This window comes from Pyrus communis, chromosome 12 (genome assembly GCF_041283825.1).
Source record: "Pyrus communis isolate YQ-2024b chromosome 12, ASM4128382v1, whole genome shotgun sequence".
NCBI lineage: Eukaryota > Viridiplantae > Streptophyta > Magnoliopsida > Rosales > Rosaceae > Pyrus > Pyrus communis.
In genome coordinates, this window is record NC_142576.1 from 6095056 (window position 1) to 6196974 (window position 101919).

General features: G+C 37.9%; 12 protein-coding genes, 1 non-coding gene and 1 pseudogene across 22 annotated transcripts; 8 read left to right on the plus strand and 6 right to left on the minus strand.

Annotated features, from left to right (window-relative positions):
- Positions 1 to 14198: 14198 nt before the first annotated feature.
- LOC137745329 (AMP deaminase) lies at positions 14199 to 21500 on the plus strand. Of its 2 annotated transcripts, none has more exons than XM_068485273.2 (20): positions 14199 to 14811; positions 15781 to 15938; positions 16169 to 16376; positions 16805 to 16983; positions 17077 to 17128; positions 17258 to 17385; positions 17497 to 17676; positions 17895 to 17962; positions 18092 to 18234; positions 18416 to 18477; positions 18800 to 18913; positions 19057 to 19197; positions 19333 to 19485; positions 19847 to 19900; positions 19979 to 20089; positions 20178 to 20351; positions 20441 to 20521; positions 20712 to 20810; positions 20946 to 21010; positions 21147 to 21500. In XM_068485273.2, exons 1-20 carry the CDS (start codon positions 14448 to 14450, stop codon positions 21148 to 21150), a joined length of 2538 nt encoding a protein of 845 aa, XP_068341374.2. In that variant the 5' UTR covers positions 14199 to 14447; the 3' UTR covers positions 21151 to 21500. The 2 variants fall into 2 exon arrangements, with proteins under 2 accessions (XP_068341374.2, XP_088537628.1); XM_088681502.1 differs by having other exon boundaries at positions 14201 to 14811; positions 20946 to 21071.
- Positions 21501 to 31047: 9547 nt separating this feature from the next.
- On the minus strand, positions 31048 to 33407 carry LOC137745330 (cytochrome c oxidase assembly factor HCC1-like). The gene is made up of 7 exons (XM_068485274.2): positions 33140 to 33407; positions 32767 to 32952; positions 32582 to 32672; positions 31921 to 32133; positions 31674 to 31763; positions 31438 to 31570; positions 31048 to 31339 (listed from the first exon to the last, which is right to left on the minus strand). Exons 1-7 carry the CDS (start codon positions 33272 to 33274, stop codon positions 31231 to 31233), a joined length of 957 nt encoding a protein of 318 aa, XP_068341375.2. The 5' UTR covers positions 33275 to 33407; the 3' UTR covers positions 31048 to 31230.
- A 683-nt stretch (positions 33408 to 34090) lies between these two features.
- On the minus strand, positions 34091 to 36700 carry LOC137745603 (uncharacterized). 2 transcript variants are annotated; one of them, XM_068485579.2, is made up of 5 exons: positions 36547 to 36700; positions 36324 to 36422; positions 34876 to 34937; positions 34718 to 34779; positions 34091 to 34617 (listed from the first exon to the last, which is right to left on the minus strand). In XM_068485579.2, exons 2-5 carry the CDS (start codon positions 36401 to 36403, stop codon positions 34597 to 34599), a joined length of 225 nt encoding a protein of 74 aa, XP_068341680.1. In that variant the 5' UTR covers positions 36404 to 36422; positions 36547 to 36700; the 3' UTR covers positions 34091 to 34596. The 2 variants fall into 2 exon arrangements, with proteins under 2 accessions (XP_068341680.1, XP_088536959.1); XM_088680833.1 differs by lacking the exon at positions 36547 to 36700 and having other exon boundaries at positions 36324 to 36540.
- A 1316-nt stretch (positions 36701 to 38016) lies between these two features.
- On the minus strand, positions 38017 to 40473 carry LOC137744186 (protein trichome birefringence-like 3). The gene is made up of 6 exons (XM_068484050.2): positions 40061 to 40473; positions 39736 to 39976; positions 39277 to 39448; positions 38985 to 39184; positions 38568 to 38726; positions 38017 to 38460 (listed from the first exon to the last, which is right to left on the minus strand). Exons 1-6 carry the CDS (start codon positions 40251 to 40253, stop codon positions 38127 to 38129), a joined length of 1299 nt encoding a protein of 432 aa, XP_068340151.2. The 5' UTR covers positions 40254 to 40473; the 3' UTR covers positions 38017 to 38126.
- Positions 40474 to 43120: 2647 nt separating this feature from the next.
- CXIP2 (CAX-interacting protein 2) lies at positions 43121 to 44907 on the plus strand. Its single transcript, XM_068485574.2, has 2 exons — positions 43121 to 43572; positions 44119 to 44907. Exons 1-2 carry the CDS (start codon positions 43186 to 43188, stop codon positions 44626 to 44628), a joined length of 897 nt encoding a protein of 298 aa, XP_068341675.2. The 5' UTR covers positions 43121 to 43185; the 3' UTR covers positions 44629 to 44907.
- On the plus strand, positions 44655 to 58711 carry LOC137745263 (phosphoinositide phosphatase SAC8-like; annotated as a pseudogene). The gene is made up of 22 exons (XR_015954261.1): positions 44655 to 44673; positions 45483 to 45555; positions 45720 to 45905; positions 50885 to 50965; positions 51120 to 51247; positions 54025 to 54116; positions 54203 to 54260; positions 54839 to 54895; positions 55061 to 55092; positions 55216 to 55297; positions 55400 to 55506; positions 56123 to 56209; positions 56315 to 56392; positions 56688 to 56752; positions 56936 to 57034; positions 57136 to 57217; positions 57343 to 57451; positions 57564 to 57621; positions 57733 to 57826; positions 57930 to 58008; positions 58289 to 58354; positions 58468 to 58711. The product of XR_015954261.1 is annotated as a phosphoinositide phosphatase SAC8-like (transcript).
- On the plus strand, positions 52478 to 53293 carry LOC137745259 (uncharacterized). Its single transcript, XR_015953852.1, has 3 exons — positions 52478 to 52603; positions 52935 to 53080; positions 53194 to 53293. It is a non-coding gene; the product is annotated as an uncharacterized LOC137745259 (transcript).
- Positions 58302 to 63125, plus strand: LOC137746241 (putative LRR receptor-like serine/threonine-protein kinase At3g47570). Of its 3 annotated transcripts, XM_088680811.1 has the most exons (4): positions 58302 to 58354; positions 58468 to 58555; positions 59584 to 62241; positions 62446 to 63125. In XM_088680811.1, exons 3-4 carry the CDS (start codon positions 59592 to 59594, stop codon positions 62865 to 62867), a joined length of 3072 nt encoding a protein of 1023 aa, XP_088536937.1. In that variant the 5' UTR covers positions 58302 to 58354; positions 58468 to 58555; positions 59584 to 59591; the 3' UTR covers positions 62868 to 63125. The 3 variants fall into 3 exon arrangements, with proteins under 3 accessions (XP_088536937.1, XP_088536938.1, XP_068342417.2); XM_088680812.1 differs by lacking the exons at positions 58302 to 58354; positions 58468 to 58555 and having other exon boundaries at positions 58809 to 60252; positions 60400 to 62241; XM_068486316.2 differs by lacking the exons at positions 58302 to 58354; positions 58468 to 58555 and having other exon boundaries at positions 58809 to 62241.
- LOC137732824 (uncharacterized) lies at positions 58466 to 87312 on the plus strand. 3 transcript variants are annotated; one of them, XM_088680813.1, is made up of 3 exons: positions 58466 to 58555; positions 83773 to 86430; positions 86635 to 87312. In XM_088680813.1, the coding sequence occupies exons 2-3, from the start codon at positions 83781 to 83783 to the stop codon at positions 87054 to 87056; spliced, it is 3072 nt and encodes a 1023-aa protein (XP_088536939.1). In that variant the 5' UTR covers positions 58466 to 58555; positions 83773 to 83780; the 3' UTR covers positions 87057 to 87312. The 3 variants fall into 3 exon arrangements, with proteins under 3 accessions (XP_088536939.1, XP_088536940.1, XP_068328187.2); XM_088680814.1 differs by having other exon boundaries at positions 58470 to 58555; positions 83809 to 86430; XM_068472086.2 differs by lacking the exon at positions 58466 to 58555 and having other exon boundaries at positions 83256 to 86430.
- Positions 64919 to 66009, plus strand: LOC148692241 (protein ZW2-like). The gene has a single exon (XM_088680896.1). The coding sequence runs from the start codon at positions 64981 to 64983 to the stop codon at positions 65908 to 65910; it is 930 nt and encodes a 309-aa protein (XP_088537022.1). The 5' UTR covers positions 64919 to 64980; the 3' UTR covers positions 65911 to 66009.
- On the minus strand, positions 66947 to 69809 carry LOC137745824 (acyl-coenzyme A oxidase 4, peroxisomal-like). 2 transcript variants are annotated; one of them, XM_088680815.1, is made up of 10 exons: positions 69713 to 69809; positions 69518 to 69595; positions 69297 to 69420; positions 69096 to 69169; positions 68950 to 69009; positions 68710 to 68819; positions 68324 to 68483; positions 67843 to 67919; positions 67548 to 67719; positions 66947 to 67202 (listed from the first exon to the last, which is right to left on the minus strand). In XM_088680815.1, the coding sequence occupies exons 1-10, from the start codon at positions 69743 to 69745 to the stop codon at positions 67071 to 67073; spliced, it is 1020 nt and encodes a 339-aa protein (XP_088536941.1). In that variant the 5' UTR covers positions 69746 to 69809; the 3' UTR covers positions 66947 to 67070. The 2 variants fall into 2 exon arrangements, with proteins under 2 accessions (XP_088536941.1, XP_088536942.1); XM_088680816.1 differs by lacking the exon at positions 67548 to 67719.
- LOC137745262 (phosphoinositide phosphatase SAC8) lies at positions 78965 to 82792 on the plus strand (the record flags this gene model as incomplete). Its single annotated transcript, XM_088680899.1, is given in 13 exon segments — positions 78965 to 79052; positions 79202 to 79329; positions 79411 to 79502; positions 79589 to 79646; positions 80225 to 80281; positions 80447 to 80478; positions 80602 to 80633; positions 80636 to 80892; positions 81507 to 81593; positions 81699 to 81775; positions 82059 to 82123; positions 82460 to 82549; positions 82675 to 82792. Coding segments are annotated over 8 exon segments (549 nt in total), but the record flags the coding sequence as incomplete, so codon positions are not given.
- Positions 87313 to 88225: 913 nt separating the features above from the next.
- On the minus strand, positions 88226 to 101497 carry LOC137712818 (replication protein A 70 kDa DNA-binding subunit D-like). 2 transcript variants are annotated; one of them, XM_088681000.1, is made up of 11 exons: positions 101402 to 101497; positions 92671 to 92818; positions 91676 to 91949; positions 91470 to 91569; positions 91253 to 91377; positions 91101 to 91182; positions 90885 to 91017; positions 90570 to 90727; positions 89368 to 89817; positions 88398 to 88550; positions 88226 to 88307 (listed from the first exon to the last, which is right to left on the minus strand). In XM_088681000.1, exons 2-11 carry the CDS (start codon positions 92812 to 92814, stop codon positions 88259 to 88261), a joined length of 1668 nt encoding a protein of 555 aa, XP_088537126.1. In that variant the 5' UTR covers positions 92815 to 92818; positions 101402 to 101497; the 3' UTR covers positions 88226 to 88258. The 2 variants fall into 2 exon arrangements, with proteins under 2 accessions (XP_088537126.1, XP_088537125.1); XM_088680999.1 differs by lacking the exon at positions 101402 to 101497 and adding an exon at positions 98297 to 98368.
- Positions 92970 to 97849, minus strand: LOC137746842 (uncharacterized). The gene is made up of 3 exons (XM_088680900.1): positions 97479 to 97849; positions 95934 to 96859; positions 92970 to 95347 (listed from the first exon to the last, which is right to left on the minus strand). Exons 1-3 carry the CDS (start codon positions 97847 to 97849, stop codon positions 92970 to 92972), a joined length of 3675 nt encoding a protein of 1224 aa, XP_088537026.1.
- Positions 101498 to 101919: the final 422 nt, after the last annotated feature.

Consider the following 101919-nt stretch of genomic DNA (forward strand, 5'->3'; position numbering starts at 1 on the left):
CTCGTACCGAGTCCCACTGATGCGCTCTGTCCTAGGAGTCGGATTGTCTATCTGGCGATCTTTCAATTTCATCCGTTCATTGTATATTATGCGATAAAAAATCATTGTAAATATTTTTGTTTAAAATTAAATATAAACAATATCTGATAAAAACTGACCTCACAATGTACCATAAACGGATGTGATTGAAGGATCTTAATGATCCTCACAAAAAAAATCCAACAATAATCCTCTGTTGCGCTCAGTCGTCTCAAAGTTTATAATTATGGTGGTTTTTCCCAAAATATAAAAAGTTGAAATAAAGAGAAAAATAAATAATTTGACCAAAAAAAAGGAGAAAAATAAATACTAATATTGGAGTCATGGATTGAAATTATAATTATTGTTGCTAATTTATATTTTGGGTGGTCGTATTAAACATAATTAAAAGTTATAATAATAATTATAATAATTTTATTAAGTCCTCTTGATATCAGACCTATTCGACTAGACCCGTCATTTACATCTTCTGATTAACCATCCCCGTCTATTTGTTCATATCACCAACAAAACAGTAATGTTGTGTTAATTACATGCCCATGTCATCCCTCCTACTCCTCCATGTCTCACCGTCATCAGCAAGAGCTCACAATTCAAAACAATGATTTCAATTCAAATGGCTTAGTCACTAGTTACAAGCGCAATGCTTATAACACCTACTCTGCTAATCTCAACAAATTCGTCAAAACAAGTCATTGTATCTTTCAATATTTCAATCTCAACTCATTTTATCTCTCCGTCAATCAATTTTTTAGTTATTGTTGATCTCTCTCAAGCAACACAGTTTCTCGCGAATTGGATGGAAACAAAAATGTTGTTATTACAACTGACATAAAATTAAGATGCAAATAGATCAAGCTAACTCGGGATGGGTCGGGTCAATTGGAAAACATTGCGTTTGGATCCGAAATTGTAGAATTTGAGTGTCCAACTTTCTCTAGGTCACTCAATTCGCCGACGATATTGGTTCGGGTTCTGGTTGCCTTTCAGCCATCGGGGTTTGGATCTGCGACTGCCGACTGGCGAGCTGAGAGGATCTGAGTGCAGGGGAGGTGTGGGAAAGCTGGAGCGGTGACCTTTAACTGGTGGGAGATCGCTGAACTGGTCTCTCTCTGCTTCCCAGAACCCGGAAGCGGTGGTAGATCTCCGGTTAGGTTCCGCCGTCCGGTTCTCAATCTCGCGGTCTCCGAGATAATCGACGACACTTCGTTCACCTTCGGATCCGCGGCATCGGCCATCACCGGTTCGTGTTCGGGTAGAGGTTCCGGTCTAGCTTCGGCCTCCGGCACTGGTTCGGGCTTAGATTCCGGTTCAGGCACCGGTTCCGGTTGCATCTCGGGCTCCGGCGCTGGTGCTGTCCCAGATTCGAGCTTAGGATCTGATTCGGATTCGGGATTGGGATCTATTGACGGATCTGGTACGATCCCGTTCTGGAAGTGCAGTTGTTCGGTGGTGGTGGACTTTGTGGGAGATCGGAGGAGGACTTGGAGTTGGAAGAGTGATCCGACTGTGAAGTCACAGAGAGGTCGTAGGGAGAGAGAGATCCATTTTTCAAAGTTAGACTTTGAGGAGGGTTCATTGCTTGGAAAATCCTTTCTCGTGAGTGCCTTCTGCGGTGGCGAACCTTGATCCTAATTTTATTTTTTCTGCTCCTGGTCTACCGGGATGCAGAGAAAAACATGCATCGGTTGGTATGAAACGAATTCGTATCGACAACCAGCTTGAGAGAGAGGTGTCCATGATGGATCCTGCGACCAAATCTCCTCTGGAACCACTTCCAAAAATGGACTTTAAGGCCAAATTGATGGGTCTTGTAGATGCTAACCCACGGATTGAAGGGATTCCAGGTGAGGAGACTGATCATTTCAAAATTGGAGATGGGGATTTTGAAACCTATGAGGAAACACGTGGACCTTGCATAAAGTTCACTGATTCAGTCAAATCTCGACTTCTTCGTCCATGGAGAAATGCCATTATTATCAAGATCATGGGTAAGTCTCATACTCACAATTTCGTCCTTGGCCGTTTGCAACAACGGTGGAGCACGCTCCAAGGGCGTTTCTCGCTAATTGATTTGGAAAATAACTTCTTTATTGTGAAATTTGTTCTAGAAAGTGATATGAATAATATTTTGTGCGGAGGACCTTGGATTATTGCAGGACAATATTTGGTTATGCAAAAATAGAGAGCTGGGTTTGACCCTCATACTGAGTCGATCAACCGTATGGTTGTCTGGGTGAGAATTGTTGGGCTTCACGTTGAGTGGTACAACTCAGAAGCCATGAAAAGAATTGGGGACCTCATTGGCACAACTATTCGTGTTGATGCGCACACTGCCTCCCAAGTTAGAGGCAAATATGCCAGAGTCTGTGTTGAATTGGACTTAACAAAGTCCCTAATTGCTAATGTCAAAGTTGAGAACTGTTGGTATGTTGTGGAGTATGAGGGTCTGCACCTTGTTTGCTTCAACTGTGGTTGCTATGGTCATCGTCGTGAACAGTGCCCTTCTTTGATTAGGAAACAATTTACAACCCCTGTTCCAGATGCAGAGACCATCCAACCTATGGATGAGGGGCCAGTCCAAGACCAAGTTATGAGTTCAAATGGTGGTAAATCAGATAAGAGTTGCTCTACTGAGGCTGGGATGGATATGAAGATTCATGATTCTCCCTTGATTGGGCCCTGGAGTATTGTGACATATAATTGTTGGGCCAAGCCAACCAACAATTATGAGATGGGCCAAAATGCCAGGAAGTTGAGTAATTCTGGCTCAAGATTCTATCCTCTACATGTAGAGGATGTTGATCCGAATACTATTGATAAAGCTAAGTCTGCACATGGCAAGGAACATACAATGGAGAATACCATGAGATTTGAAAAGAAGAAACAAAACAGAGGCAGACCCAGGAAGGCTTTAGGGGGCATCTCCAACAATGAGAATGGAGGCTCTAGTGGTTTTAGTATGGGGGCGGCTAGTGGCAAATTAATTCTTGGAAACACCTCGTCCCCGCAGTCAAAATCCTCTCTGAGGAAAACCAATGCCAAATCTAAGATTGTCACAAATTCTTCCAACGGCGTCCAAGTTAGTGGCATGGACATTCAAGAAAGTGAGTTGGGGAGCTTTAACTTTAATGTTGCTGATCCTCAAGCTGTCAATGACACAGCAGACAAAAGTACCCAAATTTATGGGCATGAACCGCCAGATATTGATAAAAATGATACGGATATGTCGGTCGGGAATTTGCTGGAGAATGGAAGACATGTTAATGATGGCTTTGTGTCTGTGGAGAAAGATAGGCTTCAAGAAGCCATGATTGATGTTCAAACTGGTGTGGTGGGTGCCACCTCTATTCTGGTTGAGGCGCCAATATCCTCAATTTGATTGGGTCCATACCTCAGGTATTCCATTTCCTTACTGATTTTATGATGATTATGGTCTGGAATGTAAGAGGTGCTGGAGGGAAACTTTTCTCCGTTACTGCTAAAGATCTCGTCAGATTGAACAAAGTGAACATTTTTGCTATCTTGGAACCCAGGATCAGTGGTGAGAGGGCAATTGAAGTCATAAAAGGTTTGGGTTTTTCAAATTATTATGTTGTTGATGCCAATGGTTTCTCTGGTGGTGTTTGGCTTTTATGGAATAATGAGGTTGTGAAACTGACTGTTGTGGCTTGCTCCTCCCAAACAATCACTGCTGTTGTAATGGATGGCCAGATTCAGTGGATGCTAACGGTGGTGTATGCTTCTCCTTGCCCCTGGGTGAGGAGCCACTTATGGCCTTATCTTGATGGTGTTTCTGCAGCTTCTAACATGCCTTGGCTTATTGCAGGTGATTTCAATGAATTGATTCATAGTTCAGAGAAAAAGGGGGGTAGGCCTGTTAATAAAAATAGTGGTCTTGGTAATTGGAGCTCTAGGAATAGCTTGGTGGACCTTGGGTTCATTGGTGCTAAATTTACTTGGAGCAAGAAAAATGAGCATGGTGAAATCGTCTGGGAAAGACTTGATAGAGGCCTTTGCAACATAGCTTGGAGACACCTCTTCTCTGAGACTTATGTTAGGCATCTTGCCAAAGTGAAGTCTGATCATTGCCCATTACTTATTGGCCTTCATTCCAAACATATTCCTAACCCTGATTTGAAAGCTTTCAGATTCCAAGCTATGTGGATGCTTCACCCGGAGTTTGAACCTTTTGTTAATGATACTTGGAGTAGTGCTCAAGGTGATGCTAGTTGCAAAACTATCTTTCTCTCTTCTGAGCTGCAAAGTTGGAACCACAATGTCTTTGGATGTATTTTTCAAAAGAAAAGAAGGCTTTTAGCTCGTATATGCGGAATCCAAAAGGCTCTTTGCATTAGTCATGTGCCGTATCTGTTTGACTTAGAAAAACAGCTCACCACTGAGTATAGTACTATCCTTGAGCAAGAAGAACTCTTTTGGCTTCAAAAATCAAGAAATACTTGGCTTAGGGAGGGAGATAAAAATACCAAGTTCTTCCACCTCTCTGCGGTGGTGCGAAGAAGGAAAAATAAACTTGAAGGCCTTAATAATTCTGAAGGAGTTTGGACAGAGGATAAAGAGACTTTAAAGTCGATTGTTGTCAACTATTTCAAAGATCTTTTCTCCTTTCGAATAACGACGACAACTATGGAGAATCTGCCTCACCTTTTCCCTTGTCTTATTGGTGAAGATTTATTCGTCCTAAATGGGGAAGTAACAGATGATGAGATTAAAGCTTGCATGTTTGCTATTGGTGGACTCAAGGCCCCTGGTCCTGATGGTATCCCTGCTAGATTCTATCAAAAATTTTGGCATCTCTGTGGCAAGGATGTTTGTGATATGGTTAAGGTATGTTTCAATACAACTCAACTCCCTGATAACATTAATAACACCTTCATCTCGTTGATTCCTAAAGTTGATAACCCTACAAGCATGACACAGTTGAGGCCTATTAGTCTGTGTTCTACGCTTTACAAGGTCATCTCCAAAATTTTGGTGGGTAAATTGAGACCGCTTCTCCATAAACTTGTTAGCCCTACTCAAGTGAGCTTCGTCCCGGGTAGGCAAATTATTGATAATGTCATTGTTGCTCAAGAAATCCTCCATAAGTACAGAAACACCAAAGGTAAAAAAGGGTTCATTGCTTGGAAAATTGACCTTTCCAAAGCTTATGATCGTCTTCAGTGGAGTTTTATTAGAGATGTTCTTTGGGAGATTGGGCTAAGAGGAAAAATTTTGGAACTCATCATGCAATGCGTTACCACAGTCAATTACCAAGTCATTGTTAATGGTGAGCTCACTGATTCTTTCTCCCCACAATGTGGAATCAGACAGGGAGATCCCCTTTCTTCCTATTTATTTGTGCTTTGCATGGAAAAACTATCTCATGTCATTAATGGATGCATCACTACTAAGAAATGGAAGCCAGTTAAGCTTTCTAGCAATGGGCCTCCTGTCTCTCATCTCTTTTTTGCGAATGATCTTATTTTGTTTGCGGAAGCCTCCTCAACTCAAGCCAGATTATTGAAGGATTGCCTTGATATTTTTTGTGCCGTGTCTGGTCAACAGGTGAATTTTGATAAATCATGTATCTACTGCTCTCCTAATATCTCTTGAAGTAAGGCTATTGAAATTGCCAACATCTGTGGTTCTCCTCTCACTTCTGATTTAGGTCACTACTTGGGTGTTCCGTTACTGCATTCTAGAGTCACTACAGAGACGTATGGATACATTGTGGAAAAAGTTCAACGTCGACTTTCTGCTTGGAAGAACAATACTCTCTCTATGGCAGGTAGGCTTGTCTACCTACAATCAGTTGCCTCAGCTATTCCAATCTACTCAATGCAATCTACTCGTCTCCCAGTTTCCATTTGTGATAAAATTGATAAGTTGAACAGGAATTTCTTATGGGGTCACACTGAGGATAATTCCAAGGTTCACCTTGTTAAGTGGGAGACAATATCCACGCCTAAATTTATGGGTGGCTTAGGCTTGAAAGATACCCATGCTATGAACCAAGCCCTCCTTGCTAAAACTGGTTGGAAACTTATGCAAAGAAACCCGGGCCTCTGGGCACAAGTTTTGAAGGGAAAATATCTCAAACACTACGACATGGTGGGTGCTTGCTCTGCTAAGTTCACTAATTGTTCTCATACTTGGCGTGGAATCCTCTTTGGTGCCCAAATCCTTCCTAATGGTATGAGATGGAGAGTCGGATCTGGAAGCCAAATCCATTTTTGGAAAGACAACTGGCTTGAGAGTGGCGTACTCGAAAATTTTGCTACCATCCCTCTTTCAGCTGACATGCTTAAATGGTCTGTTGATGATTTCCTTACTGATGATGGTTGGAATGTAGAATTGTTATACTCCTGCCTTCCCCCCGATATTGTGGAACATATTTTCAGTTTACATGTTGGAATTGCGAATCATAGGGAAGATAAGGTAATTTGGAGCCTCACCAATTCTGGAACCTTCTCAGTGAAAACTGCTTATCTCTCTCTCTTTGGCGATGATGATATCATTCCTTGGAAATGGAATTTCATTTGGAAACTCAAGCTCCCACCCAAATTAGTGACTTTTCTTTGGACTATTGGTCATGGGAAAATTCTCACCAATGTGCAGAGAGCTAGAAGAGGGTTTACTAATAACCCGTGTTGTCCAATCTGCCCTAATATTGAGGAGTCAATGGATCATATTTTCAGGTCTTGTAGGCAGTCCCCTTTCCTTTGGAATGGTGTTGGAATCCTTCCTGAAGTTGCCCATTCCTTTGCTCTTGATTTCCAGAGTTGGATGGCCATAAACCTTAGGACACACTGTTCTACCATACATGGCTTACCCTGGAACCTTATCTTTGCTTCAACTCTCTGGTATTGCTGGAAAGGGAGGAACAATCTTGTCTTCAACGATGGTCAACAACCGCCTGTCTCACCCCAGAAGTTCATTTTTCAATTTGCAAGGGATTGGTATGATGCCAACAAGTGTTCTTCTAGTAAGCCTCCTAGACAAATCATCTCAATCCATTGGATCCACCCGTCAATTGGTAGATATAAAATCAATACAGATGGGAGTTGTAATGACCCATTTAGGCACATAAGTGCTGGAGGTTTGATTCGCAATTCTGAAGGGGATTGGATTAAGGGATTTGCTGCTAATTTGGGCAGAGGAACCATCATGGAAGCTGAGCTTTGGGGTGTTTTCATGGGCCTTTCTATAGCTTGGGATGAGGGATGCAGGGATGTGATCCTTGAATGTGATTCTTGGGATGCTGTTAATTTGATCCAAAAACCTATTCTGGATTCGCACCCTCTCTTCAATCTCATTATTGACTGCAAAGAAGCCATCGGAAAAAATTGGAGATGTGAAGTCACTCATATATATAGAGAAATGAATGCCTCAGCCGATCACATGGCTGACTTGGGTCATGGGCTATCCCTAGGCCTTCATGTTTTTGTTTCTCCTCCTACCACTGCTAGTAATGTTCTAGTTTCTGATTCTATTGGCAGGGCCCTTCCTAGGGCTGTTCTTGCCTGATTTTCCTTGTTTTGTTGCCGGGCTTTGCCCTCCATTGTACCAAAAAAAAAAAAAAAAAAAAAAAAGAAGACGGTACAGAAAAATGGAGCTCCATGAAGGCTCCATTTGATGTCCATGGGTTCATTGGACGGGGCATATTACGCCAGGCTGACGCTTTTACCAGTATTTCGAATAAAGCCCAAGTTAGGCCCAAATATGGCTTGCATTTTGTTCAACGTACCAAGCACTAGGGAGCATAATTAGTTAAGGAATATCATTCAAAAAGTTTGGAATCCTCAGTGAAGGAATTTTGGATTTTCTGTTAACAATGAATTTTAGAGAAATTTTCCAGTGTGCTGGAAATACGGTTGGTACACCAAGTGTCATAATATAATTTGTTGAATTTTTTTTTCTTCAAGTTTCTAACCAATTTTATTATTACACTTCATGTAATGGATTGTATTTCCGGCACACTAAAAAATCTTTCTGAATCAAGAAAAATGATGAATGGATGCAGATTCCAGAATGATTACATCATACAATTAATAGTGCTATTTTAAATTTGAGGATCTTTACATTATTATTGCATTGTCTCGGACGATCATTTTGACTCTCAAATCTTCGACCATACTATGGAGAAAATTGGTCAACAATTACATCTCTCCACCGTGCACTCACACGTTAGTATTACTATCATTATCTCGGACACTCAATTGAGCTCTCAAAATATTTGATCCTTTTATGCCAAAAAATTTTATCGACGCGATTATATATTTTCACTGTGTCACTCTTTCTTCTTCTCTCCTTCTCATATTATAAATAAGAAGAAGAAAAAAAACTATGATGTTACTTTTACATATCCTGATTGTATAACTTTCGTTTCTCACATGATCTCAAATAAGCAAATAAAGTGACCCGTTGTTGGTACCTATTATCGAAGATGTGCAATAGGAATAAGGAATTGTCTTGTAATGTTGAGGCAAAATATGAGATGGGTTTCACATTTCCCTCAATTCTAAAATGTTCCCTTAAAAAATAAAAAGGATCAAAATCTGTACAAACGTCACTCTAATATTATGGTTAATGGAGTATAAATAATGTCCTCAGAGTATATATCGAAACCCTAAAGGAATAATTTGGTCCTTATGCCAAAATCCCACCCTCTCCCTCCCTCTCTCTCCATCAATCATTGTTATGGATCATATTATTTATAAGTCCTCTAGGAGGAAGACTTGATCGAGTCTAGGGATAGAGATCCTTTTTGAATTTCACTGTCTCAAGTTCAAAGACTAGGCAATCCGGACCACTCAAATTCAATCAGACGGTCCCTATCAACTCATTTCGATGGCCCACCTCTTACAAACAAAGAGTTTTAGATTTGTTTACACAAACCACGGACCTAAATTTTCTAATCTTTAAGCTCATGACAGTAAGTCAGTAACGTCCAGAGATAATCCAAATTCCCTCTCCAGCTAGCAGCATAGGCAGATGCTTCATTCCCCAAATCCACTTGGTGCAGAAAATTCTCTCCTATTAATTCCCTAACATATACTTCCTTCCTTCACAATCTCCACGTTTCCTTGCTACCATTTAGGAATTTGGATTCCTACATATGCTTCATGGGAATCCAATTCCCAATCCCATTTAGCACATAGCCTCTTGCCTAAAAGTGGAATATTATGGGAGAATTTTCCCAACTTAGAGGACAACTTTACCTCTGCGGATGCAGAGATGCTAACACTAATTGCCAACTAACCAATCTTTTGTGTCATCATTCTTGTGCATGCAGGGTATCAAACAAGCATACGCAATGCTAGATCTTAACTACCCCATATACAAGCTAATTATTCAGATGAGCATATTATTTCTTCAAACTTCGTCGCTATTTCACTACTTCACGGCTTAGAGCTCCAAAATGTTAAGGAGAAGATGATTGCAAAATGGTAATTTCTCGTATATTCTGTTGAAGTACCGAGTGCCGAATTTAAATATATAATACATGTTTAAAAATTAAATAAATGATAATTCAAGTTTTGATAGAGATTGATTGAAGTACAATTACCACGAATTGATTTTTCGCACTACAAACAAAAAGAAAAACACAAACTAATAATCTTTAGATTATGATATCGAACTATTTGACTTTCACAACTTATATATAGCTCCAAAATAGAAGGACTAGGATGATAAAAAAAAAAGGTAATTTTTTCACAGATGTCATCGAAGTGAAACGTACCTAATTTAAACAAAATATTTATACATAAGAAATTGAAGTAATCATAAATTAGGTCACGTAACAAAATCTTGGCCCAATCAAGATTGACGAAGATTGGTTGTGTTGATTGAGACTTGATGGAGTTGGACTCATAAACTAGTTTTTGCACACATGAAAAAGACACATTTCAACGAAAAAACGACACGAAAATGATGTAAATCATGCGTAAACTCGTTTATTTGTTTGTTTTTTCTTTTTAAAAAATATCCAGATTTAACTTTGTCTAGGTAAAAATAAAAAAATCATGTTACCGAAAACAAAATACAAAAAATGTTCAAAAGATTGTAGCAAACAGATATATCATCACCCCAAGCTTCTTTGTATTTATTTGTTTTCTGTTTTTTCTTGGCTGACTCTGTATTTTAGTTTTTGTTGCCATCAGCAATGTTAGCCACGTACCTACTAGGCGAAAGGGACTGAATATGATTCAAGGCTTTTAGTCAATATGGTCATTGAAATTTTATAGAAGTGATCTCTGAAATTATCCATCGTCATTCATTTTATTAATTTCGTGAAAAATCTATGTTACATTGAGGGTTTTTTTATCGAATCAACCCCTTCGCTTGAACTGGTGGTTTCTTCAATTTAACGGAGATTTTCACAAAACAACCAAAACGATTGACGGTGGACAATCTCAATGACTACTTTTATTGATTTGAAATATCAGCCTGGACTAAAATGAAGAGGTATACCAATTAAGAACCATTTTGGCTAATAAGCCATTATTTAAAGATCTGTCTCTTTCAAGTTTCAACACCAAAAAAAATAAAGAAATTCAATAAATACTGACTCAAAAAACAACACCAAAATTTGTTTCTTAGTTATTCTCAATTCAATCACCTTTCTACACTATCTAATTATTCTTTGATTATCCATCCATTACATCTAATTAAATAAGGTTTTCACCTTTTAATTAATGGTACTTTTTGTAGTTAAACAACTTCAAAAGGTTTGTAGGGTTACCAATAAACAAAAACTTCAAAAGGTTTAGGCAATTTAACTTACTTGCGAAGTGGAAGACACATCGATCAATGATTCAATGTGAAAGAGAGATTACTATTTTTTCCATAACCTTAATTGATAATAATATGTTATTGTGGTGAGATGTTAATGACATTTCAAAAACTTGAGTCTGTACTTTTCTATGTGTGCTTTCTCCTTTGTATTTTCACATGTTCGAACTGTAGAATGACTGTTTTAGTGTGCTAGTAACGTCTTAAAGTTAAGTGAAATTATAGTATCTTTGAATTGGCGGTCTTAATTAGTAATATTTGATTGCGATATGTTTGTTTACTAAATACTATACAGAGTAATTTTCGTTGCGATTCACCCACTTGTGAGTGAGCAACTCTCAAGTTCATGCGAAATCCACCGTAAATATATATAGATATAAATATTAACGACTTGGAGTCGTCTATTGACGCATGGGCGGATTATCCCTAGCGATATTATCATGGATTTGGAAGTTTCTTAGTGCATGATGGTACCAAAATTCTTATACATTCTACCTTACGAAGTGATTTGTCAACCAACCGGGGGGTCGAGTGACTCGCATTGTACCTTCCTTCAAATGATCTTGGAACAAAAAGGAAAGCAGGTTATCGATTACTCTGTCATTTGTAGAACCCAATTCTACTGTGGTCCATGTTACCATGTCCTGAACCTGCACGATAAGTGATGGGATATATAGTAGTAGGGTATGTCAATGCGCATCACTCAATAAGCTATGTTTGTCTCGACAAGCCTTGATGGCATGCACTAAATCTTAGCCAAAGTAAGGTACACAATGCACTCACAATTTTTTGGTCATTGACAATAGAAACTAGCTTACTCTAGCTTTGGTACACCAAATTTAGGCTTATTGTTTGAAGTTTTAGAAATGTATTAATTGTATTTCTGATTTTCACCTACTAATAAACCCTACAAATATGTATATTATCATGTTTCACACTTAACTAACCTGATAAACAATTGAAGTAATCAGTATTTATAGGCTCGTTTGGCGAGCTGAATGGAATAGACTATCAACCATTAAAATGGACTCAAGTCCACTACCGTTGTTAATACTAATAATGGGCATCACGGGGATCGGATTCCTATTTTGGTTACAAGTCCAAAAGAGGGTGGGTTTCATTACATTTCCGTTAACATAGGTTATGAGTCCAACAGCATCTTCCTCTCTTCTCCTCTCTCAATGTGCACATATCAATTTGAATGATAACGTTAATAGTTAAACATTCCTTTAACCATACACGCGTGCATAAACGAGTTGGAAACTAATCATTAACGTTATTGTGATAACAACGCATCTTAGTAATCATTAATTGACGTTCTTAAAATTAGGCTTGCAAATCTATTAGGTTAATACACAGTCATTTAACTCGACAATTATACATTATTATGATTAAACAAAATTGTTTACGAGTACAAATTGCTTATTGCTTAAGTGGTTAAAAGTACAAAATCAGTGCATGAGAGGTTATGTGTTCGACTATCCTATTTTTCAAAGTTGTCATGTAAAAGTATGTGACCCAACAATTTGAATGTTGACAAAATATCGTGTAATGTAAAATATCGTTTGTATAATAAAAATAGAAATGTTATTCTAAGTGTTTCCAATGAATATGTTGTCATAATCTTTTGATTTTGCAAGAAATAAGCACGATCGACTTCAATCATGATATGAATTTGCTTCATGAATACGTTTTTTCCCTTTTTATTTCCTAATTTACTTTGATTTTAACAACATTTGAGAAGATGACTGGAAATGGTTTTAATCGCCAAATGCGAGTCATGTCAATGACTCAAACGTCCAAGACTGGATATTGTCTATGTGACACTATGCCTAAGCTTAAGGGATACTAATTTCTTAATGTAATAATAACACGTGTAGAAAGACAAAAATAATTTTATTTTTTTAATACATTGATATATTTACTTTGAAAGGTGAAAAATAAATTGGTACACAAGATTTATGGACTTCTTGTCACATCACGTTTTTATCACAATATTAGCACGTGAATTGATGTTAAACTGTGAGATGACATAAAGTCATTATTTGAGAAAATCTCCTTAGTCCTTTAGCATTTCTAACTCTTTTAGAGTGAAACTTTTTATGGACTTTCTGTCACCTTACAGTTTAACATCAATTCTCGTGCTAATATTATAAAATGGAATGACAAAAACATAAGATGACATAGAATCCATAAAAAATCTCACTTTTAAAACACTTCCTCAAACGTTTCTCATTTATAAATCATTCCCATTCAAATTGCTAGTTTGGGATTGTGATGTAAATATCGAATCCCATTATTAATTAAAAAAGCTTTATTTTGGGATACCAAATCTCATTTATTTATTTATTTTCCATTTGCCTTCTTCAAGCTCAAAGCTGGAAAGAAATATAACAATATTACGTTTTCTTGTTTTGTTAAATAATCATTGACTTTACAACTAATTACGTGCCCAGAAAATCCCCCCCCAAGCATGTCTGGCATCTCATGGTATTCGCGGATAACGAAAGTCACTCAACAAATCCACAGTGCCATGTACACGAAATGCTTCCTCTGCCCTCTGCTTTCTCTTCCAATCCAAACCCGCACTGGTTGACCCCACACCACTCTAAACTAATTAATTCAAAATTGCACATAAAAACAAAACAAGCAGTGTTCTTTTACCTTTGTAGCCTTATATGAGAGTTCGATACTAAATTAGTTTAAATTATTATTATTTTTTTTTTCAATTATAATTTCTTCTAACACAAAAAAATAATTTGATTGCTCAGTGATGAGAATTCGAACTCGAGATTTTAGATATATGGTCATGTAGTACAACAGTGTAATGATATTTTTCGTCAAATGTAACTAAGAGATCTTAAATATGACAAGCGAGTTGGGTACTAAGGGGAGGGGCAAAGGCTATGGGCTAAAGACGAAATATATCCCCCAAATGGAAACTACCCATGAAACTAGCCTACTTATTATTATTATTGAATGAGTTTAAATTTGAAAATCTTTCTATCCACCACACATATTTTAAAATATAAACTCATCCAACGGTGATGAATAGGACGGTGAACGAAAATATTCTTTTATAGCTCAAGCTAGTTTTGTCCCATTAAAAATTAATTTTTATCATTTATTGCTAAATAAAATTTTAGCCTAAGCTAATTTGCATCCCCATTATTTTTTAAATACATCTTTAATTAAAAAAAGTTGAAGCATTCAAACGTACAAATAATTAAGGCCAAATAATAATTATTAAAATTTAATCTGCAAAAGCGGCGAAAGAAAGCAGCAAGCACTCAACATTTTCCTGTAATTTTAAAAAATGAATTTTCTAATATAACTATCACCGCCGATAAGAGGAAAAAAGAAAAGAAAAGAAGAGGGAATATGTCCTCCTCTGCTCTCGGCTTCCCTATAAATACTGACGCAAGTCTTGCTTGTCCCGAGTACAAACAGAGTGCACTATCTCTGTTCTCTCTCTCTCTCTCCCCCCTGCTCAGCTCTCAGTAGGGTTTTGTTTTCTCTCTCTAGAACTCACACAATCCAATCGGACCGACATTTTCTCTCTCCTGATTCCCTTTCCTCAGCAGCGGAAGCGGAGCGAGTGGCCGAGAGAAATGGAGTCGTCAGCGACACATTTGGCCATGGCGGCTCTGGTTGGAGCTTCGCTGGTTGCCGTGTCGGCCTACTACATCCACCGCAAAACCCTAACTCAGCTATTGGAGTTCGCCAAGACGGTGGAGAGGGAGAGGGAGAGGGAGGGGGACTCCGACGGCGGCTGTGACTCGCCGCAGCGCATGAAGAAGCGTAGAAGCCACGCGCGGCGCAAGGGCAGCGGCTATTACCGGCGGAACTCGGCGTCTTTGCCCGACGTGACGGCAATTTCCGGAGGGATTGGCGGCGATGATCATAGGCGCAACGGCTGCCTTCCCGTCGACGGTATTCCGGAGGGGTTGCCGAGGCTGCACACTCTCCCGGAAGGTATGGCTCAGCTGAACTTGTCACTACAGTAATCAATTTCGCTTTAATTTCTGACTTTCAATTTGATGCGTATAGCAGTACGTCGTGGCTTTTTGGACTGGCTTCATCACTTAGACTTGTGATATGGTTTTCATTAGATTATCAATGCCTTAAGTACTCCTTCTAAATTACTATGTATTGGTATTTTGTAACATAAGTTTGTACTAATTGAAATGCTAATAGGTATTGGCATAAATGGTGTATCTTTATGTTGAGAAGCATAGGAAGGACACTCATTTACTTTCATTTCTTTAGCCTAACCAAGGAACAATACTTTGTGTTTTTTCGGTCTGAGAACTTAGTTGTTGGAAGCCACCGCCGGATTAGGTATGTTGTGGCTACTGTGATTCATGAAGTTACTTGATTGTCCCATGAAGAAAGAAACAAAGAAAAGAAATTGATAGAATTCTGTGTGAGCAAATCTTTAACTGTCGAATAACAACAGGGAAAGATACTTACTTTGCACGACACAGATTGTATACGACAATTTTAATATATACGAAACAGACCGGATGAGACAAATTTTCTATACACGACACAAATGCGATGAGACAAATTTTTCAAGCATATGTTATCCATGTGCAAACTGGCAAATGGATTTTAAATTTCCCCTTAACACTTAAGTGGCACTATAGGCTGGGTCACGGTGGCAAAGAACTTACAATGAGATTAATGCAAGTAACGTGGAGATATTTTCTTTCATAATGTAAATTTGTTTATGCTTGAAATTGTTATCAGGATGGGAAATAATAGAAATGTTTAAATGCCTAGTGTTTCATGAGTTTCCAATTTAACCTCTGATTTGATTTCTTGCCTTCGAGTAAGATATTAAGGTTACTTTCTGTCATCCTCAAATTGTTGATATGAACAAACCAATGAGATAGGTGCCATTTTTCTGTGCTGTTTAAGTACAGAGTTCTTCTTTTTCAGGGAAATCTACTGAGCGTGCGAATTCAGTTAAGAGAACCGGCAGTCTTATCCAACAAATTTCTCCCAAGTCTCCAGTTGCAAGTGCAAGTGCCTTTGAGAGCGTAGAAGGATCAGATGATGAGGATAACATGACTGACAATTCTAAACTTGGCACTGTGGTGAGTTTATTCAGCTTCTGTGCATTGTCTGTCAGAGGCGGTGCAAACAACCATAATATTACTTGCACTAAAGTTAAAGTGACATGCTCTTGTTGGACTTTAGTTGTGGCCACACATTATTATTACACAATCCAGCTAAAGTTTATTTATCAGGCGAACTATTTATGTTGATTTCTGTTATTCATGAAACTTCCATACGGATCTCTGGATTACTTTGACATCACTTACAGGGGCCAGATGGTAAGATCATATATGAAAATTTACCGAACCATGTTAATGCCAACGGAGAGCAAATACCTATAGCTGCTACAAGTATGATTAGGTCCCATAGTGTATCTGGTGATCTGCATGGTGTCCAGCCTGATCCAATTGCAGCTGATATCCTAAGGAAAGAGCCAGAACAAGAGACTTTTGCACGACTTAAAATTACTCCAACGGGTATGAATTCTCTCTTTGCTAGATATACACGTTTTTGGTTGATTTGTTTATTTATTTCATGCATATATTTACAAATATGTGTACCTGTGAAGCGTTTTGGATAGACCTGCTGACTGCTGTATATGATTGAACATGACTTTTTGCTGAGTAGTCATATATATATATATATTAATACATTAGTTCTATTAAATTTTCAATATCATTTTGAAGAAATATTCATGGTTGTACAATGTTCGTGGTCAAAATCTGAACATTGTTCCTTTCAACTTCCCCTGTTTACCATATTTGTGCTTCCTATTTGTTGGTTTTAATGATTCAATGATGGTGTTTTTGAAGTAGTTTTAAGAAGCTGATTGTAAATTGTAATATTGAAACTGGGGAATCAGGATGTCATCTTCATGGTTCTATCTTTATCTATAATTTTTCAGAAGTGCCATCTAGCGATGAAGCGGAGGTATACGAGGTTCTTCAAGAATGCCTCAAATTGCGAAAAAGATATTTATTCAGTGAGACAGTTGCTCCGTGGGAGAAAGAAATTATAACAGACCCAAGTACCCCAAAACCCAACCCAGCACCATTTTTATATACTCCTGAGGGGAAATCTGATGTGAGTTTGTACTTGTTAATTTAGTCTATAAGCTATAACTCAGGAAACCTGTGTTCTTCTGTTGTCCAATTAACATTCTCCTTTATTTGGCAGCATTATTTCGAAATGCAAGACGGGGTCATTCATGTGTATCCAAATGAAGATTGTAAGTGGCTGTTTTTGTGCATAGTGTTTGTTTGTCATATCTGAGGGACTTTTATTCGTTTGTGTTCTTTTTGATGATTTTCATATGTAGAGATCTTGATGCACATTTACCCTCCCTCCTCTTTTGCAGCAAAAGAAGAACTTTTTCCTGTTGCTGATGCAACAACGTTTTTCACTGACCTACATCACATACTCCGAGTTATAGCAGCAGGGAATATCAGAACTTTATGCCATCATCGGCTGAATCTTCTGGAACAAGTAAAAAGACTTGTTGATAATTTTTTAATCATTAAGATGCCTTCCAATGCTTTTTTCTACGCAGCAGTAGTAATAGTTGTTTGACAATGTTCTTTTTTGTCAATCATTCAGAAATTCAATCTTCACTTAATGCTTAATGCGGATAGGGAGTTTCTGGCTCAGAAAAGTGCTCCTCATCGTGACTTTTATAATGTCAGAAAAGTAGATACACATGTTCATCACTCAGCATGCATGAACCAGAAACATTTGTTGAGGTTTATAAAATCAAAGTTGAGGAAGGAGCCTGATGAGGTAATTTGAAATCATTATGCAGATATGTTGTCCAGCAGTTATCTCATTTTTCTTCCATTTATTTCTATCAACTGTGGATAATCATTCCAAACTATCAAGTTTGTAAGGTGCTATGCATATAGTCACTCAACTGTTGGTTGCAATGAGATTTATTGTAATTTTGGTTATGGTTATTGCATGATTTTCACTAATACCTCAAGTTCTGTGCTTCTTATCAGGTTGTAATATTTAGAGATGGAACCTATTTGACCTTGAAAGAGGTTTTTGAGAGTTTGGATTTGACTGGGTATTCGTTTGCCTCTTTTAATTAATAAAAAAGATACATTTCTTATCTTATTATCAATCCTTGTTCAGGTATTTGTAATGTATATTTTAAGATGCCGGATGTAATATCTTTTCACATTTGTTTCAACAGATACGACCTGAATGTTGACCTTTTGGATGTTCATGCTGACAAGAGCACATTTCATCGTTTCGATAAGTTTAATCTTAAGTACAACCCTTGTGGTCAAAGTAGGCTCCGGGAGATTTTCCTTAAGCAGGATAATCTTATTCAAGGTATAGTTTTTTGTTTTCTCAACTATTATAAGGTTACTGGGTTATAGTTAAGAATTAGATATCTTAAACCATGAGCTTGAGTAGTCGTTTCTATCCAGTTCAAATCAATTTTGTTGAAGCTTAGTTTTTTGTCTTTGATCAATATATAAACTGTGGGATTTGATAATCTCTTCTTGAATAGGACGTTTCCTTGCTGAGCTGACAAAGCAAGTGTTTTCTGATCTTGCTGCCAGTAAATATCAGGTGCTTCCTTGCTCTTCTGTTTGCGGATGGGTTTTTATACATGTTCTAGTTTCTATCTTCTCTTCTTAGTCGCTTCTTTTGCAAGTATGCTTGTTAAGATGAGATTAGTTCTCCATATTGTGGTCGAGTTTTTAATTGTGTGATTTCTTGATTTATCTAAATTCATTTAACCATAGGGATATGTGGATAAGATTTAGGTTTCTGAGTAATCCTTCCCTTGCCATGTCTGACTATGGAACCAAAGGCCACTTGTTTGTCTTTGTTATCTTTCTGTATGTTTGGATAGATCAGCCTCGCCTGATGCTCCATTTTTTTTCTGCAGATGGCTGAGTACAGGGTATCGATTTATGGTAGGAAGCAGAGTGAGTGGGACCAAATGGCCAGTTGGATAGTGAACAATGAATTGTACAGTGGGAATGTTGTTTGGTTGATTCAGGTAAATGGAAAAATTGTAATTCTCTGTAACATTTGTAATAATCTTGGGATTGTATTGTACTGTTCCACTTAAGTACTTTTTTCAGATAAAATTCGTGAATGCTACTCATACGTTTAGTGCTTGTATGTTTCTTCTTCTTTCAGCTGCCCCGGCTGTACAATATATACAAGGAAATGGGAATAGTAACATCATTTCAGAACATTCTTGACAATATCTTTATTCCACTGTTTGAGGTTACTGTAGATCCAGATTCCCATCCACAGTTGCACGTTTTCCTGAAACAGGTTTGCCATCTTGTCAAAATCTACAATCTTTTCCCTGAAACATCTCTTTCTCTCTCTCGTGTGTGTGTTTCATGTTTCGAAGCATTTATCTATTTCCAAAATAAATGCTTGAGTTAAAAATGTTTGAAATTCCAGGTTGTGGGGTTAGATTTGGTGGATGATGAGACCAAGCCTGAAAGACGCCCCACGAAACACATGCCAACACCAGCACAATGGACCAATGTATTCAATCCTGCATTTTCATACTACGTGTACTACTGTTATGCTAATCTCTACGCATTAAACAAGGTACATATTCTGCAGACAGAGAATTTTATACCGTACTATGTATTCTATTACCTACATTCTATTCCCCATACAAGTTGGCTGAACAACTTTGACTAGGGCAGCATTCTTGGGAATCCTCCTTTTCTTCTTCCAAAGTTGTCTGTCTCGTTCATTTTGGTTGCAACCCCAGGGCTTAGATTTCACGAATTTTGGTTCTTAACTTTACATGGCTTGGTTTGCATATTTGCTCACATATTTCGATGTTTATTTACGATGTTTATTGGTTGCTTATCTCGTTTTGTAGTCTTCCAAATTGTGATACTTCATATATGTTTGTCATAAATTGCCATCAAGTGCTGAGCTGTTGGAATTTTGTTTTCAGCTTCGTGAATCTAAGGGCATGACGACAATCAAATTCCGTCCACATTCTGGGGAGGTATTTATTAAAAGATTTATTTTCTATTTGATCACAAGTATTTCATAATGTGAAACTCATTTATTCAATATTTTTCAGGCTGGTGACATTGACCACCTTGCTGCAACATTTCTTACCGCAAATAATATTGCACATGGAATCAATTTGAGAAAATCTCCTGTACTTCAATATCTGTATTACTTAGCCCAGGTAAGGAAGAGAAAATATTCTTATTTTATATAAGCGACGTATCATTTGCAATTTTTGATTGGCTGCCATGTGCTGTTTGTTTCATCAGATTGGTCTGGCTATGTCACCCCTGAGCAACAATTCGTTGTTTTTGGACTACCATCGGAACCCTTTTCCTATGTTTTTCTTACGGGGTCTTAATGTTTCTCTTTCCACCGATGATCCTCTCCAAATCCACTTAACAAAAGAACCTTTGGTGGAAGAATATAGTATAGCTGCTTCTGTGAGCGCTCTCTTTCTCTCTCTCTACTCACTCTCACTTAAGCTAAAGGTATATAAAGGCCCAAATATTTAGAAGTTCTTCCTTTGCAGGTATGGAAATTGAGCTCATGTGATCTATGTGAAATTGCGCGTAATTCAGTCTACCAATCAGGTTTTTCACATGCACTGAAGGTAAGTTACCGCGTTACCGACATACATGATTTGTAGTTCTCACATATTGCAATTGGTTTTCTTTAGTATGTTAACCACATTTGTTTGGTTTGTGATAAGTTTTATGTTTATGATTTCTCTGCAATGGCATATAATATGTCCGATTAGTTCCTCTAGAGTTGAACTTGAGTCATCCAATTTTGTGGTGCAGTCGCACTGGATCGGTAGAGAGTACTACAAGAGAGGACCAGGTGGAAATGATATCCACAAAACAAATGTGCCTCATATCCGGGTGCAATTTCGTGACACGGTGTGGAACTCTCTCTGAGATTTCTTCCAGTCATAGTTTGTTCTATGCTTCATCTCTTTCTCACAGACACACACACACACACACACTGGAAAATACTGAGGGAACTAAGAAATTTACCAATCACTGTGCTTGCAGATCTGGAGAGAAGAGATGCAACAGGTTTATCTCGGCAAGGCCAATATCCCAAACGAAGTTGACAGGTGAATCCCAAAAGGCATATGCAACTTCAAGCCCTTCTTGAAGAGTAATATGATACGGGAGGTAGGACTGGATAGCGATTCTTGTTCAAATAATAGGTATTTTGGTAGAAAATCTTACCAAAACATATTTTTTCAGGTGAGGAAGTTGCACGTATGCCCTGTACCTCTGTGAAATTACGATAATCATGGAAACTGAGATTACGGGCACCGGAGAAGCCATATGCAAACACAAGGAAAACTTTGGTTCCAGAAATGAGGTGGACATGTATATGCTCGATCAAAAATACAAACAGCGAAAAAACGCCACTACATGGCCTTAAGTCAAATAAGAAGTGGTTTTTGTACCCAAGTTAATTAGGTTAAGTTAATAATTAGCCTCAATGTAACCTTAATAGCGTAATGTCGCAGTTAGTTTTATGTAAAACTATGTAAGATGTCACCATATAAAGACCTATCTATAGCAAGAGGAAAGAAACTCGCTTTGTTTCGAGTTTTCGCTCGTTTTTCACTGTACTGCATGAAATGCTTAGTAATGTTTGCCTTGTGCTCTTGCAACCTAACGGTACAACTCAAGATACATACATGCAGCTGTGAACACGAAAGATTCCTTGAAACAAGAAACCAGAATAACGTGTACAAAATAATATTTTTGTGTTTATGATTTTGGGGTTACGATCTCTCTCAAATTTGGTCCTCTGATTCTATCCTCGTAGGATGTAGGTTTGTGGATGAGTTGTTGATCCAAAGGGTCGTCGGGGCTTGATCTAAGGATGAACAGTTGATGAACGGATCTTCAAGGGGCGTTGGGCTTGATCTTGAAGAATGGGTGTATGGATTTCTTCAAGGGCTTTTGGGCTTGATCTTGAAGGTTGATGGATGAGCAGATCTTCAAGGGCTTTTGGGCTTAGTCTTGAAGAACGATTGGATGTGTGGATTTGTTTGTGCTGTTGATCCAAGGGGCCGTTGGGGCTTGATCTTAGGATGAACGATGAACACTTTCTTCAAGGGCCGTCGGGGCTTGATCTTGAATAATGGTTGTGTGGATTTCTTCAAGGGCTTTTGGGCTTGATCTTGAAGGTTGATGGATGAGCGGATCTTCAAGGGCTTTTGGGCTTAATCTTGAAGAACGATTGGATGTGTGGATTTGTTGAGGTTGTTGATCCAAAGGGCCGTTGGGGGCTTATGCTTAGGATGAACGGATGAACACTTTCTTCAAGAGCCGTCGGGGCTTGATCTTGAAAGAGGATTTAACGAAGAACGAAGAGAGCTTTCTTGATCCTTCGGAATTCTTGGGAATTTGGATGGTTGGAAGCTTTGGAGTTTCAAAGCTTCAAGGATTTGGGGAATTCTCTTCTAATTTTGGAGTAGAGAAATGTATTTGTGAATTCCTTGATGCTTGATACCTTGATGGAGAAGCCTATTTATAGGCTTTGAGAATGAATGACCACCACAAAATATTTTTTTCCTTTCCAAGCACCATTGCCTAATTTTCCCACTTAATGCAATATTGAAATTGAAGTGGTGTAACTTATGGCCTAATTTCCCACTTAATACCATTTTAAACTTGAAGTGGTGTAACTTATGGCCTAATTTCCCACTTAACACCATTTTAAACTTGAAATGTGTATTCTTTGTCATTGCCCAAATGAGAAAAACTTGCTTTGATCCGTAATGGATTGAAGTGTGCTTGCCTTGTCATTGCCCAACATGAGAAGAAAAACTTGTTTTGATCCTCAATGGATTGAAATGTGCTTACCTTGTCATTGCCCAAATTGAGAAGAAAAAAACTTGTTTAATCCTTCAAGGGTATTTCTTCCTATTTTGTTGAGTCACACGCCATGTGTACAATTTGTACAACACGTGGCGTATGCCATGTATGCCTTGACACGTCAAAACTTTAATGCATTGGTGAACATTTGTTTTACTGAAATTTCGATGTCTACAAATGCCCCCACTTCAAGGCGCGTCGTAGACATGTGCTTGTCACGTGTAGAAGATGCGTTTTGAAGTCCCTTAATGTAGATGTCAACCCAAGGGCCGTCGAGGCTTGATCTTGAATTGGGCTGGAAATTTCTTCAAGGGCCATTGAGGCTTGATCTTGAGTTCGACTGGAAGATTTTCTGGTTTCCTCCAATCGTTGATTTTCCACAGGCTTAGTCTTGAACTGGGCTGGAAATTTCTTCAAGGGCCATCGAGGCTTGATCTTGAGTTCGACTGGAAGATTTTCTGGTTTCCTCCAATCGTTGATTTTCCACAAGCTTAGTCTTGAACTGGGTTGGAGGATTCTTTTGGTCTCCCCCGAAGGTCTGAACTTACTCCTTTTATCTGGAGTTGAATTTGATTCAAGGGTGGAGAACACTTGATTTTGAATCGGGCTTGTGATTTCTTCAAGGGCCATCGAGGCTTGATCTTGAGTGAAAATAGGACCATGAGCGGTTTCAGGATTCAGACACATGGCAGGCAAGCACGAGGTGGAGGTGATGACCTGTTTCTTTGTTCAATCTTTCCAATTCGTATTGAAGAGGGTTAGAGGATAGCTCAGCATATGCAGTTGTTGCTTGTCTCCACATGCTTTAATGTATCATTTTCACTTGCCTTACTCGCTCCCCTTTGCAGAAGTGGTATTTCCTTATGCAGGTTTAGCATCTTCTCTTGTAGTATTTGTCCTCTGATGCAGGAGTTGAATGCAAACCTTGCATTTGAATGGACCCTCACTTCTTGGTGGCAGCGCAAGTTTGAGTGGAGGTTCCGACATATTGCTTTCTCTGTCCTTGTCTTGGCAGGTGAGAACAAGGGCAAAGGAAAAGACAGGGAAAAAGCATGATATGAGATACCTTTGCTTTCGCCCTTGATGATATGAGATACTTTTGCTTTTGAAGAAGCAGCGAATGAATCAGCACATATATTTGTTGTGCTTGTCTCCACATGCTTCGATTTACCGTTTCCTCATGCCTCATCTGTACTTCAGGCATCTGGTATCTTCTTTGGGGAAGAAGAAAAAATTGAGTATTTCGAGAGGCATTGCTGGGAGTGCGCCCTCAGAGGTGAGGAAGGGTTGGGCATTTATTTATTTTTTTTTTTTGCAGGTCTGCCTTGCCATAAAAGATGAAGGTTGACATATATAGGGATTTCCCAATAGCAAGTGGTGGTACTGTTCCTTTACCATTGTCGACAACTGTTGGGTAATTGAACAGTAAGATTCACGCGTTCTCAACTTTGTCAGAAATCTTTGACAAAGTTGCCCGTGATTTCTGCAAAGCTGGGGTTGCATATGAAGGGTGATGACAAATCTGGAAGAGCCCAGCTTTTGAAATTCAGAGAGTGATGACTCTTCGATCCTTGAATAAGCGGCCCAGCTTTTGAGGTTCGGAGGGTGTTACCTCTTTGATTTCTGAACAAACGCTTCTTCGATTTTTGAGCAAGCGTCTCTTCGATTTCTGAACAAATGTTTCTTCGATTTTTGAGCAAGCGCCTCTTTGATTTCTGAATGGCAAACAGTAGTGCGGATGCGGCTTTGTCAGAGATCTTTTGACAAAGTTGAACGCGTTTTCTGAAAAACCGAGAAAGCGTCGCCTAACTTACGCCTTTTATCTGGCTTTTGAGATTTTGAAGAGTGGTGTCTCTTCCATTTTTGAATCGGTGGTCGTGTCGCCTCTCCTCTTTATAGAGGTATCGATTACCTCCAACATCCACATCTTGAAGGTTGCTCATTCCTGAAAATCATCTCCGGTGTATTTTGTTTTAACAGCCCCTTGAGATTTTTCTCCATCCGACCCTTCTCTTTTAACACCTTTGAAAAATGGCCAACCTATCTAACATTTGCTTAGATTTGAGTCTCAGCAGTGCGCCGCGTCAGGGTAAGGTATGGTGCCCGTCTTTTTTATCTTCTAATGGCCCTCTTACAGGTGAAGACTCCGTGATGACGGATGCAACAACAGCTACGATAGTAGCTAGGAACCTCCTTACTCCCAAAGATAGTAGGCTGCTTTCAGGACGGTCCGATGAGTTGGCCGTTCAAGAGTTCCTCGCTCTCAGTGTTCAGTGTGCGGGCTCTATGTCCAACATGGGCCAACGCCTGCTTGCTCGATCCCGTCAAGTGGAATCATTGATGGCAGAAGTGGAAAATCTTAAGCAAGAGATCAAACAGCTTAAGTACGAGAATAGAAGTTTGCATGTGCTTGCAAATAACTATTCGACGGGCATGAAGAGGAAGCTTGATGAGCTGCAAGAATCTGAAGGTCGAATTCAAAGTGACCGTCAAAGGCTTGCGACTTATCTCCAGAGGCACCTTTTTCCTGGGTCATCTAGGGTTCCACCCAGTATTGAGGCCTCGAATGCTCTATCTTCAATGCCTCCCGCTCCGATGCCTTCTGCTCCGATGCCTTCCGCTTCTAGAGTTTTGCCACGTAGTGGGGCTTCACGTGAACAACCTTTGTGAAAGCTCCATCTTTTTTTTTTTTTTTTTTTTTTTGATGATGTAATAAAATTGACTTTCTTTAATGAAACATTTATTTATTTATTTTGATGTGACTGTACTTGAAGTTTTGAAGTTTCAAGTTGCCTACGTACCCTTCCAAAGAAGGGATCAAGTCATAACGTAGTTCAAATGAGTGATGGTTTTGATGATGATTTTGCCGTACACAGTTTATGCTCTTGCGGGCCAGGAGTGTGGTGCGTTTGCTTTAGGGGTAGTAGCGCTTCAAAAATCTGCCGTTGATGGGGCCGATCTTCAACCCGTCTTCTGCTATGATTAAGTAGGCGCCATTGGTGTAGATCTCTTGTATTACGTAGGGTCCATCCCACTTTGATGTGAACTTGCTTTTTGTCTTATGAGTTGTAATGATAGGTCTACGCAATGCCAGCACGAGATCTCCGGCTTGGAAAGACTTTGGGCGGACTTTCTTGTTGAATGCCTTGGATAACCGTGCTTGGTAGCATTCCAAGTGTTATTGAGCTTCGAGCCTTCTCTCATCCAGCGCTTCCAACTCCTGAAGGCGCAACTTTGCATTTTCTTCATCAGTCAAGCCTTCTTGTATAGCCATCCTTAGTGAGGGAATTTGACTTTCGAGCGGTAGAACAGCTTATACGCCATATACGAGAGAATAAGGTGTAGCTTGGGTAGGAGTCCTATGTGTAGTCTTATATGCCCAAAGTGCTTCACTTATTCTTTCATGCCAATCTCTCTTTGTTCGGCCGATTACCTTTTTCAGGAGGTTACACAGCGTCTTGTTGAATGCTTCCGCGAGGCCGTTGGCCGGAACATGATACATGGAAGACTTGTGCTGCTTGAACTTGTATTTGTCGCAAAGCTCGTCCACGAGTCGGTTGGAGAACTGCTTTCCGTTGTCAGTGATAATGTAGCGAGGCACCCCATATCGGTGGATGATATGCTCCTTGATGAAACGAACAACGGTTTCCTTTTTTACTTCCCTTAAAGGGATGGCTTCAGCCCACTTGGAGAAGTAATCTGTTGCAGCTAGGATGTAAGCTTCCCCTGCAGATGACTTTGGCGTAATTGGTCCTACAACGTCCAATCCCCATGCGTCGAACGGCCATGAAGCAACTGTAGGGTGTAATGGTTCAGGCGGTTGATGTATGAAGTTGGCGTGGAATTGGCAGGCTTGGCACCTTTTGGCGTGTTCCAGGCAGTCCTTCACCATGCTCGGCCAGTAGTAACCCATTCTTTTAAGCCGGAAATGTAGCTTTGGTCCAGACTGATGTGCCCCACACACACCTGAATGTGCTTCTTCCATGGCTAGATTAACTTCTTCCTCACCTAGGCATCTCAGGAGCACTCCTTCAAGAGAGCGTCGATAGAGTGTTCCTTTATAGTAAAGGAAGTGAGGTGCTCGTCGACGTATTTCGGAACGGTGTCTGAGATCATCTGGAAGCTTTCCGTGCTCTAAGTAGTCGATCAGCGGCTGTCTCCACTCTTCAGCATCGACTGGAAGTACTGAGATGACATTTGTATCATCTAGTGACATTTCATTAACGAGCGGAATCACCCATCTTTGGCAAACTGGCACGTATGCAACTTCATCTTTTCCTAGTGTCATACTCGAGGCTAGATTGGCGAGAGCGTCTGCCATTTGATTTTCCTTTCTTGGCACATGTTCTAGTGTCACAGCTTCGAACTTTTGTAGCAGTTGGGTCGCTAGCCGGAAGTATGGGACGAGATCATCTTTCCTCACCTCATATTCAGTTAAGAGTTGATTGATTATGAGCTTGGAATCGCCATATACCTCAAGAGCTGTGATTTCCATGTTGATCGCCATTTGGAGCCCGATGATCAATGCTTGGTACTCAGCAACATTGTTGGAGCATAGCTCATTCAGTTGGAAGGAGTAAGGTAGTATTTGCCTTTGTGGCGACATGAATACTACTCCTGCCCCCGCTCCGTCTGCTCGTGCGGATCCGTCGAAGAACATCGTCCATGTTGGGAAGATGTCGATGTAGAACACCTCCTCGTCAGGCAAGTAGTGTTTAGTGCTGTTTGCAGTTTCAGCTCGTGCAGGCAAGGAGCATTTGGTGCCGTTTGCAGTTTCAGCTCGTGCAGGCAAGGAGCGTTTTGGTGCCGTTTGCAGTTTCAGCTCGTGCAGGCAAGGAGCGTTTTGGTGCCGTTTGCAGTTTCAGCTCGTGCAGGCAAGGAGCGTTTGTTGTCACCTTTTAGGCTCGTGCGAACGAGGAGCTTGTGGTGTCGTTTGCAGTTTCAACTCGTGCAGACAAGGAGCTTGTGGACAAGATGGTTGCTGCTTGTCCAATTTCTTCGAAGCGATCTTTGAAAGGCATTCCTCACAATCTTCATAGCAAGGAGCCTTGATCGAGAAATTGAATAAGTCTTCGATGAAGAAGAGATCGCGCATGAACGATCTTTGTGTTGAAATTTTCTTATCTTCAACATTTTCACATTGCTTTGGAGGTTGGCGAAAGCTGCTTTCCCTCATTTCTGATTGGTGCACTTGTGGAGAAGACATATGTTTCTCGTGCAGTTTCTTCGGAGTGACATGAGTCCATCCTTCAATTTCACTTGACTTGGAGCATGCCCCCAACAGTCGAGGTGAAGACTTTGAGTCGAAAGAGCCAGAAGTGACATCTTTCTTAGGGATTTCATCTTCAGTGCCGTCCTCTTGGGTTTGTTGGCATGAAGATTTGCCAGTGTGGACGATGATGCGCCTCTTTACCTTCAGTGGTCCTTTTGTGTCGACCTCTAGGATTGCTTGGCGCTTCATCCTTGAAGGAATCAAGCTTCGAACGTCACCTTTTTCTGCTAACCCATCGAGCTTTTCTTCCTTTGGTGTTGTCTTCCTCTTTCCAAAAGGCTTCTCATTATCTTCAAATCTTTCCGAAGCTGATCGTCGCAGAGGATAGATAGTTGTGTTGCTTTGTTTCTTAGGCTTGAACAACCTTTCAAAAACAGAGCTTTGGGATGTTGGCGCGTTAAGCCTCTTGAAGACGGAAGTTCGGTCTTGCCCACCAATACGATCAAGTGCCGAAATTCTGGGTTTTGAATGATTCAGCCTATCGAAGACTGCCACTCGAATAGGAGGTTTAGGCTCCTCTTGATTTTGTTCAATGCTCACGCTGATGTGTTGAGCGCTAGCGTTTTTCGCTTTGCTTGAAATCTTCACGAGTGCATTTGGTGTGAAGCAAAGTCCAGCTTTGTTGTTGTCAACTCCGTAATCATGCTCCTTCAACTTCTTTTGAGTCTTGGTGAGGTCACGATCTTTGTCATTGACGGTGTTTGAAACCTTCTTTCCAAGATTTGAAGACGAAGCAAAGTCATGCCTAGCCTTTGACATGAGTTCGTAGGCATTTGGGTTAAAGCCTTCTTCGGTCTTCTTAGTTGGAAGAGAGCTTGGTTTCATTTTGAGGCCATGTTGTGCCTCCAGACGGTTGATGAGTTCGGCGGTTTGCAAGTTTTTCTCCTCTGCAGTCCGTGTGAGCTTTGCGATTGCTTCATTCATCTGAGCTAGCTGCTCCTCGATTGAAGTTACTCCAGTGGTCATGACTTGCATGGTTGTACTGCCGCTCGAATCAGCGTCGGAGAGTAGGGACTCTGAGTATTTCCTCAGGCTTTCCCCTCTTGATGCCCTTAGCGAGGCTAGGGTGATCACAGGCTCGTGCCTCAGGTGCTCTTGTTCCTTTGACAGAGTTAATGCAGGGGCGGAAGCCGCGGCAAAAAGAGCTCTTGCCTTACTTCGGGTTATGGTGCCCGAAATATCACCACTTGCGGCGATGATGTTCTTGTTCTTTGCTTTGATTGCAGGAACAGCTTGATCCTTTCTTGATGCCATTTGCGTTTTTCGATGATTTGAGGATAGAGATGAGAGGTAGAGATGTCCCACTGGGCGTGCCAAATTTGTGAACACGAAAGATTCCTTGAAACAAGAAACCAGAATAACGTGTACAAAATAATATTTTTGTGTTTATGATTTTGGGGTTACGATCTCTCTCAAATTTGGTCCTCTGATTCTATCCTCGTAGGATGTAGGTTTGTGGATGAGTTGTTGATCCAAAGGGTCGTCGGGGCTTGATCTAAGGATGAACAGTTGATGAACGGATCTTCAAGGGGCGTTGGGCTTGATCTTGAAGAATGGGTGTATGGATTTCTTCAAGGGCTTTTGGGCTTGATCTTGAAGGTTGATGGATGAGCAGATCTTCAAGGGCTTTTGGGCTTAGTCTTGAAGAACGATTGGATGTGTGGATTTGTTTGTGCTGTTGATCCAAGGGGCCGTTGGGGCTTGATCTTAGGATGAACGATGAACACTTTCTTCAAGGGCCGTCGGGGCTTGATCTTGAATAATGGTTGTGTGGATTTCTTCAAGGGCTTTTGGGCTTGATCTTGAAGGTTGATGGATGAGCGGATCTTCAAGGGCTTTTGGGCTTAATCTTGAAGAACGATTGGATGTGTGGATTTGTTGAGGTTGTTGATCCAAAGGGCCGTTGGGGGCTTATGCTTAGGATGAACGGATGAACACTTTCTTCAAGAGCCGTCGGGGCTTGATCTTGAAAGAGGATTTAACGAAGAACGAAGAGAGCTTTCTTGATCCTTCGGAATTCTTGGGAATTTGGATGGTTGGAAGCTTTGGAGTTTCAAAGCTTCAAGGATTTGGGGAATTCTCTTCTAATTTTGGAGTAGAGAAATGTATTTGTGAATTCCTTGATGCTTGATACCTTGATGGAGAAGCCTATTTATAGGCTTTGAGAATGAATGACCACCACAAAATATTTTTTTCCTTTCCAAGCACCATTGCCTAATTTTCCCACTTAATGCAATATTGAAATTGAAGTGGTGTAACTTATGGCCTAATTTCCCACTTAATACCATTTTAAACTTGAAGTGGTGTAACTTATGGCCTAATTTCCCACTTAACACCATTTTAAACTTGAAATGTGTATGCTTTGTCATTGCCCAAATGAGAAAAACTTGCTTTGATCCGTAATGGATTGAAGTGTGCTTGCCTTGTCATTGCCCAACATGAGAAGAAAAACTTGTTTTGATCCTCAATGGATTGAAATGTGCTTACCTTGTCATTGCCCAAATTGAGAAGAAAAAAACTTGTTTAATCCTTCAAGGGTATTTCTTCCTATTTTGTTGAATCACACGCCATGTGTACAATTTATACAACACGTGGCGTATGCCATGTATGCCTTGACACGTCAAAACTTTAATGCATTGGTGAACATTTGTTTTATTGAAATTTCGATGTCTACAGCAGCATTCAACACCATGAACAACCAAGTCTGAATGGCTTCATGGTTGAGAAATCGAAGACGAAAAACGGACCCGAGGTTGTTTCGTGAACAGCATTGTCGAATTCGTTGGTAACCCAATTGCAGCGGGAACATCTTTCATAAAACTGAACACTCAACCAGTTTGGTGGCCAACGAGCAGCTTAACCAACCAAACTAACATTTCATTAGTTAGGAACTGACCAATAAAAGCAATACAAGTGTACATATAAAATGATGCCACTTGGCAGAATCCTACCCCAGCAGGCCTGGATGGGCAAGGACCCTCTTTCTGCATAGTAAAATTGTAAACCAACTAGACATGTAAAATTTGAAATTCAAACAAATTTACTCAGTACATTCTCACAACTTAGATAATGGCAACTACCAAAACAAGCAAAACGAGGATCGAGCTATCGCCTCATAACGTAAATTTGAAAAGTAACCATAGAAAATTATTCAATTGGGGTGAAGGGAAAACTATTTTGCTATTTTTTGTACTGCTTTATCTCTTTCGTTATACCTTCAGCAAGTGAGTCAACATCGTTGTTCTTTCCGAAAAATTTCACAAATTCCATCTCGGGGCTCATCAAGTACCTGCACAAAATAATCATTGATTTCAATATTGGAATGACACAAACAACTATTTTTCGACTTCCACTCAAGAAAGTAGAACATAATGATTGAATACATACATGACTATGGAATGGTCCACAAGATAATCTGAGTCTTCTTCTGTTGTCTTCATATAGTACACACGATATGCACGAGCAATACTCCGTATCTCATCAGGGTTACCAGTTAAGCCAATCAGCTTTGGATGAAACTCTGAGACAGTTGAGAAAACATATCAGATAAGAAGAACTTACACTATGTGATGAATGGTCATTCTTAATATATCTATGGTGCACACTTAAATCTTGAGAAGTACCTTTCACATATTCACGGACTTGCTCGACGGTATCCCTCTCAGGATCAACAGATATGAACAGGGGCACTATCTCAATCCCTGCATCTTTCTCTGCACACACGCAACAGACCATAAAAAATCTCAGCATCACATGCTTGAGATACAGAGGATCAAAGCTAAAGGTCATGCCTATTGAAATTCTATGATCTGCACTATCGGCGAGACAAGAGAAAAAAAAGGTTGACCCTCGTAAAAAAGTAAGACTTACTTAATTTATCAACCGCAGCAGCTAGCTTTACTAGCTCATCTGGGCAGATATCAGGGCAGTGAGTGAAACCAAAGTACATCAAAGTCCAATTCCCCAAAAAATCTTTTTCAGTTACTCGCTTCCCATCATGGTTGATAAGATTGAATGGACCCCCAATAGCAGCTTTTCCCACAGATGGTCCTTGCTTTACTTCCTTGGATGCCTTAAATATTTCTGCAGCAAAACATTGTCAATTAATAGAAACAAAATTTATATTACAGGGAAGTAAAAATGAGAAAAATCAGATATCGAGCCTACGAGAAGAAGCAAGAAGCAATGAATTGATACATAATAATGACATTTTACTCTACTTTGAATGCAAACTGGACATAAACATTCGAAATGAAGAAGAATACAATGAGATATACTCAATCAAAAAGGCAACAGGTGACATGGACGCGCTTAATCATGTATTGCGTGCCTAATAGCCGTATGAGTACTTATCACTGACTTAAATCAACATTAAGCACCTTATAAACCTGCAACTTGATGATGGGTATCCGTTATGCATCAAATACAACACGGGCAAGATCAAAGAGCACCGCTAACAAAGTTGCAGACCCACGAATTGAAGTCCAACATACAAAACTCACATACAATTCAACTCACCATAGTAGTCTACCTTCAATATGTTGTCTCTTTTCCTTGTCGTAATGGAGTATAATTCCGGCTCCAGTCGCCACCAGCAGCAGAAAACTCAACCACGAAACAGGCTGCAAAATCGCCCACAAAATCAAACGAAATTACAATCACATTTCCACCTCCAAACATCTAAGAAAAATCGTTATACGGCATCGTATAGATTACCCCTCCACGAATAGATTTTCCGGCATTACTACTCTCATGTGATTCCCCAGATTTGTTCCCTTCACCAGAGTCACCAGATTTACCAGAATTTGCACTTTCCGAGGTTTTGGGTTCAGGGTTTCCTTGATTTTCCGCCGTAGTAATGGGTGTCGTTGAAAAAAAAGATCTTTGATAAATCGCCAACGACTGCAATTCAAGCAGATACCAGAAAAAATATATTAAATAAGAACAAAAAACAGAAAATGAAGTAAGCTCGAGGTGTTTGGATGCAGAGAAACAAAAGGAGAACAAAGAATGCGAAGCTTGAATATTTGCTTGATTTTTCTCTAGAGGCAGACGGAGTATTAGCAGAAAAGAGTTGAAGGAGACGAACCTGTCCGAGGAGTGGAAGATGCCGATTTTGGAGAGAGTTGGCGAGCGGTGGCGGTGGATTCGGCAACCCGGATCGGATCACTGAGCGGTTGACGTGGCGGAGATGGTTAACGGTCCTGGAAATGATGGACGCCATGGATGGTGGACTGGAGAGAAAGCTAAACCCTTTTCGGTTTTCTGGTGAAGAAAGCTAAAACCCCTTCTCGGTTTTCTTATCAGATTTGCAATGGCGTTTGGAGGTTTATATCTGTAACAGTGAGAATGGCCCAAAACCAAAATATTTTGATGGGCTTTATGTTTTTTGTAGAGGAGTTAGTACCCGTTTGGGACTAGCTTGTTTAGTATCGCTTTTGTTAAAAGTGCTCATTAGAACATGCTGAAGTAATTGTGCTTTTTAAGGTTTTCGTCACACTTTACATGGTCCGTCTGAAAGTTTGACGCTTAAAAAAAAAACTCATGCTCAAAGGCTCTTTCGGTAACACTTCTAATAGAAGCACGTGGAAAGTTTTAGCCAAAAGGCCCTAAAAAGTACTTAAAATGCTCATTAAAATAAACACACGACTATTTTTGTAGAATCCGGATCCTCTTTGTAAGGATTCCGAGAATACATGAATCATGTCCGTTCATCGTACATTATACAGTTAATTTTTGTCAAATACTGTTTGTGCTTAATTGTAAATAAAAATATTTAAAATAATTTCTGCCTGCACGATGTACAATGAACGGACATGATTTACGATCTTCAAAATCTTCACCAAAAAATGCGGAGAGAATCCTGTTGGGTTTTTTTCTTTCAACCGAGCACTGTGAACACTTTTTGCCAATATGGTCGAAAGCACCTTTACTAATATGAATGCACCTTAACTGTTTTAAAATGCATTTCCACGTACGCCCTTGGGCATTCCCCATTAGATCGAAAAATGTAAATGTGACCAATAAATTGAACCAACACTTGTGTAACAATAGTTTATAAATATAAAACTTAGGTTACCTGATTCCTATACATAAATATAACTATCACACTCACTCAAACAATTGTGAAAGATCTTAGAAGGGCTTTCTAAAGCACCTGGCATATGCTCTAATATTTAAAGAGACGGGAAACTGTCCCATTTCTAACCACACTGATACTATCCCAACAATTGCCAAGTACAGATTTTTATCACAAAATGCCTCACCTATTGCTAGGTGTAGAGATTTATCGCAAAATGTGTCGGTGTTACTAGAAGTAAAACCATTCTCATATACTGTATTTTGTTTTCTCAATGCACTGGGACTTATATTCAACAAGTGGTTGGCAGAAAGCGTTTGTCGTCCCATAAAAAGCATTCAAATGCAAATCTTAAAAACTTAAAATTTGGCTCCACTCTTGAAGGCAGTGGAGAAAGAAAGGAATATGATTCCATATGTACACACATGTTTGGAAAACCAGGCCAACGACCGCTCAGGTATCACCCTTCATCGACCATCTTTGAAAGACTGCAGCCAGGAAAAACAAAAGCAGATGCCATCAGACGCTAAATAACATATGTTTTCAACGATTCGGAGTGAACAATTATTTCAAGGAAAAGAAGCTCACATCTTCCATGTTCTTCGAGAAATCCTTCATCTGCTCAGCAAGCTGTTCCTTCTTCTTTGCAGCTGCATAACCAAAACCAATTTATAACACCCTCAGCATGATATACTCAAAGGTGCAGTACGCCAAACAAAATCGTTTAAGTACAAAGTAAACGTTACCAATATTTTGAATATCTTCAATCCTCTTCGATGTTTTCACAGCAAACCTTTGGAATGCACGGCTGAAAAACCAGAAAACTTCTAAGTTTGGTATAAATAATCGTCACAGGTAAAAACTACAGTCTGTGACTATTATAAACAACATGCAAACAATTTTTGTATGCAAGGACATGGAAGTTAGCAATGATCCCAATGACAGATAGTCATCGCTCCTAGTAATGTAAATGAAGAAGCTCTTGTGTAAAAAAGTTAAGTCATGAATTAAGGACCAAATAACCGGTCCACCATAGAGGGCAATAGAAATGGAGAAAACTAGAACATCGAGAGAGAGATAAAAAAACACGTAGCGTAGGACCCAATTTTACTCATCCAAATAATGCAGAACATAATTTTCAAGAACATAGAAAAAGATCTCAGCTCTTTGGTTTGTTAATTTCGCAGTCATCTCTAAAATCATTACAAGCCCACGCAGAGTCATCATTAGGCATAACACGATAAACGTGGGCGAAGCAGGAATACATTCATGGTTGAGCTAATTAACTACGGTCTATGTATGAACATTTCTCTTACAAAGGGACATACGTACATGCATAACATGAGTATAATTCATCAGACAAAACTACAGTCATTGGAATTTGGCATCGGAAGATCAAGACAATTTCGCTACAAAAGAGCAATTTATTGAGGAAGCAAATCATCTTGAAGGCCAAAAAAATGAAGCTTTATTTAACAAATTGCGAAATCATTTAGAAAAAAACTTCAGGGTCCAATCAATTCAAACCAATATACGTCACCAGGCGTAAATAGCATCTCCACATCAATGTGCATAATGCATCAAACCATAAAGTAAAACACCAAGAAGAGAACGTTAAAACAGTAGAATCCTTCCCTACAACACCACCAAGAAATATGGCAAAATATTCTCAACCCTACAAAGCTGCAATGAACTAAATGTTAAACTGCAGGCGAAACAAATCGAAGGCTTTGTGAGCTTATTTCGCTTCTGGGAGCATACCGATCAGAAATCTATCAGTTCCGACATCTTATTGAGAAGCTTCACCCACTACCTCAATAGTCACCAGCACGCGAAAATAAAACCGATACCAAAAAACAAAAGTTCCCACCCCCAAAAACAAAAGATTCCCACCCCAAAAAACAAAAGATTCCCACCCCACAACGCACATAACATATTAGAGAAAATTGAAATATAACAATAAGAACCGTTCTTTGGCGGCGAAAATTTCCTCAAAGCATCCAAAGCCGTAGCACCATAAAATGTTGGCGCCACAGCTGATAAACAAAATCGAAGCTTTGAGCTAATTTTGCTTCAAGGGAACGAGCCAATCGGGAACGGAGATGTCCGTGTGGCCAGAGAATGAAGCTTTCAACAAATCAACAATCCGACAATCAAAGCTAATCATATAGGATCAAAGGGATCGAGAAATCACCTATTGGCGAGGCTATCGACCAGAAGCTCATTGACGAGGTACGACACGACTCTGTTCATGAAGTTCCCACCGCCCGCCATGGCCGTATGCTCTAGTCACCTGATTAAATAGAGAGCAAATTCGCACTCGATTCAGAAAAAAGAGGCGCGAGAGATTTGACTAAACCCTAAAGCCCTAATGTGATTGGAGACTGAGAAAACCCTAATTTTTTGGGAAGTTTTACCTGAACAGCGTTGGCGATCAGACGTTCGCGCAGCTTCTCGATCTCCCAGAGAGAAGAATCTTCGATTATACGGACCTTAGGCCCACTGGGCTAAATTCATACGGACCCTTTAGAGACGAGTCGTACTTTGAGTTAACTATAAACGTGGTAGATTAAAAAGGAAGATCTTAAATTTTAATCCGACCATTCTCAATTCATTTCCTTCTCGCTCATTTAGAAATAGGTAAACATGTCATAGTTGTATTAATTAAGCAACTTTTCGAGTTTAAATACGGTTGAACTTAAATTCATTTTTAAGGCGAATTTTGTGACAAAACAAGTGTTTTGTCAGCGAAAAAATACATGTATGTTATACTAGAGTATCGCAATGGTCATAATACAAGTCAACCACATACTATTGTGTGTAGTCAAACTCATCTTGTACATACGATGCCTGACATGGTGATCATGTTACTTCACATGACTAAAACTTAAGAAATTGTACTTGTACGTGAGTTGTTTGGAAGCTTCAACCAATACGTGAAGGATCGTGTGTATAACAAATAATAAATATCTAAGTGCTCATTTAGATGTAATTTTAAAATAATTGAAAACATTTTTTATAAAATTAATTTTGGATTCCAAAACACTTAAATGATTTTTTAGGAAGCATTTAAAATACTTTTTTCAGAATTCACTTAAATTTTTACTAAAAATTAGTTTGAAAAAACATTTTGACCAAAAACGATTTCCATCATATTAAGAAAGGACACCAAAGCAACAACACTACTCGAATATGCAGCCGCCATCTCTCTCTCAATAATCTTGGCGAAACAAATTAACAAAACCTGATGAAGTGTAGTGTAAAACGCACTTCTCCAATAGCTTGTTGATGAAGCCACAAAATACTAAGCCGAAAACAGCCCCATAAACTTTTTTGGCATGGCTAGTTAACAGTCACGGATCACTTTCTGTCAAATAAATCATTGAGTGTGACTTTAATGTTATCCATTTAACGTTGCAACTGTTTTAATTATTAAATTTGATTTCCATAGTTGTTTAAGATCTTCTATTTTCAATCTCAACTATTTATTTTTAATATTATTCAGTGTTACGCAGTAGTGAAAAAAAAATAAAGCAAAGAATAGGCATCAACTTTCTGGACAAGATGAGTCAAAGACACAAATACCAGTTTGAATGCAAATAGTCAACATGTAACAGTTGTATACAACTTTCACAACATTGATCATGTGACGAGCACGCGAGGAGCGAAGGTGATTGTATTAGGATCAATAATTTTTCTTGCATCTCACATGTTTGATGGTGTGTATTTGGATGACTGTTTTGTATATTTTACCAATTTTCACTGTGTAATGTTGTGAAACATGATTTGCAGGGCAATTCACCATGGTAAATCAGCCAGGATAATTACCATGATCTAGTTTCTTGGATGATTGGAATTTGCCAAAACAAAAACTAAGAACATACAAGTTGCTTCAGCAGCTGTTGCTGTACTAATTCAATTCAATTCAATTAAAAAAATAAAATGAAACAAGAATCTTGAACAGAAATCCGAAACGTGTTACTTTCGATTCTTATCACTATAAATGTGCCACAAAAATTTGATTCCATGTGTCCGGAACTCCAGGAAGGCACCAATGTATGCAATCTGAATTGTGCAGCACATCAGCCTTTTGCTCATCAGTTAGTACTTGGCCTCCGGTTTCGGTGTAAACTTTTGTGTGAGCATCAACTCTGTAATTTGACATCTGCGTTACATTGAGTACTGAAACCGGAAATTTCATTTTGTTTATTACTTCGGACACCACACGCATGATCTTCTTGTCCGAACCAGTTCCCCAGAATCCCTTTTTCATGTATGGCTTTGTTTCGTTGAAGCATCTCATCCCATCTGGATTTTCCCAGTCTGCGCTTCTGCAGAATTAGAGATTTAACTTGTTACTCAAGTCATTAGTAAAAACATACTCTGCATAATTTTTATCTTGTGTTTAATCATAGCAAGTTGTGTATGGGAGAGATACCTCATGTGTGTAGGGGACATAGTAGTGAAAAAAACACGGGTCTTGTTCGGATTCACATTTGTGTCGACCCAGTTAGCCCATGTCTTCAATGCTATTCTGTAGGCAGCCGGTGCTTCCAATTCTTCGTACCCTTCTTCTCCGTTTGGAAACGAGCCCCAGCTGTGTTCAATTACACATTGTTGCTCAGATTGATCAATCTTAAACCAAAAAGAAAATGCCGATACTCCATTGGCAAAGTTAAATTTCTTAGAAAACAAAATATGCACAAATAGAACCGGTTATGAACTTTTAATCAGAATAGAACCCGGAAATATAAAGACCGTTTGTTTGGTTCCTCTTCATTTTAATGTCTCTACGGTTCTACTTCTGTTATAAGTTTTTAACTGGCTCTATTTATACATATTCCTCTAAACTTACTATGATTTGATCGTGTAGCCGCTCATCCACCAAACGTAAGTGTTGAACACAAGGATATCAACTCCTGTCCAGTATTTGGCATGCTTGGCAACTGAATCCACTTTTAGTATCCTTTCCTTTGGATTTCCGATTATATGTTCATCAGAATTGGAATCAACGAGAAATGGAGCCCAGTAGAATTCAATACTTGCATTATACTCCTGAAGTTGGAAAGATTTTGATTAGCTTCAAGCCTTCAATTGTTTCCTTTAATCGTCGTTTCAAATGAGCGAAAACTAAGAACTATACGTACCTTGGCTCTGAAGACTGTGTGAGAGTGCCCGCGTCGTATGGACTTTTGGTCCTCTGGTATGATGGATTCAACCATACAGACTAGAGATTGCCATTGACCTCTTTGCAAAGAATCCCCAACAAAAAGTAGCCTCTTTCCGCTAAGTTTCTTAAGAACAACTTCTGGATCAAATCTACATACAAAGTTGTAAGAAATTAACTGTTTAGAAAAACAGAACCTCATGCAGCACGTATTTAAATTAATCCATGAAGATTGCGTATGCCTCTGTATAAACTAGCATATTATCAGTACTCCAAAATAGTCATCTTGCACTCATCCTTCCTTTGTTTTTGTAACTTCGGAAGATGTAAGATGATTTTTTTCGGAGTGCAGATAACAGCTCCCAATAAATATATCAACATTCTAGCTTGCATAATAAACTGCATAGATGTGTTTTGACATGCATTGTAAGTTACCAACCTTGGCAATGTGCAATCTTGGATCTGCCATTGCCAGTAGCGATAGCCAGAATCCGGACGTCCATTCTTGACACACGAAACTTGCCTATCAAGATACGGGCAACTTCTATCCGAGTAAAGAGGCTTGATCGAACGGTTGAACACCCACTTTCCATTTTCAATGCTGCACTCCTCAGGGTCAAACTCAAACCTATCATCTAATATGGTATCCCTCAACTTATCCAGTGTAGCATTTCTATTTTCTGTTAGACAGTGATTGGTGACCACAAAACATCAATTAGGAAAATTTTAGTTGGAAAAAAAAATCAGTAGTTAATTGGACTTACTATTTTTCGAAGTGGCATTGGTTTTGGAACATGATTTAACTTTGAAAAAAGGGTTGGAGGAAAGAATGATGCCAATCCGTTCGGTGTAGAGGAGACTGATGAAGGCGATAGCGCAGACCATGATAATTGGAAAATGTAGCTTTCCGCGAAACACTTTCATTGCGCCAGATGCAGTCGATGGAGGGAAGCTCATGGCTGTGGAGAGGGTGGAGTGCTAGAGAAAGGTTTTGAAGGGAGGATTATATGAAAGGGTGTGTGGGCAAACAGAATGATGAGGACGTGTTTTATTTTTGGGGAATCTTTTGGGTTTTTGAGTAGGAGTGAAGCTAAAGGAATGGATTATTTAAAGGAGAAGGTTTAGGGGTGAGTTGCAAGGCTAACATCTTGGGTTCCTTTTCTGTCCTCTGCATATACATATAGTGGGGAGCTGGCCATGGCCCTATATGATGATCATCCAACAACTGTTTTATTGCTAAAGTAGCTCAGAATCTTTCATTAGGTGAGAAAAAAGCTACTGCTATTTTTATAGATAGGGTAACAAAGAAGGGAGGTTCTCTCTCTTTTGACTTCTTTGGCTATCTGGTAGGATTCATCCATCATATATATATATATATATATGTGTGTGTGTGTGTGTGTGTGTGTGTGTGTGTGTGTATCATATATGTGTGTACGTATTTGACTAGGAGCCGTCTGTTTATAATCGGACTATAGGTATATACTCGGTAAAATCCGATTAAGGGGACAAACCTTTCACCAACGTAGATTCCTGTTAAGGAGAGATTCTAGGGTTCAACCCAGTGGCGGAGGCCATATCATAGCTGAGGAGGCCATGACAACCTCGAGTCTACATGTAGTTCCGCCACTGATTCAACCGATTGTGTGTCATTTTATTAATATTCATCACGCTAAACACAATAAAGAAATAATGCTAATATAATATACATACTCGGTTACATGTTGAAATCTCGGTTTCAACTTATAAAATCTCACTATTAGACTAACTACTTAGCTTGAACTGTATAAAGTATATGTCTCTCTGTTGGTTCCAGTAATCAATCAGCGGCCAATATTTCATTTTCAGGTTGTTAAAGGTGTATTGATTGAATGATGAGAGAGCATGTTGAGGTAGAGTATTGTACTGAATTTTCGATGTAGCAGCAGTATATCAGTACCACGTATCTGCTTGTGCACATCATGATCATTGTCAATGAAAGCCACTAAAAACTTTTGGTCTCAAAAACAAGACTCGAGAAGTTTACTTATATTTAGAATGTCATGATATTATTATTCTAAGTCAACAACAAAACTCGAGAAGTTTACTTATATTTTGGAAGCCTCAATGATTTTATTTTAAATCAATTACGTATTGTGAGTACGTTTTAACTTTTTTGCATAGTCATGTGTGACTGATTTGTAACACTGTTGCAAAAACATGTGGAGGAAAAGCTTTATGCAGTTGTTATAGACATGGTAACTAGGATTAATGTGGATGAACAGGTACAGTTCTGAGATTTTGACCTAGATATGGAAAAGTCTGAATTAGCAAATCTGGCAGAACAGGTTCATGAAATTTGGGGTGATGGTGGTATGATGCTGTTGGCGTGGAAAATTAATCCAACCTAACATTGACATCATCGTCCACTGCAACAAAAATCATCCCATGTCAATGATTGCTTAGCATTAATTTAGGTTTGAAGTTAGCTGCAATTTTACTCCAGATTTCATTTATTTAAGCGATGATCAACTTGTAAAGTCCATCATTATAAATACCACCAGGATCATCTTTGTGAGAATCGAGAATCTGTGAATTATATCCGTTCATCGTATATCGTGCGGTCAGTTTTTGTCAGATACTGTTTATGTTCAATTTTAAATAAAAAAAATTAAAATGATTTCTGACCACACAATGTACGATGAACAGATAAAATTCACAGATTATCGGGATCCTTACAAAAAGGATCCATATTCATAGTAAATATACTCTGGTGGGCACTCACTATTATGATTAGTTTTATTTAGGTCCTACCTAGGTATAGAGGGTCTTCTGCGAAAGAACAACTTACATGGAAAATATTCATCATTACGTGACTTTTCAATTTGATAATACAGTGAAACGTGTTGAGAAACTTACAAATATCATTTTTTATTAGTATAGAACGCCATAGTGTCGGTAAACCTGTTTCATATAAATCATTATTCTTGTGTTTGCGCAAGAGCGAACTCATAAATTTTCAGTTAGGCAACTTGGACTAATTTTCACTGAATGAAAGAACTTCGTACGAATTACCAGTAAAAATCTAAATTATCGAAGGGGTAGCCTCGCCATTAGCCAACGCTGCCTGCTGCATCTCTCTCAAGTGGCAAAGCCAACATGGGTCATTGGTTGTCCATGATTCTATCAACTTTAAAAACCCCGTGTATATATAAGTGTATTGTATTTTATCCTATAAACAGTTAGGGCAAATAAAATTACATCCTCCTCCTACTTCTTCTATTTTTTTCTATCATCCATGTTTTCTTTTCTCTCTTATTGTGTGTAACTCTATTATACGCACCAGATGCTCAATGAAGTCTCTTAGTTTACAAGCCTTTACAATTTCCAACATTATTTAACAATTACTTGTACACATCATAATAATTGTTTACATATTGTTATCATTAACCCTTGACAAATATCGGCAGGTATTGACAATCTTCTACCAAATGCTCAACGAAAAAGTCCAATAAAATAATTTTAGTCAAAATCATGACCCCTACTATTTAAATATTCTGAGTCCGCCGGTGGAATCTTCTCACACGCACGTTAATGATTATTGCCAGACAATTATGTTGTTGGATTACAATATGGATTACTGATACTTATTATTTAACCGTCCATATTATATTAATAATATGATAAATAATATTTTAAGTTGTTTAACAAGAGAACATCATTCTGTTCAAAAAATATATATATTACTTTTAGTCCATACTCTGAGGCCCAACTCCATTGGATCAGATACCCAAACCCAATAGCTCCTCTCAAACAATCGGGTCGGGTCAGAAACCGAATCCGTTTCCTCAACAATATCTGTTGAAGCCTAAACCAGAACCTTCGTTCCCGACCTTCTCTCACTGAATCTCAAATGGCGACAATCATCCACCTCTCTCCAATCCACACTTCATCTCCCTCTAGCCGCTTATTCTCTTCTCACTCTCCCCAAAATACCCCCAACCCCTCATTCAATTTACCAACCAAAGCCCCTACCTTCCGCTCCATTTCTCTCAAACCTTACGCCGCATCCAAGCCCCGAGCTTCGGTCATCACTTCGGCAGTTAAGGCCCTCTCGGAGACCGAGCTAGTCACCGTGCCGGAGGAGGTAGAAATCGCCGGGAAATTGCCGGCGGAGACTGGGGTCTACGCCGTTTTTGACCAGAGCGGAGAGCTGCAGTTCGTCGGGTTATCGAGGAACATAGCGGCGAGTGTTCTCTCCCACCGGAAGTCGTTGCCGGAGCTTTGCTACTCCGTTAAGGTATGGACTTTTTCTGGGACTTTTATTAGCTGCTAAAGTTTAGTTTTTGTGAAATTGAACATATATAGGTTGATTCAAGGGCTCAATTCAATTTATAGTGAGCTGTAGAATTCAATAATTGTTAAAAAAATATATCAATTCAATTCAATTTTCTTTTTTTAATACAAGCGATAATTGAGAAGGAGAATTCTAACTAGGAACGCTCTTAACCAATTGAGCTACAAACTCTTTTTTTATGAAAATAAATTATGCATCTTTACAATTTAAAGATTAACCCATAATCCACATTGTTGCTTATTTGTGTGGGTAATGCACCTCTGGTGAAAGCAGTGTTTTTTTCCCTGTAGGATAGAAGTTTATTGGACCGAATCGAAATGTTTGAACTTTGCTTTCAAAGTGAAAAGATTAAGAAGCCATTTTGGCTCTGTGTCTAGAAAGAAAGGAGACAACTGGTAAAATTGGTGTCGATTTTACTGCAAAACTAGTATAAATGTACAAGGAAATAAGCGATATTGCTCTGCTAACAGTGATGATATTGTACTGTAGGTTGGGGTAGTAGATGAACCAGATAGGGCAGTTCTAACGGAAGCTTGGAAATCATGGATGGAAGAACACATAAAAGCAACTGGGAAGGTTCCCCCTGGAAATGAATCGGGCAACGCCACATGGGTCCGAAAGCCACCACCGAGGAAGAAGAAGTCTGATCTCCGGCTAACACCTGGTCCTAATGTGCAGCTGACAGTGCCACTGGAGGAACTCATTGACCGGTTGGTGAATGAGAACAAAGTTGTGGCCTTCATCAAGGGTTCGAGAAGTACCCCATTGTGTGGTTTCTCGCAGAAGGTTGTCGGAATTCTTGAAAACCACGGGGTGGATTATGAGAGCGTTGATGTGCTTGACGAAGAGTATAATAGAGGATTGAGGGAGACTCTGAAGAAGTACAGTAACTGGCCGACTTTCCCCCAGATATTCGTGAATGGAGAACTGCTTGGGGGATGTGATATCCTAAGTTCCATGCAGGAGAAGGGCGAGCTTGCCAGCTTGTTTAAAAAGTGATTGTTCAAGTTTTGGTGTCGATGTAGATGGCAGATTTGATCAGGGGTATGTGATACTGAAACTGTACGAGGCAATTGAGTTTGTATTCATATATATAAATGATTAAGTTTAGGCGCTCGTGTGTCCCGTGTTCGATTTCCTCTCTCCTAGTATCGCTTGTATCAGAAGTTTAGCTGTCATGCTTAGATTTAGGCTTTGTAACTCTTAAACTTTGAGCAAATAAAGTTGGGTGAAGGAAAATTTGTTTGAGTGGGAATGAGAAGCTGTATTTCATCTTCATTCGTTTTTCCATCCTTTTGCAATATGATATTCGTCGTGGTAATATCCACACGTTCTTTTTTACTTTCTATGCACTTGTTAATTTTTATTCTTTGATTATTTTTAATTCATTGGATCCAACAGTCGAAAATTGAATTATTGAGAAGGAGACTTGAATTTGGGTGCAACGCCACGCTGTCCAGACCAATTGGTTTAACCTGCATTTGTTGTATCTTTCATGTTAAGGCAAGCTAAAGAAAAATGAACATTGATAAGACTAGTCACGCATTGATAAGCTGATCCTCACCATCTGCAAAATTTCACTTAAATTGCAACGGAAAATTTAGAGTCAACTTAGCTGTGCGCGATTGATCCCAGAAACTGCTCAGGAACCAAATGATCAGCCGAATCATCACACAAATCCAACGGTTACTACTTTTTCGCACAGTCCATCTACTTCAAACGGTTCCAACTAACAGATTTTAAAAGTTAGTTATTTAGCCCAAATACGTGGACCCAATTCCAACTGTTTCCCGTTGACACAGTCCAACTCTCCATCTCTCCTTTTCAGCACACTGACTTTGGACGGTATCCAGGTGTCGCCACGTCATCCACTCCCGTCACTTTGGACGAACATTACGGCTGTAATTTATTACGGTACAGTAGCAGGTGTGGAATGGTCGCTCCTCGCACTAACACAAAGACCACTGCCTCCGGCTGCGCTGCCCGCAGACAAAAATTAGAATAAATTACTAGTCATTAGGGGCAAAAACGTCATTTAAGGAATCCATCGGCTTCTACGTTGGTTATCAGCTGAAAGCCTGAAAACAAAGGGAGGAGTCGTTTAGACATTTGATAAACCACCATTTTCTTCTCCGATCAAAATCCGGCGGAAGTTTCAAGCTGTACGAGGAGCTGGAATTGCAGGAGTTTCAGGACAAGTTCGTGATCAAATCCGTCGCGGCTCCGGATCGAGGCTTCTCGATCGACCGCTGTGACGGCCATGGAGCCGCTTAACGGTATAAATTTTCATCTCAATGCTAGGTATTGAATTTTGAATGTCTATATTTGTATTATGTGAAACCAAGTACAAGGAAAGCTCATATAAATGAGCGGAAGAAAGGAAAAGAAACAGGAGGAGCCGAAAACAAGGAAAAGCAAAAACAGAAAGAAAGAAAAAACAAAGCAGAAAACATGGAAGCAGAAAACATGGAAGGAAACATGGAAAAGTAAAGCAGCCCTAGAAAAGTAAAGCAGCAACCCTAGAAAAGTAAAGCAGCCCTAGAACTTCTTCCATGCTTTCTTCCAATACTCCCCCTCAAGCTGGATCAAAGGGATTAATTGTTCCAAGCTTGAACAAAAGACGTTAAAAATCAGCAGAGGGTAATCCTTTTGTGAAAATATCCGCAAGTTGATCATGACTGCGCGTGTAGTGAGTGTCGATCACCTTGGACTGAATTTGATTTCTGACGTAGTGAGAATCAACTTCAATATGTTTAGTTCGCTCATGGAATACAGGATTCGATGCAATGTGCATCGCGGCCTGATTATCACAGTGTAGGGACATGGGTTGTTGATGAGGAAAACCTAAAGTCAACAGAAGGCTTTTGAGCCAAATAAGTTCACAAGCAGTGGACGCCATAGCACGATACTCTGCCTCTGCACTAGAGCGTGCAACAACACTTTGTTTCTTGCTTTTCCAGGTAACTAGGTTGCCTCCCACAAACGTACAAAACCCAGTGGTAGACTTGCGATCGAGAGAATTGCCTGCCCAGTCAGCATCGGTATAGCCTGAGATCTGAGTGTGACTATTGTTGCGCATAAGAATTCCTCTACCAATGGAACCCTTAAGATAACGTAGCACACGATGAACAATCTTCAAATGATCCATGCTTGGAGAGTGCATAAACTGGCTAACAATGCTGACAGCATATGATATATCAGGACGTGTGATAGTCAGATAAATGAGTTTGCCAACCATTCTTTGATAGTAACTTAAATTGGGAACTGGATCACCGTGAGTTTTTAGCTTCAAGTTGCTATCCAAAGGGGTACGAGCAGGCTTGCAATCTGTCATTTTTGCTTCGTGAAGAAGATCCATGACATACTTGCGTTGGTTGAGGAAGAGACCCTTGTGAGAGTGTGCCATCTCGATGCCCAGAAAGTATTTGAGAGTGCCAAGATCCTTGATAGCAAACTTGTTGTTGAGATACTGTTTAAGAGCATTAATCTCTGACATATTATCACCTGTCACAATTAGATCATCAACATAAATGAGCACAACTAGTTTACCCACTAAGCTGGAACGAACAAATAGGGAAGAATCCGCAATACTTCGACAAAAACCAACCCTTTCCAGAACATGACTGAGCTTGGCATACCATGCACGTGGACTTTGCTTGAGACCATAAATGGATTTATGGAGTTTGCACACCATTTCTGGATTGTTTGATTGAGGATGACTTGGGGGTAGCTTCATGTAAACCTCTTCTTCAAGTTCACCATGCAGGAAAGCATTTTTAACATCCATTTGAAAGAGAGGCCATGCATTGTTAATTGCAACCGACAACAATACTCTAACAGTGTTCATTTTTGCCACCGGAGCAAATGTCTCTTTATAATCGACGCCATAGGTTTGTGTAAAACCTCGAGCAACCAAGCGAGCCTTATTCCTTTCGATTGTGCCATCTGAATGAAACTTAGTTTTGTACACCCAACGACTCCCCACTGCCTTCTTTCCTTTTGGAAGTTTCACTATAGTCCATGTGTTATTTTCATGGAGGGCTTGAAGCTCCTCTGCCATAGCATTTCTCCACTCACTGTGAAGATTGGCTTCTTGAAAACTTTGAGGTTCTCGAGCTTCATTAATGGCACTTAGGAATGTAGCAAAAGAAGATGAGACTTTGCTATAATCAATAATATCAGTCACGGGATACCTGGCAGTGTAGGTCACATAATCATGCAACTTGGATGAAAGTTTCCTCTCTCGTGCAGGATTGCGACGAACTGTAGGAGATTGAACTACAGGTATTTGAACAACATCATGGTTGGAAGGATCACTGGAGGGTGCAGTGTGAATCTCTGATGAGGAATGGTTTTCATCTTCAAGATGTTCCACCGAGTGAATGTTAACATCATCCGGCACATGATCACTAGGAGTGCATGTTGCATCTTCTCCGTTTGGATATGGAAAAGGAAATAAGTCCATCAAATGCTCCCCCTGTCTAGAGTAATCCAGTGATTGTGAGAAGTAAGGAACATGTTCTTCAAATTTAACATCCCTTGAAACAACCATTTTTCTAGTTGTTGAATTATAGCACTTGTAACCTTTTTGGGTAGATGAATAACCTAGAAAGACACATTTGGCAGCCCTTGGGTCTAGCTTGTCACGATTTTGAGTTTGAATGTGAACAAAGCATGTACACCCAAAGACTCTCAAATGGGAAAAGTTGATCTTTCTATTTTTCAAGACCTCATAAGGTGATTTAAAATTCAACACTTTACTAGGCAATCTATTGATGAGATATGCCGCAGTAAGGACTCCTTGAGACCAAAACTTCTTAGGCACATTCATGTGAAACATAAGAGCTCTAGTCTTCTCAAGTAGATCTCTATTCTTCCTCTCGGCCACCCCATTTTGTTGAGGTGTTCCAACACAGCTTGTTTGGTGTAATATACCATGCGTGCTCAAGCAGTGTGACATGTTATGAGACATATATTCTGTGCCGTTATCTGATCGTAAAATATGAATTTTTGAAGCAAATTGGGTGGCCACAAGTCTATGAAAATCTTGAAAAACTTCCATCACTTCACTTTTAAATTTCAAAAGATACAACCAAGTAATCCTTGTGAAATCATCCACAAAAGTTACAAAATATTTGTATCCATCAAAAGACTATATAGTTGGTCCCCAAACATCGGAATGCACAATTTCAAAAGGGTTACTAGCCCTAGACAAAGAGGAAGTAAATGGTAATCTAGTAAACTTAGAAAAATGACAAACATCACAAGGACTTGTAACTTTGCACATATTTGGGAACAAGGTGGATAGAACTTTCTCAGAAGGATGTGCTAGACGTTGGTGGCAAAGTTGTTGTTCTTGAGCTAAGCTTGAAGTGACTTGAAAAACCTTGGGAACTTGAATATGCTTGGAAAGATAGTAGAGACCATTTAAGAAAAATCCTTCACCAATCGTCTTCTTGGTGACTACATCCTGAAAGATCACATTTTTGGGAGAGAAAATGGCAAGACAATTTAATGAGTTTGTGATCTTGTTAACAGATAAAAGTTGAAAAGGGAATGAGGGAACATAAAGAGCCTCAGACTCGACATCACTTGAGATCAAATGTATTTTTCCTTTTCCCACAACCATAGCATTCTTTCCATTGGCAACTGACACTTGGGATGGAATAGAAAATTTTTCAAATTTATGCAAGTTTGTAGACTTGTTAGTCATATGATCAGTGGCTCCAGAATCTATAATCCAATAATCATGCACATTACCAATGTTGAGAGCAGTTGAGAAGGAGTGTAAGATACCTGGGATGTCCCTTTGTACCACGCCTTCATTTCCAGCCAGGAAGCCAGCAAACTGTCCTAGTAGTGCAGTTTGATTGTTGTCACACTGATTTAGTGGTCCTTCACTATCTCCAAGACCTTGTTTCTTGTGAAGAAACATAGCAAACTCGTTGATCAGTGCAGCTGGATTAGTGGTGAACTTCAGTGCTCCATCAGAAGAAGTTGTGGCAACATGATTTGCCTTGTAAGAAGGGTTGAACGAGCCTTTCGAGACACCTTTGTTATCCCTAAGAAACATTGGTTTTAACTCTGGATGAAGAATCCAGCATCGGTCTCTTAAGTGCCCACCAGCATCACAATGGCTACATTTTAAGCTAGTTTTCTTTCCTTTGTAGCCTCTCTCCTCACCAAGTTTTTGGTTAGAGAAGTAAGCCCTAGCTTCTGGTATATTTGCCTTCATGTCCAAGGTCATGACTTTCCTTCGAACCTCTTCTCTTTGAATTGTGGCACACACACTTGAAAAAGAAGGCAGGTCGGGATTCATGAGGATATGGCTTCGAAGATCTTCGAATTCAGGGCTCAGGCTTGCTAGGAGTTGGAATATTTTGTCTTCCTCGGCTCTTTTAGTTAGCACAGCAGCGTCGATGGTGTGTGGTTGATACACATTCAGCTCGTTCCACATAGTGGTCAGCTTTCCAAGATGTTGCACAAATGGCTTCCCTTCCTGTTGCAAACCAGCAATGTCCTTCTTTAACTGAAACACTCTAGCCGCATTGTTCTGATTTCCATACATTTCCTTGAGATTTTTCCAAAGAGTCATGGAGGATTCAGCATAGCTAAAAATTTCTGCAATCTTACGATCCATGGAATTGAGTAGCCACGACATGACCAACTGGTCTTTGCATAGCCAAGCATCATACTCCGGTGAGGTAGTCTCAGGCATTGGAATAACACCATTAACATAACCAAGCTTTGATCGTCCTCCCAGAGCAAGAGAAACTGCTCTCTCCCATGGAAGATAGTTAAACTCATTTAGCAAGACATAACTAAGACGTTGATTTGGGTTGATATCAATATCTGAGTGTGGTGATGGTGGAGTAGCATGAAAGCCGTCTCCTTCCAAATTTACTAAGCTTTCTTCAGCCATGATTGAAGGACAAGAAGCTCACAAATCTCTCAAGAGAACACCACAGAGATAGACCGGTTAGGGTCACTGCTCTGATACCATATTGAATTTTGAATGTCTATATTTGTATTATGTGAAACCAAGTACAAGGAAAGCTCATATAAATGAGCGGAAGAAAGGAAAAGAAACAGGAGGAGCCGAAAACAAGGAAAAGCAAAAACAGAAAGAAAGAAAAAACAAAGCAGAAAACATGGAAGCAGAAAACATGGAAGGAAACGTGGAAAAGTAAAGCAGCCCTAGAAAAGTAAAGCAGCCCTAGCCTAGAACTTCTTCCATGCTTTCTTCCAATACTAGGTGATTCTTCTTCTTCTTCTGCAAGTCCGTCGAAAACCTCGACGATATACGGAGTGGCGGGAACGATCAGATTGCTTACAGGTAAGTCAATTGCTTGCTTTTACTCGCTTTGGAGTATTTCGAAACCAAAATGTGTATACCTTTTTTATTTTTTTTTATTGTATAAATCTGTGGAACGAATGGCTATATTTCCAGGAAATGGTGTGTGTTTTCTGAATCGACGTGTTTGGTGCAGGAAATTATGTTCTTGTACTAACTTCGCAGACGGAAGTTGGGACTTATCTCGGCTTCCCTGTTTATCGAGTGACCTCGATGAGGTTTCTGTCCTGCAACGAGGGTAAGAAGAATTCAACTTCTCAGGAGGTAAGGGTTTTGATTCTTTTGATTCGTTAGCTGAAAGTGACTTGGGATGTTTTAAATTTGTATGTATTTGTGCAGAAAAAGGATGAGGCGTACTTCATGGCTCTGTTGAAAACAGTCCAATCAACTCCGGGGTTGTACTTCTCGTACAAGACTGATATAACACTAAGTAAATTCTTATACCTAGCACTCAGCCAAAGTTTAATTTTTTTGTATCTGTTAGGGTGCCGTTTAAGTACGTTCTGCTGTTTTCATCGCTGTTGTGTGATTACTGTTCAAAATCTTATCATGTCAATTTATGTATCTATTCGGTAAAGTGTTGTGTTTGTTTATCTATTCATATATACTTGATCATTTCTACCAGCTTTCAAAGAGGACGTAAGTTAGTGGAAGGATGGATGGCCAAACCAATATGGAAGCAGGTTAGTTGGAATTTGGAATATTGGGTTTATCGGGACCTAATTAGTTCTTAAAAGTGATTCATGTTATATACATCAGGTGCATATAAGCATATATGTCGTCCAGCGTTTAGTTTACTAGGCATCCTCAACTCTTTCCAAGTCGGAGGGTTAATAGGGAAAGAAAGGAAGGCCGCCCTAAGGATTTGCCTACTTCTGTGTTTTTGTGCACTATCCTTATCTTAATAATTTGTGCCAATATGATATACCATATGCCATTGCATGAGTAAACTGAGATTTGACATTCAATTGTTTACTGGTTCTTTATTTTGTAGAGTTGCTTGGCCCAGAAGTCTCTAGATGCACAGTTGCAGAGGACTGGAGTGCTGGATTCTTCTGAAAGCATTTCTATGTTTGCTGAAGACTACCAAACATTTAGAGCATGTATGGAATTATTCGTGTCATGTATCCTGTCTTTCATAAATGATCAAACGATGTCTATAATAAGTTGTTATACTTATTCTCAATTCTGGGTCTTTGGTGTGGGCGGAGCAAGGTGACGAGATAAGCCTTGACTACGCAAGGACGTATGCCCTTAAAGGGGACCTTGTTAGGTAAATTCAGCTGTATAGTATGACTTGAATCATGGACTATATATATATATAATGTAATTATGTATATATGTCCTTTTTTTTTTGAATCATATTCTGGATCCATATGACCGCAGATAAGGGAAGCAGACATTTGGAGGAATAATTAAAGATGGGATGAGTGCTCTTTCAAGATATTTTTTGAATAACTTTCAGGATTCGGCAGGTAAACTGCATGAAAGCAAGTGACTTCCATGTATATATACTTGCTTAAAATAAGTTTCAAATTTGTTCAGGATGCTATGGATCTTATCAGTGGCCGCTATACAGTTAGAAGGGATATTTCACCATCCCGTGCTGAATCTTTTTCTGTAAGTACAATGAATCTTTCAAAGAAATTGAAGTTCCTGAATTCCTTGTCTGGTTTTATATATCCCTTTGTTATCAGTTATACAGATCCCAGGTAGGATAATAAAATCTTGGTTCATCTTCTCGGAACCTCAATATTTTAGTTTAAGATGGTTTAATTGCATCTCTTGAAAGTAAATTTAGTAAGAAATCATACCTACTTTAGCAAATACGAGCGATATTTAATGGATATGCTTTTAGTAACGAAAGGAGAAGTAAAATTCAATTCTAGCAAACTTGATGTTTGATTGGCCAGCTTGGCATGTAATCATCATTAGTTGGCCGCGAATGTAGGTAACTTGTGCCGCTTTTAAAATGCATTCACTGAATCTATGGTCAAGTTTTAAGTGAGAACAAACATTGCAGTATCTAACGGTGGCATCAGCTTTGCTAATTGGAGGGTTGACACTTGACAATGACATCCGTCACACTTCAACAAGGTATTACTATTATTTGGTTTTGCCTGAAATCTTAGCACATGGAACTTTGTTCTCAGGTGCGAGTTCTATTCAATATTCACTAAGACTTGAGAAATTTCGAATCCAACTTGCAGCGGGTCGAAATGCCCAACAGTATATGTCTTCTGTTCTTTGTGCTGGAGTGACTGCTGGAGTAGCGGCAGCTGTTAAAGCTAACGGAAGGTAATTCTGTTTAATTTTTTAAATTAAAGGTTAGTTTTTTGCAATATTTGATAAATACTCCCCCGAAGGTTTAACCTCCCCATCCACCCACCCACAAAAACCCAAAAACGATGACTTGGCTTCACACAATCCCTCCACTTGGCAGCCTCGAGAGGTGTTGTCCCGTCATCCAGGAGAAATTTTTAATTGTAACGGAAATATAAATGGTACACTAAATATTTTTATGTAAATAATAAGAAATTTTATTTTTTAAGTTATTAACATTTTAACATTAATATCCCACCATTTAAATAGTAACAGCTGAAAAAATCTCTCGTCATCCGGGTAGCCCCAAACAAAACCTCGACGATATACGGAGTGGCGGGAACGATCAGATTGCTAACAGGTAAGTCAATTGCTTGCTTTTACTCGCTTTGGAGTATTTCGAAACGAAAATGTGTAACTTTTTTCCGTTGTATTGTATAAATCTGTGGATTGAATGGCTATATTTCCAGGGAATGGTGTTTGTTTGCTGAATTGATGTGTTTGGTGCAGGAAATTATGCTCTTGTAATAACTTCGCGGACGGAAGTTGGGACTTATCTCGGCTTCCCTGTTTATCGAGTGACCTCGATGAGGTTTCTGTCCTACAACGAGGGTATGAAGAATTCAACTGCTCAGGAGGTAAGGGTTTTGATTCTTTTCATTCGTTAGCGAGTTTGAGAGTGACTTGGGATGTTTTAATTTTGTGATGTGTTTGTGCAGAAAAAGGATGAGGCGTACTTCATGGCTCTGTTGAAAACAGTCCAATCAACTCCGGGGCTGTACTTCTCGTGCAAGACTGATATAACACTAAAGTAAATTCTTATGTCTATTTATGTATCTATTCGGTAAAGTGTTGTATTTGTTTATTTAATCATATATAATTGATCATTTCTACCAGCTTTCAAAGAAGATGTAAGTTAGTGGAAGGATGGATGGCCAAACCAATATGGAAGCAGGTTAGTTGGAAATTTGGAATATTGGGTTTATTGGGACCTGATTAGTTCTTAAAAGTGATTCATGTTATATACATCAGGTGCATATAAGCATATATATTGTCCACGCGTTTAGTTTACTAGGCATCCTCAACTCTTTCCAATTCAGAGGGTTAATGGAGAGAGAAAGGAAAACCGCCCTAAGGATTTGCCAACTTCTGTGTTTTTGTGCACTATACTTATCTTTTGTTCTCAAGGTGAAAGTTTCAGCTCAATAAAGATGCCTTCTCAGTTCATATCCTTGAAAACATGCCATCCTTTGTGCAATTTTTTGGTTGTCAAGAGATTCTCCCTTCCCCTTTATCCAAAGAATTTTTTTGTCAGCACTAGAAGATGAGAAAGCATGAGTATCGAGTCAACTGACACACCATATCATATGGATGTTTATCAGTTTTTTCTCTTAATGCCATTTTAGCTCCTATCAAATGATTACTTTACACATTATGATCTATGACTAGTAATTGCTTGGTAGTTTTTAACATTATTTGTGTTTTCAGGCTGACCCTCGATTTGTTTGGAACAAAAATCATTTGTGTTTTCAGGCTGATCCTCGATTTGTTTGGAACAGAAATCTTTTGGACGAACTTATCAAGTATAAGGTTAGACTTTCCATCTTTGAGGTCATAATTAGTTAAACAATTTAAAGTATTTTCTTGCTTACCGCCACTTAATGTATATCTTTAAGGAAGAACAGCATTTCCAAAAGTCGTCAGTTCTTCGCGCACAAATTTTATTGCTAATGCTCATTAATTTTCTCATGGCAGCTTGATGGGTTCATTATTCCTCTAGTACAAGGAAATATCCTGAATTTACTGATTTCTTATGTGTATGTCCCTCTCTCTCTCTCTCCTTCTCTCTCTAAGATTGAGATTCAGAGTTTAGGTGAGTAATATGTTATGGTGTTCCGTGACCTACATTTAAGCTTCCAGACTGCACAGCTAAAGCTAAAGGCTTAACTGCCACACTTACGATAGTCTCAAGGAGGTGTACCCGGCGTCTAGGCACAATCTTATAGAGATGATTGATTCTTGTAGTCACTTTTGTGTCCGTATCTGTATGTTTTGAAGGACTTAAACATGAAACACTGTAATGTGGTCGCGTAGGGACAAGAATGTGGAGAAGAGGAGCCAACCTTGATGGAGATGTTGCTAATTTTTTTGAAACTGAGCAGTTGGTGGAGATTGAAGGTTTCCAGCCCTCATTATTGCAGGTAATTCTCATATGAAGGTTCAGAAAAGAAATGTGTGCTGAGGTATTATTGTATCGGAGTATTTTTAGTTACTATTATGTTTCTTTGCCTAAATAGGACATTAGCTTATATCATGGTGTCATTGTACATGTGATCAACTAAGTTGCCCGAGGATTAAACATTTGAGAAAAGTATATTCTGTTGAGAATGAATCCCATATTGATGGGAGGAGGGACCTTGCATGAGCTTATAAGTAAATTGGGCTAATCCCCATATTGCGAATTGGTTTTATGGTGGAACCTCAACTTTCTTCACATTCTGCGCTCCTTGTTGATGTGAGAAATATCATAATTGTAGAACTTTGTCATTCTTTTCTGAGGTTTTATGGACTGCCCCTCACATAGATGAAACTTTTGTACAGTTTAGCAAGGATAGATTGGTTTTTGCCAACTTTTATACATTTAGAGAACTTTTTCAATACTATACTTTCTAAATATGCAGGCGCTGTTTCACTATTAACCCTTAAGACTGATAATAGATTGGAAGTTTTGTCAAAAATTTTATTCAAGAAGATTTATTTATCTATTCCTTTTTTCTGAATAAAAACCTTCCATAATACTTTTGATATGTTTTTCAGATTCGAGGTTCAATTCTGCTTCTTTGGTAGCAAATTGTTGACATGAGCTATAAACCACAACTTAGGATTATCACTCATGAGCAGAGAGTAATTTGTTGCCAGAGAAGCAAATCCATCCCTTTTTACTCTTTTCTGGCTTCATGGTACAGTTCTTGTTAGAGTAGTTTCTGAATTTTCCCAATCTACTTACAGTCAAATGTTGCGGAGCACCATTTTTTTGATCTTTCCCAAAGATATGGAGAGACAATGGCAATAGACCTAACTGATAAAGTAAGGGTTTCTTCTCTTTTTAACTTTTTACTTTGAATTTAACAATCCTTGCACACTGGTTCACCTTTACGTTAAGCTGAAAAGTTTGCAATTTTTTTCCTTCAAATTGTGTTTGTACGACATGCTCACCTTTTTGTGGCTCTGGGATTCGCTAAATAAGCAATGGTGTCTATAACTCGTCCCAGCTGATTGCTTGTGCTACACAAGTTTTACTGTTTTTTTAATTGTATGCAAAGTATATGTTGTTTCATATATTTCCAGTTGTTATAAGCTTTCCATTTATTGTTATTTGTAGCATGGTGATGAAGGTCAACTAAGCACGGCATTTTCTGCTGAAATGCAAAATCTACCAAACGTGAGGTGACAATTTGCATACTTATATATGCAACTATGTTGGCTCCCAACTGAATCATTTTCCCACTTCAAGTGGATTCCTTTTTTGTTTTCGAGGTTGCTTAAAACGAAGTCAGTTCTATTGGTTGGCATTGGGAACAATGTCAGAAATGAGATTTTGTTCTCAACTTACTAGTGTTTTTGTAGCAGATACGTTTCATTTGACTTTCAACATGTATGTGGTAACTCAAACTTTGAAAACCTAAAGGTTCTATACGAGCAGATCTCAGAGCAATTTGAAAAGCAAGGGTAATGAAAGCGTAATATCTGATTGAATTAAGTATGCCAAAATCCAGGTATGCTGGCTATATGTAATACTGTTTTTAATCAAAACTGTTCCAGCTGAGCAGATACTTCCTTGTAGATGCGAAAGGCAATATACTGGAGGAGCAGAACTGCATTGATTGCCTTGATTGAACAAATGTTACTCAGGTTTCTAAGAAAATTACCTAGTGTGATTGATCTTAATAATTTGTGCCAATATGATATACCATATGCCATTGCATGAGTAAACTGAGATTTGACATTCAATTGTTTACTGGTTCTTTATTTTGTAGAGTTGCTTGGCCCAGAAGTCTCTAGATGCACAGTTGCAGAGGACTGGAGTGCTGGATTCTTCTGAAAGCATTTCTATGTTTGCTGAAGACTACCAAACATTTAGAGCATGTATGGAATTATTCGTGTCATGTATCCTGTCTTTCATAAATGATCAAACGATGTCTATAATAAGTTGTTATACTTATTCTCAATTCCGGGTCTTTGGTGTGGGCGGAGCAAGGTGACGAGATAAGCCTTGACTACGCAAGGACGTATGCCCTTAAAGGGGACCTTGTTAGGTAAATTCAACTGTATAGTATGACTTGAATCATGGACAATATATATATAATGTAATTATGTATATATGTCCTTTTTTTTTCGAATCATATTCTGGATCCATATGACCACAGATAAGGGAAGCAGACATTTGGAGGAATAATTAAAGATGGGATGAGTGCTCTTTCAAGATATTTTTTGAATAACTTTCAGGATGGCATTCGGCAGGTAAACTGCCTCTCGTTGGCAAATAGAGTATTCCTCATCTGCATGAAAGCAAGTGACTTCCATGTATATATACTTGCTTAAAATAAGTTTCAAATTTGTTCAGGATGCTATGGATCTTATCAGTGGCCGCTATACAGTTAGAAGGGATATTTCACCATCCCGTGCTGAATCTTTTTCTGTAAGTACAATGAATCTTTCAAAGAAATTGAAGTTCCTGAATTCCTTGTCTGGTTTAATATATCCCTTTGTTATCAATTATACAGATCCCAGGTAGGATAATAAAATCTTGGTTCATCTTCTCGGAACCTCAATATTTTAGTTTTTGATGGTTTGGGGAGTACCCTGATGGTTTAATTGCATCTCTTGAAAGTAAATTTAGTAAGAAATCATACCTACTTTAGCAAATACGAGCGATATTTAATGGATATGCTTTTAGTAAGGAGAAGTAAAATTCAATTCTAGCAAACCTGGTGGCATCAGCTTTGCTAATTGGAGGGTTGACAATGACATCCGTCACACTTCAACAAGGTATTACTATTATTTGGTTTTGCCTGAAATCTTAGCACATGGAACTTTGTTCTCAGGTGCGAGTTCTATTCAATATTCACTAAGACCTGAGAAATTTCGAATCCAACTTGCAGCGGGTCGAAATGCCCAACAGTATATGTCTTCTGTTCTTTGTGCTGGAGTGACTGCTGGAGTAGCGGCAGCTGTTAAAGCTAACGGAAGGTAATTCTGTTTGAGACCTCGCTTGTGCAGACTAGTGTAACATTATTCTGAACTCGTTCATTCAAACCGTAGAGTTACTGTGTTGCAAGCCTTGTAATTTCGTAGCTAATATTTACAAGTGACTTGTGGTTAAAATGGTAAACTTGTTTTACTGTTTCCAGTTGCAGCCGATAAATTACTTAGTACATTTGGCCACGAGTTCAAATGGCAGTACAATTGGATATGGTACACTCCTTTATATGGTACACTCCTTTAGACATTGTTTTGATAATCTTATGCAATCCAAACAAATCGAAATCGCTCTGAATTTACTCCAAATCTAACATGATTTCAACTGGCCGAAATACTTACAATGCCCTTTTGTACTTACTGATGCCAGTTAAACTCATCTCTTCTTGATCGTTGTTAACTTTGCAAACCCTGACTAGAAATAAATATAAAAAGCAGTACGAGAAAATCTGTCCTATCGCCAATTGTTCTCTCGTGTAAAACCTAGTTCTATACAAACTTTGATTGAAAACTTTCTAGGGGGATGACAAGGATCAGACCGTTGTGGACTAAGTTGGTCTGACTATTCCAATCCTCCTAAGCTGTGGACTAAAGTTGGTCTGACTCTTCCGTTCCTTCTAAGCTGTGGACTAAGTTGGTCTATCTTAATATCTGTGGCCATCCAATCTCAAGTGTTTTTTTCTTACATGTGATAAGATTTCTTAATTTCTGTTGGCTAACTATTAAGTTGGTCTATCTTAATTTCTGTGGCCATCCAATCTCAAGTGCTTTTTCTTACATGCGATAAGATTTCCTAATTTGTGTGTGCTAACTACTAAGTTGTTCTATCTTAATTTCTGTGGCCATCCAATCTCAAGTGTATTTTCTTACATGTGATAGGATTTCTTCTCTTTTGTGCTTCTGTGCAAATTAAACTTTGGTTTTCTGGTTTTCCATTTGTCTTTGAACAATGATGGAGCATTCACGTACTATTCGTAATCTGGTTTTGTTGAAATTCCTGCATGGCTTCTTTCTCTTAGTCTTATGCATGATGAGCACATGTCCGGAATCTGCAGCATTTCCCAGCCCTACCCTGCTTGGAAACGAATCTGATCGCTTGGCTTTGCTAGACTTCAAGAAAACAATAACTGAAGATCCCCTCAGTGTCATCAGCTCGTGGAATCATTCCATCCACTTCTGCAGCTGGGTAGGCATTACATGCCACCGTGCCACCCAAAGAGTCCTGATTCTGGACCTGCAAGATAAACAATTGGTAGGCTCCATTCCACCTTCCATTGGGAATCTTACTCGTCTAATTGAAATAAGCTTGGGAATCAACAAGTTTCATGGTGAAATTCCTCAAGAATTGGGTCGACTGCGGACCTTGGAAAGTCTCAACCTGTCTTTCAATTCTTTAGGCGGGAAACTTCCGACTAATATGTCCCACTGTACACAACTCAGATTTTTGGATCTTTTATCCAATAAGATTATTGGGTCAATTCCACGCCAACTCAGTTCATGGTTGAGTTTGACTGTTCTACAACTTGGAAAAAATAATCTCAGTGGAACCATCCCAGGTTGGATAGGAAATTTTTCTTCTTTGAGGAGTCTTAGACTTGGCGGCAACAATTTTCAAGGAAGCATACCAAATGAGCTCGGGTATATTACAACCTTGAAGATATTCTTCGTTACGGACAATAATTTGTCTGGTATGCTCCCTTCTTCAATTTATAATATTTCTTCCATAAACAGGTTCAGTGTTGCTTTAAACCATTTCCATGGAGAGCTACCACCAAATCTCGGCATCTTGCTTCCTAATCTCGTAGGCTTTTACTGTGGTAGCAACAATTTCACAGGAAATATTCCTGTATCATTGTCAAATGCTTCTAGACTTCGGGTGATTGATTTTTTTACAAACGACTTCACGGGGACAATCCCTGGAGAAAGTCTCGGAAGCTTGCGAAGCTTAACTATGCTAAACTTTTTTGACAATCGACTGGGAAATGGAAAACTAGGTGATTTGAGTTTTCTCAATTTCTTGACTAATTGTACTAGTCTTAAATACTTGGGTCTTAGCGATAATCGTTTTGGAGGAGAAATCCCGAGATCCATAGCCAACCTTTCGACCCAACTAGAAATTCTTTATCTAGGGTTTAATTTGTTACATGGAAGCATCCCAAACGGCATTGGAAATCTTATAAACCTTATCGATCTAGATATGGGTGATAACTATTTGGCGGGTGTTGTCCCTGAAGAAATTGGGAAGCTTGAGAAGATTGGGAGTCTCTATTTGTTTGGTAACAAATTTTCCGGGCCAATTCCATCTTCCCTGGGTAATATGACTTCATTGATAGATCTTTCCATGGACATAAACAGTTTTGAGGGAAGTATACCTCCGAGTCTCGGAAACTGCCAGAACCTGTTAGCACTTGGACTTCATAATAACAATCTAACGGGCAACATACCTCAAAAGCTTATGGAGCTTTCAACCCTTTCAATTAGTTTGGACCTGTCTGAAAATTATTTGACTGGTTCACTGCCAAGTAATGTGGGTGATCTGGTGCATCTCACACTGCTAAATGTATCAAACAACAAGTTATCAGGTGAAATCCCCAGCACCATCGGCAGTTGTACTAGTTTGGGGGGCTTGTTCTTGGACGACAACAAATTTGAAGGAACAATTCCTCACTCTCTTAAAGATTTAAAGGGCTTGGAAGAACTTGACATTTCAAGCAATAACTTATCTGGGCATATTCCTGAATTCTTAGGCAAGCTTGGAGCACTTAAGTATCTCAATCTTTCTTATAATGATTTTGAAGGCGAGTTGCCTAAAGAAGGAATTTTTTCAAATGTCAGTGGTGTCTCGGTTCTTGGAAATCATAGGCTCTGTGGTGGCATCCCACAATTACATCTACCTGCATGCCCCAAAAACAAACACCATTCATCTCGAGGACTACTTTCCCCAAAAGTAGTCATCCTTGTATCTTGTGCACTTGCATTCATAATTGCTCTATCATGCTTCTTCGGTGCTCGTTCAATGCTGAAAAAGTCAAGAGAAGGACTTGTAACTTCACGTTCTTATAAGGATTGGAAATTAGGTGTTTCCTACTCACAACTTGTTGAATCGACTAATGGTTTCTCGGTGGATAATTTGATTGGTTCGGGAAGTTTTGGTTCTGTTTATAAAGGAGTAATTCCTAGTGATGGAACGGTAGTTGCTGTTAAGGTATTAAACCTTCAACAACAAGGAGCGTCCAAGAGTTTCAATGATGAATGCAAAGCTTTAAGAAATGTCAGGCACAGAAATCTTCTCAAGATCATAACTGCATGCTCGAGCATTGATAATCATGGTAGAGACTTCAAAAGTCTAGTCTTCGAGTTCATGCCAAATGGAAGTCTTGACTCATGGTTGCATCCTAGAGATGAGGAGCAATCTCCAAGTAAGAGATTGAATTTTATGCAAAGATTGAACATAGCCATTGATGTTGCTTCTGCATTAGATTACCTCCACAATCATTGTGAAACATCCATTGTTCATTGTGATCTAAAGCCGAGCAATGTACTTCTTGATGAAGACATGGTAGCCCATGTTGGGGACTTTGGTTTAGCAAGGTTCCTCTTGGAAGCATCAAATGATCCTTCCCTCAGTCAAATAATGTCATCGCAACTAAAGGGTTCTATAGGTTACATTCCTCCAGGTATGAGTTTCCATCATTCTAATTTATTTTTTTGGTTCTTAATTATTAACTTATTACTAAAAACCAATTAATTAAATTCTATTTATTAAAGATATACTATTGATTCTTTTTCCTGGAAACAAGTAACATTAATCTGAAATAAGATATCAATTTTAATAGTCAATTGCACGTGACATCTTATTGTCTATATGTATGTCATGGCAGAGTACGGCATGGGAGGCCAAGTTTCCATGCAGGGAGATGTTTACAGCTACGGGATACTTTTGCTAGAAATGTTCACAGGAAAAACACCTACTGATGACATGTTCATCGAAGGTCTAAGCATTTACAAATTCGCAGCCATGGCTTTGCCCGACCATGTCATGGACGTTGTTGACCCTTCATTGCTCCTCGACCTCAAAGCTGATGGTAGTGTTAATGATGATATATACGAAAGGATTGCGCTGCCCAGATGTAACAATCGTGGAATGGTGAAAGCAAAAAAGGTAGAGGAATGCTTGTTTGCTGTGATGCAGATAGGACTTTCCTGCTGTGCAATATCACCAAGGGAGCGGATGCTTTTGAATATGGTTGTTGGAAAAATGAGTGCAATTAAAGACTCATACCTCAAAGTTCAAGAAGGCTAAAGAATGGCAAAGATATGCTGCTTGTGGTTTTTCTTTTCTTGTTTTTCTCTACCTTTCCTGCCATCGCTTTGAACCTTGACTTTTTATGTTAGCGGTTGTTTTATAGGGACGAAGTTTTCATTTGTATGACTTGAAGCTTCCAAAATCTTATTTGTGTGGAGCTATTTGTAATTGTCTTGGTTATGTCTATCCTGTTTAGAATCTGATAAACTCACTGCTGAAGCAATTTATAACATTTCAGTCTCATATTTCTTCCCAGATGGTTGCATGTGCTACACAAGTTTTGTTGGATTTTTTATTTTTTGGTAGCATGTGGGTTATGGTTGTGACGAAGGATGAAAGATTGTTTTAAGGCACGTATAAATATGTTGCCGTTCATAATCTATTTGCCCCAACATACAATGTGCGAAAGGGATATGCGAATAAGCCTTGCGGATACAGTTAAGCCCGACGTTATGCCTATTGTTTATCCAAGTTTTGCACACTCCTAAAACAAAGTCCAAACACTCAAAGAGATAGACAAGAATAGTCAAGATTTAACTAGAAATTGATAATGCAGATCTAGTTTTTAGTCTTTTATTATGTCAAATAATAGGAATATAAAGATAATTCTCACTTTTTTTTCTTCTCTCTAGCCTTGATATCGCTTACATGAATTTCTATATTGTGTCGTGTTCTTTCTAAAACATTTGATCGAGTTGATTTTATAGGCAAATAAATAAGATAGCATGCCTCAAAAACCCATTATTCCATTCTTTTATGTTTTCCGCAAATAAATTTATTTTATTATAACAGGTCGTACCCCTTTACAACATAATTGGTAAATAAGAAAAACAAATTTTGTTATATGAATTTTTTTAAACAAACGATATTATCTATAGGAAAGTGGGTCAAGTATTTAACGATAATGTGGTTGAAATTCGTTTTTATCGTGAGTCAAAACCTCTCCATTTACCCCTATGTCAGCCAAGCCCAGCTCCCCCAATCACTCCGATCCCCTGTTACAGTAGCATCCCTTTATCCGAGTCCTCTCCAGCTATCTTCAGTAAGCTTTGCTCTTTTCGCTTCTCGTTCTTCCTCTCTAGTTTTCGCATATGAAGAAAACTACTGCTGTATTTTGATTATTTCCATCTAAAATTCAAATTTCTGCTTGTATGTTTGACTGTTGTACTTTCTCGTTCGATGCGTTTCCAACCTACTCTCATTCTGTGGCTAGTCTAGTTAAGGAATTAATGACTTCCATAATTCTCACTCGTAATCTTTGTATGTGGCATGCATCTATGGATGTTTGAACTCCTCGGTGTTCTTGGAGCTTTGTTAATCCAATTTCATATCTGATTTAAGATTCAGTAGATGAACTTGGCATTTCCTTTTTATCTTCTACTGAAGGGGACTCCATGCTAAATTGCTCAGTAAGTCGACGCTATACTCTTAAAAATCTTTCAAAATCTCAATTGAGTACGCCCCACTTAATGATTTTGGCAACGTAGTGTGTCCTACCCTTTGTTCCCGAGTCCGATCCCTTCCCCCGAGATTAGGGTAGTCAAAAGAAAGGACCCCATTACTATGCGATTCAAAACTTATGGTCTACAAATGAACACCTTTGTTAGATGATCCAGCCATTCAGATTTCGATCAAGCTCTATGGAATGTGAAGAGTCATATAAGTGTGAATTTACAAAAATATTATTCAAATCTCTTCTTAAGAACATAGATCATTTGCGTGAGCGAGATTATTGGAAAACATATATTTCAATATGTACGTATGTGTATAATACGTTTTTAGTACATTAGAGTTGTTAAATGTATATTTCAACGAATCACTCTGACGTGTACAACAAACAGAAGCGCACAAATTTACGAACAAGAATAAATAATTAACAAATAATTTTATTGTCGGTCGCCGCACAATTTCAAACCTCATTGGATTTCCCACTTCATGCATAAAAGAATTGAGATTTGTTGAGTTATATACATCTCCCCCCCCCCCCCCCCCCTCTCTCTTTAATGGCGTCCAATTTCAAACCTCATTGGATTTCCCACTTCATGCACACGCGTCTCCGTCTGAGCCTCTCCTCTGTTTTCCTCTCTCTCTGTGAAAAAAAACAAAATGCATGAAGCTTGCTCTCGAAGTATCCTCACTCATTAGCATTACTTGCCCACAAAGCAAATCAAAAACCAAAATCCCAAAAGAAATCCCCCACCTTTCGAATCCCACCTCCTATTTAATCCCACCCATCTCTCTGTTTTTCGTCGCCATTAAAACCCCAGAAAGCTTTGCTGTTTTTGTTTTGGTTATGACAAACGGTTCTCAAAGCGGCAATGCGTCAAACACATTCGAGGCATTCTACGAGGGCTGGCTGGTCCGGCAAGAACACTTCCTCGATGAGCTCTTATCGGCCCAGCAGACGATCGACGAGGCCCGAGATGAAGACCTCCGAGATTTGGTGTCTCGGGTTCTCTTCCATTACCAGCAGTATTACGACGAGAAATCGCGACTTGGACAGCGGGATGTTTTACTGGTTTTCTCGCCGACGTGGTATACTTCCTATGAAAGGAGCCTGCTTTGGATCGCCGGGTACAAACCGGGTATCGTATTCCGGCTCGTGACCCAGTCGGTGCCCGATTTGAGCGACCAGCAGCGGGTCAGGATGGCCCGGCTGAGGGAGGCGACCCGGGTCGAGGAGCGCGCGCTCAACGACAAGCTCGCCAAGATTCACGAGAGCGTGGCGCCGCCGCCGTTCATGGATGCGGTGAGGCGGTACGGGAGGGCCGGTCACGGGGAGATCGTGGAGGACGACGCGATGATCAAGTCTCTTAAATCGGCATTGGAGACCGTGGTGGAGAATGCCAACTTGCTGAGGACGACGATGGCGACGAAGCTGGTGGATTTGCTGAGCTCGGGGCAGGCAGTGAAATTTTTGACGGCGGTGATGCAGTTTCAGCTAAAGATTCGGAGTTTGGGGTTGGAGAGGGACGCCGAGAAGCAGCGGGAAATGAGCGGAGGCGGTGGTGGTTGGAATCCAATTAGTAGGAGGTGGTAGAATTTTGAGTTTTATACTTTGGAGGAAAATGTATGGTGGGTTTGGCTAATAATTTTGATTATGGATGGTAATGGTAATTTTGAGATGTGCATTATGTTATATTTAATATGATTGCATTTTGCAATGGAGCTTGGATGATGAAAATGGATTTTAATATAATTGATAGAAAGGAAAGTTTTGAACTTGGGACACAATAAATTTACATTTGGAACGCAGTGAATTGGAAATGATGATGTAATTTGTTTTAGTTACAGAGAAAAACGACACTTTATAAGTTTCGATTAGACACCAAAAATATTACTAAAAGGTATGATTTTTGGAATGTATGGTCAACAGAATAAGACTCGCCAGAACTAAGAAAGTTATGATGTTTAGAATGTATGGTCAACACAACGAGACTCGACCAGACTTCTACTTATACTTTTCTCCTGCTTGGAGTCCAATTAGATCAAATTCCAATAGCTTAAGAAAAGGTTACTGGATGATCAAGAGAACGAAACTTGATTAGACACTTCTAGTCAAACGTTTCTCCCACTTGGAGGCCAATTAGACCAAACTCCAAGCACTTAAGAGCAACTTTTTATCTCATGGACGACAGTTGTTGATTAAAAATGTCTTCGAAACTCATGGGTGCGTAACGGCTCCCTTGGCCTTGAGAGGGGAGAAGACCACATTTTGGAAGGTTACAGTCAAGATGTAACTGCTTATGACATTTAGCTACGCGTTAAAATCTTATCTTGCAAAACCCAACAGCTTTTGGTGGGAATTTTGCTTTTGCTTCTGTTGTGGTAGGATAATCTGGTCAATACAAACGCCCTTGGCAAGCTTTCCTTTGACCCAACCACTGAGTTCTAGCAATCTTTGGACATAAGGTTTCAAAAGGTTCATTTCCTTTGTCACTTATTTGGACGTAAACCTGTCCGCCCACGATGTTATGCCGGGGGCAAACAAGCCCAGGTATGGCGCTTTTTTGGCGAATAATTTGGGGGTCTGCTAGGATTATTTATTTGTCTTTCAGAACTATATATCGATACAATGTCTAAAAACAACAATTTATATGGTGTCCTTATTTTTGGTTGTCAATGGATGAATTCACTTCATCCCTTATTTTTGGTTCTTAATGAAAGAAACTTGTGGAGTTGAGATTCAGAGAAGTTACACTACAGACAGCTTCGCTGGGTTGATGCAGCTGGCCTGAAGCTGGCAATGCCAGTGACTTCCCTACCGGTGACCAAGGCGTTGATGTCATACGTGCCTTCGAATGTGTAGATGGGTTCCAAATCACCGAAAGCCTGCAAGGCGACCACAAAATGAATGCATTCAAAAGGTGACAGAAATAACTAAAGTTGTGCACATATAACAAACACCCTTCGCAAAAGAAACAGCCTGTCAATGGCACGTTTAAGATCCAATGCAATCAGGTTCCTACACTAAAGGAGTCGATAGCAAACGTTACCTAACCCTTTACCGACAACGTTAGGACAGAGGAATAGGTATACAAGTCAATAAGACACAGCAAATTTAAAATCAATCCTATCATTGCCTTCAAGTCCTAGCTTGAAAATTGCACCCATTTAGTATTTTGAATGTATAAGCAATAGGATAACTAAATGCATCAGGATGTCATTTTTTTCTACCTTCCCAATGCTAGCATGACCAGGAGTCATTTTACCCGCGTCATATAGCTTGCAGAGGCGCCAACCTATAAGAACCATAGCTTGAACATTACCAAGCATACGGACAAGTTTCTCTTGGTTGATCTGGAAAGCTGCAAGAGGGGCTCCAAATTGTTTCCTCTCCTTCAGATACCTTTCAAATCCTTATAATTTAGACTTAATACAGAGGAACTTGAATTATGGTAAATGGAAGATGAGAGAGAGAGAGAGAGAGAGAGAGAGAGAGAGAGAGCGCTGCTTAGGCATGTTTTTATACCTGTGACACATATCATAGACCCCCATACATAAACCAATAGGTTGCCAGGCGACCATGACAAGCAAAACAGCAAGAACCTGTATTCAGTAGTTTAAAGCAACATTAAATCAATAAATACTCATGAAGACAGCATTATACGTGTCACTCTCACATGTGTGAGAAATGAGAGACCATAGCACATCTGTTTTATATTAGGGCAACATAATGAAAAACTTTGCTCCATGCTCCGTAGAAAGAAGATTCAGAGTTATAACTTTGGGATAATGTCGTTATAACTTTGGGATAACGTCATCACAGTATCAAGCCTTATCTCTCAAAAGGGGAATAAAGAGCTATTACAAAGACCAATATGAATCTCTAGTCAAGCTTAAACATGTCTTGTTTATTAAACATAAGCTCGAATAAGAAGTAGAATTTATGTCTAAATTACTCTAAAGGGAGAAGATTAAACAAATTGCAATAATGCAGCTCTGCAGCTTACCTTGTTAGTATCCTGAAAAGAATTAACACCAGGCAGCCTTTCCTCATCTGGAACAAATACTTTATTTAAGAGAATATCTCCATTTTGAACAATGTGTAAACCAATTTTCTTTTCTATTTTTGTAGCTGTCAGTCCAGAGGCATTCTTCTTTACTATAAATCTGAAATAGAAGGAGAAAAAAAGCATTCAACATGAGAGTGCTGCTACGGAAAACCATCATGCTAAATTTTGGATGCATCTAGGCATCTAAACACCAAAGCAATTTGGAGTCAAGGAGAAGCATAATCAGAAAGAAATAATCGTAAATTCTGCATAACTTTGAAGCTTGACAAACAAGTTCCGAACACATATTGAGAGGTTGTTCGCATGTTTATGTTTTTACATACCCATTAATCTGATTTGTTGTTGTATTCCTAGCAAAAATAATCAAGGCATCGGCAAATGTACTGTTTCCTATCCATCGCTTTTGGCCTTCAAGTACCCAACCTCCTTCCACCTGACGATCCCAACAACACAAGAATACATGATATAGCATGATCGGAGCCATGACACCCAAAAACCAAAAGAGCATGATAATACCATTTAACAGAAATAAAGAAGCAAATGAGAAGGTTGAAATCCTTGACCTTTGTTGCTGTCGCTCTCAAGGCACTCACATCACTTCCATAGTCAGGCTCAGTCAAACCCTTTAACATGCAGATAAACAGATTTGAGTATCTTGACATTAGCATAAAAAGATATTAGATACGAATATCATAAAAGAGCATCTTACCCAGCAGGCGACAGTCTTAAATTCAGCCAAAGAAGGTAGATATTTCTGCTTTTGAGCCTCCGACCCACATAATGCTATTCTTCACAGTCCAGAAATGTTACACTAGTTATAAGCCTTGACTTGTCAACAACATCATTTTTCAGTGAAGGTTTGGTTATTTATAAAACAAAAGGTCAAAAATAAAATTATCCAAATTCTAACCAATAGTAAGCATTGCTGCTGAGGAATGAACCAAGAAGAAAGTAGAACAGGTTGCATCAACTCTAGCAATTTCAGCTGTAGCAAAAGCATTTGCCGTAATAGAAAGACCAGGACACCCATAACCCTGATAGAAAGAAGGCCACAAGCGAAATTACCAACCCATCCAACAAATTATCGAACCCAAGATTTAAAAATAACTTCTTAAGTTATGTATTAAGCACCTTGATTGTCCCACCAGCAATGCGCAATGCACCAAGCTTTGGAATAATTTGAAATGGAAACTCTGCCTTCTCACAATACTGAAAAAACAAGTTCGCATATCAATCTCATTGTTTACGAATGTATATTAAATAATTAAATATTGACTGTTTTAGCCTTAATATGAAATGCAGAAATGGTTAGAGTAAAAAGGATACCTCTGCCATAATTGGAGCCACGTCTTTCTCCATACACTCAACCTAATAGCCTGCTCCTCAGGTGTCAATAGATCATCAATCTAGTAGTAATCCGAAGCTGTAAATTTTTAAGGCCAAGAGATAAGAATATGGAAGTTAATTACTGAAGTTGCCTATTTACTCAGGGACTGCTTTTACCGATTTCAAATCTTAAATACCAAAATGAAAAGTTATGCTAGTTTCAAAGACTATTTTAGCTAAAAAGTCTTTTTTGAATGTGCATTACTTCTTCTTATTTTCTTTTTGAGATCTATTATTGGCACTTTAAAATTTAATTCTCCACTTTCGTATGAGTATTTATCTTTCTAAATAAAAATTTTAAAGTGCATAATTAGATCTTTAGAGTGTCAATAATAAATATCTTATTTTTAAAAGTTATTCTCATTAAAAGCTATTTACGTATGTATGTTAAAAATATTATTGTAGGAGTAAGTTGTGATTTATTTTTTAGGAGTCCAATAATGTCCCGAATGATTAGTACCTCGACATGACCCACTACCACCCCTACTTCAAAGTAAGCTCTAGAAGTGGGCATAATAACACATCAATTCGTGATTCGAACAAGGTGCCCGATTTGGTTCAGTTCGGCTTCCTTTATAAAATTTGCTCTAATGAGAATAAGTTGTTGATACATGACGAGTTATATTTTGTAGACATAAGCGTAACCACTTTGTGTAAAATAAATGTACTCTTTGTATGCAATCGAGTGTTTTCTTGCAGATTAAATTAAATTACAATTGAACGTAAAAAATTGCTTGTATGAAAAGAAAAAAAAGAAGATACTGCTAATGCTTTCAGTGACGCTTTTGGTGATGTCTACTTTCATCTACTGCATTTGTAATGGATGCGTGTCAACCAAATGATGCAAAATGCAAGCAAACATGCCCAAAACGACTCCGTTTTGCCTTCGCTTCCAACGAAGGGATTGCCGACCGCGTACCGAATATGAAATAATCGCGACCGCAGAGGATACAACCCCCATAAACAACGGCTAAAGCACCTTTTTATTTATTTTTTTCATTTAATTCCAATTTTTGTCATTGACTGATTCGAAAATTTTTACAGCTCTTAAGAGTAGGAACGCCATCGGTATGATCACTGAAACAAACATAGATAGTCTCCTCCGCTAGTCCAATCCAGCCGCTTTTGCAGAAAGCCAAAGATTTCAGCTGCAAATTCGAATTCGCCACGCGGGAGTTTGTATTGGAAATTGTTGGCTTCAGCATAATTTGCCACGCGGGAGTTTGACGGCGGAAGACTATGGCATCCCATCCACGGCCTCCATTCTTTCTTTCGATCCGATTCAGCGCCTTTTGGCCAATGGAACAATGTGAGTGAATTGTTCAAAAACCAATCTACTTAGCATTGCGCACTGTCGTGTGGTTAATGAAGTATCTTGCTGCAAAGCATTGCTGTTCCACATTTCTCGGAATTGCTATTCGTTTCTGTGGTCCCAGAAGTTTTGAATGGCAAAATACACATGTATATTTGGTGAAGCATGCTTGTAGATACTGCAATGAAGGCATGATATTACGTACATCTATTTGGAGATATGATATATCTGCATCACACAAATCACATTGTTGTTTTGATTCTTATTTGTTTGGTAGGGATGGGAGGATTAAAGTGATCGGTGGTGATGGTATTGAAGGACTCTTTATATCCCCGAAGCAACTGCCTTACAAATACATATATTTTTTTTTTAATGATATATTTATAAAACAACGATTATCGACAATCGTCATCTAATAGTGCCCTGTCAATCCCTTTTTTTTTTCTTCCGCAAAGCGTCATCTAATAGTGCTCTGGCTATGGAGAATTGGTGTTTTAGTAAGTCATTGACCAAATTTATTCACAACAACAACAATTATCGACATTCGCTCGGAAGTTGGAGAACTATTTAGCCCAAATGGGAAAAAGAAAAGAAAAAATCAACAAGATCGAAAAAGGAAAACAAGGCTCATCCAGTGAAAACATACACAGAAAGGATGAAAGCCAAAAGCGAATGCCAAAGAAAAGTCATTTTCCCAAACCCATTTACATGCATTTTCTCGCTTTCCCATTTCCCTTTTCCAATTTTCTGTAATTATTTCCAAACTCCAATCAAGAAAATTAAAAAATTGTATGTAAATTTAAGCTTTACCTGTAGATTAGCAACAACAAAAGCAAACTGATTCCAACGATTTGGAGAAATTTGGGTTTTAAGGATTTGAGTTAACTGAAATTGATTTGGATGACCAGCTTTTTGTTTCGATTCAGGGCGCAGCACAAATGAAGAGGTGGAGAAGTATGGAACGAAATGGTGAGAAAATTTGGTTCAGCAGTATTCCGTATCAATTCGGAGTGGAAGAGGAAGGAAACGGTGCAGATGAGAGGAATGAAGCGGTGCTGCAAATCTCCCTAGCATGCCATGTGTGCAATTTGGGAATTTCACTGTCAAAGCTAGGCCTGGCAAACGGATCGTGTCTGTCGTGTTCGTGTCGTTTTCGTGTAACACCTGTTATCTTAACGGGTCGTGTCGTGTCACAACCGTTATCTTAACGGGTCCTTAACAGGTCGTGTCACTTTACCCAACGGGTAAAGTGACCCGACCCGTTATGACCCGTTAAGAAAAAAATATATTTTTTTACAATTTGCACATACCACACATTGCGACATAAATATTACTTGAAAACATTAAAACATTTCTCGTTCAAGTACTATATCTACACTCGAAAATGAAAGCCTAATAAAAAAAATAATACATACACTACTAATCTATTACAAATATTAAATGTGCAAGGATAAAGAGTTTTTGTTTTTAAGTATATAAATTCCACTAGTGTAAATATTTTAAATTGAAGATCGAATTCATTCTTTGTATTCATATAGGGTCTAGGAGTGTAGCTGTTAAAATTCATCAAAATCGGAGTTAAAATAACCGTTAAATCTTGATTTTTCGTTTATAACCGTCGAAAAGCTTTGTCCCGTTACTTGATCTCTGAATGTTTTTTTTTTGTGATTTTTTGCTGATGTGATCTCCAAGCATATACAAACAATTTTGACGGTTTGGATCGTTGAAATTAGTTTTGGAGAATTCGTAAAACGATAGATTGACTAACACTTAGAGTTTATTTATACTTTTATTAAGTATAACATAAGATTTTGTGGTATCCACTTGTGTAAATATTTTAAATTGAAGATCGAATTCATTCATTATATTCATATAGGGTCAAGGAGTGTAGTTATAAAAAATCATCAAAATCGGAGTTAAAATAACCGTTAAATCGTGATTTTTCGTTTATAACCGTTGAAAAGCTTTGTCCCGTTACTTGATCTTTGAATGTTTTTTTTTTTTTGTGATTTTTTGCTGATGTGATCTCCAAGCATATACAAACAATTTTGACGGTTTGGATCGTTGAAATTAGTTTTGGAGAATTCGTAAAACGATAGATTGACTAACACTTAGAGTTTATTTATACTTTTATTAAGTATAACATAAGATTTTGTGGTATCCACTTGTGTAAATATTTTTAATTGAAGATCGAATTCATTCATTATATTCATATAGGGTCAAGGAGTGTAGTTATAAAAAATCATCAAAATCGGAGTTAAAATAACCGTTAAATCTTGATTTTTCGTTTATAACCGTTGAAAAGCTTTGTCCCGTTACTTGATCTTTGAATGTTTTTTTTTTGTGATTTTTTGCTGATGTGATCTCCAAGCATATACAAACAATTTTGACGGTTTGGATCTTTGAAATTAGTTTTGGAGAATTCGTAAAACGATAGATTGACTAACACTTAGAGTTTATTTATACTTTTATTAAGTATAACATAAGATTTTGTGGTATCCACTTGTGTAAATATTTTAAATTGAAGATCGAATTCATTCATTGTATTCATATAGGGTCAAGGAGTGTAGTTATAAAAAATCATCAAAATCGGAGTTAAAATAACCGTTAAATCGTGATTTTTCGTTTATAACCGTTGAAAAGCTTTGTCCCGTTACTTGATCTTTGAATGTTTTTTTTTTGTGATTTTTTGCTGATGTGATCTCCAAGCATATACAAACAATTTTGACGGTTTGGATCGTTGAAATTAGTTTTGGAGAATTCGTAAAACGATAGATTGACTAACACTTAGAGTTTATATATACTTTTATTAAGTATAACATAAGATTTTGTGGTATCCACTTGTGTAAATATTTTAAATTGAAGATCGAATTCATTCATTATATTCATATAGGGTCAAGGAGTGTAGTTATAAAAAATCATCAAAATCGGAGTTAAAATAACCGTTAAATCTTGATTTTTCGTTTATAACCGTTGAAAAGCTTTGTCCCGTTACTTGATCTTTGAATGTTTTTTTTTTGTGATTTTTTGCTGATGTGATCTCCAAGCATATACAAACAATTTTGACGGTTTGGATCGTTGAAATTAGTTTTGGAGAATTCGTAAAACGATAGATTGACTAACACTTAGAGTTTATATATACTTTTATTAAGTATAACATAAGATTTTGTGGTATCCACTTGTGTAAATATTTTAAATTGAAGATCGAATTCATTCATTATATTCATATAGGGTCAAGGAGTGTAGTTATAAAAAATCATCAAAATCGGAGTTAAAATAACCGTTAAATCTTGATTTTTCGTTTATAACCGTTGAAAAGCTTTGTCCCGTTACTTGATCTTTGAATGTTTTTTTTTTGTGATTTTTTGCTGATGTGATCTCCAAGCATATACAAACAATTTTGACGGTTTGGATCGTTGAAATTAGTTTTGGAGAATTCGTAAAACGATAGATTGACTAACACTAAGAGTTTATTTATACTTTTATTAAGTATAACATAAGATTTTGTGGTATCCACTTGTGTAAATATTTTTAATTGAAGATCGAATTCATTCATTATATTCATATAGGGTCAAGGAGTGTAGTTATAAAAAATCATCAAAATCGGAGTTAAAATAACCGTTAAATCTTGATTTTTCGTTTATAACCGTTGAAAAGCTTTGTCCCGTTACTTGATCTTTGAATGTTTTTTTTTTTGTGATTTTTTGCTGATGTGATCTCCAAGCATATACAAACAATTTTGACGGTTTGGATCTTTGAAATTAGTTTTGGAGAATTCGTAAAACGATAGATTGACTAACACTTAGAGTTTATTTATACTTTTATTAAGTATAACATAAGATTTTGTGGTATCCACTTGTGTAAATATTTTAAATTGAAGATCGAATTCATTCATTGTATTCATATAGGGTCAAGGAGTGTAGTTATAAAAAATCATCAAAATCGGAGTTAAAATAACCGTTAAATCGTGATTTTTCGTTTATAACCGTTGAAAAACTTTGTCCCGTTACTTGACCTCTGAATGTTTTTTTTTTGTGATTTTTTGCTGATGTGATCTCCAAGCATATACAAACAATTTTGACGGTTTGGATCGTTGAAATTAGTTTTGGAGAATTCGTATGCCATCAATCAAGTTCCGTGTGTGTGTGTGTATAGATATATATTTATTAAGTAGATTTAAATCTATTTATTTTGTACGTATAATTATAATTGACTGGTACATGGAATAGTACATACATCACGTGTCACGTGTTCATTATAAAAATAGTGAGATATGTCATGACAGTCATGTGTGTGATAAAAAGTTAATAACTTAAAAAAAAAAAAAAAAATTTCTCACCACTTCTATTAATTTTCATTTTTCCCTCTCTTTTTTGTTTCCTTTTCAATTTTTTCTTATCATTTTCACTTTTCCCTCCAACATCTTTCCCTAATTCCCTCACTTTTTTGTTTTATTTTCAACTTTTCTTAACATTTTCATTTTCCCTCCATTTTTTTTTTCAAAAAGGGCGGCAAGTTGGCAAATGCATGATCATGCATATTAAATTATTAATTAATATGCATTATAGTTTTTATAAAATTTAATATATATATATATATATATATATAATTAGTATAGATAGACTTAATATTTTGGGGGTATAATTATTATAGTATATATAATTATTATAATTATTATAAATTTTATAGTTAATTTAATATTATATATTTATTATAATTTTTAGGGGTATAAAATTGTAAAATTAATGTATATAATTATTACAGTATTTTTTTAGGGTTATAAAATTATAAAAATAATATTCTGCTTATCGTGTATCGTGTTTACCCACGTGTATACCCGACCCAACCCGTTATCTTAACAGGTGCTTATCGGGTTACCCGATAAGACCCGATTCGTTATCGTGTCGACCCAAACACCTGTTAATTTCGTGTCGTGTCGTGTCGGGTTATCGGGTCGTGTCAGAAATTGCCAGGCCTAGTCAAAGCACAAAAAGTAGGAACACATAAACATTAAAATAAGGGCAAAAATGTCAAAACACTGTTGCTTATGAACAGTATTTTTCTCATTCCGCTTTAGTATATATAAATTTCAACAAATCATTCCAACGTGTACGAGAAACAGAAGCACATGAATTTACTTATGGGGATGAATAGTTTTATTGTTGGTCGTGACACAAGCTCAAACCTCCTTGGATTTTCCGCTTCGTGTATATAAAAAATGAGAGACTTGTTGAGTTGTTTAGGTGATAAGAAGGGATAAGATCCTCTCCAGATCTTCAGCTAAGGATCCTTACTGCTCGCAATCGGTGTAGACCTTGTAACCCTCGCCCTCGTGACCAACATGGCCTTCTTCCTCCTGCCACCATCGACAAGTGGGCGGGGATCAAATCGGCCACCAGTAGGCCAGTCTTTATCCGTTTGTTTGGAGCCGCAGTGGTAGTGGTGGTTTCCTCTGGGTCGGCGTTGGAGGCGTTGATGAATTCTCAGTGTGTGAGATCCAAAAGTTCTTCTTCGTCTTCGATTTCCAAGAAGAAGAGGAAGGGAAAGAAAGATTTATGAACGGAGGATTTGAATTGAACGGCCAAGATAACTTGGTCCTCAGAATTTGAAGCACACAGATCCGAAGAGAATTCTTACCTGATAAGAACCTATTTTTTATCTCCCATGCCACGTAGTAGCCACCACAAGCATCATTGGCTAGTCAAAAATGCCAATTGGCAACACTAGCATCCGCTAAAAGATTATCACTTGCAGCAACATGTCATGAACCAATTTTCTCTATTCAAGCAGGGCAGCAGCTTGTTTGTTGAACATTTATCATGCCAACCTCTCGTCACTAAAAGTCAAGGCAAATTTGTCACCCACCCTTCAACTTCACTACTACCAGCAATCACTTGGAACTGCACCCCTTTATTATTTGGTCCCATCATCACACACACTAGTGGCTAGTTTAATGACAGGGACTGAAACATATTGAGATCAAGACCAAGTTCAAGTTAGTCCAATTAGTGTTCCAATTTAGTGAGACGTCTCAGGTTTGAGGCACATTGATAGCAATGACGTATTATATTTACGTTAAGTTTAATACTTAGTAAATAGTTGATTCATTGTATGGTCTAACCCAGCCACCCTTCCCTTAGCAGATTATCCCATCCACTTAAATGCAGAATATTGTTGTATCATAAAGTTCTTTTAGCACCCTCCCTTAGAGTAGATTATCCCCTCCGTTTAGACGTGGAATATAATTGTTCAAACAAATAGTCTTTTATGCAACGAAAATGCTACCTCAAGTTAATTGTACACTGTTGTGTGGAAGAATAATATGGTAACCACTTTTGAACTCAATAGTGGTCTATTTACTTACCAAGAATGAGAATGCAAAATGTGGGTATAATTCTAACTCTTGACATCATGTGTTTACTAAAATACAAGGAATAAAAAGGTAATGGAAGCCCTTGTTAAACAAATGTGTTCCGTTTATAATTGCAACCATGTATCATTACACATAGAGACTTGCTTATTCCATAAACAATATCATGTATATATCACTTTCATATCATTATCATATCCACAAAGTAAGTAAGCATGCCCTAAATTACAACTACAACAAGAATTTTCTATCGATCGAAATAGTCCAGTCCAAGCCAAACCACAACTCAAAAGTAAAGAATCCATCCTTCACACTTTCTTTTTTTGTACTTAGCCATTTAAGATTTAACAACTTCCCCCACTTGCAACATTGCCTACTTGGAAAGACATCCCACCCCCGAGGGGAGTATTTATCAAATATAGCAAAAAATTAAGGGAGTTTTAAGAGATCACTTCCGGTACTGTTCACTTTTAATGAAAAACCACATTTATACATTTCCCTGGTACTATTCATTATACCTTTAAAAAAGGCTTTTCATTAAAAGGGGAGTTTTTTTTGGATTTTTCGTTAGTTTACCTAAAAATTAACCCTTAATTTCAAAAATGTCAATTTTTATAAAAACTTTCAAATACATCCAAATTTTCACTTAAATAGACATAAATACCTCAAATTAAAAATTAAATAAATTAAAGGTTTTTTAGCTACCATCGCCTCAAGCTTCGATCCAACTCACCTTTGCTTCTACACTCCACCACCACAACTCTATCCCCTTCGACCCCCTCATCATCGACATTGAGTGCTGTCATGGTTATCACAAGTTGGAGTAGCAGAATTTCAATTATGCCTACTAATATCATTTTTAGTTTTAAATATAAGAATAGTTTTTAAGGTTAATCCACATGTCGTTATATGATTGTATTTGTGAGACCCACGTGGCGCCACATTATCACATTAATAGAGCAATTGACATATTTTTCATGAAAAAACTAAAATGATCACGATGGACAAATTCAAAGAAAGACCAAACTGATTCACGATAGACAAATTCAAGAACACTATTATTGATTATCATTACTTATTAAGGACCAAATTAAGAAGTTATGTCAATATCACGAATCATTTTGGCTAAAAAACCTTTAATTTATTTGATTGTTAAATTTGAGAGTATTTGTATGTATTTAGCTGAAATTTTGGATATATTTGAAAGATTTTATAAAAAATGACATTTTTAAAATTAAAGGTTAATTTTTTGCAATATTTAATAAATACTCCCCCGAGGGTTTAACCTCCCCATCCACCCACCCACAAAAACCCAAAAACGATGACTTGGCTTCACACAATCCCTCCACTTGGCAGCCTTGAGACGTGTTGCCCGTCATCCAAGAGAAATTTTTAATTGTAACGGAAATATAAATGGTATACCACCACATGTTTTTATGTAAATGAGGAGAAATTTTATTTTTTAAGTTTAACATTAATATCTCACCGTTTAAACAGTGAGACATGATCAACACTGGAAAAATCTCTCGTCATCCGGGTAGCCCCAAACAAAACCTCGACGATATACGGTGTGGCGGGAACGATCAGATTGCTTACAGGTAAGTCAATTGCTTGCTTTTACTCGCTTTGGAGTATTTCGAAACGAAAATGTGTAACTTTCTTCCGTTGTACTGTATAAATCTGTGGATTGAATGGCTATATTTCCAGGGAATGGTGTTTGTTTGCTGAATTGATGTGTTTGGTGCAGGAAATTATGCTCTTGTAATAACTTCGCGGACGGAAGTTGGGACTTATCTCGGCTTCCCTGTTTATCGAGTGACCTCGATGAGGTTTCTGTCCTGCAGCGATGGTATGAAGAATTCAACTGCTCAGGAGGTAAGGGTTTTGCTTCTTTTCATTCGTTAGCGAGTTTGAGAGTGACTTGGGATGTTTTAATTTTGTGATGTGTTTGTGCAGAAAAAGGATGAGGCGTACTTCATGGCTCTGTTGAAAACAGTCCAATCAACTCCGGGGCTGTACTTCTCGTACAAGACTGATATAACACTAAAGTAAATTCTTATGTCTATTTATGTATCTATTCGGTAAAGTGTTGTATTTGTTTATTTAATCATATATAATTGATCATTTCTACCAGCTTTCAAAGAAGATGTAAGTTAGTGGAAGGATGGATGGCCAAACCAATATGGAAGCAGGTTAGTTGGAAATTTGGAATATTGGGTTTATCGGGACGTGATTAGTTCTTAAAAGTGATTCATGTTATATACATCAGGTGCATATAAGCATATATATTGTCCACGCGTTTAGTTTACTAGGCATCCTCAACTCTTTCCAATTCAGAGGGTTAATGGGGAAAGAAAGGAAAACCGCCCTAAGGATTTGCCAACTTCTGTGTTTTTGTGCACTATACTTATCTTTTGTTCTCAAGGTGAAAGTTTCAGCTCAATAAAGATGCCTTCTCAGTTCATATCCTTGAAAACATGCCATCCTTTGTGCAATTTTTTGGTTGTCAAGAGATTCTCCCTTCCCCTTTATCCAAAGAATTTTTTTGTCAGCACTAGAAGATGAGAAAGCATGAGTATCGAGTCAACTGACACACCATATCATATGGATGTTTATCAGTTTTTTCTCTTAATGCCATTTTAGCTCCTATCAAATGTTTACTCTACACATTATGATCTATGACTAGTAATTGCTTGGTAGTTTTTAACATTATTTGTGTTTTCAGGCTGACCCTCGATTTGTTTGGAACAGAAATCATTTGTGTTTTCAGGCTGATCCTCGATTTGTTTGGAACAGAAATCTTTTGGACGAACTTATCAAGTATAAGGTTAGACTTTCCATCTTTGAGGTCATAATTAGTTAAACAATTTAAAGTATTTTCTCGCTTACCGCCACTTAATGTATATCTTTAAGGAAGAACAGCATTTCCAAAAGTCGTCAGTTCTTCGCGCACAAATTTTATTGCTAATGCTCATTAATTTTCTCATGGCAGCTTGATGGGTTCATTATTCCTCTAGTACAAGGAAATATCCTGAATTTACTGATTTCTTATGTGTATGTCCCTCTCTCTCTCTCTCCCTCTCTCTCTAAGATTGAGATTCAGAGTTTAGGTGAGTAATATGTTATGGTGTTCCGTGACCTACATTTAAGCTTCCAGACTGCACAGCTAAAGCTAAAGGCTTATCTGCCACACTTACGATGGTCTCAAGGAGGTGTACCCGGCGTCTAGGCACAATCTTATAGAGATGATTGATTCTTGTAGTCACTTTTGTGTCCGTATCTGCATGTTTTGAAGGACTTAAACATGAAACACTGTAATGTGGTCGCGTAGGGACAAGAATGTGGAGAAGAGGAGCCAACCTTGATGGAGATGTTGCTAATTTTTTTGAAACTGAGCAGTTGGTGGAGATTGAAGGTTTCCAGCCCTCATTATTGCAGGTAATTCTCATATGAAGGTTCAGAAAAGAAATGTGTGCTGAGGTATTATTGTATCGGAGTATTTTTAGTTACTATTATGTTTCTTTGCCTAAATAGGACATTAGCTTATATCATGGTGTCATTGTACATGTGATCAACTAAGTTGGCCGAGGATTAAACATTTGAGAAAAGTATATTCTGTTGAGAATGAATCCCATATTGATGGGAGGAGGGACCTTGCATGAGCTTATAAGTAAATTGGGCTGATCCCCATATTGCAAATTGGTTTTATGGTGGAACCTCAACTTTCTTCACATTCTGCGCTCCTTGTTGATGTGAGAAATATCATAATTGTAGAACTTTGTCATTCTTTTCTGAGGTTTATGGACTGCCCCTCACATAGATGAAACTTTTGTACGGTTTAGCAAGGATAGATTGGTTTTTGCCAACTTTTATACATTTAGAGAACTTTTTCAATACTATACTTTCTAAATATGCAGGCGCTGTTTCACTATTAACCCTTAAGACTGATAATAGAATGGAAGTTTTGTCATAAATTAATTAAAGAAGATTTATTTATCTATTCCTTTTTTCTGTATATAAACCTTCCATAATACTTTTGATATGTTTTTCAGATTCGAGGTTCAATTCTGCTTCTTTGGTAGCAAATTGTTGACTTGAGCTATAAACCACAACTTAGGATTATTACTCATGAGCAGAGAGTAATTTGTTGCCAGAGATGCAAATCCATCCCTTTTTACTCTTTTCTGGCTTCATGGTACAGTTCTTGTTAGAGTAGTTTCTGAATTTTCCCAATCTACTTACAGTCAAATGTTGTGGAGCACCTTTTTTTGATCTTTCCCAAAGATATGGAGAGACAATGGCAATAGACCTAACTGATAAAGTAAGGGTTTCTTCTTCTCTTTTTAACTTTTTACTTTGAATTTAACAATCCTTGCACAGTGGTTCACCTTTACGTTAAGCTGAAAATTTTGCAATTGTGTTTGTACAACATGCTCACCTTTTTGTGGCTCTGGGATTTGCTAAATAAGCAATGGTGTCTATAACTCGTCCCAGCTGATTGCTTGTGCTACACAAGTTTTACTCTTTTTTTAATTGTATGCAAAGTATATGTTGTTTCATATATTTCCAGTTGTTATAAGCTTTCCATTTATTGTTATTTGTAGCATGGTGATGAAGGTCAACTAAGCACGGCATTTTCTGCTGAAATGCAAAATCTACCAAACATGAGGTGACAATTTGCATACTTATGTATGCAACTATGTTGGCTCCCAACTGAATCATTTTCCCACTTCAAGTGGATTCCTTTTTTGTTTTCGAGGTTGCTTAAAATGAAGTCAGTTCTATTCGTTGGCATTGGGAACAATGTCAGAAATGAGATTTTGTTCTCAACTTACTAGTGTTTTTGTAACTCAAACTTTGAAAACCTAAAGGTTCTATACGAGCAGATCTCAGAGCCATTTGAAAAGCAAGTGTAATGAAAGCGTAATATCTGATTGAATTAAGTATGCCAAAATCCAGGTATGCTGGGTATATGTAATACTGTTTTTAATCAAAACTGTTCCAGCTGAGCAGATACTTCCTTGTAGATGCGAAGGGCAATATACTTGAGGAGAAGAACTGCATTGATCGCCTTGATTGAACAAATGTTACTCAGGTTTCTAAGAAAATTACCTAGTGTGATTGATCTTAATAATTTGTGCCAATATGATATACCATATGCCATTGCATGAGTAAACTGAGATTTGACATTCAATTGTTTACTGCATCTTTATTTTGTAGAGTTGCTTGGCCCAGAAGTCTCTAGATGCACAGTTGCAGAGGACTGGAGTGCTGGATTCTTCTGAAAGCATTTCTATGTTTGCTGAAGACTACCAAACATTTAGAGCATGTATGGAATTATTCGTGTCATGTATCCTATCTTTCATAAATGATCAAACGATGTCTATAATAAGTTGTTATACTTATTCTCAATTCCGAGTCTTTGGTGTGGGCGGAGCAAGGTGACGAGATAAGCCTCAACTACGAAGGGACATATGCCCTTAAAGGGGACCTGGTTAGGTAAATTCAACTGTATAGTATGACTTGAATCATGGACAATATATATATATATATATATATATATATATATATATAAATACATTATGTATATCTGTCCTTTTGCTGGAATGGACATATGCCCATGTTTACGATAACATGGGTGTGTTTTGATAATCTTTGCAATCCAAATAAAAAGAAATCGCTCTGAATTTACTCCAAATATTCTAAACATGATTTCAACTGGACGAAACACTTACAATGCCCTTTTGCTGGAATGGGATTGATTACAAACATACATAGACATCCCTCTTATAGAGATTTCACAAAGACTAACACAAAACATAGGTGTTCAAAAGTCTTTGCACAAATCATAGGTGTTCAAAAGTCTCTGCACATCCGCACTTTCACACATATTTTTAGACTTTTGTATACACACATAGCTTTCGGCCATTACAGAAGGCTGTCACTCTCTGCTTTCGGCCGGTACAGAAACATTGACGGCTATCAAAGTAAAAGACAAGTATAGCTGTTGAAAAACAAGGCAGCTATAGACAAAACATGCTAGCTGAAAAGTGGTCGTGTAGCCATCTATTCCACCAATTTCGGCCACTTTATTTTGATTTGAACTTCCAACAGTTCCAACAGATTTCCTAATTTCTGAGGCCCTCCAATCTCAAGTGTTTTTTCTTACATGTGATAGGATTTCTTCTCTTTAGTGCTTTTGTGAAAATTAAACTTTGGTTTTCTGGTTTTTCATTTGTCTTTGAACAATGATGGAGCATTCACGTGCTATTCCTAATCTGGTTTTGTTGAAATTCCTGCATGGCTTCTTTCTCTTAGTCTTATGCATGATGAGCACATGTCCGGAATCTGCAGCATTTCCCAGCTCTACCCTGCTTGGAAACGAATCTGATCGCTTGGCTTTGCTAGACTTCAAGAAAAGAGTAACTGAAGATCCCCTCAGTGTCATGAGCTCGTGGAATCATTCCATCCACTTCTGCAGTTGGGTAGGCATTACATGCCACCGTGCCACCCAAAGAGTCTTGATTCTGGATCTGCAAGATAAACAATTGGTAGGCTCCATTCCACCTTCCATTGGGAATCTTACTCGTCTAATTGAAATAAGCTTGGGAATCAACAAGTTTCATGGTGAAATTCCTCAAGAATTGGGTCGACTGCGGACCTTGGAAAGTCTCAACCTGTCTTTCAATTCTTTCGGCGGAAAACTTCCGACTAATATGTCCCACTGTACACAACTCAGATTTTTGGATCTTTTTTCCAATAAGATTATTGGGTCAATTCCACGCCAACTCAGTTCATGGTTGAGTTTGACTGTTCTACAACTTGGAAAAAATAATCTCAGTGGAACCATCCCAGGTTGGATAGGAAATTTTTCTTCTTTGAGGAGTCTTAGACTTGGCGGCAACAATTTTCAAGGAAGCATACCAAATGAGCTCGGGCATATAACAACATTGGAATTATTCATAGTTGGGAACAATAATTTGTCTGGTATGCTCCCTTCTTCAATTTATAATATTTCTTCCATATACATATTCAGTGTTGCTGTAAACCATTTCCATGGAGAGCTACCACAAAATCTCGGCATCTTGCTTCCTAATCTCGTAAAATTTTACTGTGATATAAACAATTTCACAGGAAATATTCCTGTATCATTGTCAAATGCTTCCAGACTTCAGAGGATTGATTTTGCTAAAAATGACTTCACGGGGACAATCCCTGGAGAAAGTCTCGGAAGCTTGCGAAGCTTAATTTTCCTAAACTTTGCAGTCAATCGACTGGGAAATGGAAAACTTGGTGATTTGAGTTTTCTCAATTTCTTGACTAATTGTACTAGTCTTCAAGTACTGGGTCTTAGCGCTAATCGTTTTGGGGGAGAAATCCCGAGATCCATAGCCAACCTTACGACCGAACTACAAATTCTTGCTATGGGGATGAATTTGTTACATGGTAGCCTCCCAAAGGGCATCGGAAATCTTATCAACCTTATCGCTCTAGATGTGGATCTTAACTATTTGGCGGGTGTTGTCCCTGAAGAAATTGGGAAGCTCAAGAAGATAGGGGAACTGTATTTGCATGATAACAAATTTTCCGGGCCAATTCCATCGTCCCTTGGTAATATGACTTCATTGATAGAGCTCTACATGGACAAAAACAATTTTCAGGGAAGTATACCTCCAAGTCTTGGAAATTGCCAGAACCTGTTACTACTTTCACTTTATAATAACAATCTAACAGGCAGCATACCTCAAAAGCTTATGGAGCTTTCAACCCTTTCAATTTCTTTGGACCTGTCTGAAAATTATTTGACTGGTCCACTGCCAAGTAATGTGGGTGATCTGGTGCATCTCACACAGCTAAATGTATCAAACAACAAGTTATCAGGTGAAATCCCCAGCACCATCAGCAGTTGTACTAGTTTGGGGGGCTTGTACTTGGACGACAACAAATTTGAAGGAACAATTCCTCAGTCTCTTAAAGATTTAAAGGGCTTGGAAGAACTTGACATTTCAAGCAATAACTTATCCGGGCAGATTCCTGAATTCTTAGGTAAGCTTGGAGCACTTAAGTATCTCAATCTTTCTTATAATGATTTTGAAGGCGAGTTGCCTAAAGAAGGAATTTTTTCAAATGTCAGCGGTGCCTCAGTTCTTGGAAATCATAGGCTTTGTGGTGGCATCCCACAATTACATCTACCTGCATGCCACAAAAACAAACACCATTCATCTGGAGGACCATTTCCCCCAAAAGTGGTCATCCCTATATCTTGTGCACTTGCATTCATAATTGCTCTATCATGCTTCTTTAGTGCTCGTTCAATGCTGAAAAAGTCAAGAGATGGACTTGTAACTTCACGTTCTTATAAGGATTGGAAATTAGGTGTTTCCTACTCACAACTTGTTGAATCGACTAATGGTTTCTCGGTGGATAATTTGATTGGTTCGGGAAGTTTTGGTTCTGTTTATAAAGGGGTAATTCCAAGCGATGGAACGGTAGTTGCTGTTAAGGTATTAAACCTTCAACAACAAGGAGCGTCCAAGAGTTTCAATGATGAATGCAAAGCTTTAAGAAGTGTTAGGCACATAAATCTTGTCAAGATCATAACTGCATGCTCGAGCATTGATAATCATGGTAGAGACTTCAAAAGTCTAGTCTTCGAGTTCATGCCAAATGGAAGTCTTGACTCGTGGTTGCATCCTAGAGATGAGGATCAATCTCCAAGTAAGAGATTGAATTTTATGCAAAGATTGAACATAGCCATTGATGTTGCTTCTGCATTAGATTACCTGCACAACCATTGTGAAACGTCCATTGTTCATTGTGATCTAAAGCCGAGCAATGTACTTCTTGATGAAGACATGGTAGCCCATGTTGGGGACTTTGGTTTAGCAAGGTTCCTCTTGGAAGCATCAAATGATCCTTCCCTCAGTCAAACAATGTCATCGCAACTAAAAGGTTCTGTAGGTTACATTCCTCCAGGTATGAGTTTCCATCATTCTAATTTATATTTTCGATTCTTAATTATTAACTTATTACTAAAAACCAATTAATTAAATTCTATTTATGAAAGATATACTATTGACTCTTTTTCCTGGAAACAAGTACCATTAATCTGAAATAAGATATCAATTTTAATAGTCTATTGCATGTGACATCTTATTGTCTATATGTATGTCATGGCAGAGTACGGCATGGGAGGCCAAGTTTCCATACAGGGAGATGTTTACAGCTACGGGATACTTTTGCTAGAAATGTTCACAGGAAAAACACCTACTGATGACATATTCATCGAAGGTTTAAGCATTTACAAATTCGCAGCCATGGCTTTGCCCGACCATGTCATGGACGTTGTTGACCCTTCATTGCTCCTCAACCTCGAAGCTAATGGTAGTGTTAACGATGACAGATACGAAAGGACTACGCTGCCCAAACGTAACAATCGCCAAATGGTGAAAGCAAAAAAGATAGAGGAATGCTTGTTTGCTATGATGCAGATAGGACTTTCTTGCTGTGCAGTATCACCAAGGGAGCGGATGCTTCTAAATATGGTTGTTGGAAAAATGAGTGCAATTAGAGACTCGTACCTCAAAGTTCAAGAAGGCTAAAGAATGGCAAAGATATCTGCTTGTGGTTTTTCTTTTCTTGTTTTTCTATACCTTTCCTACCATCGTTTTGAACCTTGCCTCTTTTATGTTAGCTGTTGTTTTATAGGGACGAAGTCTTCATTTGTATGACTTGAAGCTTTCAAATTCTTATTTGTGTGGAGCTATTTGTAATTGTCTTGGTTATGTCTATCCTGTTTAGAATCTAATAAACTCAATGCTAAAGTAGTTTATAACATTTTAGTCTCATATTTCTTCCGAGATGGTTGCATGTGCTACACAAGTTTTGTTGGATTTTTTTGTTTTTTTTGTTTTTGGTAGCATGTGGGTTATGGTTGTGACGAAGGATGAAAGATTGTTTTAAGGCACGTATAATTATGTTGCCGTTCATAATCTATTTGCCCCGACATATAATGTGCAAAAGGGATATGCGAATAAGCCTTGTGGATACAGTTAAGCCCGACGTTATGCCTATTATTTATCAAAGTTTTGCACGCTCCTAAAACAAAGTCCAAACACTCAAGGAGATAGACAAGAATAGTCAAGATTTAACTAGAAATTGATACTGCAGATTTAGTTTTTACTAGAAAATGTGCCCGCGCGATGCCGCGGGACTTGAATACATGATGTTGAGCTGTATGATGAAGATATGTTTTATCTGAATAAATTTAACACAATGAAGAATGAAGAAAGGGATAGATGTGTGAATGAGGTTGATAAGATATGTAGTTTTGTTTTTATATACATTCAACTTAACTGATGTGAAAAGACATTGATCAATTAGCAGAACGAAAGTGAACGTTTTGGTTCCTTAATAAACAGAAGTAACATGTAGTTTACACAAATGTCGGCCCTGTAGTAAAGGTGGCAAAATAGATGTCATTTAAGTAAAGCACATGTTTGAGCAGGTGACAAAACATATAAAAACTGTTTTGTTCTTATTCTAGCATCATAGTTTTGAAGCACAAACGCGCAAAGTAAAAACTATGCAAGACGTTTGTTTCCTTAAGAAACAGGAGTAACATGTTGTCCACACATATTTTGCCATTACATTTAAGATGGCAAAAATATGTCTTGTAGGTTGGTTATCTATTTCAGTAGTTACCAAAAAACAAAAAGAGTGTTTCGTTGTTGTTGAAGTAGCCAAAGTCCTTAAGCTAAAATGTTGAAATGCAAAAAGATGTAGAAAGGCCTGCTGTAGTCGATCACGGAGATTGTGGTGTTAACTTTTCCTGAGAGTGGACATCTTCCGCACTATAACAAAGAATATAAATTATAGTTTAACAAATGCTACCATGATGGTTGTTATGTAGGTGTCTGCTGGAAAAACAAATTGTAACTTACCTATCTTTGGTTTTTTTGGTTTGAGATTTTGTTCTGAGTGTGGCTATCGGCACTTTGTCTGCTGGTTCAATTTTGGGGACAACCAGATTGTGGAATTCTTTAGCAATTCTAGCAGAATTGGTTGTGTCTGTTTGGTCGCCGCGAGGTTTTTTGCTGTCAATGAAGGTACAAATTTATAAGGTTAGAGAACATCTAGGGAAGGGAGAATGGGACCAGTGAAAGAAGACAACTTTGGAAACCCAGCTTTGTGTAAATTTCATTTCTCCCTTGCGGCAAGAAGTAAAGAAACATGGAAATCAGTTTGATTTCTACTTTGTTAGAATTATTGATACAGTGAATGCAGCACGGCCTTCCAGTGTTAAAATTAGTGATACAGGTACAAAAACAACAAAAAATCATGTGCAAATGAATCAAGTGTTGAAAAAGCAAAGAAGAAGTAGATGTTCATTATGAAACCTATAGTAAGAAAAAAAGAGCTCAAATATGTTGGCTTGGTTTGCAATAGTATAGCTGGTAAGAATGCAAGTGGAAGAATTGTTCTGAAGAGAAATATATAATCAAAAGCAACTAAAAGTAAGCTATTGGAAGAAATTTAGAAACTCACAAACACCAGCACTAAGTCAGACGCAAGCTCAACACAATTTAAATAGTAAAAATTCAAATATATATATATATATATGCTCTTGAATTGAGAACTTCATCAAAAGAAGACTGAAATATCGTTGAACATTGTTTTGGCTAATCAAAGTTAAAACATAAGAAACCAATAATAAAAAAAAAGAGTTAAATGGAATCCCATGGTTAATGGGGTATCAAATTGTAAACACTATAAGTTTAAAATTGTAGTATACCTAAGAGAAGCATGGTTTGGAAGATTGTAAACACTATAAGTCTAAAATTGTAGTATACCTAAGAGAAGCATGGTTTGGAAGATTTACACATGAGATTTTAAAGCAAGAGAAAACTTTACCTGTTAGATTTGTCCGGTTCATTAGGAAACAATGCTCTTTTTGAAGTCTTTGTGGGTGCAAGTAACTGGGGTTGTTGATTTGGTCGGTGAGAAGGCATCACTGGGCTGGGGGTCGCTTGAGTCATAATATGTATTCCTACGGAGGGAGTAGGTGTTTTTGGTGTGACCAAGGCAATTGTTGGGCTCGAAAGCGGTTGATCTTGGAGTAGTGCATGAACTATGAAGTCTGTCTTTCCAAAGTCAGTGTTTTGATTTCCAAAGGAGAGCTGAAATTGTTTTGTTGTGCCGACCAAATTTTTTAGAGCTGGTGGAAGTATGAAAGGATCGTCATGTCCATCCTCTATCACCAGAGTGTGGCAAGAAACACGAAGTATTTTTTCGGCATGTCTTCCTATCATGAGGAAGTTGTGCTGATTTGTGCTATCTTCCACAATAAGATCTATTTTGAACCTAGGTAAGATGAGGATATTTGGTTGTTAGGAAAACAATACTGCTAATAGCAATCTTGTGGGTAATGTACCAAATGCAATAGAACCACTGTAATGCAGGGTATGCATGTATAAAATGGATAGAAAGACAAATTATTTAGAATTAATTTACCTTACATCAACATATTGTGCAGAATGAGAAGTGTATGTTTGAAAGTTTTGAGTTAATGAATCATGGAAGAACATTATAAGCTGATTTTAGCTGCTGGCTCTATAATGTAGAAGCACAAATGGAAATGATGGTTCTCAAAGTTTGTAAGGCATAGTTTAACAATTAATATGATGTTCAAAAGTTGTGCACTGGAAGTTTAATTCCAAACTAATGAACATGTGTAAATATGAATAAGCACGACTAAAACACATAAAATAAGGATGAGTGCAACCCAATGACATAGAAAATAGATTGTTGTAGGGTACAATTCTTAATTGGAACAAATTTAAAAGGATATTTGACAATGGTCCTATTTAGAATCACAGTTGTTAAGCAGAAAGTGATAACCAAAGAAGAATTTTCGAAATGATTGTTGAATGAATTTTTTATAGCAAGGCCTGGGATGCACACCATAGGGGCATCCTTTGTATGGATGAAGGATCATTTATGTATTATGTAATCCTTGGGGAGACGACTTATTTGTCATAATCGCAAGATAATAAAAAAGGATTCAGCAACGTATTATAAGCATCATATGTAAAATAGGTGTAAAAGTATATTACCATGGTTCGGGTAATCTGTTTATGAACCCATGTTCATTGCACTCAAACGATTCAGAGTTTTTCTTGACAACTTTATGGCAAGACGGGCATGATTTGTACCACCAGCCCTTAGTCAAATCAAATTCAACAATAGTTGCTTGGCATACGAAACTTGCATTCTGTTATGGAAACATGAGGTTTTGAAATTAACTTTGCAAACATGGAGTATAAACAGATAGAGAAGCAAAGCAAGAGATGGTCAAGTTAGATGCAGCACGAAAATCTATTAGTAAAAAGAGGTGGTTTCGGTGAATAGTTTGGTGATGACAAACTAACCTTGTGCAAGGCAGGATCAAGTAAAAGCAATTCGTCAATTGATTTTGACTCAGTAGTAGCACTGACTGCACGGCCCGTATACATCTCAGCTGAGGTGGGAAGGATTTGAAGAGGTGATTTGCTATGCTTAAACCTGTTTTGTGCATGTTTAGGGTGAGAAAGATTAATCGAAGAAATATAAACGAAAAAGTTATTAAAGAAGGGTTGTCGATTTACTTGTGTTTGTATTCAGAGAGTTGTGGAATCTCTGGATTGAAAACACAAACGGTTGATCCTGTGCTTCCAAGAACAGGTTTTCCTGTAAATATGAGATAACAATTAACAAACTGAAACTTTAAGTAGTTAGATAAAGCATGGCAGGGTATAACCTTGGTATTGTTTTACTTTCAGGCTTGTGAAAGCACAAAATACGGGTGGCAAAAGTGCTTGTATTCCACTGGTCTCAAAACCTGTTGCAGTCTCTCCCCATAAGGTTATTCTCACTGTTTCGTCTCTGTAAGTAATACAAAAGATGATGGTTTGGTATATGTCATAAATAAGGTGGCATATAAATAATGTTTAGAGTTTAATGTAAATAGTAATTACCTAATGTTTTGCAAGTTTAGATTTCTCTTCTTTGCAACTCTTGTGTTCTGGATAGTGATTTCTTCAGTTGGCTGCACAGCCGTTAGGCAACCAAACACATCTACATATAATATTTAATGGGAGGAATGAGTGAACACTGAAGGCAACAAAAACATATAAATGATCAACTTAGATGTTTGAGCGGCATTTGAAACTAAATTTGTTACCTGTAAGCTCAACATCGTTGTCGATTCTTTGATGAAGTTGATTAAGCTCAATTAAATTGAACCAGTGCATTGGGAGTTCTTGACTTGTTTTGTGAATAGGAACGATTGTGGTTTTCCTATTCAATTCAATGATAGCTGCATGAGGGACAACCTTGCTTGATCTCTTGTTATGAATGACACGAAATTTGTTGATTTCATATGCATTGCCGACACTTAGTTGGTCCAAAAAAAATTGGATGTCTCGACCGTTGATGGTTCCGTGAACCGCATCTCTCTTTTAGAAGGAGAATTTTAAGATTAGACATAATACTAAATGAGTGAGATAACATTTAATGCATATAGTTTAAGAATCACGTAAACATGCAATATAGTCTACTTGTGGCTACTTAGATAGCATTTAAGATCATATGCAAGATAACAGTGGAGATTATTCAGAGAATCAAATCGGTAGTAGTTGAAGCAACCTTGCAAAATGACATTTAGTTTGATTTGTATAGGTTAAAAAACATTGAAGAAAAATTAAGGAAAAGAAGACTTGATAGTTCATACTTAGTTTTGTTTCTAGAGGCATAAAAGCTTCCTCAAACAGAACAAAATATAATATTTGTAGTGAAATCCAAAGATAGGAAAAGTGTGCATGGTGCATTGTGAAATTTTATTTATTTTTATTTTTTTTTTTGAACAAAATTTATTGAAAGCCATGCCATCATATGGAGAAAATAGGTTTTTCAGTTGTTGTTTATTTGCATGAAGTTGTTAACCCAGTATAAATTTAATGTTAAGCCCAAGATCATATCTAGTGAAACAATTAATCAGACAAATGGTAATTATGTAAGCGATGCATAATTGGGTAGCAGATTGTATAAATCAGTTTCTTTGTGGAATTTAGTCTATGTTTGATTACAAAGTTTGTTGTACTGAGAACATGGTATGCACATTTGGATACGTAAAAATGCTACCATTCAACAATAAGTAAGAAGGTGTAAAAATCTTACATCCTTATCAACGAAGACGCAATCAAGACTTATAGGTTGAGGATTATCTCCAATGCTTTTCGTGACCCATATTCTGCATACCCTGATGTGGAGTTTGTTTGCTGGCTGGTATGGCGTCAGAAAACGAATTGCTTGCTCCTCCATTAATCTAGATATATAAACAATTTAGGACCAAATTAAATTCAAAATTGAATAACGTGATTTAACAACTAAGTAGTGAAGTCATGTTTACAAAAATAAACAAATGCACAAAATAATAATACAAAGTTATACCTTCTTGTAAATGTTTTAAAACATCTTTATAAACTATGTTTTTTTGTATAACCGTAGGGCATGTCGCTATTGTGAGCAATAACGATTTTGAGACCCTTTTTTGAGGTGACTCTGGATAGCGCAACATATAGTTGTCCATGTGAAAAAACAGTTTGCGATAGATATAGGCCAACAATTTTTAAGGATTGTCCTTGGCTTTTGTTGATTGTCATCGCATAACAAAGTTTAAGAGGGAATTGTCGCCTTCGTAGAGTAAAGGGATATTTATGCTGAGATGATTCAGTAATTATCCTGGGGATATAAACTTTTTCACCAATGTTGCTTCCTGTTATGATTGTTGCTTGTATAATTTTGTCGTTCAATTGCATCACAACCAATCGTGTTCCATTACACAATCCACTGCTTTGGTTTAAATTTCTAAGCAACATCACTAGGGTGCCAACTTTCAAATCTAACTTGTGGTGCGGTAAACCAGGTAAATCAAGTTGGTTTAGAAATTCATTTGGATAAAGCACATCTAAATTTTCTAAATTTTCTGTTGAAGAAGAGACCGTATCAAAACTGAGATAGGTACGATTTTCGCCGGGCACCATACCCAACATAAAAGCGTTTATTTCAGTTGTTGTATCATTTCGTGGTGTGACAATAGCTCTTTCTTTCAAATATGGCACATCTCGGAAATTAGTTTTGAAATTTGTGTACACAGCTGAAACCATAGCTTTGATAGGATCTTCATCAAAACGGATAAGGAATTGTTCTGGAATTTGAACCCAAGAGCTTTCTTCATTAGTTGAAGGTAAAGAGTTGGTAGCAGTATCGTTTCCAATGTCTAATATCCACTTTGCAAAATGAGTGAGTTCTTGTTTTTCTCTTTCGTCCAAACTTGGTTTCGAAAGCCTCATGTTTTGCTTCAAACAAAATTTTGTTAAATATGGCCAAAGGTATGAACTCGTCAATGAAGCTTCGACAATGTCAGCAACACTTCCGTTTGGAACAACAGGAAGAATTTGTCTAAAGTCACCTCCAAAAAGAATCAGCTTACCTCCAAACGACAAATGGTCAAAACCTGGTTTTGACCCCTTAAGAACATCACGAAGGGACCTATCTAGGGTTTCAAAACATCGTTTATGATTCATAGGTTCTTCATCCCAAATAATGAGAGTAGCTTCACTGATTAGTTTTGCAAGCTGAGTCCCTTTTTTAATTTCACAAACTGAGCAATCTGTGATGTTGATAGGAATTTTAAATCTAGAGTGAGCCGTTCTTCCACAAGGAAGTAAGAGGGAGGCAATTCCAGATGAAGCCACTGCTAAAACAATTTGATTTTGGGATCTAATTCTAGCTATGATGGTGGTCCACAAAAAAGTTTTGCCTGTTCCACCATGACCATGTACAAAAAACAGGCCAGGTCTGTTGTTGTGAATTGTTTGTATGACACTGTCATAAACATATTTTTGCTCTTTATTTAACAGCTTGAATAGGTTTGAGTGCTCATGTTTTAGTGAGTCAACATTGTAATCTAACTCTTCCCTCAAACTCCTATTTGTAATTCTATCCATCATCAACTTGTTTGGTTGTGGTAGGTGATGCTTTGACAAAGAACTATTCGAAGCAGCAAACAATTTTTCTAACTCGTACAAAAGTGAATTCCTAAGTTCATCTTGGTACTTAGAGACATCTTGTAGGCCAAAAGCATTCATCATGTTTTTCGAAATGTCATCACACATCGTCTTCCAATGTGTTTCAAATAGTGTTGATGGATTAGCAACATTACAAAAGAGAACCAATGTGACAAACAATTGCCTTAATTGAAAGGATGACGCAGTGACAACAGCTTCTAACATAGCATTATTCCATTCCTTATCATCGCCTAATAATCCAAGCGAGGTGCATGCAGCTTGGAATGTGGGTTCAAGAATGCCTTTAACAGTCCTTAAATCATTAAAACTAAAGATGCCTTTTTGGTAATTTAGTAGCAACCTCAAATAGTATAATTCACCCGCAGCAGGGTAAATATACGCAACCCTTCCTAGAGATCTACCTCTTTTTCGACGGGTCCACTGTTTTTCATCATTTTTCCAAACATACTTGGTAGGAAACTCAACGTAAGCTAACATACGTGCATCAGGGTCTTGGACATTGGTTTGAAACCACTGGGTTAACATAGTGCTTTCAAGATTTGGGTGGTTAACAACATGGTTTAGATCATCAGTCTCTCTAAAAAGAACATTTTGGTCAGATGGAAGGTGTACAGACAACCTCTCAACTGATGGTTCTCTAAAATGAATGTGAAATTGTAACAATCTCCACACTGCTTCGTATAGGCATAAGTATCTACAGTTTAGGTAAGCCACAACCTCATCAAACTCGTCATCCTCAAAAACAGCTCTAGTTCGATCAACACCTTTAGTTATGTACTTAAAAAGATACTTAATGAGTGTTGATTGACAACATGATTCAACGTTTATATGTGCTTGATACTTCAACAATAGCTCACGGTTGTAAGGGACAACAAATGTATTATCTAGCTTGATTCCGTTTTTAAGAACAAACAGATTTTGTATATCTCGACGCTTATATGCAACGAAACCCTCTGTGGAAAAAGTGGTTTCACTTGTGAAAGATTTAGGAAATTTTTTTGAACATTTGTTTTCTTTCATGCAAGGTGAAAATTGATTCGCAACACCACATGGGCCGTGGATCATGTACTACGAAACTGCATCATACCCAGCTTTGTCACGTTCTTCGTCAGGAAGCTCAGCCGAAATGATAGAATCAACATCGTAAGGAGAATGACATTTATAATGTTGATTGACCCATAGCAAGATATGACAATGAGGAAGACCTCTTTTTTGGAACTCAACCGTGTAAATCACTGTTTAAAAAAATAATAAATATGCAGGAGTATCAAAACCATAGACTCTTAGGACTTGCAGTGATAAAATAGAAACAAATAAAAGGAAAAAATTGGTCAACAATAAAGAACTAACCAGATTCGACATCGCCAAAAGGTTTTCCTGATTTGAGGTATTTAATCAAATGGTCAAGTTTTGCTTTAAAAATTCTGGAAATTAAATATGGCCTGTCTTCAGCTTTACAACCAGGTTTATCACGCAGATCTTCAATAATTTCAGGCCATTTAGCGTTGCATGTGAAAGTGATAAATAAATCAAGATTTCCAAGGTGGCGACATATAGCCATGGCATCTTGATAATTATTTATCATATATCTAACACTGCCAGTAAATGAAGTTGGGAGAATGACCCTTTTGCCAACAGAAGAACTGGTTGCATTTCCTGCTTTGAGCGCTTCATGAATTCCTTTAAGACCTTCTGTTCTAAAAGAATCTTGATTTGCCCTAATGAAATCTAACCTATCTTCTTCAAGTGTCGCATATGCATCAACTAAGTATTGTTGAAACAATCTGCCGCCTTTCAACAGGGTGTCACTATGTCCTGGTCTATCTTGAATTTGATAACCCAAAAATGCTCTCATTGATACCCCCCTAGTCTTTGGTTTTTTGCCCCTAAAATTTGGATTCCAAGGAAGACCTTTCCGGTACCCATCTTGACCATATGGGAAAAGAAGAGGATATTGTAGAGCCATGTATTTAGGATGTAACTTTGTGATTCTTTGGAGGCCATCTGTCCTATGCTCCACAACAATATCTCTTTCGGTGTGAAATTGGCCAATGTCCCCAACTATTAAGCCATCTATCTCGTCACATGTTGGCAAATTGTATTGTACATCATGGTTACTCTGTGCACCGTACAAACGTAGACGTAAATTACTTGTGGACCTTTCATCAATTCTATCCCTGGCTTGCCTAAAAAGTTGAACAACCTCATTACACTCGTCTAGCATTTTAATGAGGCCACTAACAACCTTTTGATCGAGTTTTTCAGATGCTTTTGATCTGTTCAAACAACCGATACGATTACTGTATTTTGAGTGTCATAAATGTAGAGCTGTGCAAATTTAGGATTGTCGCCTTCTGGAGGCAACAAAGAACCCATCAAATGATGCACTTGACCATTAATTTTAAAAACATATGGACCTCGACCTTTGTTGATCGATGGATCAAATTTGGCCCCCATTGAAGTTAATGCCATCATTGAATTATACGATCTAATATTTCTTTTAAACTGTAAAAAGCTTTGAGAATTTGTGGGGTTTAACAATTCATCCAAAAAAATGGGTGTGGGTTTAGCACGTGGGAATTGAACTTTTTGATTCATGCAACACGCAGTAAACTGCGGGGTAGAAATAGAAGAAGTACGCTCAGGATGGTTTTTTGTCTGCTCTGCAGACCAAAATAGAGCACTGCAATATTAACATTGGCAATTTCTTAATCCAAAATCAACATATTCTGGATCATTCCCTATAAAAACAATGAATAATAGAAGCATACATCAAACCAATTGATAGAAGTTAATTAACGAAGATAAGCAAAATTTTGAAATCAGCAGCAAAATGTAAACAAAGTTATATTGAAAGAGTGCATACTCTTTCTTTTTTTCTGATAGGTGGCCTGCCCAGTGATGAGCGGGTTTTTAACAGAATGAATAGTTGGAGCATCTTTGGCTAACAACCGGCGCATAGTGGCATGGTCAGCAAGAAAAAGGGGTACAGAAATTTGATGAGAACTTGTTCCAGCAGCTGAATGTGAGGTAAGAAGACCTCCAACAGGAGTATGTTGTTCAAAACTTGATGTAAATGTTTGGGGAGAGTTGTTTCCTTTGTTTAAAAATAGTAAAGAGGTTGAAGTATTGTTGTATTCGTCGTCATAACTGATGGGAACATCTTGTAATACGATATCATCAAGATTAACAACCGCAATAGATGTAGGCGAATCAGCACGCTCAATTCTAGTGGCATTCCTAGATAGGCCTATTCTTTTAGACATAAATCTACATAAACGGAAAAAACCACACATCAATGGTTTACTTTCTAACAGAAGGAATGTGACGATGAAACAACTATGGTAACCATATGAAATGGGCGGTGAACCAAAACCCATTCAAGCAAGAGGTCTTCAGAATCGCAAACACTTTGTTAACATAATAGTAAAAACATAATCCTAATCTTTTTAGATTAGAATGAAGAATAGAGACAATTGATTTGTAATTGTTTCCTAAAATAGTGTGGTTTGTCAGTGCAGAGTGGAAAATTAATGATTAAAGTGAACGATGATTGCAAAAATATGGTGATAAAGGAAAGCAGCATAAATATTGAATAACGACGTTACTATGATCCAAAAAAGCATGCATTGACGATTGAACATGTAAACCGAGAAAAGAGTAAAAATAAAAAATAAAAAGTTAAAGGTTCTTTAAAGGGACAAAAATCTAACCGTTGTAGAGACGAAAGTGTAGCTGTGAATGAATGCCACCAAAGAACAGTGCAGGACTCCAACAATAAAAACAAAACCTAGAGAAATAGGAAGACAAAATATAAACACGTATATAATTAGAGAGAAGCCAAAGACAGAACAAACATCGAACTATAAAAACTAATGCACGGCTCAACGACATTAATATAAGACATGCATTTATAAATTTGACAGAAACAAACAAATTATTTAGGTCTGACTCACTTTAGACCAATAGATAGTGCAAGATGAAAAGTGTATATTTAAGAGTCTAAGCCCTTAATTTCCAACAATAAATATATTTTAACAGTCGAAGACGGAGTTGCACCTCACGTAGTTAGTGAACAACATATAGAAACATTTGTGATGGATGCTAAAGGATATGCATCATTTGAGAGTTCGAAGATTAAAGCTTGCATTCAGTATGTGTTAGATCCTATAAACGTTGGAAAACTTTTTCATTAAATATGTTTAGGGAAACATAGAAATCTATGATGCGATTCCATTGTTCCGTTTCACAAAGTTGGTAGGTTGGACTCTTATTAAACGGTGAGCTTGATACAAATTATTAATGATAGAAATACTCCAGGATGTTTTGAGTTTAAGCACCATCACTTAAACATGTCAACACGTCGATAAGTTGACTGGAACAATTTTATTTATAAGAAGTAAAAATTGAAAAGAATCATGAAAAATCTGTGATGGTGGAAAAAATGGATTGAAGTCAGTCCAAGGTAAGTAAACATAAGAAACATTTTATCATGGTCATAATTCAACTTGAAATTCCTGTCTAACGTGATGAACAACTTTGTATCCATAGCTGAAGACCCTAAACATGTAAACCCCTAATCCATACTTTTAAATTGACACCCTCTAATAAAATTGTATCCAACTTTATGAATCACTCTGAAGTAGTTAAAAACCATTAAGTTGAGAAGTCATTAAAGATCCAAACACTAAAATCATTGTAGAGGAACAGTGAGGCGACCAATGTCGTCTGTTTTCACAGTTATCAACACAACTACGAAACCATGAGCATTAATCTTGCTACCTAGGCAAACCTCACCATCTCTAAACCCACCCTTTGCACACCGCATGGACCTTTTCTATTTACAATTGTTGCATTGTTTGCATAATACGATGCCTTCCATATTCAAATAGTTACATACCAACCGACAATAATAATATAAATTCGTCGCTCACCCCTTTTTCCCCATTTGAAAAACCACCCGAAAAACCACATTAATTACCATAGTTTTTAAGAATTCAGATATGGCTGCAAAGAATGAACTAACACAGCATAAAACATATGTTTTAGAGTAACCAATTAAAAATTGTTGAGGGACCAACTAAAATTTTCAAAGTTAAAAATGAGAACAGAATCTTCATAAAAACAACTAAAGTTGCAATTTAAAAACAAATGAATAATATCAAAACATTAATAGAAAAATTGTTTTATTAGTGTATAACCAACAAAGAAGCATGAGTCAAACGATCCTATCAAGAAAAAGAGAAATGGAAAAAATATATAAGCAGAGAAACATATTCCTAGCACGCCAACACTTCATCCTTGAACGGTAAAAGGGTTAATTGTTTACATTATTGATGTTATGACCAAACAAAAGAGGTTTACATGGCGTTTATCTTATCTAACACCCGTTAAGTCTCTATACATTAAAAACCTAGAAGGATGTTACGGTGGAGGCAAGAAAGAGCAACAAAATTCCAATTTTGTAGCAACAACCAAACTTGTAGATCCCACCGAAAACCCGCCAAAAAAACTGTTAAACTTCTTCATTCAACGGAAGTTGTTCTTCCGGTGAATCACTACGATTTGCAGGTGAATGGATAGTGTGGACGATCAATTTGTTTCGGTTTGCACCCTTACCATAAACACGCAAACCCATCCTTGTTTTTTCTATTTTGACTCCTTTCTTTGTATTGGGTCCTGGGGCAGTTTCTCTATATATCTGTATCGTTCTTCGAAGCCTGTTATTGTTTCGAGCCTCAATCAGTTCCTTTAAATTTTTAACCAAAACTCCTCCTAGAATTTGTTGTTCGCTTCGATCAATCTCTTTGACCATTTTATCTACCCTGAATCACAAATTAAATATAACGTCAATACTTATGTTTGTTAGAAAAATCTGTTTAGCTTCTAGGTCTTAGAATAACACAGTAAAAAAAAATTTAAAATTTAAATATAGAAGTTGTGATTTTTTTTTGGAAATATGTCTGGTTTGTTGAGAGATTGGAATTGTTAACATCATTTATTAAAGCACTTCGGGGAGGATGAGACAGTAGACCATCAGATAAACCTAACGAAAAGACCAACCAACCAAAGTAACTAACCTTCGAAGAACGGTTTGGTAAAGTGAGAACGTAACAAAGAAAGGAAGCAACCAAAAGAAAACATATAAAATGCTTAACAACATTTGATAAACAATTAAAAACATTGGGTTAGATAAGAATCATAGAGACACCAAGAGACTTTCACACTAACAGAATTGCATAGACAAAATTTAAACCAAAAAAAAGAAAGAACTATCGGACCTTTGGAGAAACAGAGGTTACAAAGAACTTAGATTTGTTCGGAGAGCGTAGTTATTAACAGCACTTATTAATGTACTTTGGCACGGATGAGAGGGTTGACTCTTAGAAAAACCTAACGAAAACACCAACCACACCAAGCACACCAACCAAGCAAAGTAACTAAGGTTTGAAGAGTGGGTTGGAAGATTCAAAACGCGACAAAGAAAGAAAGCAATTGACCAAAAAAACATATAAAATGGCTAACAACATTCGACTAAGAATTAGGAACACTCGGTTAAAGCAAAATCATAGATGACACCAATGCACCTTTGAACAATAATAGAATGGTTGAGACTAAGTTAAAACCAACAAAAAGAAAGAAACCAATGAACTTGTTAAGTATCAAAAGATCACAGAGATAACGAAGAATGAAAACAAAGCAAGTAGCAAATGAATGACATAAGCTGATAAAACCAAACAATCGACTGACATGATAAATCTGAATTAACTCAACCAGAAAGCACGGGGAAACAATGTATCTTAGTTTAGGTGACATACCAAAGCCTTGATTCAGATGCAATAGGTGCGGATCCCTAGATGAAAGGCAGCAAGAAGAGCAGATCACAACGTTGCAATAACACCTTGATCTAAACTACAACAAATCAATGAGATTGAGAGTTAGAATTCGAAGCGCAAACAAATGGATACAGGAAAACAATTTGCGACAGTGCAATGGACTCTAACTGGGATAGTTCAATGGACTTAATGTACGAAAAATTCACATTTAACGAAAGAAAAGTTGCTAACAATGGGAATGCATCTTCTGTCACCATATTAATTTAAAAGCCTAAAGTAAGGATGAGGTATCGTAATCGGTTTTGAATTAGTATGGAGGAAACAAACATCTGCTAAAATTTGAATTTATCATGTCCCCAAAAGCCAAGTCCTCCCACTCAACAGGCAATCTCCATCGTCAAAACTGTTTTCTAAATTCGTGAAAACATGAAAATACAAAGTTCCTAAAAACCTACTTAGCAGTTAACAAAACACATAAAAAGCGCTGTTTGAGCAGGTAA

What these genes read in the sequence shown, in the direction of transcription:
- CXIP2 (XM_068485574.2), top strand. Translation starts at nt 43,186, where the DNA reads ATGGCGACAATCATCCACCTCTCTCCAATCCACACTTCATCTCCCTCT. An exon ending in AGCTTTGCTACTCCGTTAAG is followed by an intron (nt 43,573 to 44,118) that starts GTATGGACTTTT and finishes ATTGTACTGTAG; the next exon opens with GTTGGGGTAGTAGATGAACC.
- LOC137732824 (XM_068472086.2), top strand. Translation starts at nt 83,703, where the DNA reads ATGATGGAGCATTCACGTGCTATTCCTAATCTGGTTTTGTTGAAATTC. An exon ending in TGTAGGTTACATTCCTCCAG is followed by an intron (nt 86,431 to 86,634) that starts GTATGAGTTTCC and finishes ATGTCATGGCAG; the next exon opens with AGTACGGCATGGGAGGCCAA.
- LOC137712818 (XM_088681000.1), bottom strand. Translation starts at nt 92,814, where the DNA reads ATGGAGGAGCAAGCAATTCGTTTTCTGACGCCATACCAGCCAGCAAAC. An exon ending in GCGTCTTCGTTGATAAGGAT is followed by an intron (nt 91,950 to 92,670) that starts GTAAGATTTTTA and finishes TCCTTCTAAAAG; the next exon opens with AGAGATGCGGTTCACGGAAC. An exon ending in CTCTCTGAATACAAACACAA is followed by an intron (nt 91,018 to 91,100) that starts GTAAATCGACAA and finishes TGCACAAAACAG; the next exon opens with GTTTAAGCATAGCAAATCAC.
- LOC137744186 (XM_068484050.2), bottom strand. Translation starts at nt 40,253, where the DNA reads ATGAGCTTCCCTCCATCGACTGCATCTGGCGCAATGAAAGTGTTTCGC. An exon ending in CAAGATTGCACATTGCCAAG is followed by an intron (nt 39,449 to 39,735) that starts GTTGGTAACTTA and finishes CTTTGTATGTAG; the next exon opens with ATTTGATCCAGAAGTTGTTC. An exon ending in ACACAGTCTTCAGAGCCAAG is followed by an intron (nt 39,185 to 39,276) that starts GTACGTATAGTT and finishes TTCCAACTTCAG; the next exon opens with GAGTATAATGCAAGTATTGA.
- LOC137745330 (XM_068485274.2), bottom strand. Translation starts at nt 33,274, where the DNA reads ATGGCGTCCATCATTTCCAGGACCGTTAACCATCTCCGCCACGTCAAC. An exon ending in GAAAATCTATTCGTGGAGGG is followed by an intron (nt 32,673 to 32,766) that starts GTAATCTATACG and finishes GCGATTTTGCAG; the next exon opens with CCTGTTTCGTGGTTGAGTTT. An exon ending in GTGGACCATTCCATAGTCAT is followed by an intron (nt 31,340 to 31,437) that starts GTATGTATTCAA and finishes TATTTTGTGCAG; the next exon opens with GTACTTGATGAGCCCCGAGA.
- LOC137746241 (XM_068486316.2), top strand. Translation starts at nt 59,514, where the DNA reads ATGATGGAGCATTCACGTACTATTCGTAATCTGGTTTTGTTGAAATTC. An exon ending in TATAGGTTACATTCCTCCAG is followed by an intron (nt 62,242 to 62,445) that starts GTATGAGTTTCC and finishes ATGTCATGGCAG; the next exon opens with AGTACGGCATGGGAGGCCAA.
- LOC148692241 (XM_088680896.1), top strand. Translation starts at nt 64,981, where the DNA reads ATGAAGCTTGCTCTCGAAGTATCCTCACTCATTAGCATTACTTGCCCA.
- LOC137745603 (XM_068485579.2), bottom strand. Translation starts at nt 36,403, where the DNA reads ATGGCGGGCGGTGGGAACTTCATGAACAGAGTCGTGTCGTACCTCGTC. An exon ending in GTCGATAGCCTCGCCAATAG is followed by an intron (nt 34,938 to 36,323) that starts GTGATTTCTCGA and finishes CTGGTTTTTCAG; the next exon opens with CCGTGCATTCCAAAGGTTTG. An exon ending in TCTCGAAGAACATGGAAGAT is followed by an intron (nt 34,618 to 34,717) that starts GTGAGCTTCTTT and finishes TCCTGGCTGCAG; the next exon opens with TCTTTCAAAGATGGTCGATG.
- LOC137746842 (XM_088680900.1), bottom strand. Translation starts at nt 97,849, where the DNA reads ATGTCTAAAAGAATAGGCCTATCTAGGAATGCCACTAGAATTGAGCGT. An exon ending in AAAAACCCGCTCATCACTGG is followed by an intron (nt 96,860 to 97,478) that starts GCAGGCCACCTA and finishes TTGTTTGAACAG; the next exon opens with ATCAAAAGCATCTGAAAAAC. An exon ending in TTTTGGCGATGTCGAATCTG is followed by an intron (nt 95,348 to 95,933) that starts GTTAGTTCTTTA and finishes ACATAACTAAAG; the next exon opens with GTGTTGATCGAACTAGAGCT.
- LOC137745824 (XM_088680815.1), bottom strand. Translation starts at nt 69,745, where the DNA reads ATGGAGAAAGACGTGGCTCCAATTATGGCAGAG. An exon ending in TTGCTGGTGGGACAATCAAG is followed by an intron (nt 69,421 to 69,517) that starts GTGCTTAATACA and finishes TCTTTCTATCAG; the next exon opens with GGTTATGGGTGTCCTGGTCT. An exon ending in AGCAGCAATGCTTACTATTG is followed by an intron (nt 69,170 to 69,296) that starts GTTAGAATTTGG and finishes TGTGAAGAATAG; the next exon opens with CATTATGTGGGTCGGAGGCT.
- LOC137745329 (XM_068485273.2), top strand. Translation starts at nt 14,448, where the DNA reads ATGGAGTCGTCAGCGACACATTTGGCCATGGCGGCTCTGGTTGGAGCT. An exon ending in GCTGCACACTCTCCCGGAAG is followed by an intron (nt 14,812 to 15,780) that starts GTATGGCTCAGC and finishes CTTCTTTTTCAG; the next exon opens with GGAAATCTACTGAGCGTGCG. An exon ending in GAGAGTTTGGATTTGACTGG is followed by an intron (nt 17,963 to 18,091) that starts GTATTCGTTTGC and finishes TTGTTTCAACAG; the next exon opens with ATACGACCTGAATGTTGACC.